Source organism: Felis catus, chromosome A2 (genome assembly GCF_018350175.1).
Source record: "Felis catus isolate Fca126 chromosome A2, F.catus_Fca126_mat1.0, whole genome shotgun sequence".
NCBI classification, from domain to species: domain Eukaryota; kingdom Metazoa; phylum Chordata; class Mammalia; order Carnivora; family Felidae; genus Felis; species Felis catus.
Window position 1 is genome coordinate 121,835,231 of NC_058369.1, and position 113,869 is coordinate 121,949,099.

A 113,869-nucleotide genomic window follows, 5' to 3' on the forward strand; every position below is an offset into this window, starting at 1 on the left:
CTGGTTTCTTTCCCTTAGTGCAATATTCTCAAGGTTTACCCATGCTGTAATAGGTATCAGTGCTTAATTTCTTTAGATACCTAAATAGTATCGTATGGATACATCACATTTTCTTGATGGATATTGGGTGGTTTCCACTTTTTGGCTATCCTGAATACTGCTGCTATGAGCCTTTATTTGAGCACACATCTTTTTGTGAACATGTCTTCAGTTACCGTGGGCATAAACCCACTAGTAGAATTGTTGGGTCATATGTATGGCAGCTTTGTGTTTAACTTTGTGAAAACTGCCAAACTTTTTCCAAAGTGGTTTCGTCATTTTACATTCCCACCACAAATGTGTAAAGGTTTAAATTTCTCCACATCCTCACTGACACTGGTATTTGTCCATCTTTTTTACCATAGCTAACCTAGTGGCTATGAAGTGATATCTCGTGGCTTTGATTTACATTTCCATGACTAATTACGCTCGGTGTCTTTTCATTTGCTTATTGGCCATTTGTGGATCTTTGGAGAAACGCCTGTTCAGATTCTTTCCCCACTTTAAAATTATTTGTCTTTTTATTACTGCGTTTTAAGAATTTTTTTAATGTGTTCTTGATTCTAGACTTTTGTCAGATATGATTTGCAAATATTTTCTCCCATTCTGTGCATTGTCTTTCACTTTTTTTTGGTAGTGACCTTTGCAAGCACAAAAGTTTTTAATTTTGATGAAGTCCAGTTAATTTTTGTCTTTGGCTGCTCGTGTTTCGGGTGGCATCTAAGAAACCATTGCCTAATCCAAAGTTACAAAGATTTACGCTAATATAAAAGTTTTCTTCTAAGAGTTTCATAATTTTAGCCCTTACGTGAGGTCTTTGATCCATTTGGAATTAATTTTGTGTATAATAGGTGTAACAGTCCAACTTCATTCTTTTACATGTGGATGTCGTTGTTCCAACACCATTTGTTGAAAAGACCATTATTCTTCACCCCATTGAACTATCTTGCCTCCCTTGTCGAAATTCAATTGAAGATAAATGTATGGGTTTGTTTCACAACTCTTAATCTTATTCCATTGATCTATGTCTATCCTTATGCCAGTACCAAACTATAATCTTGATAACTGTATTTTTGTAATATGTTTTAGAACGGGGAAGTGTTTTTGGCTTGGAAGTGGAAGTTTTCCTTGTCACTTGAACTAAAGATTAGGTAATGCCAGTTTGTAAAATATTAGGCAGCTTTAGCCTTTTTGCATACAAGGAAATGATGCCATCATACAAATGATAGGAAAGCTCTCGACTGGGCATTTTTCCCTTATTAGAGTTGACCATAATCTTGGCTTGGGAGATCTTTACACCCACTGCCCTTTTCCTTGTGTGGCAGGGTGAAAACTCAAAGCATATTGATGATTGCTGGTAAATGTGAATTGTTAGCTAACTGTCCAGTTAGTATAGCTTTCTAAAATTCCTTCTTTGGGACAGCTCCAAAAGTAAATATGTAAGTACTTACACAAAGAAAAAGTACTATTACTTCAAATCCCATTGTGTATAGATAATCACCATTAGTCTTTGGTGACTATACCCCCACTTACCAATCTGTGTAAACCTAATTTAACATATGTAATGTCACACCAAACATGCTCTCTTTCGGGTGTGTTCAACAGTATATCATAAATACTTTTGTCATTAAGTACAAATCTTCACAATATTGATGATATAGTACTATTAGGATATTTATGATTTCCTTTACACTTTTATTAAAATTTTAAGCTGTTTCTATGTTACACTCTTAACAGGACATGGGAGTTCAAGTTTCTCTGTACTTTGAGCAAAACTGAATTTTATTGCTGTGTTTCCACCTCTGCTATTCTGATAAGCACAAACTCCGTTTTCGTTGCATTTCTTTCATTATGACTGTAGTTAAACATCTTTTCATTAGTGTACTGGCCATTTGTGTTTCCTTGCAAATTATTTGTTTATGACTATTGCTGGTTGTTTTGGGTTTTTTTTCCTTAGTGGTTTAAGATATTTTTAAGTGTTAAGACTATTAGTTTTTAATATACATTACAAATGTGTTTATTAGCTTTTCATTTCACTTTGAATCTAATTTATGGTAGTATTTTTTCTTAGGGTTTTGCTTTCCTTCTGTTCAACATTTTTAAAGTAGTCACATTTATTAATTTTGGCCTTTGTTTATTTTGTTGTTGTTTATTTACTTATTTTGAGAAAGAGAGTAGGGGAGGGGCAGAGAGAGAGAGAGAGAGAGAGAGAAAAAAAATCCCAAGCAGGCTCCACACTGTTGGTGCAGAGCCCGATGCGGGACTTGAGCCCACAAACCATGAGATGGTGCCCTGAGCCAAAGTCTGACATTTAACCAACAGAGCCACCCGGTGCCCCCTTTTATGTTTTTGACTTTCGTGGTCATGTTTAAAAGGATTTTACTCATCCACCCTCCCCAGCTCGTGCTCTGTCTCTCTCTCAAAAATAAACATTAAAAATTTTTTTTAAAAAAGGGGGCGCCTGGGTGTCTCAGTCAGTTAAGCATCCAACTTCGGCCTAGGTCGTGATCCTTGCGGTTCATGAGTCGGAGCCCCAGATTGGGCTCTGTGCTGATAGCTCAGAGCCTGGAACCTGCTTCACATTCTGTCTCTCTCTCTCTCTCTCTCTCTCTCTCTCTCTCTCTCTCTGCCCCTCCCCCACTCATGCTGTGTGTCTCTCCTCTCAAAAATAAACATTAAAAAAATTTTTGTTTTAAATGGATTTTACCCATCTTAAGTTTATATAAGTATTTGCTTGTATTTTCTCCTGGTGCTTTTATATATAATTTCCTTTCTAAATATATTTAAATATTTAATCCATCTATTAAAATGCAACTTTAAAAAATTATAGAGCTTTTTGTTTGGCACAATATGTTTGAGTAATAAGTGTCTTAGTAGGTGGATTTTTGCATTATTTTTTGCAGAAGCATCTACTTAAGCTTTTAAAGTCTCATTGTGCCAGTCGATGCTGGAATACAAAATAATGGTGAGATAACAGTTTTTTATATATAATATTTACGCTCTTCTCAATGTTCTGATCTTTGCATAAACGTCACTTCCTCAGATAGGCTGTCTCTGACTACCCTGTCTTCATAAAGTATAATCCGTGATCACTCCATCTCATGAAGAACACACTCCTCTTGCGTAATTTTCTTCATAGCACTTAGTACTGTGTGATCTCATCGTGTTTGTTTGCTCATTATCTCTCCCATTGGAATGCGGATTCCATAAAAGCAGGGATCTCTTCTGTTTTGTTCATTGCTATATCCCCAGAACCTAGATCTGGTTCTGGTGCATAGTAGCCACTCCATAAATATTTGACAGTGACCGTGACTTAAAGTATATCCTTGTGGTAATTTTTGGATGTGTCAACTTTTGTTGAAATATATGAAAGAGGGGTGCCTGGGTGGTTCAGTCAGTTAAACGTCTGACTTCAGCTCAGGTCATGATCTCACAGTTTGTGGGTTCAAGCCATTGGGGCTCTGTGCTGACAGCTCAGAGCCTGGAGCCTGCTTCAGATTCTGTGTCTCCCTCTCTCTCTGCTCCTCCCCCTGCTTGTGCTCCGTCGCTCAAAAATAAGTAAACGGGGTGCCTGGGTAGCTCAGTCAGTTAAGCGTCAGACTTTCTCAGGACATGATCTCGTGGTTCCTGGGGTCGAGCCCCATGTCGGACTCTGTGCTGACAGTTCAGAGCCTGGAGCCTGCTTCGGATTGTGTGTCGTCTTCTCTCTCTGCCCCTCCCTCGCTCATGCTCTGTCTCAAAAGTAAACATTAAAAAAATAAAAATAACACTAAAAAACATGTGAAAGTTATCCACCAGTATCTCTGAAATTAGAAATCACAAGGCAATAGAGGAATAGAATTCAATATAAAATAAAACTGCAGTCATCTAATGCTGGGGCATAGTGACCACACCTAATAATGATAAAAATAAAACTAAGCTATTCACATAGGCCTTTTGATTGTTCTTTTTTCAGGGTTTTGTGTTGTGTCATTGTGCTAATAAAAGTGATGTCGTATTTTGGTGCATTCACTGAGTGCCAGCCATTGTGCTCAGCACAATTATCTCAATCCTTACAACAACCCTATCAGGAAGGTATTTTCATCCTCATTCATAGATGAGGAAACTTGAGGTTAAGTGATTTGCCCAAGAGCAAACCAGTGGTAGGTGACTGAACTTGAAATTGCAAGTATGACTATCAGGATTCCTGGCTCCAGAAGTTTGTAGAGAAGTTAGAAAGGCCAAGCTCACTGATCTGCCCTTGCCCCCATATTCCCTATTTTCCTTACCCTGCTTTTTATTCTTTTTCTAGAATACCCGTCCGACAGATTTTGTGTTTGTTTATTGTCGCTCTTTGTCCTTCCAGAATCGAAGTGCTGTGAAGTCAGATTAGTCCATGAGTTTTGTTCACTATCGCATGCGTGGGTCTACAACACCACCTGGCATGTAGTGGGCTCTCATTAGTGGGCATGTAGAAGGCTAAATAATAAGACTAACATACTGGAGGTGTGACAATGAGGCAAATCTAGTGTAAGGGCTATTATCTTTTTACACCGGAGTTTATGAACCAAGAAGCAGAGAGAGAGAGAAGGATCTTCATTGGAGAGCTGGAGGTTGTGACTATCAGAAGAACTAAAACCAGACTCAAACCCAGAGTATTAGGAGTATTAGGACTTCTAAGGAGTAGGTTTGGGTGGGACTAGCATCAGGTGCGTGGGGGCAGTGAGGAGGCTTTTTTCTTGTACACTTCTGTAAGATTTGAATTTTTACCATATAATACCCGTTACTTAATAAAAACAGTTTTGGACTTCAGTTTCTGGTGATGACTGACTAAACATAGTAATAAAATGTTGGATTTAAGAAAGAAGGAAGAAAGGAAAAAATAGGAACTGCCAGGTCAGTTTTTGGACGAAAGTCTGTAACAAAGGAGGAAAATGGAACATTAGAACAACGACAAAGCTACAGCCGTTGTGAGCTGTCAAGAGGACTGTCTTGCTGCTCTTGGAGCAGGTGAGGAAAAGAAATAGAAAAAGCAATTTCCCTGGGCGGTTTGGGCAGATGCGCTTTCCCAAAGTTCAGCTCTTCAAGTACGCATAGCTGGATGGACCAGGATTCTCCGAATCTGAACTTAACAGCAGCTCAAGATCTCTGGAAGAAGACTCATCCCAAGCCATTGCTTTTTCAAGGTTAATATCCAGCAAGCAATAAAGATTATTGCAAGCTATGCAAACAACCTGATGGTGAACGAGAATCAACGTTGGAAAACACAGAGTGCATAGACCAGTTATTGTAATGGTCATTTTTTTTTTTTTTAAGGTTAATGAGATAATTTACATAAAGTCAAGTTCACCCTTTTCAGTGTGCAGTTGTATGAATTTTGACAAATGGATGTTCTCACGTACCCATCCACACAAGGTATAAAACAGTTCCATTACCCCCAAAAAGTTCCCTGTGCTCCCCAAGCCCCTGGCAACTGCTGGTCTGGTTTCTTCCCTAGGGATGTGTTTTAAACAATGGCCTATAACTGAAATCACCTATGATATGTAGGTTTTGAGCCCACTTCTTTCACTTAGCATAATCATTTGAGATTTCTCCATGTTGTTGTATGTATCCGTAGTTTGATCCTTTGAATTGGTGAGTAGTAATCCATTGTATGAATGTATCACGTTTTGTTCATCCATTTACTAGGTGAAGGAGATTTGAGTTGTTTTCGATTTTTACTGATGACAAATAAAGCTGCTGTTAACTTCCACCAAAAGGTTTTTGTGTGTGAACAGATTTCATTTCTCTTGGGCGTATTTCTAGGAGTAGGATTGCTGGGTCGTATGATAATCATACGTTCACTTTATAAGAAACCGCCAAACGGTTTTTCAAAGTGGCAGTTTTCATCCCTACTGCAATGTACAGGCATTCCAGGTGGTTCACAGCCTCACCAGAACTCAGTGTTGTTAGGGGGGTTGATTGTTGGTATGTTTTTGCTTTGCCTTTTTGTTTTGTTTTTGTTTTTGTTGTTGCTGGGTGTATGGTGTGTATCCTTGTTTTCTTTATTTCCATTTCCCTAATGATAAATGATGTTGAGCATTTTTGTATTCTTATTTGCTGTCTATATAGCATCTTCAAAAACGAAGTGGGAAACTCCTACATTTTTAAAAGACTGGTTTTTTTTTTTTAATTAGTGAATCTTGAGAATTATTTTTTCAATATTTATTTTTGAGACACACACACACACACACACACACACACAGGGAGCAGGGGAGGGGTAGAGAGAGAGGGAGACACAGAATCTGAAACAGGCTCCAGGCTCTGACCTGTCAACATAGAGCCCAACGCACAGCTCAAACCCATGAACCATGAGATCACGACCTGAGCCAAAGTCGGATGCTTAACCAACTGCCACTCAGGCACCCCTCTATAGAAATTTTAGAATCAGCCTGTCAGTTACTTACTGGGATTTTCACTGGGATTCCATTGAATCTGTAAGTCAGTTGTTACAGTCTTAATAGTATTGACTCTTCTAGCGAATGAACACAGTATCTCCATTTAGTTTAGTTTTTTAAGATGTCTTCAGTAATTTATACTTTTCCACATATAAATCTTGCATATAATTTGATAGATTTATACCTATGTATTTCATGGTTCTTAGTGTTACTAAAAATGTTACTGTTCTCCGGTTTACTGCTATTATATAAAAATTAATTTTTGTGCATCGACTTTGCATCCTGTGATCTTAAACTCACTGGTAGCTTGTTTGTAGATTCTTTATTGTTTTCTGTATACCCAATCATACTGTCCACAAATAGAAATTACTTCTTTCTAAACTGTGTTTTATTTACTTCCTGTTTTCTTTATTGTTTGCTCCTCCCTCCCTTCCTCCTCCCTTCTTTCCTTTTCTCTTATTACATTGCCCAGGGTCTCCAGTACGATTTGAACAGAAGCCCCAAAAGCCGAGAACCTTGCTTGTTCTTGAACTTAAAGGGAAAGCATTCAGCCTTTCACTATTAGGTTTGTTGTGGATGCCCTTTATAATATTGAGGAAGTTGCCTTCTGTTCCTCTTTCCCAAAAAGACTTATCACAAATGGATATTGAATTTTATCAAATGCTTTTTATCTACTGAAATGATCATGTAGGTTTTTTTAATCTACTGATGTAATGAATTTCATGGATTTTTTAATGTCGGGCTACACTTATATCTGGGTTCAATTTGCTAATACTTCGTTAAGGGTTTGTTTGCATCCATGTCCATGAGAGATATTAGTCTGTAGTTTTCTTGCAGTATCTTTGGTTTTGGTACCAGAGTAATGGAGAGCTCATTAAAAGAGTTGGGAACTATTTCCTCCTCTTTTATTTTCTGAAAGAGTTTGTATAAAAGGCTATAAATATTCCTCTCTGCCCTGCTATAGCTGTATCCAACAAACTGATAACACTGGCTGAAAAGAATGGTGAAAATGAGATGGGCTTAAAACAAAGATGAGGATAGACTATACTGGGAGTGTAAATAAAATTGACCACATTACATAAATAAGATTTATCATGTTAGGGGCAACTGCGTGTCCCTTGAGGCAGGCAGATTCTTGCAAATCAAGCTGGAGAGTCTCTGAGGAGAACACACTGAGCATCGCCACAAGGATAGCCCCAGAATTCGTTCCCACTTCAAATGAGCTTATAAGGCCTGTACTATAATGAGTTCCGCAGAAGTATTTTGTTGAAGTCGTGTTCCCGTTTTTCAAGGACTGGAAGTTGGGGTTAATAAATACGAGGAAACTTCAAATATCAGAAGGAACCCGAGGTATATAAAAAGTCACGTGTTCAATTTTTTTGTCACTGAGTTCAGGTCAGGGATGAGAATAATCTGGAAGTCCGTTAGATTTAGAGCAGTAGCTATGGACAGAAGTACGCAAGAGTGTTGCCTTTTCTTAGGTCGCAAGGAAGATGGGGAGAATGAAAGTACAACAGTGAGAATGTATGAAAGCATTCTGTGAAACCATTAGGTGACTGCTAGAGGGCACCCAAGGACAGTAGTATGACTTGAAGGAAAGCAAAAAAAAAAAAAAAAAAAACCCAAAAGTTGAGCCATGAAAATCCATCTTGTTCTGCCATGCTGGGTGGAAGTTGCCTGCTTTGTGTCGTCATGTCTTGGATCGGAAGGTCTTGAGGTAGCAGACCTCATCTGAAGATCATCTGCTCCTAGTGGATTTTTAGCATTCAAGAGCTCAAGATCTCCTGGGAGGGCTTATTTCATCAACATTTGAAGGTACTTTTTCTCTGATGTCACATCACTTCAAAAAATTTCTCTTAGGATTTTTCAGGTTTTGTTCTTCTAGCCTATGTCTGGAAAACTGAAAAGAGCTCTCCTAATAGTTTCAAATGAGTTAAAATCTGAAGCACCAAACAAATCCAGTTCATTCTAGTATTCTTCCTTCTAAAGATGAAGAAGCAAATCACTGGTTACCTTGTAGCAATCCCAGGATATCCAAAGAACATGTAGTTTTAAAAGACACATGGGCAGTTTTATTCTCAAATTGGGGAAGGCAAAAAGTTGACCAGGAGACAAAACATAAACCTAATTAAGAAGTATCTAAATGCAGGAATTTTTTTTTTCTTCCAAGTTTTTATTTAAATTCCAGCTAGTTAACATACAGTGTAATGTTGGTTTCAGGTGTAGAGTTCAGTGATTCACCACTTAGGTCCAACACCAGTGTTCATCATAAGTGCACTCCTTAGTCCCCGTCACCCGTTTCACCCATCCCCCTGCCCCCCTCCTCTCCAGTGACCATCAGTTTATTGTCTGTAGTTAAAAGTCTGTTTCTTGGTTTGCATCTTTTCCCCCACTGTGTTCATTTGTTTCTTAAATTCCACATAGGAGTGAAATATGGCATTTTTCTCTCACTGACTTATTTTGCTTAGAATAACACTCTGTAGGTCCATCCACATCATTGCAAATGGCCAGATTTCGTTCTTTTTGATGGCTGAGTAATATTCCATCACACACACACACACACACACACACACACACACACACACACATCTTTATCCACTCATCAGTTGATGGGCACTTGGTCTCTTTGCACAGTTTGGCTGTTGATAATGTTGCTATGAACATTGGGGTGCATGTCTCCCATTGAATTACCTTTTTAGTATCTTTTGGGTACATACCTAAATAGTGCAATTGCTGGATTGTAAGGTAGTTCTGTTTTTAACTTTTTGGGGAACTGCCATCCTGTTTTCCACCAGTGGCTGCATCAAGTTTAAATGCAGGACATTTTAATAAGTTGCTAATGTAAGAGCAGCAATAAGTGATGATAATTACAAGAAATTTCATGTTTTCAAAAATAAGGTACTTTGTGTTAAAACAGTTTATGAGTATGCCACAAGTATAGATATCTCACAGTGTGTTTAAATTTCTTTTTAATGTTTGCCTATGGGGGGGGGGGGGGTAGAGAGAGAGACTAATGGGGGAGGGGCAGGCAGAGAGAGAGGGAGACACAGAATCCGAAGCAGGCTCCAGGCTCTGAGCTTCAGCACAGAGCCTGACATGGGGCTTGAACCCATAAGCTGTGAGATCATGACCTGAACCAAAGTCGGATGCTTAACTGATAGCCATCTGGGCGCCCCTGTATGCCTTTCATTAATGCACCTTTCTCAAGCCCTCCCAGATATTTGTTTAGATGCATGTAAACATATTTTACAGTTTTAATTCAGCTCTAAAATAGTTACCTTGATGAGCATGTTAAATGAACATGTAATATATTGAATTTACCATTCTCATAAAATTGGCAGTTCCCTTAACAAAGCAGATAAGCCAAAACAATTATCCCATATGTATAAGATATGTCACTTTATAACTGTGCTATACTATAGTCTCAAACATTTTATTAGTTACTACCTTAACCAAAATAACACATTTTGTTTCCTCCAAACACAGAACTAGAAAACCTATAACCAAAGGCTTAATTTCTTTTTACTCCATAGCTATATATACATTTTGCATCTTTTATTGATTTTCTGATATACAATGAACCTCTGTATTCATAAGCCAAAAATTTACATCATGTCAAAAGTTTTAACTTTCCTGCTTTGTGGGTCTGATAACCTCATAACCAAGGTCATTATTCAAACAGCTTTTTCTTCTGTATTGGTTTTAGCAAGAAAATTTGAAGAACCAATATGTGTAAAGCTTGAGACTTAAAAAAAATTTGGGGGGGGGCGTGGGGAGTATGAGGGTGGCTCAGTTGGTTAAGCCTCTGGCTCTTGGTTTCAGCTCAGGTCATGATCTCACGGTCATGAGATCAAGTCCTGTGTCTGGCTCCAGCATGGAGTCTGTTTGGGATTCTCTCCCTCTCTCTCTCTGCCTCTCTCTCTCTCTCTCAAATAAACAAACAAAAAAAAATACTTAAAAATTTTTATTTGAATCTTATCTGGACTGCATGAATATGTGAATAACAGAATTTCCATTTTTAACTTTTTTATTCCTAAAGTCTTTCCAAGGAGACGGGAAGGTGGAGAGGAAATGAGAGAGGGCCAGCCTAGGCAGCTAAGACAAGGACAAAGTTAGCCTACCACTGATAATTTTATAATTCTGAAAAATATACTTTTATAATTATAGAAGCAGTTGTAGGATTTATAGTATAACCTGTGCCCCCTTGAAAGGTTTCTTTCTATGCTTCCATCAGAAATAATTCACCGTAGGGGCACCTGGATGGCTCAGTCAGTTAAGGGTCCGACTTCAGCTCAGGTCATGATCTCATGGTTTGTGAGCTCAAGCCCTGCATCAGGCTCCATGCTGACAGCTCAGAGCCTGCTTAGGATCCTCTGTGTCCCTCTCTCTCTGCCCCTCCCCTGCTCATATGGTCTCATTCTCTCCCTCTCCCTCCCTCCCTCCCTCTCTCTCTGAAAAATAAACATTAAAAAAATAACAATTCACCTTAGGGCTCCTGGCTGGTTCAATCATTACAGCATGGGACTTTTCTCTTTTTTCAATATATGAAATTTATTGTCAAATTGATTTCCATACAACACTCAGTGCTCATCCCAAAAGGTGCCCTCCTCAATACCCATCACCCACCCGCCCCTCCCTCCCTCCCACCCCCCATCAACCTTCAGTTTGTTCTCAGTTTTTAAGAGTCTCTTATGCTTCGGCTCTCTCTCACTCTAACCTCTTTTTTTTTTTTTTCCTTCCCCTCCCCCATGGGTTTCTGTTAAGTTTCTCAGGATCCACCTAAGAGTGAAAACATGTGGTATCTGTCTTTCTCTGTATGGCTTATTTCACTTAGCATCACACTCTCCAGTTCCATCCACGTTGCTACAAAGGGCCAGATTTCATTCTTTCTCATTGCCACATAGTACTCCATTGTGTATATAAACCACAATTTCTTTATCCATTCATCAGTTGATGGACATTTAGGCTTTTTCCACAATTTGGCTATTGTTGAGAGTGCTGCTATAAACATTGGGGTACAAGTGCCCCTATGCATCAATACTCCTGTATCCCTTGGGTAAATTCCTAGCAATGCTACTGCTGGGTCATAGGGTAGGCCTATTTTTAATTTTTTGAGGAACCTCCACAGTTTTCCAGAGTGGCTGCACCCAGGAATTTGCATTCCCACCAACAGTGCAAGAGGGTTCCCGTTTCTCCACATCCTCTCCAGCATCTATAGTCTCCTGATTTGTTCATTTTGGCCGCTCTGACTGGCGTGAGGTGATATCTGAGTGTGGTTTTGATTTGTATTTCCCTGATGAGGAGCGACGTTGAGCATCTTTTCATGTGCCTGTTGGCCATCTGGATGTCTTCTTTAGAGAAGTGTCTATTCATGTTTTCTGCCCATTTCTTCACTGGGTTATTTGTTTTTTGGGTGTGGAGTTTGGTGAGCTCTTTATAGATTTTGGATACTAGCCCTTTGTCCGATATGTCACTTGCAAATATCTTTTCCCATTCCGTTGGTTGCCTTTTAGTTTTGTTGGTTGTTTCCTTTGCTGTGCAGAAGCTTTTTATCTTCATAAGGTCCCAGTAGTTCATTTTTGCTTTTAATTCCCTACAGCATGGGACTTTTAATCTCAGGATTGTGTGTTCAAGCCTCATGTTGGGTGTGGAGTCTACTTAAAAAAAAATTTTCCCCCTTGTTAGGCGAAGGGAACCTTTGGGATTTGGATGCTACAGTTTCCCTTGGATCTCCTTTGTAATCACTCAAAAGTTTCTGGTTCTTGGCTAGAAGGGGACAGTTTTCCAGATAACTTTTTGTTTACATTATCAAGTTTCTGCATCTCCTGGCTCCACCAAAAGAAGGACAGCTTGATAGTGGTCAAGAAGGTTTGGAGTATATGGACCAAGACAGGGTTTGGGAAGTCCTTAACAATGGCACAAGGATCAGAAGTTGACATTAGGAAATATCACAGACCTCTTCATCTGGAGGTTGTAATTTTAAGGGACTTTGAGTATGGATAGTTCTGAAGATGGAAGAGAAAGGAAAGATAAATAGGAAAGTGTGGAACAGAGTTTTAGATGGACGCACAAAACTGAGGCAGATTAAAAATTTTTCACATCTCATTGGTCTAGGCAAAGAGTTTTAGGGAACCTTAAGAATCTGGATTATATCTCTCTCAGTTTCTTAGCCATATTTTAAATTTAAACTCACAAGGAATTACAAAAAATAATACCAAGCATTCCTGTGTCCTTCATGCAACTTTCCTGAGGTGCCTCAGTGGTGATATCTTGTATAAGCATATTTCGTTATCAAAACCAAGAGATTGACATTAGTACAATACTTTTAACGACAGACCTTATTTGAATTTTTGTATAGTTTTATGAAATTTTATCACATAGGTACTTTTTTAAAGTTTTTTTTTTAATGTTTTTAGTTTTTTTTGAGAGAGAGAGTGCAAGCAGGGGAGGGGCAGAGAGAGGGAGACACAGAAGCCGAAGCAGGCTCCAGGCTCTGAGCTGTCAGCACAGAGCCTGATGTGGGGTTCAAGCCCACGAACGCGAGATCATGACAACCGACTGAGCCCATAAAGATTTTTTTTTTTAACGTTTGTTTAGAAAGAGAGAGTGCAAGCATACGTGAGTTGGGAAGGGGCAGAGAAAGAGGGAGAGAGAGAATCCCAAGCAGGCTCTGTGCTGTCAGGGTGAAGCCTGACCTCAATGCAACAAACTCTGAGACCATGACCTAAGCTGAAATCAAGAGTCGGACATTTAACCGACTGAACCACCCTGGCATCCTGTAAGATTTTTGTTTTTGAGTAATTTCTGTACCCAGTGTCGGGCTCCCACTCCCAACCCTGAGATCAAGAGTCCCACACTTCATTGACTGAGCCAGCCAGGTGCCCCCATTCACATATGTAGATTCTGATAACTACAATCATCAGGGTACAGAACTTTTCTATCTTCACAAAGAAACTCTTATGCTAACCTTTCTATAACCTTCTCTGTGTTTCTAACTACTGGCAACCACTGGGGCAACCACTGACCTATTCTTCATCTGTATAATTCTGTCATTTCAAGAATGTTATAGAAGTGGAGTTATAAAGTATATAACTTTTCGAAATTGGCTTTTTTTACTCAGCATAATGGCCGCGAGATCCCTTCATGCATCCAGTTTGTTGCACGTATCGTGTTGTTCCTTTTCATTGTTGAGTAGTAGTCCATAGTATGGGTGTGCCACAGTATATCCATTCACTTCTCATAGGACATTTGGATTGTTTCCACTTGTCAGCTATACAAATAGAGCTACTACTATAAACATTCATGTACGGATTTCTTATGTGGATGTGTGTTTTCGTTTCTCTAGGATAAATACCCAGGAGTATCATTGCCAAGTCTTATGGTAAGTCTGTGTTTAACTTAATAAGGAACTGCCAAACTTCTCTTCAGAATAGCTGTACCATTTTATATTCCTACCAACGATGTATGAGAGATCTAATTGCTCTATATCCTTGCCAGTGGTTGGTATCGTGGAATTTTTTTTTTTTTTTTTTTTTTTTTTGCCATTTTAGTAGAGGTATAGTGGTGTATTATCATGGCTTTGATTTGTATTTTTCCAGTGGGTAATGATGTTGAATATCTTTTCATATGCTTATATATGCCATTAAATACTATTTGCCATTCAAATATCTTCTGTAGGGAAATGTGTAAGTCTTTTGCACATTTTCGAATTGAATTTTGTGTGTTTTTACTGTTGCATTTAGAGCATTCTTTATATATTCTGAATACAGATCTCTTACCAGAACTGTGCATTGCAAATATTTCTCCCAGTCTGTATCTTTCTCTTAACAGGGTCTTGCTCAGAGCAAAAGGATTTGGTTTTGATAAAGTCCAATTTATTGGTATTTTCTTTTATGGATCATGATTTTAGAGTCATGTCTAAGAATTCTGCATAACTCAGAAGATTCCCTCCTATGTTGTCTTCTAAAAGATTTATGGTTTCACTTTACATGTGGATTTATGATCCATTTGGGGTAAATTTTTATATCAGGTGTGAGGTCTAAGTCAAGGTTCATATTTATGCCTAGGGATGTACAGTTATTCTAACAGCATTTGTTGAAAAAAAACATCCTTTCTCCTTTGAATTGCTTTTGCCTTTTTGTCCATATCCGTTGACTGTGTTGTGTGGGTTATTACTGGCACTCGTTTCCATCGATCTGTGGAATCCACGTGGCCACATTGTCATGGTGACTGTGGCTGTATAATAACTGTTTGAACATGAGGATAGTGTGAGTCTAGCAACTTTTCTTTTTTTTCCTTTTTGTTTCATTTTCTGTTCGTGTATTTCCCTATAAATTGAGAAACTGTTTCTCTAGATCTACAAAAAAATTTTTTTCATAAATTTCATAACATTTCAATAAACATATAATTCAGTTTGGGGAAAACTGATATCTTTAGTATGTTGAATCAGTTTTTCAGTCCATAAACCTAGTAAGTTTGTCTGTTTAGGTCTTTTAAAAACGTTTGTATCAAAAACAAAAGTTTTTATCAGAGTTTTGTGGTGTTTGCATACAGATCCCCTACGTTTTGTTAGGTTTAGACCTGCAGTATTTTTCTTTTGAGGAGAAATTATAAGTGGTATTGTGTTTTTAATTTCAGTTTTGACATGTCCGTTGCTGATAGAAGAAACACAGTTGATTTTTGTATATGACTCTTGTGACCCTGCAAAATTCAATTATAAGTGTTTCCTTTTCTTCTGTTTCCTGGAAGAAATGGTGTAAATTCCTGTTATTTGTTCTTTTAATATTTGGTACAATTCAGCAGTGAAATCATCTGGCCTACACACAGCTTTATCAAAAAGTTCTAAAACGTTGATTCAATTCCTTTAGTAGTTACGAGACTATTCAGTGTATCTATTTTATTTGGGTAAATTTTGATAGTTTGTTGCTTTTGGGGAATTGGTCAGTTTCATCTAAGTTGTTGAATGTATGTGCATAGAGTTGTTTGTAGTAAGTATTATCCTTTTACTGTCTGCTGGGTCTGTAATGTCTGCTGACATCTCCTTTTTCATTCCGGATGTTGGTAATTTCTCTTATCTCTTTCTGGTAGACATGAAAAAGCTTTGTTATCCTTTGTGCCCATCTCTTTTAATTCATGTATATAAACTGTTTACATTTAATGTAATTATTAGTATGTTAGGATTTAAGTCTGCTATTTTATTTTTCTGTTTCTTTCTTCTGTTCTTCTTTGATCTTTGCTGTCTTTCTGTGAGTCACCTGAAGACTTTAATATTCCGATTAGATTGATGTATAGTGTTGATAAGTCTATTTCTTTGTATAATTTTGTTAGCAGTTACTGTACATTCACATATGCAACTTATCACAGTCCAGCAATATCGACCTTACGCCACTTCAGATGAAATGTAGAAGCACACCGCTGGATAGTTGGGATTTTGTTTCCTTTTTGTGCTAAGGTACCTGTCAAATGAGCAATTTGCCCATGTCAGATTTCCCCAAAGTGACCACTGCTATAATACCTAATTGTCCTTGATGCAATTGTGCAACTTAGGAAGTTGTATGCAGGATTTAGCAGTATAACAGTATATCGTGAAGGAAAAATTTATTTGGTCTGACATTGAATGCAGACTTAGACTAAAAAGACCTCATGAGCATCATTGCACTGATAATATGTTGTGCAGGTACGTAACCTCCAAGAATCTGGCCAAGGACCAGCTGTAGCCAACTGAGAACGCATTTAAAAACAAAACAAGAACAGTTCTAGGAAGATGAAACTAAAAAGAGAATTTTTTTTTTTAATTTTTACATTTAAGTTTTAGTCAACATACAGTGCAATGGTGGTTTAGTTTTAGGAGTACAATTCAGTGATTCATCACTTACATACAACACCCAGAGCTCATCACAACAAGTAGTGTCCTTAGTATCTATCACCCATCTAGCCCATCCCCCACCCACCTCCCTCCATCAACCCTCAGTTTGTTCTCTATGGTTAAGAGTCTCTTGTGGTTTGTTTCCCTCTCTCCTCTCCCCCCACCCCATATGTTCCTCTGTTTTTGTTCCTTAAATTCCACATATGATTGGAATCATATGGTATTTGCCTTTCTCTGATTGACTTATTTCACTTAGCATAATACATTCTAGCTCCATCCATGTTGTCGCAAATGGCAAGATTTATTTATTTATTTATTTGTTTGTTTGTTTATTGTCAAGTTAGCTAACATATAGTGTATATGGTATGCTCTCGGCTTCAGGAGTAGATTCCCATGATTCATTCTTCTTGATGGCTGAGTAATATCCCATTGTGTATATATACACCACATCTTCTGTATCCATTCATCAGTCAACGGACATTTGGGCTCTCTCCATAGTTTGGCTATTGTTGACAATGCTGTTGTCAACATTGGGATGCGTGTACCCTTCCAAATCTGTGTTTTTGTATCCTTTGGGTAAAAACCTAATAGTGCAATTGCTGGATCGTAGGGTAGTTCTGTTTTTAATTTTTTGAGGAACCTCCATACTGTTCTCCAGAGTGGCTGCACCAATTTGCATTCCCACCAACAGTACAAGAGGGTTCCCCATTTTCCACATCCTCACCAACACCTGTTGTTTCTTATGTTGTTAATTTTAGCCATTCTGACAGATGTGAGGTGGTGTCTCATCATGGTTTTTATTTACATTTCCCTGGTGATTAGTGATGTTGAGCATCTTTTCATGTATGTTAGCCATCTGGCTGTCTTCTTTGGAAAATTGTCTATTCATGTCTTCTGCCCATTTCTTAACTGGGTAATTTGTATTTTGGATGTTGACTGTGATAAGCTCTGTATAGGTTTTGGATACTTACCCTTTATCAGATATGTTTGCAGATGTCTTCTCCCATTATGTAGGCTGCCTTTTAGTTTGGTTGTTTGCTTTGCTGTGCAGAAGCTTTTTATCTTGATGAGATCCCAGTAGTTCACGTTGGCTTCTGTTTCCCTTGCCTTCGGCAATGTGTTTAGTAAGAAGTTGCTGCGGCTGAGGTCAAAGAGGTTGCTGCCTATGTTCTCCTCTAGGATTGTGATGGTTTCCTGTCTCACATTTAGGTCTTTCACCCATTTGGAGTTTATTTTTGTGTATGGTGTAAGAAAGTGGTCCAGGTTCATTCTTCTGCTTGTCACCATCCAGTTTTCCCAACACCATTTGTTGAAGAGACTTTTTTCCATTGGATATGCTTTCCTGCTTTGTTGGATATTCATTTCTGGGTTTTCTGTTCTCTTTCATTGATCTGTGTCTGTTTTTGTGCCAGTACTATACTGTTTTGATGACTACAGCTTTGTAATGTAACTTGAAATCTGGAATTGTGGTGCCTCCAGTTTTGCTTCTCTTTTTCGGGATTGTTTTTGCTATTAAGGGTCTTTTGTAGTTGCATACAAATTTTATGATTGTTTGTTCTAGCTCTATGAAAAATGCTGGTGGTATCTTGATAGGGATTGCATTCAATGTGTAGATTGCTTTGGGTAGTATAGACATTTTAACAACGTTTGTTCTTCCACGGCCATGGAATACTTTTCATTTCCTTCTGTCCTCTTCAGTTTCTTTCATGAGTGTTCTATAGTTTTCAGAGTGTTAGATCGTTCACCTGTTTCATTAGGTTAATTCCCAGGTATCTTACTGGTGTTGGTGCAATCGCAAATGGAATCAATTCCTTCATTTCTTTTTCTGCCGCTTCATCATTTGTGTATAGAAATCCAACAGATTTCTGCATGTTGATTTTATATGCTGCAACTTTGCTGAATTCATGTATCAGTTTGCACTTTTGTGGTGGAGTCTTTTGGGTTTTCTACATAGAGTACCAGGTCATCTGCAAATAGTGACAGTTTGACATCTTCCTTGCTGATTCGGATGCCTTTTATTTCTTTTTGTTGTCTGATTGCTGAGGCTAAAACTTTCAGTACTATGTTAAATAGTAAGGGTGAGAGTGGACATCCTTGTCTCGATCCTAACCGTAAGGGAAAGGCTCTCAGTTTTTCCCCATTGAGGATGATATTAGCAATGGGTCTTTCATATATGACCTTTATGATGCTGAGGTATGTTCCATCCATCCCTACTTGGTTGAGGGTTTTTATCAAGAATGGATGCGTCTATTGAGAGGATGGTATGGTTCTTTTCCTTTCTTTTATTAATGTGGTGTATCATGTTGATTGATTTGCGAATATTGAACCAGCCCCCCAGCCCAGGAATAAATCCCATTTGATCATGGTGAATGATTTTTTTAATATAATAAAGAGTAATTCTTAAAATACCTTGAAAGGTGACTGTTGTGGGTTGAATTGTTTTTCCAAAATGTTATGTTGAAGTCCAAACCCCAGGTACCTGTGAACGTCACATTATTTGGAAATGGGGTCAAGTTAAGATGAGGTCATATTGGATCGTGGTGGGCCCTAAATCCAATGACCGGTGTCTTTATTAGGAGAAGGAGGTTTGGAGATGCAGAGACCACAAAGAGGGAAGTAGGCCATGTAATGACAGCAGCAGCGATTGGAGCACTTGCTGGTACAAGCCAAGGAGCACCAAGGATTAAAGCAACTACCAGAAGCTGGGAAGGATTTTGCCTTACAGCCTTCAAAGTGGGCATGGCCCTGTTGCCACCTTAATTTGAGACTTCTTGACTTCAGAATTACGAGAGAATCAGAATCTATGGTATTAAGCGACCTAGTTTGTGGTAATTTGTTGTGGCAACCCTAGCAAACTAAGAGCGACCCAAGGCAAAGTCTACTCTAAAGATGTAGGGCTGATGAGATGTCCTGAGCACCTTGGCCATCAGGACCGGCCTCACTGACAGTTTATCTGGCCTGTATCCCTCACTATAGGCGTTTCTCTTACAGACGAGTGACAGTTAGGACAACAGACAACCAGACAGATAATAGGAATGCTGAGTTAAATGCTTAGAAGCAAAATTTCACCAAAGAACAGTGCAAACTGATGAGAATTCAAAAGCCCTAGGAACGAAATAGAGACCAAACAGTGAAGGGCTCAACAGATTATTTGGAGTTCATACTCAGCTGCTGTCAAATAAGGTGAGGTTTCTTGGGCTAGCTGAGGAACCAAGGGGGCGTCCCTGTAAGAAAATTGGACAGGCCTGCAGGTTTGGGCTCGTCCTAGGTGATTCAAAGAAGGGTTAACGGGAGTGGAGACCAGTCATGATTTGGGGCTATTTGATTGTGTACCTTGGTAATTTTATCTCAGAGGCCGTACCTTTAAAGCCCAGCTAGAATCCTCACTGGCAAAAAACCGTGTTAGAAGAGTGGGGGGGTATAATTACATTTGGAGCGGCAGTTCCGTTGGTTCAGATGTGCTCACAGAGTGGTTGGGCTCTATCTTGGTTCATTAGAGCCGGGTGGAAATGTTACAGTCTTCCTATTAGCTGCCAAGGCCATTTTTCACTTTCTGAGGGCCCGGCCTGGAGAGAGCCCGTAGCACTTTCGCCTACAGTCCCTTAGTTAAAATGCAGTCGTGTGGCCACATTAAATGCACAAGAGGCTGGAAAGTAGACCTTGGCTGTGTGCTCAGAAAGAAATGTGAATCAAGTTTTACAATTACATAACCATACTCTTCGTTTCGGGTTTTTCATGGTGGTTGTCCCTTTTAAATTATGTTTTGCCTTTGTCCCCATTCCCACTCCCGCAGACCTACACCCTCGTGTATTTAACATATGCCCTTCTGATTGACCTTCTATATATTAATTTGAAGTTATGAACCTCTGAAAAATATATGATTGCTTTGAATACGTTTTTAAATGTATGTAAATGTTTGTTGTCTGTATGTCATTCTGATTATTCATTTTTTCACTATATGTTTTTGAGATCTATCCACGCTGATACCTGTAAACCGAATTCTTCCCTCCTGATTGCTTCAAAATACTCCATTTATTCATATTATTTCAACATTCTATTCTGCCATGTACAAAAGACAAAAATGTTTTACTAACTTAATAATGTCATATTTACTTTTTTTATTGTTTTTAAAATTTTTAATTTTTTTTTTTTTAATTTTTTTGAGAGAGAGAGGGAGACCGAGTGCGAGCAGGGGAGGGGCAGAGCGAGAGGGAGACACAGAATCCGAAGAGGCTCCGGGCTCTGAGCTGTCAGCACAGAGCCTGACATGGGACTCGGACTGATGAACTGCGAGATCATGACCTGAGCTGAAGTCGGACGCTTAACCGACTGAGCCCCCCAGGTGCCCCTAATAATGTCATACTTATTCTTTATTTTATTCTCAAATGCGCAATTTGGGCTGGGATTGCAGGGACAGCTCACCTCTGCTCCATGCATTATCAGCTGGAGCTGGCAAGGACTCAATGGGTTGGGGTCAGAATTAGCTGAAGGCCCGCTCTGTCACACGTAGTGGTCAGTGTTGGCTATTGGTTGGGACCTCAGCTGGGGTTGTTTGGTGGCACACCTATACATGACATGTCCGTGTAGCTGCACGGCTTCCCCGTAGTGCAGTGGCTCAGTTCCAAGAACTGTTGTCCCAAGAGGGCAATGCAGAAGTGCGTGAGTTTCTTGCGACCTTGTCTTGAAGTCACGTGGAGTCACTTCCATTGTACCCTGTTGGTTGAGGGGGACACAGGGTCTTCCCAGGTTCACAGGGAGAAGACATAAAGCCCACCCCCCAGTGGAAGGAATGTCAGTGTTACATGGTTAAAAAAAACCCAAACAAACATGTGGAAATGTGGGATGGAGTATGTTGTGGCATCTATCTTTGGATAGGACAGTCTGCCACATTTGTGAAAATAAAAAATCTGATTTGGATATGACGACATGATTTGGATACCAAGGCTGGTTAGCAAAGCTTTTTAATTATAAAAGTTATATTCCAGTATGCTCTTTCTTTTTGGACAGAGTATTAGACCGTAGTCCATAATTGCTTGCTTCCTGTATTCTTAGACTTTTGTTCTAAGATTATCAATACCTTTCCCCTCAGTCCTTGTTTTTTATGTGACCAATATAATGAGATCGACCAGTTCATAGGACATGATGATGAAGAATGTAATACAGAGAAATTGATTTTTGTTTTCTTTAAAAAATACATCCTATAGTGAAATGATGGCAATCATCTTTCAGGACTGACCTGCGATGAAGAGAGTACCCATTGCCCACCACTTGGTTATTTGGGGGGAAAAAACTTAGAAGAAAGAGTAATAGCTAGTTCTCAACCTCTTTTTTCTTTTTTTTTCCTGGAGCTGCCCAGAGAATCTCTTAGGTACTCGATATTCTGATTAGATACCCTTAATGCACATGTGACTATTCTGAGCTGATGGTCTCCATCACTAGAAAGTAGGTCTGTAATTTTTGTAGTTCTCATGCTTGCTTTCTCCGATCTGTTCTCTCCTGAGACTCTGTTAAATATGATGGTGCTTAAGGACAACACTGCCAAGATCGCTCTACCTTTCTTAAAGGGATACAATGTGAGAAGAGTGGGGAAGCGTTCTCGCAATCAGCAAGGCCAAGAAAAGGTTGTAGTTGAAATCATCCAACCCTGTGCTGATGTCTGTGTATCACTTTAGCCATTTCTCTCAATCCAGAAAAACCATGGCCAATCAGATGGCAGTGGTGATCATGGCAGCATTTCCCTTTGGGTACGTAGAGTTTTCACCAAGGCAGAAAGTCACTGCTTAAAAAATGTGACGTATGGTGGGCCAGTCAAGTCTGTCCCTCCTCCTCCTTGATTCTCTAGGTCAAGATGAGATCAGTCTTGGGCTTTTGTTTTATTTTGTTTGTTTGTTTGGTGGAAATTTCCAAATGTATACAAAAGTAGAGAGAACAGTATAGAGAACTCCCATGTACCCAACCCCTAACTTCAGCAGTTACCAACTCAAGGCCAGTAGGACACGCTTTAAAAATATAACTATAATATCCTACATTTGAAAGTTAGCGATTTTTGAGGCTGTTGAAACATGCAAAGGTGTGCCACTGGAGAGAATGAAGCAAAGATACAGGTAAGTGGCATATAGCATGACAAAGGAAAAGAGCTCCAATCGCTGAAGTCTTGGAGAAGGCTCCAGTTTGGCAGGTCTCCCCTTGATGTGAAGAGCTACGCCCCGTTATTCTATCCTAATAAATCCCCTCCTCCTTTTTTTTTTATAACATTGGTTTGAGTTAGACTTTCGTGACTAATGTTACTGCTATCTAGATAGCTTAGTGTTACTCCTCTCCATGTTCTTTGATTTTTCGCTCCACTCAACTTAGTTTAGCAATGGTAATGCTAACAGCTACCATTTATTGAATGCCTACCGTGTGCCAGACCCTCTTACCAAGTACTTAACCTTCATTCCTTATAAGGACCCAGCGAAAACAATTATTTCCCTGTGTTGTTGATGAAGAAAAGAAGATTTACATGGCTTAGGTAGTCCGTGCTCAGGTTACACAGTTAGTAAGCACGGAACCAAAATCCTGCTCAGATCTTTCTAACCCTCAACCTCTGTTCTCACTGTGCCATGCTGCACGTGACGGACATGATTTTTATTTTCTAAAAAGCTAACCTAAGTCTGTAGCATTAAACCATGAGGTCGGCAGACCGTTGCCTCGCCTTTCTAGGCACACAACTAGACTCCTTTGCATTTAGGGTTGGCCTTGTGGTTGGGCTCTACCTTTGAAATGTGAATAGAAGAGACGTGCCCTGTTTCATGACTGGGCCCATAAAGCTTCCCGTTGGCTGCCCTCTGTGCTCTTTCTGCTTCTGCTATCTGGTTTACACTGCCGAGGGTGACCTTGGCAACCACATGTTGAAGATGGCAAAAGCTGGCAGCCTGGGTCCCTGAGTGACTATGCAACAGAGCCTTCTACCACCAATCTGAAACCTTCTGGAACGGTTTATATGAGTCATAAATTCCTACTGTATTTAAGCCACTGTACATTTAGGGGTCATTTCTTAACAGCTAGCCTTCCTTAATTTTTATGTACTGTTCGGTTATTCAGTATTTACCTGTGAGAGAGAGGGAGGGAGAAATGGATGGATGGATGGATGGATGGATGGATGGATGGATGGATGGGATTTCTCAGCTCTGCCTAAGACATTGCAGAGGTCAAGCCCTTTCAAAAGAGCCAAATATCTTCTGGAATTACTCTGGGGTCGTGAAGGAGATAAATGAGCAGGATAATGATGGGGAAGGTAGGCACCCTGGGGTGAGCAGAGGCTTGATTCTGTTTCAAAAGGGGAATTGTGGACATGGGTGGGTCCCTTGGAGGCGTTGTGAGGGTGGGGGAATTAGGAAGTGAGAAAGGGAAGTGGGACAACAGCAAAGGCGAAGTTGGCCAGCCCCAGGCTCTGCCCAAAGGCCTGGTAATGGTCACAGAAGTGACCTTCAGAGCTCTGAAGCTGCTGGCGCCAGAAGGCTCCAGATAGGAATGACCCCTGTTAGGACAGACTGTTCTCCTTTCACCATTAGCGGTTTTGAAAGCAAACGCAAGCAATGTTTTTGCACAATGATTAAAATTGTCATAGGACAGATTAAAAAAGTGACGAGAAAGCATGAGCATGTTAGAGTTGTAACTACTAAAGTGTATTGTACTGGAAGATAAATAATGTGTAAAAAGGCAACTGGTAGTTAGGGTGGTGGTGGGGTTCTTGGAGACGGCAAGGGTGACGAGAATCATCTAGGGTTTGACTGGGTCCAGCATTCACCCAGGAGGATATCACCCCTAAGAGGGTGAAAATTGGTTCATGGGGGAGCAAAAAGAACTTGGATATTCAGTGGTTTGTGGCCCTCCAGGGCCACATATATAAAGAGAAATATATCTGTGGTGGTAGAATTTCATGGTGGGAAGGGGGAATTAGGAAAAATGTCTAAATATCTCCTTAAAGGGGTGACGATGAAAAAAAGGTTGAGGCACACTGGACTAGATGATTCCAGTGGAGGAATTTTGTTGACCATCCATGGGTCCTCCTGGGAAAATGAATTAGAAATAAGTGCATTATCTTGACGGAAGGAAAAAGACCTTACACATGGCCTAGGAATGCGGGAAATATAAAATCCACTGGGAAATATAAAAGCAGCAGTGGGCAGCTGGGCCACCCCCACAGCTGCTCAGTAGATGATGAACTGCTCCCTCCGTAAATGTCAGTGTCCAGGACGCTGGGCTGAGGGCCTGAGACACGCGGGGCCATTTCCCAGACAAGGCGATAGGAGGGGACAAGGCAGGGTGCAAGTCAGGATTCAGGAATTAACCCGCCCACCTCCCACCCTCCCGATTTGTTTTGTTTTATTCCCTTGTCTTCTGCCTCCTTCCCTCTTCTCTCAAGACGCCCATCGTTCATTTCTTCTACAGGCTGGGGAATCAGTAGCAATGTTAATGAGTGAAAGAAAAGAATGCTAGAAACAGCCGCAGGCTGACATCAAAGAAAGGAACTTCAGCCCTGTGATTGTCGTGTGGAAGGCCTGGGAATACACGCGAACATCTGTGAAATCAAATCAAAACGCAGACAGGCTTTTGGCCTCCCTACTCCATGTTTCCAGATATGATTTGGATGCGCAGTTCCTTAACAAAATAAAAATGAAGGACCATGTCAAGTATGGGGAATGGTTCTCATCCCACGGGTGTTCAGCCGTGGAAATGGCTTCTGGCTCTGGGTTGCTTGAAAGTCTAGAGTTTGCTATCAGTCTGAAAATAGCGATGTTGTTTCAGAGGGGCTCTGAAGGATGGAAAGGAGGGCCCAGCACAGGCCACTCTTTTCTCTTGCCTTCTCCCTGGTGCTCGTTAAGGAAAAGGTTCTGATCAAACAGTAAGAGTTACTACTTCTGGAGCCCTTACTACAGGTCAGGTAGTTTTAAGTGCTTTACATATATTAATTTACTCCTTTAACCAAACAGCCCTGTGAGGGGAGTACTATTATCACAATGGGAAACTCAAGCTCCGAAAAGCTAAGTTGCTTATCCAAGGTCACACAACTCCTGGTGGCACTGAGATTTGAGGCGATAGGAGCCCTGGGGCCAACTCTCTACTTGCCAATGACGTCTTTGAGCACAAGAGTGAATGGGCTTACACTGAAATTGCTTTCGACGTTACATCCTGGGTATGGAGTCTTATTTAATTTTTTAAAATTTACATTCAAATTAGCATATAGTGCAACAATGATTTCAGTAGATTCCTTAGTGTCCCTTACCCATTTAGCCCATCCCCCCTCCCACAACCCCTCCAGGAACCCTCTGTTTGTTCTCCATATTTAAATGGACTCTTAAAAACTGAGAATAAACTGAGGGTTGACGGCGGGGGGGGGGGGGGGGGGGGGGGGGGGGGGGGGAGAGGAGGGAGAGGAAAGTGGGTGATGGGCATTGAGGAGGGCACCTGTTGGGATGAGCACTGGGTGTTGTATGGAAACCAATTTGACGATAAATTTCATATTTTAAAAAAAAGCCTTATGTTTTGTCCCCTCCCTGTTTTTATATTTTTTTGCTTTCCTTCCCTTATGATCATCTGTTCTGTGTCTTGAAGTCCTCATATGAGTGAAGTCATATGATATTTGTCTTTCTCTAATTTCGCTTAGCATAATACCCTCCAGTTCCATCTGTGTAGTTGCAAATGACAGAGAGTCTTCTTTAAAGAACAATGTGTCAATCAGCAGGCCTCTGGCGCAGTTGAATCCTTGGGGGGCACTGACAGGATGGACTAATTGCTTACCGGACACATCTGCCCTCTTGTGATGAAAATTATTCAAATAGGATCTTCTCCAGGTCTCTGGAATGTACCTACTTAGTCCTTTGGTCTAGTTCCGTGGTTGAAGGATGGAGGATGGGTAGCTAATGAGGAAGATGACTCTGAAGAGTCAGACTTCTACATCTCCCAACCTTCTCCAAGATGTTCCTAGCTTTGTGACTCTCAGACAGTGAGGCTTATAAATGTGACTCCAGAGTCCTGTAACTTTTAGCACCAGGGATAAGGGGGAAACAGGTTAGGCTTCCTGAAGAGTCCCAGGGACACTAATGAGACCCCATCTGCGTCCGTAGGGAAGGAGTTTATTTTGTTTAAGTGGCCCTAGTGGATTAGGACCAGATGTACAAGACTTGGCAGAAAGATGGTCAATTGCAGAATGAACTGAAGGTCACAAATTATCAGAACAGAGAGGAAACAGAAGCAGACAGGCCCGTGTTCTAGTCCGTGCTCTACTGGTGACACGCTGTGTGACCTTGGGCAAGTTGCTTTTGTTTGGCACCAGTTTCCTCAGCGGTAGAGTGACAGAACTGAACTACATGAGCTCAAAATCTCAGGTGTCGCCAGGTGCGTCTTTCAACGTTCACCAAAATCCCTTTCCTGATGGGCTCCCCATCACACACACATTTTTATGCACATTATGATTAGTAAGACAAGATCCACACCCATCGTCACGGGTTTTCCTCATTCATGAAGTAACTCCTACTTCTCTGGGTTGTTGGGAAGTCATCGTCTCCATTTGATGCAGTGTTAGGGGGTCCCGTCAGACTAGGTTTGTTTGGCGAAGCAAGGACACGTATGCACAGCTATATATTTTTTTAAGTAAGGAAAACTGATTTTGAAGATACTGATGCCTATGCTGATGAATTATTATGCTGCACAGTGCCAGCTTCAAACAGAGGCTGATTTAGGGATTATTCATTCTCCCTGAAATTGTGGTGATTACCGGTGCCAGCCTGTAGCTCTAATCTGTAGGGTGGGGGTCCAGGGTCAAAGGAGACCTTACTGGCTTCACTTTACATTACAGATTACGTTCTGTAACTTCCATCTGCTTCCAGACCATTTAGTTTACCCCTAGACTTCGTGGGCTGACATAGGTTAAAAAAGAAAGAAAACTTCATAGCAAACATCTTTGATTGATAATCCTACTCCAAAGAAACAACCCTAAAGAATGTTCTACGTCCACAGAAACGTCATGTGAAATAATCACCACTACAACCAGTCTGGAAGACTGGATCTCTAACATTTGGAACATAATTAAGCAAATTCTCTAACCAACAGAATTCAAACGATAATGATGAAGCCTATGTAACAATGTGGGAACATGTCTGATTGAAAGAAACCACAAACATCCACTGTGATCATAACCATGTAATTTTCCAGAAGGAAATCCTGACGCATGGCTACAGCATGGATGGACCTGAGGACATCATGCTAAGCGAAGTGAGCCAGTTACACAAAAAGAAATGCTGTGTGATTCTACTTATATGAGGGACTTAAAATAGAATCCTAGAGACAGAAAGGGTGGCTGCCAGGGGCTGGGAAGAGGGGAGAGTAGGGAGTTCTCTCATGGGTCTAGAGTTTCAGTGTTCTAAGAAGAGAATTCTAGAGATGGATGGTGGTGATTATTGTGCAACATGACAAATATATTTAATGCCACTGCACCGTTCACTTAAAAATAGTTAAGATGGTGGGCCGCCTGGGTGGCTCAGTTGAGCGTCCAACTTTGGCTCAGGTCATGATCTCACAGCTTGTGGGTTCGAGCCCCGTGTTGGGCTCTGTGCTGACGGCTCAGAGCCTGGAGCCTGCTTCGGATTCTGTGTCTCCCTCTCTCTCTGCCCCTCCCCCCCCCCTTGCTCTGTCTCAAAAATAAACATTAAAAAAATTAAAAATGAAAATAGTCAAGATGGCAAATTTTATGTATATTTTACCACAGTAAAAACAATTGGGAAAAAATGTCACGAAGTAGGTAAAACGAGAAGATGGCACGCAAAAATGAACTGTTGCTATTGTGTTCTGTATACGCATTATCTTTAAAATTTCCTTTAATATAGCAATACTACTGCTTTCATGACAGAAAGCACTGACAGAAAAAAAAAATCAGGGAAAAAATTTTTGAGATCTTTGGGTAGTTGTTATTTGCCCCAGGAAGTACCCAGGTAGTCATGGGAAAAACTTGTTTAACATCCTCGCACTTACTTTATAATTTGCTATTGTTTAAAAATTTTTTTTACTACAGATCATTGGGGGCCCATAACCTTTCCAGTTTTAGGTTTTAGTTTAGGTTTACGTTTTAGGCTGGTCTTGGGTGCAGTCCATTCAATTTTCAGGCTGTGGGACTTGTGCCGGGATGGCCCCCGGGGCCCCGCAGCTCTTCGGAGCCCCGGCCTCCTCACCAGCTTATTCCATTTGCACGAAAACTCCTCCCCATGGACCTGGGAGAGTGATCCTGGTTTTGCCTTTCAACTCCAGGGCTAGGGTGGTTTTTTTTTTTTGCTTTTTTTTTTTCTGTAAGTGATCAATTAATCACTAGAAATAGACATGTGGCACACCTGGAAGTGGACCAAAATATCCATGAGCCAAATGCTTCCAGTCCGGCAGCAGAAGGGGACGCCTGGCGAAGGCTCGTGGGCCCAGCTTGGTGTGGAGCAGGAGACGGGGGCTCCTGCTCCCATCTCGACTGTGTGAGGAAGACCTGGATGTGCCTCCCGCTGTTCGGTGAGTGACACTTAAATGGTAGCGCTGTTTGGGGATAACGATGAAAACTAACGGCTATGCTTTTCACTGACAGAGCTAGACTGTTCCAAGAAGCTTGAGGTGGACTATTTTTGGACTTGACTTTGAGAACTTCCAGGCCCATATTTGACCTTGTTGGGAAGTTCCCTAAGCCCAAGCGTTGAGAAGAGAACCACCTGGGCGGTCCACCGTGAGCTGAAATGAACCACGTCGGTTTCATGGTAACTGGCCTATACTGAGCAGGGACCCTGCACCGGATGTTGCTGTGCTAACTGCTTACCATGCGTCGGCACGTCTGGTCCTCACAACCACTCTGTGAGCAGTGCTCTAGGATTCCCATTTTTCAAAAAGCAAATTAAGATTCCTCCAGTCTTAGGTGCTGGCCCAAAGCCACTGACATGGCTTTTTTTTTTAGAAGTTCCAAATCAGCACAGACATGCCATAAATCCCGGTCTGAAATATGGGAACTGTCATTTCTTTCCCTAAGCCAACCAAAATGTCCTGTGGGAGGAAACAGTCCTAAGTCTGTGGCTTTTTTTTTTTTTTTCCAATTTTCAATGGATTTCTTTTTTTTTTTTTTCAACGTTTTTTATTTATTTTGGGACAGAGAGAGACAGAGCATGAACGGGGGAGGGGCAGAGAGAGAGGGAGACACAGAATCGGAAACAGGCTCCAGGCTCCGAGCCATCAGCCCAGAGCCTGACGCGGGGCTCGAACTCACGGACCGCGAGATCGTGACCTGGCTGAAGTCGGACGCTTAACCAACTGCGCCACCCAGGCGCCCCTGGATTTCTTCTTCTTGATTAGGAAAGGTCTCCTTCTTCTTGTACAGAAACTCACCAGTGAGTGATGGAGAACCTTTCCAGCAAATTAGGAGACTTGAGAAATAGAAAATCCTTCATTTACCGTTGGAAGACCAGAGCATTTCCAAATAGACTTTAAGCCAACACTACATAAATTCGAATTTCCTTAGAGGCAGCAGTTTTAATGTTGATAATCTCTAAGAGCAGTACTATTGGGTGGTTTCTGAGTAAACTTTAGACTCTCAAAAGTTTAGTTTCAGTGGTTTAATAAAACCTGAATCTGTACAGTTCTTTTAGCCGGGAAGTCTGAGGTCGAAGCACCCCTGGCCATCAGCTCACCACACTCATTCCACATCGGTTGCCCAGAATCTCCGGTAGAGACCGTCACCCCGTGAAGCAGCCACTCTTAGGTGAGTAGTCGGGTCTGGGGTGAGGGCAGAGGTGGGGGGAGCTACCAAAGCAGTCCCTTAGGGGGACGGCCACCACGTGGCTGAATGGCTGGATAGGATTTTCAGAGTTAACTTCCTAAATTGTACTGGGGCTGCTGTACAAAGCCAGACTGGGCCTCCGAGAACTCAAAGGTACTGTCAGTAGGCAACCCCCCTGCTTCCCCTCTCCTGTTGGATCTTTGTCTTGCCACAGTGGATGAAAGGTCCATCTGGATCTTCCCCGCAGCAGTGAACAGCCCCAGAAAGGAGTCCGTGTGGAACATGGCCCGCCAGGGCCCACTAGAGCGCGGGGGTGAGGGCCCAGGGGCCATATCCTAACCCCAGCCACCCCTGACCAAGTCTGTTCCTCTAAGAAGCCAGCTGTGTGGATTCACAGGTCAGATGGAGGGCAAGGCCTCAGTTACTTCCTCGGCTTTTCTTGGTCCCTCGGTAGGCGGAGAGGCCTGCGGAGGACCATACCGATGACTGCTCTGGCCTCCCTCCCCAGCCTCTTCACAGCACCGCACCCCAGGGCCCCACCCGACGCAGTGGGTGTCTCTGAAGGGAGTCAGGCATGCAGTGCAGGGATCCCAGCACGCCTACCAGGCTGAATCCCTTTTAAAAACCCCAGACTCGGGCAATTAGAAGGAGTGTTTTCAATATTTTATTAACAAATTGGTAGAAGAACAATTTCTCTGGTAATCTCACCGCCCCCCCCCCCACTCCCATTTAACGTCCAGCATGTGGCCGCCATGATGGTCGGTGTCTAACCTGCTCTGCTAGCTGGGTTCTCAGCAGCCCCCTCGGCCTAGTTCAGTCATCCTCCCAAGGACTTTGGGGCAAGGAGAAAACTCCCCTCCTCAAGAGGGCGAGAGAGAGACAGAAGCTTCTGCTTGGAGGCCAGGGCCACAAAGGCAAGCCAGGCCTTATTCCCCTTGGAGGAGGGGCACAGGTTCTTCTTCCTAGGGCAGAGCACTTGTGCCCGCCCCCGTCCGCCTTCCGGTGGAGGTGAGCCCAGCGTGAGAAAGCCCTGAGCGGAAACTCAACGGTACGAGGACACCACTCTTTTCTCTTAGACCTGCCAGGAGGGCACCCGGCGATCTCTGTCAGCAGAGTGAGACTCTGGGACTAAAAAGCCGAGGAGGAGCCCTTGTCTTGGCAAAACCTTGGGTGGATCAAATCGCAACGCTGCACAGACCTAGTATCTACAGCGGTGAAGTGAGCAGACCGTCAACCTGTCGGGGAGTATGGAGGAGGAAGAGACTATTCCAGGTAAAACACTTGGTCGTCGAGCACCTTTTGTCCAAGAAGCTTGGCACTAACTCTGTACCATGGCCTCAATTCTTCCACGAAGATAGCGTGACCAACTCATCTCCGGGGTCCTCAGGGCAGGCGTTTGAGCTCAGTCTTCTTCCTCTAATGTCCGATAAAAATAACCCTACACGTGCATTACGTCTCTTCATAGTGTATTTGCAGTAAGTAAAACGGCCCGCCAGGCACACTCACCCCCTGCAAAATTGTAACAGCTGCTCAGGGACGCTCGTGCCCGTCACCAAGGCAGCAGGGTCCCCTGAGACTCCGAGAGGGACCAGCAGGCCGCCCGGGGCCCACACCCCGTGCACGGCAGTGGCCTCTCAGAAGCAGACGATCCGCTTCTCGTCTTGGAAGACTTTGGCCTCCTCTGGCTTTATCAAGTTTCCATTTAGGCTGTCGGAGAGAAACAACACAAAACATTAGCAGTTTGTAGGAGCCTTCCCGGGCCGTGTTCCCGACACCCTCCTGTTCTTCACGTGGCCCAGACGTTCCGGAACGTGCTCCATTCAGACACTTGCTTGGTAAGATTACTCCCTTCCAGCTGTCGTCGCTCTATGAACTGGGTCTCACTAAGGTCACCAATAGCCTCTAGGAGCCTGAACTTCATGACCTTGTCTCAGGCCTTGTCTGTCCCGTCCTTCACGGGCGTTTGGCTGTTCTCTCCCCTGCCTCCTTGAACCACCACATTTGCTCGGCTTGATTTCTTGCTCTCTGGTTTTCTCCTGTGTCTGCCACTTCACCTCCGTCTCCTCTCCCATGTTCTCCCGCACGTGGCCTCTAGATACTGGATTTCCTCTAGACTGGGGGCTTGGCCCTTTTCCCCAGCTGACCTCATCCCTACGTGAGTGGACCTGCGGCCCAGACCTCTCCCGTGTGGCTCCACTTACTTGACATCTTCACTTGGACGCCACCCAGGGACCCTGGCTCAGCGCACGGGACCACTCTTTATCCACCTGTGCAAGGTAGCGACCTGGGGGTCGGCCTTGACCCCCTCATCTTCGTAGTCTATCACAAAGTTCTATCTTATTCCCTAAACATCCCCAGAGTGCCTCCCTGGGACCTTTCCACGTCCTCACCACCACCATGGTGGTCTGAGTGCCATCGTCTCTTCTCTGGAGCGCTGCAGTGCCCTCCTGCCTGGTCCCTTTACATGTACTCTTCTGGCCTCTTCAAATCCATTTTCCTGGAGGAGCCAGAATGGTCTTTGTAATGCAAATCTGATCATATCCCTCTTTGCTTCACACCCCTCCACGACTTGCCACTGCTTTTAGGATATAGACCCGAATACGTGGCACGACCCACAGATCTCTTATGGTCTAGTCTACCCCCTCTCCTCTGCCCCCTGTTGCCCCTTCTCCTGCACCGTCTGAACCCCAGGGCCCACGGACATCTTGCCGTTTTTCAAGGGCACCAGGCCCCTTCCTGCCTCCGAGCCTTGGCATTATGCTATTCCCTCTACCGGTCAGCCAATCAGACCTTCACATTTACTCGGCTGAATTTTGTCTAACAGACTTGGTGGCAGCATTGGGATCTGAAGCGAACTTCCTCCGGCCTCCGGGGCCAAGAAGACCCACAGGCAGGGCGCCCTGCCAGCGTGCTTCTGAGTTCAAGGTCAGCCTCGCCCGTTTCCCCATGTTTCCGGGGTGCCACCGGGGAGTCCCTCTCCATTCGTACTCCCCTCCTTGCACCGGAGCTCCCGCCCTAACAGGCTTGCCAGTCTAGGGTTAACGGGTCAGCAAAGAGAGATGGGGGTGGGATGGGGGGCGGTTCTCACGGAGCACCAGCCCTTACCCTTGGGTGAGCCCGCCAGTTCACGTTGGAATTCCTCCTCAGCTCCCATCCGCAGTCCCCATTTCCAGTCTGCAGTCTCCGCAGTGGAGACCACTGGGCGGGTCCGTGCTGGGAATGGCCGGTGGTGGGCACAGCCTTCTCTCCACCAGCCCAGTCCGCGGTTAACAGGTTTTGGTTACCGCTGGCGTGTGAAGGTTTGTGTTGTTTGGTGTAAACAAAGGCTCAGCTAATGGGATCCTTAAATTTTACAGACATGCCACCTTCCAGCCCACCTGCCCATTTGATGTCTGAACACGATGGTGCCGGGACCTGTGAATACCTACTGAAATGGCAAAACGTTACCAAAAACCACCTAAAAGTACAACGGCCACTATGGGGAACGTTCCCATTAGGCGTGAGGGCATTTAGAAGCGCATCTGCGAGCACGGGTTCCCCAAGTAAAACGCATTGGGATACCTGCGTAAATTGCTGCGTAAAGCAGCAGCTCTGAAAGGTTTCACGATTCCAAAAACAGTTACATTAAAAGGTTAATGAAAAGATTTAGCAAGAGACTAAACACGACACCACAAATATTAGTAATGTAGGGTCTTTGCATCTGCGTGTTTGTATGCACGTTATAAACACGACATATTGTCCCACCTCTGGATGGTACTGCTGACGTTAATTTGTAAAAGAGCTCTAGGCAGTTGGTTTTGTAGGGGCCAAGGACAGGCTGCTCCAAAATGTGCTGCGCTGGCATCCCGAAAAAATTTGTTGTAATGTTTTTCTTTCTTTTTGAGAGAGAGAGAGAGCACAAGCAGGGAAGGAGCAGAGAGAGAGGGAGATACAGAATCCGAAGCAGGCTCTGAGCTGTCAGCACAGAGCCCCACAGGGGGCTCGAACTCGTGAACCGTGAGATCATGACCTGAGCCAAAGTCGGATGCCCAACCGACTGAGCCACCCAGACGGCCCCATGGCATACTGATTATTTTAAATAAAACTTATTTAAGAGACAGCCTGTGCAAGAAGGGCATTCAGACCCTCCTCTGTCCCCTGGAAGCAGGAAGTAAATCTCCCATCTGAAAGATTACCCTCCCTTTACCAGGGAGGTAAAGAGACCTTATTACCAGATAGGAAATTTAGAGGCAAGAAAGCTGTATAAACACCCCTTGTTAATTTTTACTAATATATATCACACCCCAAATTCTGTCGACAATTTCTTACTAATTGGGACTCCTGAAGTTAATTGAGTTTTCTTTGTCCTGCGGATTTTTTTTTTATGTTTATTTATTTATTTTTTAGAGAGACAGGAGGAGACACAGAATCAGAAGCAGGCTCCAAGCTGTCAGCACAGAGCCCGACGTGGTGCTTGAACCCATGAACCGTGAGATCATGCCCTGAGCCCAAGTCGGTCACTTAACCTACTGAGCCACCCAGGTGCCCTGACCTGTCGATTCTTCATGGATTCATTTATTGTCTCTTTGTCTACAAAGTAGAAAAACTGCCTGCCTTGGCCATTTGGGCCCACTGTGCACTCATAATAAAACTCTGTGGTTTTTTTCCCCTGGTTAATCTGTTTTATGCAAATTTAACTCTTAGCCCAGCTGGAAGACCTTGAAGGGTAGAGGACGAATTTCTCCTTCCCTTTGGTTGGCATTATCGGCAGGATACTAACTCACGGGACAGGTGCTTGCCTGGTATTGCTGCAGCTGAGATCCTGGGACATCTGACGTGCAGCCAGCACAAGGTGAGATTTCTGACCACGTCGGCCCCCAGCCACCTCTGTCTGCGGGGTCTGGTGGAACGAGTGTGGTAAGAATCCTTCTGTCTCCAGATTTAGTTAGCAGGAGAAAATACTGTAGAACCAGTTCCTTGGGTGTAGCCACTTCTGGTAAAAACGTGGTAGAATACTCCTTGGCTACTGATCATTTCCTCCCGGAGACGGTCACTGTTTTGTCTGTGTCTTCCGTGTTGAGTGTCACAGAGAGGAATTATCGTAGGACAGAACACAGGTATGGGCCCTGTAAACCCGCCGCTGGGGCCCGCCTCACAGACTAGCGAGGTCCCAGTCGCACCGGACCCGTGGCCATTTACACAAACCTTGCTGTAGTTAACACGCACATGGGGTACAGGCTGTTGCTAGGAAACATCTTGGAAGCGAAAGCCACGAGTGGTCACAAGTCAGGCACCTAAAAGCTGTTCGAGTGCTTGTCATCTAACTCAAAGAACCCCCAGTAGGAGAAATTGGTCATGGAACGGGGTAGATTAAGCAAACATCTGGGGGGCAAGGTACACTGTGAAACACCGAAGGCACATCTCTCCTACGGATTAGTTTGGCCCCAGAGACCCAAGGCTTAGGCGGGGCTGTTAATATGAATATAAGAGAATTTGCTTTTATCTGGTTCTGTGTCCTAAGAGCTTGGCTTTGTGACCTTTCTCTGGTTTCTGTCACGTGGAGGGCACACCTACCAGGGTGCACCGTGGTGGCCAGTCCAACAGACCGGGGACCCAGAAACACAGTTATAAGCAGCGTGCTCTGTCGGGGCCGTGCCGCCTCCCAGGAAAGTGTCAGGAGAGGTCTGAGCCCATAGGGGCCTCTGTTGCCTCAACCGCTTGTCAAGTGCTGGGAAATGCCACTCCATTAGCGTCTGCCTGTCCCAGATGAGCCTGGAGGTGTCTCACATTCTGGGGAGATGGGAGACACGGCACACGTGACCTCATTCTTCCGGCCGGCACAGTGAAGCTGTCTGCTTTCTCAGCCTGGTCCTGGAAGTAAACTTTTGGGTCACGGGGGCTGCCTCGTCTCTGCCCCTCTGGGACACACCTCTCTGGAGTTTTCCATTAAGCTGCTTATGGTTTTGAGTCGCTACTGAAATTAGTAACATCCTATTTGTCAATGGCCAGGTACCAAATCGTTTAAATTGGCTACTGGAAAAAAAAAAAAATTCTTTATAAAAAGCTCTCAGTTATCTTAGAACAGCTAGCCTTAGGGATTCCCTTGACAACATAAAAGAACAAAAATTAGACTTAAGACAGATAAGTGTCCACCTCCGATGAAAACTCCCCTCTTAACATCCAGCCTGACCTCTAGGTTCAAAGTATAAAGGCTACTCTTTATATTTACTCTTTCAGTAAATGCTGAAAGCCAGAAAGTGACTTTAACAGAAGCACCAAGCACCTAGGACGACACAGGAGGGCTTGGTTTACCGTGATCGACCTCTGTCGGCCTTAGACTTTTTTGGACAATTGCCTTTGCAGCTGTCTCCTGCCCCAATTCATGCCCCCCAAACGGCAGGAAATCTTCTATAAAGCCCTTTTTCCTCCACTTTCAGAAGATCCTACCAAATTTAGAGAAACATTAAAAAGATTTGACTATTCACCCATCTCCCCTTCACAGAGGAAAGAGATGACCAATAACATTTCTGCTTGGCCTTCTGACAAATGATCACAGGAAGGTTGGTGTTCAGAGGCTAATAGAAGCCAAGGTTGACGTGTGTAACCGTGAAGAAGGCTTTTTGTTAAAATGCTTTGTACCATTCTGTTCATTCCCATTAATCCCCCTGATATATAGAAGCAAATTTAGGGGCACCGGGGTGGCTCAGTCAGTTAAGCCTCTGACTCTTGGGTTTCAGCTCAGGTCATGATCTCACAGTTTGTGAGTTCAAGCCCCACATCGGACTCTGTGCTTACAGCACAGAGCCTGCTTGGGATTCTCTCTCTCCCTACCCCTTCCTGGGTCGCTGTCTCCCTCCCTCTCCCTCAAAAAATATATAAAAATAATTTTTAGGGGCACCTGGGTGGCTCAGTCGGTTGAGCTTCCGACTTCGGCTCAGGTCATGATCTCACAGTCCATGAGTTCGAGCCCCGCGTCGGGCTCTGTGCTGACAGCTCAGAGCCTGTTTCAGATTCTGTGTCTCCCTCTCTCTCTGACACTCCCCTGTTCATGCTCTGTCTCTCTCTGTCTCACAAATAAATAAACGTTAAAAAAAAAATTTTTTTTTTTTAAATAATCATTTTTAGGGGCGCCTGGGTGGTGCAGTCGGTTAAGCGTCCAACTTCAGCCAGGTCACGATCTCACGGTCCGTGAGTTCGAGCCCCGCGTCAGGCTCTGGGCTGATGGCTCAGAGCCCGGAGCCTGTTTCCGATTCTGTGTCTCCCTCTCTCTCTCTGCCCCTCCCCCGTTCATGCTCTGTCTCTCTCTGTCCCAAAAATAAATAAAAAAGTTGAAAAAAAAAATCATTTTTAAAAACAAATTTAGTTAAAAAAGTGGGCCTGTCTCTTGATATTCAGGCTGGAATCTGGTTCTTTGGAATCCATCTTTGTCTTACAAATCTCTACAAAACCAGACGTGCAACTCCGCAAACAAATCAAAACCCACCTATCTTTATCTATCTCCAAACCTCTCTGGCTGCTCTCAAAATTTTTGTGGACATCATCAACGGTCAGGATATTGGGACAAAATTGCCATGTACTTAAGGAGAAAAGAGTACATTTTTCCCCAGATGAATCAAGCATTTTATTTAATTATAACCAAGTACTCATGTATTCTCTCTTTAAATGCTGCGTGTAGGCAGAAATAATATTCAGGCCCATATTGAAAATACTGCCCTACCAGTTTCCAGAACATTATTCACCATTCAGGACCCAAGCTGTTGAGACTTAAAGTCACATTGGGCAGTGTACCACAGGATGCTGAATAAACAAGACTTCACCCATATCACTTTGAATTTCTTGATATCTTGCCCTGTGTTCTAGCACCCAACAGAACAATTAATTCAGCTTCCTAGAAACATTTGAATAATAGGGGCGCCTAGGTGGCTATTTAATAGGTTAAGCGACTGACTCTGGATTTCGGCTCAGGTCATCATCTCACTGTTCATGGGATTGAGTCCGGAGTCGGGATCCTTGCTGACAGGGTGGAGAGACTGCTTGGGACTCTCTGTCCCTCCCTCCCTCTCTCTCTGCCCCTCCCCTGCTCACTTGCTCTCTTTCTTTCTCAAAATAAATAAGTAGACATTTTTTAAAAATTAAAAAAGAAACATTTAAATAATAGATATATGCCCAATAACCCCTCCATGTTTTCAAAAGTGAAGAATGTTACTAGCGCAAAAAAAGTAGAAAAAAAGAAGTCTTTGCATTCTTTTTCTGTCCCTTAATAGGTCTTTGAAATGTAAACACAGAGGTCTTCTTAAAATACAAACTGCTGGGGCACCTGGGTGGCTCAGTCTGTCAAGCGTCCGACTTCGGCTCAGGTCATGATCTCACAGTTTGTGGGTCTGAGCCCCGCATCGGGCTCTGTGCTGACAGCTCAGAGCCTGGACCCTGCTTTGGATTCTGTGTCCCTCTCTCTCCACTCCTCCCCAACTCATGCTCTGTCAAAAATAAACAAACATAAAAAATAAATAAAGTAACATACAAACTGCTAACAGGGATCTTGTGCCCAGACTCCAGCACCTCTGGTAACAGGCCGATAATGCTCCAAATCACCTCGGACAAAACTTAGATACGTTCTCTATAAATTTTCTACCCCATCTTCTCTAGCACCTAAGAGCCCTTCTTTGAAATGCAAACTTTAGAGGCAAGTTGTTCATCAAAAAGAGAGAGAGGGACGTACTTGGAAATTGGGCCCATCATCTGTCTACAAACATTAGTAAATCTGAAAGCCATAAGAATTTGTTTGCATCTGTTCTGTGTATTTGTATATGTGTCCGTGTATGTTGTAAATGTGTGATATTTTCTCTGCCTCTGGATGGTATGGTTTGAAGGGAAGCACCAGTAAGGATGGGGCATTCTAAAACTCAGAAAGCTAGACAGAAAAAACATTTGGGTTAAAGTGAGCTGGGAAAATATTTGGTGTTAAAGCTAATTTAAGGTTATTGGTTTAATTAAAATAGGCCTGTCTTTAGAGTTACCAGCATTTAAAAAAGTTTTTTTTTTCTAATGTTTATCTTTTTTTTCTAATGTTTGTTTCTTTTTGAGAGAGAGAGACAGAGCTGAAGCAGGGAAGGGGCAGAGAGAGAGGGAGACACAGAATCCGAAGCAGGCTCCAGGCTCTGAGCTGTCAGCACAGAGCCTGACATGGGGCCTGAACCCACAAACTGCGAGATCATGACCTGAGCTAAAGTTGGCCACTTAACCAACTGAGCCACCCAGGTGCCCCTGGAGTTATCAGCATTAAATATGAAACTTTTATTCTGCTTTTGTTTACTGAAAGTCAGATTAGTTTCATGATATCTCTGTTGCAAAATCTGTCAGAAAAAAAAAAAAAAACTAAACAGAATAATGGTTGAGTTTGCCTATGAAGTTTTATGGGTACTCCACATATAATTGTTAAGGACAAGTAAATTAAATAGATGTAAATAAGATTAAATAGATGTAAATAAGATAAATAAGATGTAAAAAAATAAAAAAAAAAGATGTAAATAAGATAAGATGTAAATAAGAGAAATAGGTTCCTAATTCTTTTTTGGTGGTAACCCAAAACGTTAAAGTTTTGCTAAGTTACATGGTAAGGTAAATTCACTGAAAATCTAGATCACTTCTAAATAAGAAAACACTAAGTATTAACATAGGTTTATCCACTTTTTCTCTTTAGTTTCTCTGTGTGCAACAGATTTGCACGTGTTAGCAAAACCTGTTTTGTGCTCTTGTACCATGAAAAAACACATTTCTAACTATGAAAGGTATTCATAAATTCACCAATCTAGGGGCGCCTGGCTGGCTCAATCAATAGACCATGTGACTCTTGATCTCAGGGTTGTAAGTTCAAGCCCCAGGTTGGGCATGGAGGTTAAAAAATTAAAATATAGGGGCACCTGGGTGGATCAGTCAGTTAAGCGTCTGACTTCGGCTCAGGTCATGGTCTCGCGATTTGTGGGTTCGAGCCCTGTGTCAGGCTCTGTGCTGACAGCTCGGCACCTGCTTCGAATTCTGGGTCTGTCTCTCTCTCTCTCTCAAAAATAAACATTAAAAAAAAAAAAAGGCATCTGGGATCCCAATTAAAAGGGTCCTGTTGGTCACAGTCTAGAGCCTGGTGGTTGTTAGGTATTTTGGAAACATCACCAGAGAAAAACAGCTCTTGAGCCCCATTGGAAAGGACCTTACAAAGCGCTCCTGACCATGGACAGTGCTGCACAATCAGAAGGCACTGAGCCTAGGGTACATACGGCATGGCTCAAGCGGGCTCCACCTGAGCCCTGGCCCCATACAGACGCTGGAGACCCACAAATCAAACTGACAAGGAAAAGAAACAGCCGCCCCCAAGGTAGACGGCTTCTGCCCAAGACACCTGATCAAGGCTTCATACGTGAACTGAACGTGACACGCTTTCTCCTCTCCTTCACTCTGGCATCGGCTAGGAAAGGTAATGCCCTTATCTTTATTTCCCAGGCCACTGGGACACCCTCTGGACTTGGGAGCAACCTCTTATTTCAGGCCGGGAGAAAACCTAACTTTTATCGTTGGTCAACTCCTGTGAATTTACACCATGAGTTGGAAAGGACCTCCCAGGAGGTTTTCACGATTCAGGACTCTGTTTGGCAGACCCCTACTTCTCTGTTTAGGGATAAATACAAACGAAGCTATGATCAGGACTTCTCCTTAATTCTTGAAATTCTTGTCACATCACCACTAAAGCAACAACTGCCCAACAATGATCCCTAGACTCTCTGGCCAGTGTTGTTCTTGAGAACAGAATAGAATAGAATAGCCCTTGATTATCGTTTAGCTGAGCAAGGGGGTGCCACCTGGATTACACTCCTGGGAAAGTTGAAACTCGATTACATCATATCCCAAAACAAGGCACTAGCCTTAAGAAGATGACAATGACTCCTTCCACAGGGTCTTTCTTTGATTTATCTGATTTTGATGGCATTGGGTCTTGGAGACCAGGGCTTCAAAGTACCCTGCAAACATTGGGGAGGACCCTGCTTATCATAATCATAAGAATCGCCCTGGTGCGTTATATTTTCTTAAATGCTTTAAATGCATGTTTGAGGCCACCAACCGCTAAGCAAATGGTCTCCCTCAGCCTGGACCGTCCAAAAAGGTACAAAGAGGACAAAGTGACTTAACAGAATGTAAACCTGAGCTCGTAACCTGTGACTGACACAGAGACAAAGCGAAAACATCAGGACCTGAGAATGCCACGCACAGGATCAACAAAGGCTTCGAGAACTACAGAGCAATAGCTGAGAGGGGCGCTAATGCCCTGAAGTTTGATCACAGCTCTCAGCGAAGCGGAGAGGCTGGTCCGAAAGGGGACCACTGTTTTGTTTTTTGTAAATTTTTTTTAATGTTTATTTTTGAGACAGAGACAGAGCATGAACGGGGGAGGGTCAGGGAGAGAGGGAGACACAGAATCTGAAGCAGGATCCAGGCTCCCAGCTGTCAGCACAGAGCCTGACGTGGGGCTTGAACTCACGAACCGCGAGATCATGACCTGAGCCGAAGTTGGACGCTTAACCGACTGAGCCACCCAGGCACCCCGGGGACCATTGTCACACACGCACACAGGCCCAAAATAGCATCGCTTAGGTCAAGGCCCCAGATCGGTAAACCAGTTAATACCTAACCTAAGTCCAACCTAATTTTAACACCCCAGGAATGAATGTAGCCTTTAATCAGTCAGCATAGAATTTCCTGGTCAACACTAGGAAATTTACTGTCAGACCTTCCTGCTCCCTCTAGGAGGGCAACCTTGCTTACAACGATGTACTCCCTGCTAATAAATTCTTCCTTGTTGATGTCCTCTGCCTTTAAGAACCTTTCTCTTGTTTGGCTCAGCAGAGCTCCCCTCTACTTTCTGGAAGGGATGCCGCCCAACTCAGGAACTGCTTGCTAAAGCCCATCAGACCTTCACCTTTACTCACTTGACTTTTTTTTCTTTTTTAAACACCATGACCCAGGCTCCACCCTCAAAGAGCTCACAGTCTGGAGCAGACAGCCTCCCAGGAAGCTACTCCAGCGGTATGATAGATGCCGCGCAATGTCAGGGCATTGTTCACCCTGCCTCCTGTCTCTGAAGCAGAACTCACTTGGGGCATCAGACCGCAAGTTCTCATGGGACAGGGATGAGGTAGAAATCAACATCAGCATGAACAACAAGTCCTGTGCCCCTGGTGACTGTGGACAGAGCTGCTCCCTCATCCCCACAGCCCTGGACAGGGCCGACGCGACAGGACGACAGGACGTCACTAAGCCTGGTTCCATGACATCACTCACATACACACACGCGCACGCGCACACACACACATGCCTCCAGGCCCTGGGTAGCACACCTTCAAGCTAAAGACACCTGGCCCTGCACACGTAGTTCCTTGTATAGGAACAGTGGTCCTTCCAAGGCAACAAATGCACATTTTTCAAGCCGGACAGAGTTAAAGCAGCTACGTGTTCTTACACCTGTCCTAATCAGCCTCCGAGAAGAGTAGAGGCCAACCGTTGTCTGCAAACTTCTGCAGCCTGGCCTGCCCCTCCTCCCCCTCTGCCTGCTGTTCTCGAACCACAGAGTCAGCAAGAATTGACGTGCTTCTAGGGAAGGGACCCTGGCGATTAATGCAAACCAGAGTTCCAACAGCTCCCACATGCCTTGTGGACTCAGGAGCGGGCACAGGGTCACACGCACCCAAGCCCCAGCATCCTCCGTCAGCCTTGCTGGAGCTGGGCTCTCCCCTCTAGGACAGCGTCTTCCAAATGTTTTTTCAAGCACGACCCAAACGAGAATTACATTTTACGTCTTGAACCAGCATCCACGCAGGCACACATACCCACATCTGACCCAAGATTATAAAATAATACTTCGTGCTGTGCACGGTGACTTTTGATGTTCTGCTCGACCTCGTTTTCCAAATAATATCCTGGTTGCAACCCGCCCAACTGATTTTATGATGCACTAACAAGTTCCAAAGCAAAGTTTAAAAAACGCTGTGCTGGGAGCCCAGGTCAAGGAGCTGTACCTTGATGTACTTTTTTTTGGCTGGGAAATTCTCCCCCGGCAGGACGAAACGAGGTAGTTGATGAGTAACTACCCCCTGAGCTGAGGGTTTGAGTTCACGGGGAGGCTGCTCCTTGGACCTCAGGGAAGCCACAGGGAGAGCGTGAACCCCTCCTGTGGCCCGTGTCCTCAAGGGAAATGTGGCTGTGCCCCCCACCCCGCTAGGTGCCCCACATGGTCACGCTGCAGGGCTGTGTCAGGCTGAGGCTCACGGCACATTCCAGAGCGCCGGGGAGCCGGCTCAGGGCCCCCTGTCCACAGCCCCGGTGAGCCAGTGCTCTCAAGCCATCAGGACCCTTTCTGTCCGCCTAACCGCCACATCCCCAGCACCCAGGCCGCTGCCGCACCTGTCACTGATGGGAACTCCCCCTACCCTGCCCACACAGTCCACAGGCCGGGACCCACTTAGGGGGGACGATGTATGGGTCTTATGAGGCAGTAGCGAAGTGGAGTGGGGTTCAGTGTTGTAGAAGCAAAACAATCCAGCTCCCTCCCACTAGCGTAACAACTCCTCCAAGCAGAAATAGGAAGAAAGAGCACAAGTCGGAGCAAATCCAGCAGGGAAGTGTCTCCTCAAGCCCGGCAAAGCCCAGAAAAGGAGAAGAAGGGGCCCCAAACGCCAGCTACCCCATCCACATCTCAGCCTCCTGAGTCCCCGAGTGATTCACTCTCAGCAGGATCCCTTTCCTGGGCCATCTGCCCCGTGCATAGCGGGGAGGTAGAGGAGGGCAGGGCACCTGCGAGGGGAGCCCCGGCCACAGAGTCAGGCAGCCTGGACCAGATTCCAGCTTCTCCTGTTAGGTGGCACCTTGGGCAAGTATTCCCTCACTGCTCTGGGGCTCAGTTTCTGCCTCTGTGAAGTGGAAATACTACCAGCCTGCTTTCCGGGACTACTGGAAACATGAGGAATAAGTGGCACATGCTCTAAATTGTGCCTGGCGCCCAGTCAGGGTGCTGAGTAGACAGTCACTGTTCTCATTACTACGACTGGCGCATGTGTCTTACCAAATCTCCATTATGCCAGTGTTCCTCTGTAATGCGTCTGCCAGCTGGGCAATCCCCTTGGCCGTGATCTGGTTCTGGATAAGCCTGAAAGGAGAACATATCTTGTATCAGATACATGATACTGAATTAAATCTGCCCCCTCCGTTAAGGAGTGGTAAGGGCATGGTGGGCATGAGACGGGGTCCGGGGAAGCGCTGTGTCCACGTGATGTTTAATCTGGCCGAGGCTGTCCAGATCAGATCTACAGGGCATGTTTTTTAAGATGTTTAATTTTTTGGTACATTTCTAGAGTGAGCCTAATAGATCTGTGCACTCACACGTAGGTAATTTAATACACGAACCCAGATATGTATGTGTCGGCATTTTTCCCATTTTTTCCTGCGGGGAGGGAAGAGGACGATTCTCCTGCTTCCACTCGTGGGTCCCAGTGGGAAAGCATCGATAATGGGGCCTCTGAGGGCGCACCCCATTATGTCTAGTTGCAGTGATCCAAATGAAACCAAGGTTTCCAATAGAGCTGGGGAGCCCGGGCGATCTCTGAAGAGCTCCCCTGAGCAGCTATGCTTCCGACCCAAGAAATTCACCCAAGACACTGAGGTGTCTCTGCTTCATCACAGGCCCACTCCTCACTCCTGGCTATTGGTAGAATAAAAGCCTACTGCTCAACTTGACCCTAAGAAATCCTGGCCACTGACCCAAGAACGCAGCCCCACCAGGAAGACAGGGTTGCCCCGTGATGATTGATAAGATTATAGAAATTAGGCGAGAAGGGGCCAACCCCATGAAGAGGCAGTCAGTGCAGTGGTTCAAAGCTCCTCTCCTACACACACACCCTCCACCCCCTACTTCTCAGCCACAGATCCTTGAAGAAATAAGCTTACACTATCTATGCCTCGGTTGCCTGATCTGTAAAATGGGAGTAACCGAGGTTTCAGTGGGAGGATGTATATGTAGGAAGTAGTCCTCACGGTCTCTGCCCCAGCACCCGATGGCAGGGAGCGCCTGTCACCATTACTGCCCGAGCACACGGGGCTGTGGCTGTGCTGCGGAGGGGCCCCAATCTCCCAGCCACATGCCCTAAAGGGGGGCGCCTGGGCTCAGTGGCAGAGGTGATGACTCACTGGTAAGAACGACCACAATGTAACTCGGACATTTTTGCAAGAGGAGCAAAGATAGAACCTAGAAGTGAGCAGAGAATCGTGCATTCAGCCAAACTCTGCTGCTTCCTAATCCCCTCCTTCACGATTGCCACCACCACCACCACCTACACTTTGCTGGGTGAGCTGCTTCCAGCCAAGACCTGGCAAGAGGCTGGGCAGGAAGGGAGCCAATGAGTATGGCAGTGCTCAGGCGCACCTGTCCCCTGGGGCCACCTTTGAAGACAAGGGCCACTGTGATCTGTGCACTTGTTCTAGCTCTGTTCTCCCTCCAGGCCGGGCCCCAAGGGAAAGAGATAAAAGAAAGTCTACAGGCCAGGAAAACAACAGCAAAACAGACATAAAAGTAGCACAGTCTGGCTGTTTTGCAGAAACTAACAAGGTTATCTAAAACTCATACAGAGGGGCGCCTGAGTGGCGCAGTCGGTTAAGCGTCAACTTCGGCTCAGGTCACGATCTCACGGTCCGTGAGTTCGAGCCCCACGTCGGGCTCTGGGCTGATGGCTCAGAGCCTGGAGCCTGCTTCCGATTCTGTGTCTCCCTCTCTCTCTGCCCCTCCCCCGTTCATGCTCTGTCTCTCTCTGTCTCAAAAATAAATAAAACTTAAAAAAATTTTTTTAATAAAAAAATAAAATAAAAATAAAAATAAAACTCATACACAAGCACAAGGGACCCAGAATAGCCCAAACAACCTTGAGAAAGGAGGACAGAGTTGGGAGACTCACCCTTCCTGATTTCAAAACTTACTGCACAGTTAGAACAATCAGGACAGTGTGATCCTGGCATAAAGACAAACAAACGGATCAATGAACTAGAATAGAATGTCCAGAAATACACCCATACATTTATGGTCAATTGAGTTTTGGCAAAAGCGTCAGGGCCATTTAACAGGGAAAGACAGTCTCTTCAACAAGCGGTGCTGGAACAGTGGGACATGCCAAAGAAGGAGTTTGGACCCTTTGCCTCATATCACACACAACAATTAACTCCAGAAATTAGCGTTTAGGATCAAAGACCTCAATGCAAGAGCAAAACTATAACACTTAAAGGAAATCTTAGGTGTCAATCTTTGTGACCTTGGATTACGCAACAGTTTCTCAGTGAAGTATCTAAAGCACAAACAACCAAAGAAAAAATAAATTGGACTTCCATCAAAATGAACAGTGTTTGTGCTTTAAAGGTCACTAACAAGAAAGTGGAAAACCCCACAGAGGAAATACATGCAAATCATGTATCTAGTAAATGTCTAGTATGCAGGATGTATAAAGAGCTCCAATAATTCAGCAATAAAAAGGCAGATAACCCAGGGTGGTCGGTTGGTTAAGCGTCTGAATCTTGATTTTGGCTCAGGTCATGATCTCAAGGTTTGTGGGTTCGAGCCCTGTTTCGGGCTCTGCGCTGACAGTGCCTGCTTAGGATTCTCTGCCCTTCCTCTGCTCGCACGCATGCACCTGCTCTCTTCCCGCCCTCCCTCTCTAAACTTTAAAAAAAAAAAAAAGGCAAACAAAATTAAAAATGGGCAAAGGATGTGGAGACATTTCTCCAAGACAGACACACAAAAAGATGCCCCATGTTAGTCATGAGGGAAATGGAAATCAAAACCACAATGAGACACCACTCCACACCCACTAGGATGGCAAGATTCGAAAAGATAGACACTAACGAGTGCTGGTAAGGATGTGGAGAAATGGGAGCCTTCCTACGTGACTGGCGGGAACCTAAAGTAGAGCAGCCACTCTGGAAAACGCTTCGGCAGTTCCTCAAAAAGTTCAGAACAGAGTGGCCATTTGCCCCAGCAATTCTATTCCTAAGCATATACCCAAGAGAAATGAAGACGTATGTCCACACGCAGACATGCACACGAATGTCAAAGGCATCATTATTCACAACAATCGAAAAGGCAACGTTATTCACAACAACCAAAAAGTAGAAACAATCCAAATGTCTGCCAGCTGATGAACAGACAAAATGTGGAATATCCATATAACGGAGTATCAGCCCTACGGCGCAATGAAGTTCTGACACGTTCTAGGATGTAGATGGGCCTTGAAAACCCACGTAAGTGAAAGAACACAGACAATGAGTCACACATTGTAGGATTCCATTTCTAGGAAATGCCCAGAACAGGCGAATCCACAGAGACAAAAAGTAGATTAAGGACTGGGGGAGAAGGATGGGGAGGCTTAATGCACACTGGTATATTCCAGTGGGGGCGGTGGGGAGGTAAAACTGTCCTACAACTAGATCGTGGTGATGGTTGCACAACTTTGTGAATACGCTAAAAACCACTGACCTATACATTTTATTGTCTTTTTAAGATTTTATTTTTTTAAGTAATCTCTACACCCAGCGTGGGACCGGAACTTCCAAACCTGGAGATTGAGAGTCATACACTCCACTGACCAAGCCAGCCAGGGGCCCCTGACCTGTTCGTTTTTAAAGGGTGAATTTTATGCACGTCCATTTTATCTTACAAAATATCTTCTCTTGGGGCATGTGGATGGCTCAGTTGGTTAAGCATCTGACTTTGGCTCAGGTCACGATCTTATGGTTCGTGAGTTTGAGCCCCGCGTTGGGCTCTCTATTAGCACAGAGTCCACTTCAGATCTTCTGTCCCTGTCGCTTTCTGCCCCTCCCCCACTCTCACTCACACGTCCTCTCTTGAAAATAAGTAGACTTTAAGATATACTAAAGAGAGAGAAATATATTACTGAGACAGCACATGCGTGCACACACGCAAGCATGAGCTAGGGAGGGGCAGAGAGAGAGGGAGAGAACCCAAGCAGGCTCCATGTGACAGCACAGAGCCCAACATGGGGCTCGATCTCACAAAAATTGGGAGATCATGACCTGAGCTGAAATCAAGAGTCGGGTGCTCAACCGACTGAGCCACCCAGGCCCCCTCAAAAAATGGTTTTGCATTTAAGATTTCATTTTTTAATTTTTAAAAAATATTTATTTTTGAGAGAGAGAGAGAGAGAGGATAAGCAGGGGAGGGGCAGAGAGAGACACACAGAATCCGAAGGCAGGCTCCAAGCTCCGAGCTGTCAGTACAGAGCCCGACGTGGGGCTCAAAGCCACGAACTGTGAGATCATGACCTGAGCCAGAGTCAGTCGCTTACCTGACTGAGCCACCCAGGCACCCCTTAAGATTTTCTTTTTAAATAATCTCTATACCTAACACAGGGCTCACACTTACAAAGCCAAGATCAAGAGTCGCATGCTCTATCAACAGTGCCAGCCAGGCACCCCATCTCAAAAAATATTTTTCAAAAGTAGAACAGGAGAATTACAGGCCACAATCCCTCATGAAACTAGATGCAAAAATTCTCAATAAGATACTAGCAAATCAAATTCAACAGTACATTAAAAGAATTATTCACCATGATCAAGTGGGATTCATTCCTGGGCTGCAGGGCTGGTTCAGTACTCGCAAGTCAATCAATGTGATACACCACGTTAATAAAAGAGAGGATAAGAACCCTATGATCCTGTCAATAGATGGAGAAAAGCATTTGACAAAATACAGCACCCTTTCTTGATAAAAACCCTCAAGCAAGTTGAGATAGAAGGAACATACATTAACATCATAAAAGCCACATATGAAAGGCCCACAGCTAATATCATTCTCAATGGGGAAAAAGAGCTTTCCCCCTGAGATCAGGAACATGACAGGGATGTCCACTCTCACTACTGTTGTTCAACATAGTGTTGGAAGTCCTAGTCTCAGCAATCAGACACAATGAAATAAAAGGCATCCAAATTGGCAAAGAAGTCAAACGTTCACTCTTTGCAGACGACATGATACTTTACCTGGAAAATCCAAAAGACTCCACCAAAAAACTGCTAGAGCTGATACAGGAATTCAGCAAAGTCACAGGATATAAAATCAATGTACAGAAATCGGCTGCATTTCTATACACCAATAATGAAGCAACAGAAAGAGAAAGCAAGGAATGGATCCCATTTACAACTGCACCAAAAACCATAAATACCTAGGAATAAACCTAACCAAAGACATAAAAGATCTGCATACTGAAAACTATAGAAAGCTTATGAAAGAAAGTGAAGAAGACACAAAGAAATGGAAAAACATTCCATGCTCATGGACTGGAAGAACAAATATCGTTAAAATGTCAATACCACCCAAACCGATCTACACATTCAATGCAATCTCTATCAAAATAGCACCAGCATTCTTCACAGAACTAGAACAAACAATCCTATCATTTGTGTGGAACCACACAAGACCTCGAATAGCCGAAGTAATGTTGAAGAAAGAAAACCAAAGCTGAGGCATCACAAACACAGACTTTAACTTTTACTACAAAGGTGTAAGCATCAAGACAGTATGGTATTGGCATAAAAACACCACAGATCAATGGAATAGAACAGAGAACCCAGAAATGGACTGACAAATATATGGCCAACTAATCTTCGACAATCAGGGAAGAACATCCAATGGAAAAAAGATAGTCTCCTTAGCAAATGGTGCTGGGGGAACTGGACAGCAACATGCAGAAGAAAGAAACTGCACCACTTTCTTACACCATACACAAAAATAAATTCAAAATTGATGAAAGACCTAAACGTGAGACAGGAAACCATCAGAATCCTACAGGAGAAAACAGGCAGCAACCTCTTTGATCTTGGCTGCAGGAACTTCTTACTTAACATGTCTCTGGAGGCAAGGGAATTGAAAGCAAAAATGAACTATTAGGGCCTCATTAAGATAAAAACCTTCTCCACAGCAAAGGAAAGAATCAGCAAAACTAAAAGGCAACCAATAGAAGATATTTGCAAATGACATATCAGATAAAGGGTTAGTATCCAAACTCTATAAAGAACTTATCAAACTCAACACATGAAAAACAAATAATCCAGTGAAGAAATGGGCAAAAGACATGAACAGACACTTTTTCAAAGACATCCCGAGGGCTAACAGACACATGAAAAGATGCTCAACAGCACTCATCATCAGGGAAATACAAGTCAAAACCACAATGAGATATTATCTCACACCAGTCAGAGTGGCTAAAATGAACAACTCAGAAAACAACAGAGGTTGGAGAAAGTGGAACACTTTTGCACTGCTGGTGGGAATGCAAACTGCTACAGCCACTCTGGAAAACAGTGTGAAGATTCCTCAAAAAATAAAAAATAGAACTACTCTACAACACAGCAATTGCATTACTAGGAATTTACCCAAAGGCTACAAAAATGCTGATTCAAAGGGGCACACACACCCCAATGTTTATAGCAATGCTATCAACAATAGCCAAATTATGGAAAGAACCCAAATGTCCATTGACTGATGAATGCATAAAGAAGATGTACAAACATAAAATGGAACACTACTCGGCAATGAAAAAGAATGAATCTTGACATTTATAACAATGTGGATGGAACTGGAGGGTATTATGCTAAGCAAAATCAGTCAGTCAGAGAAAGACATACACGATTTCAGTCATATGTGGAATTTAAGAAACACAACAGATGAACATAGGGGAAGGGAAGGAAAAAATAAGATAAAAACAGAGAGGAAGGCAAACCATAAGAGACCCTTAAATACAGAGAACAAACTGAGGATTGCTGGAAGGGGTGGGGTTGGGAGGTGGATTAAATGGGTGACAGGCATTGAGGAGGACACTTGTTGGGATGAGCACCGGGTGTCATATACAAGAGATGAATCACTGGGTTCTACTCCTGAAGCCAAGACTATACTGTATGTTAACTAACTTGAAGATGGATGGATGGATGGATGGATGGAAGGAAGGAAGGAAGGAAGGAAGGAAGGAAGGAAGGAAGGGGAAGAAAGGAAGAAAGAAAGGAAGGAAGAAAGAAAAGGACTCAAAAAGAAAAAAAAAGGAAACAAAACAGATGAACATATGGGAGGGGGGAAAAGAAAGAGGTAAGTAAAATAGAAGAGACTCTTCAGTATAGAGAACAAACTGAGGGTTGATGGAGGGAGGCGGGTGGGAGATGGGCCACGTGGGTGATGGGCATTAAGGAGGGCACTTGTTGCAATGAGCACTGGGTGTTGTATGTGATGAATCACTGAATTCTACTCCTGAAACCAATATTGCACTGTATGCTAACTAGAGTAAAAATTTAAAAAAAAACTTGAAAGTAAATAATAAATAAAAGTAGCACAGCCTGAAATTCTGAGGTTCTCTGAGTTACCATAAATGTTTCAACGTCTGGTTGACTTTCAGCATCTCTGCCAAGCTCTCTGCCACTTCATCATCGAGTTCATTTTTGGTGAGCCTAGAAAAGAAAGCAAGTGTTTACTCAGGAGAGCCCTACCTGGCACACATTTTTAAATGAGTTCTCAGAAGTGGGATCCCAGCCCAGATCTCTCCAGCTCATGCTGCTAATAGCTTGCTGAACTGAGCAAACAGCCAGGCCCCAATCCCAGCCTCTGAGCCCCATACACAATAAATAAGGCGCATTTCTAGTGCAAATCCTGTCCCCAAGCTCCTACTCCTTAGTCCTGCTGCCACAGAGGAGCCCACGTTCCCTGCCCATCTTTGCTGCACCCTCCGTTCTCACAGAAGCTAGGGGCTAAGGCCCACTTCCCAGGCTTCCTCCAGCCCCCAAGTCTCCCTGAACACCCCTGACAGCACGTTACCAAAAAGTCTGTCATATGAAGACCTAGAAAAGCCTGCCAACTGCACGTTGAAATGTGCTCAACGCTTTGCTCTGAGGCCAGTTGTGAAGGACCCAAGTCCAGTGAGTCAAGGTTCAGGAAGCCTCTTAGTTGTTCCTAAAAGCAGCAGTGGTCTGGATAAAGCACTCAGGACTAGAAGCTCCTGGCTGTAAACAGGATTGGACCCTGTCATGCCAGTGGATGAAAGAATAAATAAGGAAAAAGAATGACACAGAACATTAAACAATTGTTCCTCAAAGGGCAATTTGGTAGCATCTAGCTGAATTTTAAAGGTGTTATACTTTGAGTCAACGATCACACTTCCGTGTGCAAAGATGTACGCACAAGGATCTACACATGCAGTACCGAACGCCGCGTTACACGGTTATACTGTGAAATGTGAACACGTGTAAGCATCGGCAGAGGCTTCTGGGAAACTAAACTGCAAACACCCATTCAATGGGACGCTGTGCAGCCCTTCGAGGGAACGAGGGGTAGAGAGAATGAGGCAGAAGATGACGCTATTTAAGAGTGCTCCAGAGCCAGACATGCCGGGCGTGTGTCGCCTACTGGCACGACAACCTCAGGCGGGTGGCTTAACTTCTCTGGGCCTGGGTTTTCTCACCAGAGAAATAAGGGTGAACAGTCACGGTACAGACATTATGGGGTGGCTGTGAGTCAACATGTATAAAAGGCAGAGAATAATGCATGCTGTACCATCAGCCCTCGAGAAATGCTGAGTATTGGCATTCTTACTATCTGTGTAGAGTAGTGGTTCTCAGCTGGGTGCTTGCCCCTCCAGGGGACATTTGTCAACATCTGGAGACATTTTTGATCATTACAATTGTCGGGGGGGGGGCATACTGCTAATGGGTAGATGCCTGGGATTCTGCGAAACATCATATACTGAACAGGACAGCCTCTTACAAGAAAGATGATTTGGACCAAAATGTCAATAGTGTCGAGACGGAGAAATCCTGACATAAGAGGACATGTAAAATGCGGACACTACACGGTTGAGATGTTTTTTAAAGTCATTTGCTAAATGCTATTCCATGTTGTAAGAAAAGTGAGATACATACAAGCATGCATTCAAGTGCTAGGAGGCTAGAAGAGAAAGGTTCAATCTGGGAAACACAAGGGAGGAAGTACTTTCACTTCCGACTTTTCGAGTTTCTTACAGGTTTTTTTTTTTTTTTTTTGATATTTCTTTTAAAAACATCTTTAAGGATTTTGTTTAGAGGAAAACCATTGAAAATGCATCTAATGGCCAGCAGGCCTAGTATCAGAACTCTCAAGATGATGACACTGTCGTGCTTAACCAACTTCGCTGATAGCTCCCTCCCTTGGAAGGCAAGTAGAGAAAGTACAAAGAAATAAAATGGAAATAGAGCAAATGAGAAAAAGGAAACCAAAACCAAAAAAAAAAAAAAAGCACTGTCAGACGGCAGCATACACTAAAGGAGTACGAAGAGGGGTGAGGAACATGGGCTTCTGGGGAGAGGTGACAGGTGGGCTGGGACCTGAAGGCCAAATCGTGATGTGGCTGCTGGGGAAGGAGGAAGCAGTATGAAGAAGGCAGTTTAAGAGGAGGTAGGGAGACAAGTTTGAGCCAAGTGCACGAAGGTTGGACTCTGCAAGGCGTACCTGAGGGTCTCCTAAGCGTCATCCTGACAGAATAGCCAGGCTTCGGGTTTTCCTGAGGCTGAGGCTGAGGCTGGCAAAGGCGGCTAAGGTGGAACCCGTGCTCCTGGGGTCCCCGTCCCCCTTCTGTACACCTGTCTGTGCTTCTAGGAATGGCTGCTTTCTATTCTAGGAAGAAATTAAAACTATCAACCCAACCCCGAGGAAAGGCCTAGAGCCTTTTCAATTAAAAGGCGGCTTTTCAGTTAGGATTTCAGGCTGTGCAGTCTCTGGAAGAGTCCCTGAGACCCAGCCTCTCAAAATGGCTTTGCTCATTACCAGAATATTCTCAGAGAGGTGTTCCACTGCAGGGCCTGGGCGAGGCTCTTTCCACCCTCCGTAGAGATGCCGTTGAATGCAAGACTAGGAAGGAAAACACTTGGGGTCAATTATCAGAGACACGTCTACACTTGGCTTTGGCTTCAGTGACCGAAACACCCGGAAGATGCTGCTGGGAGGTGGCTCCTGACTCGAGGCAGGAAGCAGAAGTGCTCAGCCTTGCCTGCTGTTGTTCCAGAGCATACTCCCTGAGCATCAGGACAGGCACAGACGTGTCAAGGAGAGTCCAGACAGGACATGGAACACCAGTGAGACCTGGTCACAGGCAGACGGGGGCGCTGGGAGGGCTCTGCTTCAGGTGGCTGACATTTTCCAGGTGCCCATCGATGAGACCCGGAGAAGTTTCCTCTGTTCTCATAAAGAAGAAAGTCTGCTACTGCCCCCACTATGTTGGACTCTCTTTCAGTGTTAGGAAGGACCCGAGCAACACGGAGATGCCCAAGGCTCTGAGGTTTGGCCCGAGGCCTCCAGGAAGGCCAGGGAGGAGGAGGTCTTTACCGAGATGAAGGGTCCCCCTCTGTCTCAGCACCGTCCTGTGAATGCGGAACGGATGGCATCCCTTCCAGTTTTGTCTGGACTTAAGAATTCCTCCCCACTTCCAACTCCCAAGGGACCTGGGCAGACTGCTGAGAGGTCTCTTCCCCGCCGTGGCAACGGCCTAGGTCTTAATCCGGGTGGTGGTTACGCTGGTGTGTACATTCGTCAAGTCACCAAGCTGAACGACGAACAGTAATGCCTCTTACGTGTCAATAAAGATGTTCTTTAAAAAATCCCACACACGCACACGCAAATACCTCCTCTCTTAGGAAAGCCAACCACCCGCGTCCCTTCGGCTCCTCCCTGGCAACCACGAGGTACAACCGAGTGACCAGGTTGGACCCTGGGGACAGTGGGTCTTAGAAGGCAGCGCTTACCTCAGGTTGGTCAGGCTGGGGTGGTTCCTCAGAGCCTCTGCAAAGGCCTTTGCTCCTTCGTCACCGATTCTGTTGCCCCACATCCTGGGGGCAGAGGCAAGACGGTGAATGTTAGCCTGCGCTCACCACTCACTTTCTGCTGGTGGCCGAGCCCACGGGACACTCACCGGCAGATGTCTGTCCTCTGTCCCTGGAGCCGTGGCCTGGAGCAGATTCCCACACCAGCCCCTTAGTGAGCTGCTCTCGGTTTCCAATTCAAAGGGAAATGTAAGGGTAAGAGCAGCAGAAGCCTCGGGAACAGAAGCCCATCAGGTTGTTAGTTGCACAATTAGAGACTAAGTTCACGCTGCTGGGCTTTCCGAGAGGCGTGGGGTTGGGGGGGGAGGTGTCTGAGCACAAGACAGTCCCAGGTGCCCCTCGCGGAGGATACAGGTTTGCAGAAGCCTAAACAGGAGGCCTGTGGAATTGCCAACTCCAGCATCCATTTGGCTCGGTGCCGGGGCGCGAGACATTGGTGAAGACACAGTCAGTCTTCCAGGAGGCAAAGATCAGGAAGCACCCTTGGAAACCTCACCAGCAACGCTGCTTTTCCGGAAGAGGACCCTACTACAGTGTGCTGGCGGGCCGATGTGGTCTAGGGGGGAGCTGCAATAATGAAGCCTCGCCCTCTCCTTCCCCACAGTGGATAACCTGCGAGGGTCTGCGCGGCAGGATGCTGGGCTCCAGAGCCACACCGCTGGCCTCCCGTTTTAGCTGGATTTTTATCTGGATTTAAGGTTCACTTGGGTGAATGATATAAGCTCTTGGATCTTTGTCTCCTCATCTGTAAAATGGGGCAATAAGAAAATTGCCCCTAGAGTTGTTACGAGGATTAAGCTAGTTAACATATGCAGAGCCCTTAGAACAGCACCTGGCCTATGGCAGGCGACAGCTATTGTTATTAGGCTGAGGGCACTGCCTGCCCAGCCCATGCACAGCAGACCTGGGGCTGCCTGGGCAACATGCCCTGTGCCCTGCCACCATCCCTCCTGGGGACGCTAAAGCCCTGGAATGAATTCTCAGTGTTTTGTATAGAAAGTGTGTGTACAGGAGGAGGTGGAGAAAAGGGGAACCTCTTAACACTGCTGGTGCAGCCACTGTGGAAAACAGTATGGAGGTTCCTCAAAAAGGTAAAAATAGAACTACCCTAGGACCCAGCAATTGCACCACTAGGTATTTACCCAAAGAGTACAAAAATACAGATTTGAGAGGGCACAGGCACCCCCATGTTTATAGCAGCACTATCAACAATAGCCAAAGCATGGAAAAAGTCCCAATGTCCATCGACAGATGAATGCATAAAGCAAATGTGGTAGATATATACAACGGAATATTACTCAGCCATTCAAAAGACGAAATCTTGCCACTTCCACCAATGTGGACGGAGTTAGAGTGTATTATGCTGAGCGAACTAAGTCAGAGGGAGTCAGAGGTGGCTCAGACGGTTAAGCGTTCAACTCTTGGTTTCAGCTCAGGTCATGATCTCACAGTTTGTGGGTTCCAGCCCCACGCCGGGCTCTGCCGCTTACAGTACAGAGCCTGCTCGGGATTCTGTCTCTCCCTCTCTCTGCCCCTCCCCGCCTCGCTCCCTCAAAATTAAATTTAATAAATATAAAATAAAATAGGCACTGGCTGTAATGAGCACTGGGTGTTATATGTAAGCAATGACTCTCTAAATTCTACTCCTGAAACTAGTATTATACTATATGTTAACTAACTGGAATTTAAATAAAAACTTGAAACTAAAAAAAAAAAAAAGTATGTGTACTATACAATTGAATGATATCAAATTTTTAATGAAGGGGAAAACTACTCATGAGATTAAGTGAAAAGGAATAAAATTCTGTTCATATAGCCTGACTTCTACTAGAGTTTAAAAAAAAATTTTTTTTTAACGTTTATTTATTTTTGAGACAGAGAGAGACAGAGCGTGAACGGGGGAGGGTCAGAGAAAGGGAGACACAGAATCCGAAACAGGCTCCAGGCTCCGAGCTGTCAGCACAGAGCCTGACGCGGGGCTCGAACTCACGGACCGCGAGATTATGACCTGAGCTGAAGTCGGCCACCCAACTGACTGAGCCACCCAGGCGCCCCTCTACTAGATTTTAAAAAAACCAGTGGCGAGCACACACTGCATGAGAGAACACGAAAGCTTAACCGACCTCAGGTGTTGACAGTATTTCCGAGATGATTTTTATTATCTTTTTCGTATTCGTCACAGTTTCCAGATAAAGTTATCGGTGTTTCTTTTGTAATCAGGTAAAAATTATAACGCTATAAAAAGCTTTTTTAAAAAGCCTCTGGAGTCCAAACCATAATGAGATACCACCTCGTCCCTGTTAGGGTGGTTACCATCAAAAAGAGCAGAAAATAACAAGTGATGGGGAGGGGAGGGCACGGAAAACCTGGATGCACTGCTGGTGGGAAACAGTGTGGTGGGCCCTCACAAAATTAAAGACAGAATCGCCAGGGACGCCTGGGTGGCTCAGTCAGTTAAGCATCCAGCTTCGGCTCAGGTCATGATCCCGTGGTCCGTGAGTTCAAGCCCCGTGTCGGGCTCTGTGCTGACAGCTCGGAGCCTGGAGCCTGCTTCCGATTCTGCGTCTCCCTCTCTCTCTGCTCCTCCCCCACTCGTGCTCACGCACTCCCTATCTTAAAAATAAACATTAAAAAAAAATTATTTTAAAACAGACTGACCAGGGGTGCCTGGGTGGCTCAGTCGGTTAAGCATCTGACTTCGGCTCAGGTCATGATCTCACGGTCCGTGAGTTAGAGCCCCGCGTCGGGCTCTGTGCTGACAGCTCAGAGCCTGAAGCCTACTTCCGATTCTGCATCTCCCTCTCTCTCTGCTCCTCCCCCACTGGTGCTCACGCACTCCCTATCTTAAAAATAAACATTAAAAAAAATTAAAATAGAATGACCAGCTGATCCAACAATTCCACTTCTGGGGACACAGCCCCCAGAAATCGATGAGACATTTGAACACCCACGTTCATAGCAGCACTGTTCACGGTCGCTAAAATGTGGAAGCCACCCAAGTGCCCAGATGAATGGACAAGATATATCCAATGAACCGCTACTCAGCCTTAAAAAGGAAGGATATTCCAACACATGCTACGACACAGATGAACCTCGAGGACCCTGGGCCGAGTGAAGGAAGCCAGTGACAGAGCGACACATGCTGTATGACTCCACTTAGGTGACGTACTCACGGCAGTCAAATTCACAGGGACAGGTAGCAGAAGGGTGGTGGCCCGGGGCTGGGAGGAAGGGAGAAGGGGGAATTATCGTCTAACGGGTAGAGAGTCGCTTTTTTGCAAGATGGAAAGCGTTCTGGAGATGGATGGGGGTGATGGCCGCACGACTACGCAATAAACAAAACAAAACAAAACAAGCCCCCGGGGGCACCTGGGTGTCTCAGTCGCTTAAGCGTCCGACTTCAGCTCGGGTCATGATCTCACGGTTCATGAGTTCAAGCCCCACATCGGGCTCCCTGCCATCCGCACAGAGCCTGCCTGGGATCCTCTGTCCTCCCTCTCTGCCCCTCCTCCACTCCCACGCATGCTCACTCGCTCTCTCTAAAATCATAAATCTTCTTAAAACGCCTTCCCAAGATGAAGAACATCGGCCCGCAGAAGCTTACCACCTCGGGCTAGAATGGCACCCCCTCCGTTTGCTGGTGGCCATCACCGGCTTGTGCAGCAATGAAATAAAAGTCTGCGCAGCTGAGGTTGCCGGCAATCCTGGGACTTCCCCAAACGGTTCCCGGTCCCCGTGCAGAAGCCAGAGGGCGCCAGGGAGGATGCCCTCTGCGGCCTCCCCACAGCCGGCGCTCTCGCGCCCAGGACAGGCTCGGGTGCCTCTGCCTCTACTCACCCAACTTCAAAGATGGACTTGCTCTTCTTCACAGCCAGGGCGAGACACTTTCCTCCTTCACTCGTTATTTTGTTCTCCCCCAGTCTGCAGAGAGAGCCGTGCGCACGTCAGCTCCCAGCTGTGAGGGGACTCCGCCGTCGGCACCCTCGTCCCCAGCGCGGGGCCCCTCTTGGGAGGTGTGGGCTTTGCCCTGGGACCCGCGGCACCCATGCCCTGGGCTTCCTCTCGAGGAAGGACCCAAAGCCCTAAGGAGAGCCGCCGGGTTCCTCTCCAGGAGGTGGTCGGGTGTCTGCGGAAACTTAGGGACCCGTAAATAACCGCCTTTAAACGTCACTCGTTTCCATCAGCAGGCCAGGGAGGCGCCCCGTTCAAGTGCAAGTGGCCAGCCTGTGTGTGTTCCCGGCCCCAGTGCCGTTCCAGGGGCTCCTCCGGGCCTGGCGCTCCGTCACCTTTGGCAGAGCATTTCTGTGACGGGACCGAGGATCAAGCCCCTGCTTGCAACCAGATGGGTGCTAGGTCTGAATGGCTGTGTTTCCCCCCAAATCCATATTCTCAAATCCTAACCCCTAAAGTGATGGGATTAGGAGGCAAGGCCCTTGGAGATGATTCGGTCGTGAGGGTGGAGCCGTCACGAATGGGATCAGTGATTTATTAGAAGAGGCCCCACAGAGCTCCCTTGCCAAGATTTCCCCCCAAGGTAGGTGGCCCTGCCTCACCCTCAGGGCGCGATTCCCCCCTGCGGTCAGCTCTCCTTCCCACACACAGGTCTCTCAATTTGACCCACGTGGCCTGGGGCAAGCGGAAGGCTTTAGGGCGAGTGCACCTTCTGGTGACTTATATTCTGGGTCCGCATGATGAAGGGGTGACCCACAGGGGCTCCCGAATAAGCCGCCACACCCAGCCTACTCACTTCAAGTGCGTGAGGCCCTTGCACTCGTCCAGGATTCTGGCGATGTACCGGGCTCCGACATCGGTGATCTGGTTGTTATACAGGCTTGGAGAGAGAGCACAGCGTGAGACTTTGGGATGCCCGGCGTCCGCTTTTTCGGGTTTTTTTTTTTTTTTTTCTTGGTACAGTTGACACAGTGTTGCATTACTTTCAGGTGTACAACATAGTGAATCCACAGGTCTACGAGTTATGCTATGTTCACTACAAGCGTGGCCACCGTCGGTCACCAGATGATGCTCTCACAGTATCACCATGTTGCTTGCGCTGTCTGTCCCTTTTATTCTCGCGTCCCCACGGGACATTTTTAAGTGGGTATGTGCTGGCTGCCGATACCTGAAGTCTGGGCTGAAAGGAGAGAGGAGGGGCACACAGAGAGCAGTTTGGGGCTCGGGGGTCTCGAAGGCCGGGTGCAGAGCCAGCTCCGCCACTTTCCCAGCCTCTGCTTCTGCCTCTGCGATGAGGAGGAAGAATCACCGTGCCCCCACGGGGTCATTAGGATGATTATGTGCGACCAGTCAAGCAGCAAAGTGATGGGTATTTTTCGATTAAGGTCACAAGCAGCAGCTTGAGGGACAGTGAGTGTTGGAAGCTCCCGTCTCCCTGTTAGTCATTTTACCGCCTCGTACCAATTCAACAAGAAGGCAGAAAAAAGCGGAAAGTGGTAAACAGACAGGTTTCAAGTGCTCAGCAGTTTGGCGACTGATGTGGAGCCTTTTGTGGGCTTTATCCCAACTGCTCTGAATATTCATACGTTTTGCTGCAGGTAGATGCAATTACTTGAAACCCGGGTAATGCCTCACTGGCCATATCACTTTTACACGGCACATACACTGACTCCGGATTTGTGTCTTTCGCTCAGGGCTCTGGATGAGGGATTGTGGATCCACAATCTAATACGTAAACAGCATCTGGCATTTATAAAAGGCAGCCCTAGCCACTCCCTCAGCAACCCCCAGTCACCGCTTGTAAAATACTTGCCTGGATTAGGATCTCAATAGACAAGTGAAAGACACTTCTGGGCTTGCTCAAAGAGTGGGCTGCTGGCCGAGCCAAGAGCAGAACCCAAGACTCCTGGCCCCCTGTCCAGGGCTCTTTCTGGTGGCTCGGCCATCGTTCCAACCCTCCAGTGACTCGCACGAACGGCAGTTTCCTGCTCCTCTGTATTATTACTACACAACTGATCTGGTGCTGTTGAGGAATACGTACCCTAAAAACGTCAGAATTTTGTATTTGGTCAGCTCTTCACATAACACCTTTACCCCGCTGTCAGTGATCTGGTTTACGCTGAGTCTGAAACAAAACAGCAAAGGAAGTTGAATCACGGCAGCTGCTCACTATGGACGAGTATGAAGGCCACAAGATCCAGAAGCCTGTAGGTCCTGGAGGTTTCCCAGCTATAAACGCTCCCCTGAGACAGTGGCCATGGCAGTCAGCCACAGAGCTCCTAAAGGATCTGGGCGTCGTGGGGCCAACAGACCCACGCGGAACTGGCCCGTCAGCAAGACTACAGCAGAGCCCTGACTCGCCATGAGGGCTACGAGAGACACATAAAGGACACGTGAGGCCGGTCACCTCTGACAGCCTGCATTTGCGGGTGGCCTACGTGTCGGTCAGGCCTTCTCTGTGGCTCTCACAACACAGCAGGGGCTGTGGATTTGGAAACGTGTGGAGCGGCTTGTACTGATGGCAAGGCTCGGGGAGGGAAGGCCCCGCCACCTGGCAAGGGGGGGGGCAGAGCTATCAGGTGTCCTGCAAAAGGCTGGACAGTCCCCACAAGAACTGTCTCACCCGCAGCGCCAACAACTTCTCCATCTGGAGGTCACATTTACAGATGGGGGCAGGAAAAGAGAGCCTTCGGGATGATGGATCTCTCCTGCACAAGGGCCGGCCATTCACGGGAACTGTTCTGCACAGTCCCTGTACTAACAGGATATTTTGATGTGGCTAATATGTGAATTTTTTTTTTTTTTTTTTTACTACCAAGTAATCTGTGTAACAAACTACCCTGATTTTCTCAATCCTTCACCCCATCGTTTACATGAGGCTGAGGGACAGAGGGAGGGTCAGGGATGGAGGAGGGTGAGGGAGCAGGGGTGGGTGAGACAGTAATCCAAGGGTCAGCAAACTTTTTCTGTAAAAGGCCACAGAGCAAATATGTGAGGCTCTGAGGACCATGTGGTCTCTATTGCAATTATTTGGCTCCACAGTATGAAGCAACTGTGGGGCGCCTGGGTGGCTCAGTGGGTTAAGCACCCGACTTCAGCTCAGGTCACGAACTCATTGTTTGTGAGTTCGAGCCCCGCATGGGGCTCTGTGCTGACAGCTCAGAGCCTGGAGCCTGCTTCCGATTCTGTGTCTCCCTCTCTCTCTGCCCTTCCCCCACTCCTGCTCGCGCGCTCTCTCTCAAAACTGAATAAACGGTAAAAAAAAAAAATTTTTTTATAGTGTGAAGCAGCTGATATGTAAACATATGGGTGTGGCTATGTTCCAATAAAACTTTATTTACAAACACAAACCCTGGGACAAACTGTGCCAGCAAGCTGACCTCTCTAATAAGTGAAAGGCTGAACACGTTTGATTTTTAGGCCACGTCAAAATGATCAGGTCAGCTACTCAGGGCCCCTCCTCCCAAGGTGCCCACCTTGGTGCTGGGGCACACTGTGTACACACACTGCGTGGCCATCCCAGGGTGGCAGAGGCTGCTAGTCACTTCCAATATCTGTGCTTTCTTAGAAATAGGATCCCCCAATTTTTGAACTGGGCACATGATTAAGTTTGCCCCTGTGAAATGTAAGCAGAAGTCTCATTAGCCATAGCTGACAAGTTCTCAAAAGAATGAGGTGTGTCCTTCTTTGCTTGCCCCTTCTTCTTCCTGGAGGCTGGAACATCAACAGAATGGCTGGAACTAAGCAGCCATATTGGGCCAAGAGGTGGAAATCAGGTAGTGAGGGCAGCAAGGCCACTGTAAGGCTGAAGACAGCCTGGGCTCCAAAGATAGCTACTTGGGGCAGGAGCACCACCTTGGAGCACTCCATCTTAGGAGATGAGCACAGGGAGGCCACGGTGTGTGAGAGTGCCCCAGGCGGAGAGCACAGGCCTGGGCTCCCTGCATCTCACTGCCCCCACATAAAGTACACTCTAGCATTGGTGTAACAGGTACCCAGAACCAGTTCCAAATCCCCTCTCCCCATCAGAAATGCATGAGCCAAGTTATGGAGAACTGATACCATCAGAGAGATTTACAAGCTGTCTTTTATACAGGAAATGCTAACAGGAGAAAGCAGACTGGCCTCTTTCCTCTAAACCATCAAACAGGAAACCACTCCAAAGTGAGCATTCTGTACTAAGATCCCTGGCAGCTCAGGGCAGCTGGCTTTGATCGTGGAAAGTAACAGAGGCCAGTGAGCACACAGTCTGCTTTTTATGCAATCCCAAAAGCACCCACGTGCCAGAAACCCCTCACTGGCTATCTTTGGGCCTCCCGTGAATCTCAAAAGATTCATTCTTTAGGATTCTGCCTCTACCATGGCCCTGCTGTGTGACCTTGAGAACATCTCTGTGCCTCCACACCCTCGTTTGCCAAAATGAAGAGTCCCTACCACCTTAGAGGGTTGCTAAGTGGATTAAATCAGATAAAGTTTGTAATGCACTTCACCCTTTCTCAGTAAAGGCCGGTTGTTATTACTGTAATTGCTAGGATACCAGCGTCTCCTTCTTCCAGATGAGGGCTCAGAGAGGCTAAGCAACTCACTCGAGGATGCCCAGCCGGGGCCGACCCAGCTCTGCCCGCTGCGGAGGCTTCTCTCCCAGCTGTCTGCCACCGTGAGATAGAATAGGCTCGGGTGCCCCCAACACCAGGGGTCACGAGTGCCAGGGTAATTCAGGAGCTCCTACCCCAGAGGCTCCTCCTGGTGTTTCCCCAAGCTCGGCCCGCCCCGGCCGCACACCCCCCCCCCCCCCCCCCGCCCCGGGCTGCTCCCTGTGCCTGGCGGCCTCACCTGATGACCGTGAGGCGGCTGAAGCAGGGCTGCAGCTCCCGCACGCCGTAGTCGTTGAGGTTGTTGTTGTCCAGGTCCAGGGCGAGCCGCTTGCGGAGGTGGTGCAGGACGAACGAGAGGGCGCTGCAGTCGGCCGAGCAGGCGTTGCAGTAGGTCAGCTTGAGGTAGTTCGCACAGATGCCCTTGGCCGCCAGCCGCCCCACCTTCTCGCTCTGCGTCTCGTAGATGCAGCGCAGCATCCAGATGAAGGTGGGCATGGCCTGCACCTGGTTGTAGCCCTCGTACTGGAGCCGGGGCAGGCTCTTCAGGTGGGCCCGCAGGCTGGCAAACAGGTGCGCCCACAGGGCCTTGCGCTTTCTCCGCAGGACCGCGGCGGGCACCAGGTGCCGCAGGAGTTTCTGCTTGGCCTTGGACAACAGCCCGCACAGGAAGAGGTTGGTGAACTGGAAGTGATCCTTGTTCTTGAAGAGGTCCTCCCCGGCCAGGCCGGGGCCCCTCAGACACCGCACAGGGAGAAAGGAGGGGTAGCAGGACTCGGCAGCCGCCTCGCCAGGAAGCCCACACTCCCGGAAGAACCTGAGCAGCTGCTGCGTGCCTACCTTGTCGTCCGCCACGAGAAAGAAGGCGGTAAAGAAGGCCTGGAGGGTGACGTGGAAAAACTCATAGGCCTGCTGGTCACCCCCGAGGCCCTGCTCTGGCACGGCCCGCAGGAAGCCCAGCTGCAGCTCTCCGTCCTGCACCTCGGCGGCCCGCACGTCCTCCTGGCCAAAGACAAAGAGGTTCTTCTCCATGCCCTGGTGGGCCACCCGCCCCAGCGAGCGCAAGGCGGCGCCGCCGGCGCGGAAGGTCTCCGTCTGGCTGCGCGTGTTCCGCTGGACCAGGCTGGTGGGCTGCGTCCTGTTCAGGTGGACCTCGGTGATCAGCAGGAAGACGTCGGTCAGGGTCACCGTGCAGTCAGGCAGCTGCGTGGAGATGTCCGCAACACTGTGGAAGTGCTGGAAACAGCGGAAGACGATCCAGCAGAAGAGGGGCACGGCGCACAGGCTGCAGAGGTTGGGGTTGGCCTCCAGGTGGGCCAGCAGGCGGTCCCGCACGGTGGGCTCGGGGAACACCCTCTGGGTGTAGGCCCGCAGCTGGCTGGGCGAGAAGCCCCGCAGAAACACCTTCTTGCGGAGGAGCTGGCGCGGGATCTCGATGCCCGTGCGGGCCGTGAGCAGCTTGGCGGCGCCCTTGAGCAGCTTCCCGCTGAGCAGGTTGGCCAGCAGGGCCAGGGGGTGGGCGGGCTCCCAGGGGGAGGAGGTGTCAGGCACGCTGCTCAGGTCGAAGTCCGAGTGCAGCTCGTCCAGGCCGTCGAAGGTGAAGAGGGCCGTGTGGGGGAAGCGCAGCAGGAAGGCGAACACCTCATCCGGGTCCTGCTCCGGGTAGCAGTAATGCTTAAAGAGCAGGTCCTGCAGGCACAGCGCGTCGTCCTCCTTGAAGCAGCTGAACACGCGGCAGCGGAAGTGGAAGAAGAACTTGAACTCCGCCTCCAGCAGCCCCGCGGCCCACAGGCCCTGCAGCCGCTGAAGCAGCATGGACTTGCCCACGCCGGCGTCCCCGAAGATGAAGATGGTCTCGCCCTGCTCGCTGAGGACGCCAGTGGAGTGGTCCAGCAGGCAGGCCAGGCTGCCCAGCAGGCCCAGGCTCTCGTTCCTGAAGCCCACCAGCTCCACGATGGTGTCCGTGTACAGCTCCTCCAGCAACAGCTCCTCCTTCTGGGCGTAGCACAGGATGAACTTGGAGTCGAGGCCCAGTTGCTGTCGCAGCTTCTGGGTGTACCGGCTCACTGGAGTGGGGCGGGGGGGGGGGGGTGAGACAGCCAGTTCCATTGAAACTCTTTAAGCAATATCTACACCCAACATGGGTCTCGAACTCATAACCCCGAGATCAAGAGCCATATGTCCCCCTTGACTGGGCCAGCCAGGCATCCCCTGAAACTCCTATTGTTGAGGCAGAGATTGCCTTGACCATTCTTTTGCTTACCACTCTGCTCTGAAAACAACCGGTAGTCTTTTTTTTTTTTTTAATTTTTTTTTCAACATTTTTTATTTATTTTTGGGACAGAGAGAGACAGAGCATGAACGGGGGAGGGGCAGAGAGAGAGGGAGACACAGAATCGGAAACAGGCTCCAGGCTCCGAGCCATCAGCCCAGAGCCTGACGTGGGGCTCGAACTCACGGACCGCGAGATCGTGACCTGGCTGAAGTTGGACGCTCAACCGACTGCACCACCCAGGCGCCCCAAAAAACAACCGGTAGTCTTACAAAACTACATGCCAACACTTTTGGTGAGAAAATACATTTGGCATTAATCCCGATTATAAATGAGCTGTGCCAAATCGCCAAAACGGGGTAAACTGAGATGAAAACTAGCCTTATTCAACCTGAGGGTCACTGACTTAGCGCCTGCCCACAGGAGAGCTGGCAGTAACATGCTCTCATGGGCGTGGACTTAAGCAAACCTGAGCTAGAGATGGGCCTTACGCAGAGAGGGAGGTGGTCCTTCCCCAGACAAGAGGCTGTTCAATAAATGCCTTGCAGATACTTTGGTGGGTGGGGGGCTAGGTGGTTAGTGGGTTAAGCTTCCCAGTTGGGCTCAGGTCAAGATCTCCCGGTTCGTGAGTTCAAGCCCCACACGGGGCCCCACGCTGGCGGCACAGGGCCTGCTTGGGATTCTTTCTCTGCCCCTCCCCCACTCATGCAGGAGAGCTCTTTCTCTCAAAATAAATAAACTTTAAAAATACTTCGGGATTTTAATTATAATTCAGGTACAAAAATGAGACATACATGCCCATTTCCAAATTCATCTATAACTTTTTCCCATCAACTTAGACCAGCTTGGCTGCCTGCTTAAAATTTGTGAATTACATTTTTTATAGCTTTCGTAAGGCATAACTTACATACTATAAACTCACATATTTTACGATAGGCATTGTATACTACTCAACGATTTTTTACTCAATTTGCAAAGTTATGCAAACACCGCCACAATCCAGTTCTAAAACATCTCCATCATGAGCCCACTTCTAGCCAGTCTCTGCCCCTGGCCCTAGGCAACTACCAGTCTTCTTTCTGTCTCTATTAGTTTGCCTTTTCTGGACATTTCATATAAACAGAATCACGCAATATATCGTCTTTCATGTCTGGCTTTGCAGAGTGACTCATACTTTAAAAGCAATACCAAAGTAGCTGGTTAAAGGAACCAGTGGAGACATCTTTTGAAAGAATTATTCATCACAGGCAGGAACATTTTTCTTTTCTCCTGTGGAAGGAAACAGAATGAAGCAGGAAGGAGCATTGAGTGCTAACAATGGCCACAGGTATCTGCCAGAGCTTGGCCCTGACATTGCTGGTTGGCCTGGTTTCCCCTAAACACACACCTGATTGTCTGGGACTTTGTCCTTTTTTGTGTGTGTTCAAGGTCAAACTAGGTTCTTTAAACATCAGAGTCTGGGACCCTGGTGCGAGGATATTTTCAACAAGTGTCTCAAACTAGAGAGAGCACAGGCATGGAGAGAAGATTCCCTGGTTCCCAGACCAGATCATGGCCCCGATTACATGGGCTCACTGCAGCTTGAACTGCTCTTGTCCTTACCACCATGCGCAAATACACATTTTTGTGATTACCGTCGGGGCTCCTTCACTGGCCTCCGAGCTCCCTGAAAACAAGAACCACGTCTGATCTGCTCCACACGGAACCCATGGCACCAACACAACGCCTTTGCCCATAGTGGGTACATCATTAATACCTGTTGGACTAATGGATTAGCTAATGCAGTACCACTGTGCTTTGGAAATAAGGATTGGCAACTAGAGGGGATAGACGAATAATTTGCCTACAATAAATCCCCCAACGAATAAGAATCCTGGGCCAGATGTCTTCCTACAGACCATGTGAAGATGAGTTAATACCTATTCTTCTCGAACTGTTCCAAAAAAATAGAAATAGAAGGAAAACTTCCAAACTCATTCTCCAAACCCAGAATTGCCTTGATTCCAAAATTAGACAAAGACCCCAGTAAAAGGGAGAAGTATAGGCCCATATCCCTGATGAACATGGATGCAAAAATTCTCGACAAGATACTAGCAAATCGAATTTGACAATACATTAAAAGAATTATTCACTGGGGCACCTGGGTGGCTCAGTTGGTTAAGGGTCTGACTCTTGATTTCAGCTCAGGTCATGATCTCACAGTTTATGAGTTTGAGCCCCGCATCAGGTTCTACGCTGACAGTGTGGAGCCTGCTTGGGATTCTCTCTCTCCTTCTTCATCTCTCTCTGCCCCTCCCCTGCTTGTGTGCTCTCTCTCTCTCTCTCTCAAATAAATAAACTTTAAGAAAAAAAAAAAAGAATTATTCACCATGATCAAGTGGGATTTATTCCTGGGCTGCAGGGCTGGTTCAATATTCACAAATCAATCAACGTGATACACCACATTAATAAAAGAAAGGATAAGAACCATACGATCCTCTTGGTAGATGCAGAAGAAGTATTTGACAAAATACAGCATCCATTCTTGATAAAAACCCTCAACAAAGTAGGGACGGATGGAACATACCTCAACATTAATTGTTGCCATTAATTGTACCCCAAACGTAAAGGTCATATATGAAAGACCCATTGCTAATATCATCCTCAACGGGGAAAAACTGAGAGCCTTTCCCTTACGGTTAGGAACGAGACGAGGATGTCCACTCTCACCCTTACTATTTAACATAGTACTGAAAGTTTTAGCCTCAGCAATCAGACAACAAAAAGAAATAAAAGGCATCCAAATTGGCAAGGCAGAAGTCAGACTTTCACTATTTGCAGGCAACATGAAACTCTATGTAGCAAACGTGAAAGGCTCACCAAAAAAATTGCTAGAATACATGAATTCAGCAAAGTCACAGAATATAAAAACCAACATGGGGGCGCCTGGGTGGCTCAGTCGATTGAGCAGCCGACTTCGGCTCAGGTCATGATCTCGCGGTCCGTGAGTTCGAGCCCCGCGTCGGGCTCTGTGCTGACAGCTCAGAGCCTGGAGCCTGTTTCAGATTCTGTGTCTCCCTCTCTCTCTGACCCTCCCCTGTTCATGCTCTGTCTCTCCCTGTCTCAAAAATAAATAAACGTTAAAAAAAAATAAAAAAATAATAATAATAAAAAAACCCAACATGCAGAAATCTGTTGCGTTTCTATACACCAATAGCGAAGCAGCAGGAAAAAAAAATCAAGGAATCAATCCCATTTGCCATTAATTGCACCCCCAAACAATAAGACACCCAGGAATAAACCTAACTAAAGAGGAGATCTTTGGAAAGATTTTAAAGAGGAAAAAAATTCATTCTTGAATTTGTGCAACCATTAAACTGTCTATATATGTCAGAACAGTAAGTAACCAAGAGGTCACGAGAGAGGCCGTTCCCACAACTGCACAGGCCTCTATACAGATCAGACCAGCTATGTGTGCTCGGTTCAGTCACAGTCCCCGGGCTGCCCTTGGACAACAGGGAACACAACACTGGGCCAACTGCCTGATGTAGAGGCCAGGGCTGACCGTGGTGGACCACGCTTTCATGCGCTGCTGGGCCCACACACCGCAGCATTTCCAAACCCCAGGGCCTTGCTTGCTTAGTGTCTGCAGTTCCCCATGGGGAGGACTCGTACCTGGGTCAGTGTTGACGACAACTCTGCTCCGAATGAGCTCGGAGGGGGAGAAGCCAGTCTCCAACAGCCAAGGCCTGAGATCCACGTAAGCATCTGCAAGTTGCTGGAGCACATAGAGGAAGAACTCGGACACTTCCTCGCCCTTGCTCTGTACCAGGTCCAGAATTTTGCGAACCTTAGTAAGAAATTAGACCACACAGCTCTAAGAAACCAGGAGGTTTCCATGAACCCAAAAGTAAAAAGGTCAGACTGGCCCAAGAGGTGTGCCCACCCCCAGGATTCTTCCTGTGTCTCCTTGTCTCTCTTCACCTAACACTATTGCCGGCCAGGAGTGAGTGTTGCAGGGAGGAAGTTACCTCTTGGGCATAATGAGGTGGGTGCTGGGCCACACAGCAAGGGGCTAACAGACCCCCATGGAAGTTACACCCTAAAAAAGCCTTTCTGTATTATTAAAAATGCACGAAAAAATCACGTTAAGTCAGTTACTGGGCTTCCCCCAGAAACCCTCTGTCTCCTCAGAGCCTGGCAGGATCACGTGACCAACAAGTTCCGTCACTCCTTGACCCAAAGAGTGTTCAGTCTTGCAATTCTCTTTTTCAGGAGATGACACAAAGCTAAAATGAAACTAAGGGCTGTTAAGACCTCCTCCAGTGGCGTACGGAAAAGTCTTTACTGTGGACCCAGCCTGGGACACAGTTGTTCCCAAATCAGAGGCAAGGCCATTCTCAGAGCCTTACCCACCAGTGAGCAGCTCCCTGGAGTCTAAAGGCACTGAATGAACATCACTGCTAAGGGATGAGGTGGTCATTTTCTTTTTCTCTCCTCCTACTCGAAAGTGGATTGAAATCAACCAGTTTGGGAGGCAGTACACAGAGCGAGGAGAGCAGAGACGAAAGAGGAGTCTCCTCTCAATGCGCACGCAAAAAGCAAAATGTGCAATTGTGTAATCAGCTGATAACCCCAGCGTTTCTGTTTTATCAACGATCCCAGTGGGAAATTCCGCCAATGTACTAAACTCCCAGAGGTCCTCACTCAGATCAGCGGGAGAAGCCCCTTCTGGCCACCAGCCCCTGTCACCCGCACCTTGTCAGGCTGTGTGGGGCAGGCACACACGATCTCCGCATCTTCAGAGGAGAAGTAGTCATTCTTCAGCAAGTTGTCCACCAGACACTGGGTGTTGCGGATGTGAGTGACCAGAAGTTCCCGGTTGATTTTCAACAACTTAACGTGGGAGTGAGACTCTGACGGAACGATTCCCATCTCACCGTGGCCCTGCTTTTCCATGGCTAAAGGAGCAAGCAGCTACTTTGCCCAAATTCATCTTTGGCTACACGTATCTTCCTGGCAGAAGGGCAGTCAGGATCCAGGGCGCCCGCCTCTCTCTCCGTGATGCCCCTGAAGACACCAACGAAGTCACCAATGAAACCAAAGCCATGGGAAAGATCCCTCCCTGCCCTTTGGTCCTGGAATTTCTCTACTTCAAGCAGGAGGAGTCCTGCTTAAGATGGTGATCCGAGATGTATTAAAGAAAAAAATCTTAATTGAATGGCTTCTGCTTGTGGGCTACATGCCTAGAGAGGGTGACCAGAAATATATAGCAAATATACAGCAAAACTTGTTTATTTCCTTTTGAATAAAGCAAAAGTGTGCTTCAATCCTAGCCTGGAATAGGGATGGAAAGATATATTATTTTCCATAAAAAGGTTAACCGGGACTGGAGGTTTCCACATACCCCAAGAGGGGAGCACCCAGAATTGGGAGCAAAGGAGCCACGGGGTGGGAGGGGTTGTTGTGGGGGGCAGGGTCTGAGCGCAAAATGGCCTGAGGAGGGAGACAGGCAGCATGAAGTCTCTTGTGGTAGCGAAGCCTCCAGGAACCTGGGCACAGTGACGTCTCGGTCATTACTGCCCATTCTGGGTTGTGCCGTAGCCCTCCTGCACCCCTGCTCTAGCTATCCTCACACCTCCAGCAAAGTCTGCCATATACAAGCACCTCAGGCAATTAAGGAGGAGCAATGGCCATGTGTGGAATAAAATGGGGCAGGGGGAGGGCAAGAAGGAAGGTGACATGGACTTCAAGTGGCAGATGACCAGGAAAGGCCATCTCCCTGGAAACCCTTGAAACCCTTGTGCACCTGCTGAGCCTTCTGTCTGGGTAGAAATAGAGACCCAAGCCATTTTATGTGGGCATTAAAAACTAACTTGGGGGGCACCTGGGTGGCTCAGTCAGTTGAGCGTCCGACTTCGCCTCAGGTCATGATCTCACGGTTTGTGGGTTTGAGCCCCGCATCGGGCTCTGTGCTGACAGTATGGAGCCTGCTTGGGATTTTGTTTCCCTCTCTCTCTGCCCCTACCCTGCACATGCTCTCTCTCAAAAGAGAGATAAACAAACACTAAAAATTAAAAAAAAAAAAACTGGGGCGCCTGGGTGGCTCAGTCGGTTAAGCATCCGACTTCAGCTCAGGTCATGATCTCACGGTCCGTGGGTTCGAGCCCCGCGTTGGGCTCTGTGCTGACAGCTCAGAGCCTGGAGCCTGCTTCAGATTCTGTGTCTCCCTCTCTCTGACCCTCCCCCATTCATGCTCTGTCTCTCTCTGTCTCAAAAACAAATAAAACATTAAAAAAATTTTTTTTAAATAAATAAAATAAATAAAAAATAAATTAAAAAAAAAACTAACTTGGGTTCACCTGAGCTAGATGAGATAAATAAACCTTCAAAAAAAATTTAAAAACCTAACTTTAAAACATAATTTGAGCTACCCCAAATTGCACTGATTATCTTTCTTGTTCCCTAAGATCCTGTGGCCACTTCTCCACTCATCCTTGTGTATATAAAATGGGTCATCATCTTAGAAGCAGAAAGGCCCCGACCTGGCCACTCAGTCCCTCATCTAGGTAGGAAAACTCACAGATTCAGACAGTGTTTAAACTTTTTGTTGTGCCCTGCCCGCCCTCCCCCCCCCCCCCGCCACAGCCACACACGACAGACCTGTAAACACAGCATCACTCATGTTTTATGAGCCCACGTCCGTTAACATTCAAGTCCAGCGGTTCTCAGCTTTTTCCCCCAAGTCACACATGAGGCTCCTGGTCGTTGACACACTTCCAGTTTTCCTTATTTTACTTATCAATTTGCTCAACATTGCAAGCCTTCCAGAGATTTCCCAGTGGGACCCCACGCAATAACTTTCCTTTTATAACCTGAGTGACTGAGCAAGACAGACTACACTTGAACATTCTAAGCAGCAGGAGGCCAAGACATCTTTACCAAAAAAAACCAAAACAAAACCTTTCAGGGATGGAAATGATTGGTTAGTTACTGTTGTGCTAGTAACACGCTCACCTCTTAGATGTTAATGCAGCCTTTTCCACTGAGGTCAACTGTATGCCCCATTTTAGGATCCACAGCTTTGGAAAACTGGTTCCCTGAAGGGACACCAGGTGATAATATTAAATTTAAATTAGGGGTTAACGATACCTTTTCAAGTTTCTGGCCTTATTCTTTGAAGTAAGTCAGAATATCTTAGAACAACATTCTCTCCTTAAATCTTCAATTTCCAACTTCTTTCTGGCACCTGCAACATAAAAAAAAAAAAAAGTTTTCTTTGAAAATACTATTGCAATGAATGGCGAACAAACAAATGAAATTGACGACTAGATAGTTTCGAACCCAGAACTCAAGGATGCTGGGTACCACCTGGAGGGTCTTCCTCAGGGCAATGTTTTCTACATGTCATTCAGACAACACACTCACCTTTTTTTTTTTTTTTTTTGGCCATAATTGAGTCCTACCTGTACTTTATTTGCTTCACTTTGTGCTTTAAATTGACTGTTTTATTCTATTTTTTGTTTTACTTCTAGTCTAGTTACTACACAGTGTAATAGTAGTTTCAGGTGTAGAATAGATTGATTCAGCACTTCCATACGTCACCTGTCACCCAGCGCTTATCACAGCAAGTGCACTCCTTAATCCCCATAAATAAACTATTTCGAAACCCAGATTAATTTTTTTTTTTTAAGTAGGCTTCCCACCCAGCACAGAGCCTAATGTGGGGCTTGAACTCATGACCCTGAGATCGAGACCTGAGCTGAGAACACTAAGCCACCCAGGAGCCCCAACACTCAGATTCATTTTATTTTATTTTATTTTCATTATATGAAATTTATTGTCAAATTAGTTTCCATAACAGATTCATTTTAAAGGAAATTTTATACTGCCATTGTAAGTGAAAACTATCACTTTTGATAAATAGAAAGTTACACAAAAATAAATCCGTCGGAAATAAAACCATGCTGTTGGATTCCAGCTCAACGGTGCTGCCTGGGGAGATCTGAGGTCTGAGGCCCGAGGCCTGTGTGCTCTTAGAAACATTTGAGGCCATTAAAGACACAGTAGGACAAACTGAGCCTTTTTTTCCCCCTTTGGTGATAATCCTAAATCTGAGAGAACTGGAAAGGGAACTGCCCACTTCACGATGCTGTATTTTGCCGGCCACCACTCCTGCCGAAGGCGGCTTGAGATGGGTGTTACCTGTCATCTGTTCAAACCTAATCTGCATCCATCTGCAATAAGGGTCCAGTTTTACTCATGGCTCTAGCCTCTTCTGAGCCTGCAATTCCCACAAAACCAATGATCTCTCCCCTCAGCCTGCCCCATAATAGCCGCACAGACATTTCTACTGCTTACCATCAAAGGCAGAAACTTCAGTCTCCTGATTTAGAGCCACTTAGGCAAAGCAACAAATTATGTGCCAGCCAGCTGGCAAGGGGGCTATTGTACTATAATTTCCAAAGCCCTGGTTTGAGATTTAATCAGATTTGCAGAATGAGCTCAATTCAGCAGGAACTTACGGTAAAGAAAGCTGAACCTGCCCAGGTATACAGAATCCAAGGGTAGACGGAATATATACCATAGGACGCGATAGAGAAATTCAGTTCACAGGCATCTGGAATACCAAGCAGAGTCAGGGATCTCCTGGCCCCCACAGGGGATCCATTACTATCTTTGCCTGGTGAAAGGTGGGTCTGGCTAATGAGGCCAGTCTAGTTGTCACTTCTAGGCAAACAGAAGACCAAGGTTGGCCAGGGTCAGGTTTGGTGAGCTGGGCCTGCTCTGATGGGTGGGGCTCTCCCGGGCAGTGGTGCAGAGCCAAGAAGACAGAAGGTGGAGATCCTGGTGAGGCATGTCCAAGAAACAACCATAGAAAACATGAAGCCAATGGAGGTGGCCGGAAAAACTAGACAGACCCATGGCAGAATAAAAGAGGAAGATGAAGCAGAGGAACGAAGCAGAAAAGGTCAGGGAAGGGCCAGTCTACCACCTGAAGCCATCTCTTGTGACAAAGGCAAGCAGGGGTAGAGCCTATTGGTGGGGAGGGAGCCTCTTGGGAGCTGAGGGGTTTAGATGGCACCCCCACCCACTCCTCTTCTTCCTGGCTTTCTGATCTGCCCTCAGAGAGGTTTAGTTCCCAGGTAACAGAATGCCAGGGTCCATCCACCACCTTAGGCTCCTTATGGAAATCTGTGCCCAGGTCCCATCTTGCAATTTGATCTTCTAAGCTAAATATAAAGTCTGCAGAGCCAAATAAATAAATAAATAAATAAATAAATAAATAAATAAATGGCTCAGGGAAGCTTCTCTGAAGAAAACAAAGCAAGTATTGGGGAAAGGCAGGCATTCAAAGGAAAAAAGAGGTAGAGACAGGAGAGAGACATTCTGTAAGACTATACAGCAGATGGTTGACTAGAAATGAAACGCAAGCCACATGTGCAATCTAAGATTTCCCAGTAGCCACATTAATGAATGTCAAAAGGAATCAATTTTAACGTTTTATTTAACCCAATGTATTAAATATATTATTGCAATATGTAATCAATATAGAATTAAGGAAATATCTTACATTCATTTTTTTTTTCATACTAAGACTCTGAAACCCAGTGTGCATTTTATACTTAGACCACTTCTCGGTTTGGACCAGCCACACATCAAGTGTTCGCCAACTACATGTGGCCAGGGGCTGCTGTGTTGGCACAGCTGTAGAGGAAGCACTGGATGCTGGCGTAGGAAGACATCAGAGCTCCTCCCTGTCCCTGTTGCATTTTAAATACCAATGCCACGAATGACTGAATTGGCTTTTCAGCTTAGTTTCGCAGAAAGTCAGTGAGGCAGGTAGTTAAAAAAGTGAGGTCACTGATAGTTCTGCCAGCTCAGAAAGGAAGTAAGTACTGGTTTATAGACCTACTGGTTTATAGTCGGTGTACAATTCCTTTCAACTATCACATACAAATTTACAGCTTTTTATGCTTCCAAAGATTAAAACTAAGAACTATTTTTTATCAAAGCATTTTTGTGAGGGGAGCCTGGGTGGCTCAGTCGGTGAAGCGTCTAACTTTAGCTCAGGTCGTGATGTCCCAGTTTGTGAGTTCGAGCCCCACGTCAGGCTCTGTGCCGACAGCTCAGAGCCTGGAACCTGCTTCGGATTCTGTCTCCCTCTCTCGGCCCTTCCCCGCTCACACTCAATCTCTCTCTCTCCCTCTCAAAAATAAATAAATATGAAAAAAATGTGTTTTCAAATGCTATAGATAGTATAATGTGACGTTCACACACCATGGGTAGGAATGTACCCTGGTGGAGACCATCTGGGAACCCATTTGACAGAACATATCAAGAGCCTGTGAAAAGTTCGTTTTAGTGATTTCCCATTCTAGAGACCTGTCTTCTGCAAATATTTCCTATTCTAGAAGTCTGCCTTCTGAAAAGATTCAGAGGCTCTGACAATTTTGTGGGTTTTTTTTTTAAACAGTTTTCTTCTGCTCCTAGCTGTAATACAGTAGCTTATGACTCCCACAGAGGTCAACTGCAGGTGAAGTGATCAACAAATTGGGGTATAATCATACAGTACAGCGCTATTTGATAATAAATATGAATGATACAACATGAATATCACAGATATTATGCTAAGAGAAACCAGACTCAAAAGACTCTGAATGATTCCAGTCATACGATTCCAAAAATCTGACCTAGAAATCAGAGCAGTGGTTCCCTGGGGTGGGGGGTGGGAAGACAGGAGAAACTGCATAGAGAAACATGAGAAATTTCTGGGGAGACAGAAATGTCCTTTATCTTTTTTTGATGTTTTTTTTAAATGTTTATTTTTTGAGAGAGAGAGAGAGAGAGAGTGAGTTCTGCAGCTCTGTGGAGGGTAGGGAGCCAATTTTGGCAGAGACAGGACAGAGAGAGAGAGGGAAAATGTGGCGCGTGAGATTGCACAAGAAGAGCACTTCCCCTGGAAAGGAGCTGGACAGAAAGAGTGCAAACACAGGGCACTTGACAAGAAATCTGTCCCCCAAAACCATTAATGGGTAGAAAGGAGAGGGTTTCAGTTCCACCAGGATTCTATAAACAGAGGAGGGCAGAGTCTGAAGGTTCAGAGCTCATTAACTGGTGGCGCTCCAGTGATAGAGTAGGGCAAAACCCCAGGAGTGGGCAGCACAGTCTGAGGGTTCCCTGTGTCTTGTGGGGAGAAGCTGTTCCCCTGCTTGGAGTACATGTGGTAGAGGCCATATGGCCTCCTCACAGGCAAAGTTCTCAGTGGACCCCAGAGAGAAGCCATGTTTGCTGGCATTGGGACAAAGACTTTAGAGTGTGGCAAATTGGCACTGGGTAGGTGTTGTGATTTGCCATAGACTTTTTTTTTCCTCTATTCTATCAAGCTTCTTTCAACAAGCAGACTGAAACACACCTAGGATCAAGCTTCCTTTTTTTGATTTTGTTTTGTTTTTAATTTTTACGTTTTTATTTTTTAATTTTTTTCTTCCTCCAAAATGACAAGATGTAAGAATTCACCCCAAAAGAAAGAATAGGAATAAATGACAGCCAGGGATTTAATCAACACAGATATAAGTAAGATGTCTAAACTAGAACTTAAAACCATGATTTTAAGAATACTAGCTGGGGTTGAAAAAAGCATAGAATACACCAGAGAATCCCTTTCAGCAGAGATAAAAGAACTAAAATCTAGTCAGGCCAAAATAAAAAATGTTGTAACTGAGATGCAATCTTGAATGAATGCCGTGATGGTAAGGATGGATGAAGTAGAGCAGTGAATCAGTGATATAGAGGATAAAATTATGGAAAATAATGAAGCAGAAAAAAAGAGGGAAACGAAGGCAAAAGCATGATATAAAACTTAGAGAACTCAGTGACTTATCAAAAATTAATAACATTTGAATCAGAGGAGTCCCAGAAGATGGAGAGGAAAAGGGGCAAAAGGTTTATGCGAGCAAAATATAGTGGAAAACTTTCCTAATCTGGGGAAGGACACGGATATCAAAATCCAAGAAGCACAGAGAACTCCCATTAGATTCAACAAAAACCGACCATCACCAAGGCATATCATAGTCAAATTCACAAAATACACAGAGAAGGAAAGAATTATGAAAGCAGAAAGGGGAAAAAAGTCCTTAACCTACAAGGGATGACAGATCAGGTTCGCAGCAGATCTGTCCACAGAAACCTGTCAGGACAGAAGGGAGTGGCAAGATATATTCAACGTGCTGACTCAGAAAAATATTCAGCCAAGAATTCTTTATCCGGCAAGGCTGTCATTCAAAATAGAAGGAGAGATAAAGACTTTCCCAGACAAACAAAAACTAAAGGAGTTTGTGACCATTAAACCAGCCCTACAAGAAATTTTAAGGGGACTTTTTGAGTGGAGAAGAAACTAAACAAAACAAAAAAGACCAAAAGCAACAAAGAAAGGACCAGAGAACATGACCAGAAACACCAATTCTACAAGCAACACAATGGCACTAAATTCATATCTTTCAGTACTCACTGTAAATGTAAATGGAATAAATACTCCAATCAAAAGACACAGGATATCAGAATGGATAAGAAAACAAGACCCATATATATGCTGCCTACAAGAGACTCATTTTAGACCTAAACACACCTGCAGATTGAAAGTAAGGTAATGGAGAATCATCTATCATGCTAATGGACATCAAAAGACAGCTGGAGTAGCCATACTTATATCAGACAAACTAGATTTTAAAACAAAGGCTGTAACAAAAGATGAAGAAGGGCATTATATCATAATTAAGGGGTCTATCCACCAAGAAGGTCTAACGATTATAAATATGTATGCCCTCAGCTTGAAACAACCCAAATATATAAGTCAATTAATCACAAACATAAAGAAACTCATTCATAATAATACCATAATAGTTAGGGACTTTACACCCCCATTTACATCTAAGCAGAAAAATCAACAAGGAAACAATGGCTTTGAATGACACACTGGACAAGATGGGCTTAATAGATATATTCAGAACATTTCATCCTAAAGCAGCAGAATACAGATTATTCTCAAGTTCACATGGAACATTCTCCAGAATAGATCACATACTGACCGGGTCACAAATCAGCCTTCAACAGTACAAAAAAACTGATATCGATATCATACCATGCAGATTTTAAGACCACAGTGCTATGAGACTTGAAATCAACCACAAGAAAAAATTTGGAAAGACCACGAATACTTGGAGATTAAAGAACATCCTAATCTCACACCTAAAGGAGCTGGAAAAAGAACAGCAAATAAAGCCCACAACCAGCAGAAGAAGGGAAATAATAAAGATTAGAGCAAAAACCAAAGATATCAAAATCAAAGAAACAGTAGAAGAGATCAACAAAACCAGGAGCCGATTCTTTGAAAGAATTAACAAAATTAATAACCCCCTAGCCAGATTTATCAAAAAGAAAAAGGACCCAAATAAATAAAACCATGAACGAAAGAGGAGAGTTCACAACCAACAACAAAGAAATATAAACAATAATAAGAGAATATTATGAGCAATTATATGCCAACAAATTGAGCAATTTAGAAGAAACGGACAAATTCCTAGAAACACATAAACTACCAAAACTGAAATAAGAAGAAATTGAAAATGTGAACAGACCCATGCCCAGGAAAGAAATTGAATCAGTAATCAAAAATCTCCCAACAAACAAGAGTCCAGGGCCGGAAGGCTTTCCAAGGGAATTCTACCAAACATTTAAAGAAGTGTTGACACCTGCTCTTTTGAAGGTGTTCCAAAAAATAGAAATAGAAGGAAAACTTTCAAACTCGTTCTACAAGGCCAGCATTACCTTGATCCCAAAACCAGACAAAGACCCCACTAAAAGGGAGAACTACAGACCAATTTCCTTGATGAATATGAAGGCAAAAATTCTCAACAAGATACTAGCAAACCAAATCCAATAATACATTAAAAGAATTATTTACCATGATCAAGTGGGATTTATTCCTAGGCTGCAGTGCTGATTCAATATCCACAAATCAATCAACTTGATACATTACATTAATGAAAGAAAGGATAAGGACCACATAATCTTCTCAATAGATGCAGAAAAAGCATTTGACAAAATACAGCATCCTTTCTTGATAAAAAACCCTCAACAAGGTAGGGATAGATATAACACACCACAACATCATGAAGGCCATATACCACAGACCCACAGCTAATATCATCCTCAACGGGGAAAAACCGAGTGCCTTCCCCCTAAGGTCAGGAACACAACAGGGATGTCCACTCTCACCACTGTTGTCCAACATAGTGTGGGAAGTCCTCGCCTCAGCAATCAGACAACAAAAGAAATAAAAGGCATTCAAATTAGCAAGGAAGAAGTCAAACTTCCACTCTTTGCAAATGACATGATATTCTAGGTGGTAAACCCAAAAGACTCTGCCAAAAAATTGCTGGAACTGATACGTGGATTCAGCACAGTATCAGAATATAAAATCAACGTACAGAAATCTGTGGCATTTCTATATGCCAATAATGAAGCAGCAGAAAGAGAAATCAAGGAGCCGATCCCACTTACAACTGCACCAAAAACCATGTAATACCTTCAAATAAACTTAACCAAAGAGGTAAAAGTTATATATGCTGAAAACTATAGAAAGCTTATGAAAGAAATTGAAGAAGACACAAAGAAATGGAAAAACATTCCACACTCATGGACTGGAAGAACAAATATTGTTAAAATGTTAATATTACCCAAACCAATCTACATATTCAATGCAATCCCTATCAACACCAGCATTCCTCACAGAGCTAGAACAAACAATCCTAAAATCTATACGGAACCAGAAAAGACCCCAGATAGCCAAAGTAATTAATTTCCCCCAAAAGGAAAAGAAAAATTAGGTATATCCTCACCAAGAAAGAGCTGGCATAGCTACATTAAAATTAAATAAGGGAAGAAATGTTACTAGAGGTAGAAAAACATTTCATAATGACAAAATGATCAATTTTAAAGGACAATACAAAGATTTTAATTTGTATGCACCTAGTAACATATTTTCAAAATAATAAAGCAAAAATTGGGGCACCTGGGTGGCTCAGTCAGCAGATAGATCCTCTGACTTCAGCTCAGGTCATGATCTCATGGTTTGTGAGTTCGAGCCCCACATCAGGCTCTCCGCTGTCAGTGCAAAGCCTGCTTCAGATCTTCTGTCCACCCCCACCTTGCTACCCTTCCCCCTGTTGCACTCTCTCTCTCTCTCAAAAATAAGCCTCACATTAAACTGACATATCATAAAGCAAGTTCTTAACATATTTTTTTAATGTTTTTATTTATTTTTGAAGGAGAGAGAGACCGAGCATGAGCAGGGGAGGAGCAGAGAGAGAGGGAGACACAGAATTTGAAGCAGGCTCCAGGCTCCGAGCTGTCAGCCCAGAGCCCGACGCGGGGCTCGAACTCACAAACTGGGAGATCACGACCTGAGCCGAAGTCGGACGCCTAGCCGACTGAGCCACCCAGGTGCCCCTTAACATATTTTTTAAAGTTTATTTATTTATTTTTTAGAGAGAGAGAGAATTCCAAACAGGCTCTGCACTGCTCCAATGCAGAGCTCGAACTCAGAAACTGTGAGATCAGGATCTGAGAGGAGGTTAAGAGCCAGATGCTTCACTGCCTGAGCCACCCAGGTGCCGCTTAGCACATTTTAAAGGACTGAAATCATTCAGAATATATTCTCTGACCATAGTGGAATCAAGCTAGAAATCAAAAATAAAAAGACACCTAGAAAATCCCCAAATCAACTGGTCAGAGAATAGAAATCAGAAAATATTTTGAACTGCATGATAATGAAAATACAACATACCAAAAATACAACACGTGTGGGATACAATTAAAGAACTCACAGAAATGTATAGACTTACATGCATATATTAGAAAAGAAAAACAAAAATTCTATTTACAAAGTGGGTTTAGGGGGAACATATGTCAACCTAACAATGAAGGTCATATATGAAAACCCCACAGTGACCATCATACTCCATGGTGCAAAACTGAGAGCTTTCCCTTTAAGGTCAGGAATTTATTTAGAACAACAAGCAGATGAGGACAAGCACGTGGTCAATGCAGGTGGCTGTGTTCTCTAGCTGCCCCCACACCCTCCTTCACTGGCCAGCTGCCAGGAGAAGTTGGAGGGGAAGTGGGTCTGGAGTGGCAAAAAGCTACACTTTCCAGAGAGTGCTCCTGTAAGTCAGTCTTACTGCAAAAGGGTCAGCAGGGCGCCTTCCCAGCTGAAGAGCACAGTGAGAGTGAGCAGGCCTCCTGGAGAGTGGAGACCTCCATCCATTTCATTTGTTCATTTACACTCATCTTGCACAAAGGCAACCGGACCCAAGGGGGCTCACGGACAAGAGAAACAGCACAAACAGAAATCTAGCCGCTCACCAAATGCAACGAAAACAAACTAATAGAAGAACGGAGGAAACAAAGCAAAGCCTTCTGCCTTTTGTAAAGTTAGAACCCTAGAACGGAGTGAGGTCTGTGCTAGCCAAAAGTCTGCAAACGGCAAGCAAGGCCCGGGGTGCTTAGAAGAGCCCTGCGACCGACCTGCTGTCAGAAGGCATGTGATGAGGTCACAGGAACACATTGGACAAAGTATCACTTAGAAAAAGGAGCCCCACTTGGGGGTGCCTGTGTGGCTCAGTCCATTAAGCATCCCACTTCGGCTAAGGTCATGATCTCCCGGTCTTCTCCCCATCTGTGAGTTCAAGCCCCACGTGGGGCTCAGAGCTGACAGCTCGGAGCTTGGAGCCTGCTTTGGATTCTGTGTCTCCCTCTCTCTCTGCCCCTCCCCTGCTCACAGTGTTTCTTTCTCTCTCTCTCTCTAAAAATAAATGAACATTTTTTAGAAATTGAAAGAAAGAAAGAAGAAAGAAAGAAAGAAAGAAAGAAAGAAAGAAAGAAAGAAAGAAAGAAAGAAAGAAAGAAAGAAAGAAAGAAAGAAGTCCCACCTGGGGAAAGAACAACTGGGACTCACATGCAGAGACTGAGCGACTTCTGTTCCCCTTTCATCTGGGAATCACGAGGAGGCCCTTCCCCTACATTCAGTTTCACTTTCTAAAGAGGGATTTTGCCCAGTCCTGCGGCTTTCTTCCTTTTCTACTATCCCAAGGGACCCTGAAAGTAAATGTGCACTCTTTGTAACCAAGATAAAAAACATTTTATAAAGATGCTTATCTCTATAGAGGTTTCTTTTTATGTTTGAGTAACTTTCCCCCTAGTAGGAAACTGTGGAAACTTTGGGAAATGCAATAAATAAATAAATAAATAAATAAATAAATAAATAAATAAGTAAATAAGTAAGTAAGACAAAAAACCCCAAATCACCTACACCACTGTTAACATTCTAGACTAACCTTCTACATTTTGGCATCACACACACACTATATATATATATATATATATATATATATATATATACACACACACACACACACACACACACATATATACATATATACATATATATGTATATATACACATATATACACATATGTATATATACACATATATATGTACACAGACATAGGGACAGCATATAAATGTATATATACACATATATATACGTATATATACACATATATATATACGTATATATACACATATATGTGTATATATACATATGTGTATATACACATATATACACATATGTATATATACACATATATATGTACACAGACATAGGGACAGCATATAAATGTATATATACACATATATATACGTATATATACACATATATATGTGTATATATACATATGTATATATACACATATATATATGTACACAGACATAGGGACAGCATATAAATGTATATATAAAGGGACAGCATATATATATGTGTATATATACACATATATATGTGTATATATACACATATATACACATATGTATATATACACATATATATGTACACAGACATAGGGACAGCATATAAATGTATATATAAAGGGACAGCATATATATGTATATATATACACATATATATGTATATATATGTGTGTGTGTGTGTGTGTGTATATATATGCTGTCCCTTTACCATTATCTTGTGTTTCTGTGTAGCCACCAAGGCCCTCTCTTGAGCTGCAGAAGCCAGTTTCTGACAGATGCTTTACTTCCCCGGTTTTTATTTTATAAAGAAAAATAAGAGCCACCTGCCACTCTTTGATCTTTTAAAGCCCGTAACTGAGAAATTCCACGTGCCAAACAAAGGATCAAACGTGATGCCGGCTGGTGACACCTCCGCTGGCCTGGCCCTGCCTGCCTGAACCACCACAGCAAATCCAGAAGCCTCCATCCGTGGCCAATCACAAGACAACACAGTATCGTCAACAGGACCTGCAGACGGGCCGCCAGGGAACAGGCGGGGGAGGGGCACCGGAAAGACTCCAGGATGTCGGCCTCCCGTGTCCTTCTGCAGAGGTCGGGTGTCACGGGCTGCACTGCGTGGTGGCTCCAGCAGGGCACAGAAGGACCATCACTAACACTGAGTAAGCACTTTACTAGGGGCCCGGCATCCAGCCAAGGCTTTCCAGTACCTGCGAGAGATACAGTAACAAAGGGCTAGATGTGGTCTCTAGAGCCAGCCAGGCCGAGGGACTGAATTCAAACCCTGTTCCCTTACTCATTAGCAAGCTAGCTGCAGCTTCTCTGAGCCTCAGTTTCCTCACAGTGACAGCCCCTGCCTCAAAGTGTTGCTACAAGGACTGAGTCATTATTCAAAGTGTCTAGACTGGGCATCAAGTAAACATACTCAGTGATTATCACCTAATTTAATCTTCTCTATTATCTCCCTCAATTCTTCGGACAACCCTAGGTGGCAGAGGCCATTGTTATGGCCGATTCACAAATGAGAAAGCTGAGGCACACAGAGGCTAACTATCTTCCCAGAGTCACCGAGTTTATAACCTGGCAGGGCAGACGGACAGAACACAAGATTTCGAGTGTGGGGAGCACACCGAGTGGGAAATGAACCAAGAGCGCCAGTGAGATGTGCAGCGGTCCGCGGGCCTTCCTTGGGCCCCACTGGAGCCCTCTGCAGCGGCAGGTGGCCAGGAGACGTGCTCAGAACCCCTGTCTCTTAGGAGCGTGAATGTGAGACACACTGAGTCCCAGGAAACCCCCAGCACATGAGGACTGGGTCAGGGCTGCCCACTGCTGAGGGACACGGTCTCCACAGCCACCCAGGGGTCATACTCCTTAAATCCCGTGTATCTTTATAATAAACCTCTGTGCACAGAGAGGACCTCAGTGTTATCTCCGAGTGAGATCGTGAGTTACATGCAGCACCTTTGCCCTGAGCAGAATCACCGAGCAGAGCCCGGGGGCAGAGGTCACCCTGCCCACGGCATAACTGTGCATGTCAACTACCAAATGTGGCTTCTACCCCCACTGACTGGGCCTCAATCAACAACAGAAGCCTCAAGAAAATCTTTCCCCATAATCTACACTGATCCCATGATTTCACTCTTCAACACTCAGCTGCTGGGAATTCATCCTGGGCCTGGAATACTTGTATTTCAAGATAAATGACACAGCTTTCCACAAATTGGTGTTGCAATACCAGGCAAGATGAACAGATCCGAAGCCTAGTCCTTCCAACATTCTTCAACAATGTAGCAGATGCAAACTGCTACATTGTGTAGTCAAGCCATTCTACAGGCATTTCTGCTGCTGTCGCTTTCGGAGGCTGGGAACACATACTAACAGAAGCAAAACCAAAGCCAGCTTTGCTGGCATCCAGCTGCTATGGAATCTGGCCAGGGCTATGAGCTCCTGTACCTATGCTGACCCCAGTGCCACCTACATCCCTCACTGCCCTCCCCCCCACCCCCAGTTCAGTTCATTTCTCTGAGGTTTATTTTTGAGAGAAAGAGAGAGAGAGAGAGAGAGCCCGCGTACACATGTGAGAGGGGCAGAAAGGAGGAGACAGAAGATCTGAAGCAGGCTCCACACTGTGAGCGCAAAGCCTGATGCGGGGCTTGAACTCACAACCATGAGATCATGACCTGAGTAGAAATCAAGGGCTGCTTTGGGGGTGGGAGGGAGGGGAGGGTGGATGATGGGTATTGAGGAGGGCACCTTTTGGGATGAGCACTGGGTGTTGTATGGAAACCAATTTGACAATAAACTTCATATATTGAAAAAAAAAAAAAAAAGAAAGAAATCAAGGGCTGCTTAACCAACTGAGACACCCAGGTGCCCCTGTTCATTTCTCTAAATGTGAGTTCCCAAACAGGCTGGTGCTCCTTGAAAAATAGACACAGTGATAGAAGTAGGTGGCTCATTAAATAGTTTGGATTCTTGGGGTGCTCAGCTGGCTCAGTCAGTAGAGCGTGCAACTTCTGATCTCGGGGTTGGGAGTTCGAGCCCCACATTGGGTACAGAGCATTACTTAAAAATAAAATATTTAAAACACATAAATAAGTAGTTTGGACCCTCTTCCTAGGTACCAGGGAGGGTTACAGTTCCCTACCCCCTTGAAGTCACTTGCTTTGAATCATGACCCACCAATAATGACAACAGGGACTGCCTCCTGCCACATTGGGACAGGCACGGTAGGAGCAAGACACAAACCTGTTGTTTGAGCTGCTGAGATTTTGGAATTATCTGTAACCCAGCCCAGCCTGAGGGAGACCACGCTTTTGGACAAGAACAGCATTCAGCACGGTGCGAAACTGAGGCCCAGAGTGGAGAAGTGGGTTGTCAAAGTACAGACAGCTAGGCAGGGCTGGATGCACACCACGGCTCCCACCCTTCCTTCACAAGACGGCAGTTTCTGGAGGACAGAACCCCGGGACATTAAAGGACCACGCATAGTAAAGAGAAACCGCTACAATTTTTTTTTTTCAGATACCATAAAACTGACTGTATTTATGGAGTTCAGGGTTAGGTTAAAATAAAACACCATTCTCCGTCTCGCTCTGACTTACAGTCATCTGTAAAAGAAGATACTAACATATGAAGCAGAAAAAAAGCACACGAGCAAGTCCTGCATATCCTTGATTTCTACCGCAGCGGCCGCATCTGCTTGTTGTGGTCCCACATCCTGTCGTTTCACCCAGCCACCTGCCCGGTGCCAGAACCGCTGCACCTCAGCCCAGTCCACCGTCACCACGTCAGGACTGTCACGTACGAACCATCGTCAGTGACGAAGACATACGTACTGGCACAGAAAGGTCTTCCAGACCTATCATCACTTGAAAAACACACACTGCTGGGGCACCTGGGTGATGATCTCACGGTTCATGGGTTCGAGCCCTGCGTCCCCATCAAATGAAGCGACAGGTCATGGAAACCAAGCAAACTCAGAGGAGATGCTACGACTCTTTCTGGGCACCTGCGAATAAAAGAAATGCTCTTTCTGGTTCGGTGAGATATCACAGTCAAGCTGACAGGTTTGTGGGCGGGAACAATTTTATTTTGTCTTCAATTTCGTAGGAGGCTGTCCACTCATGGTATTGCCACTTAACTCCGGTTTGAAATAAGGAATCAAAAGCGAAAATATCAATCCTCACGAAAAAAATTATACAGCGAAAGAATCAACAAAACTGTCTTGCAAGGAGATATTTTTCAATCTTCGGACCTCAAGCAATACCTTATTGAAGAAATGCCCCGTGATTACCAAATATTTCATCTCCTTTTGTATTTTCCCCTTCCTTTCATGTAACACAAGCCTCTCAACAGTTTAAAACAATATCGGCTCATTTGCCTTCTGTGGATCATCTTGCCCCTGAGTGATGTTTGCATTTTGATGGAGGATTGCCGCCGGAAGCTCACATTTTCCCACCCGATATCCGCTCCCCACCCAAAAGGTACCGTTACCAGTGAAACCATTTGAGATTCTTTCCCCTGGTAAAAGCACATCCTATCATGAATGTCAAACCAGCAAATACCATCTCAGCAAAGCCACAAGCTGCCACACGCACTATGGGTTTCCAAAACATTCTCACTCCCACAGCCCTGAACAACAGAAATCGATCATTGATATCAGATAATAGATAACTGGTGTTTATTTATTGAGTTCAGATTTAAGAGGAGCTCAACAAAGCCACCATTCCCGGCCTGCCTCGGAGATATTCCCCAGATTATAAAACATCAGAATGGACTCGGCCAACCTGAACATAGACCCCAGCGAAACCCACACACGCCCATGAGGGTCGACGATTACACCTGCAGTCTCCTCAAGGAAATTTCTCCTCTCTTGAAGAAGATTCATTTTGGTGAATAGGACCCACAGCCTCCTCAGACCAGTCTTAAAATGACGAAGATAATTATACTGTGTTTATTGACATGGACTGACTGGAGTGAGGATTTTTTTTATTTTTTATTTTATTATTATTTTTTTAACGTTTTATTTATTTTTGAGACAAAGGGAGACAGAGCATGAACGGGGGAGGTTCAGAGAGAGGGAGACACAGAATCCGAAACAGGCTCCAGGCTCTGAGCTGTCACCACAGGGCCCGAGGCGGGGCTCGAACTCACAGACTGCGAGATCATGACCTGAGCCGAAGTCGGCCGCTTAACCGACTGAGCCACCCAGGCGCCCCTGGAGTGAGGATTTGAAGAGCATGGCCCCACCGTTCTTCAAGGTGCCCAACCACGGGGTGGGTGGACTAACCCATCCCAACAGCAAGCTCACAGAAAGCGAGTGCCTAGCATATGTTTACACAGTATTGGCAGTGCTGGGCAGAGAACATGCACAATGGGGCGACTCAAACTGCCTCCACTTTCCCTGCTGCGTAATCCACAAAAACAGTAGCTCAGTTATGCTCCCAGGCTTCTGACATTAGACAAATGCAAACTGCCATTCTTTAATGGGCCTACATAGAACTCTTTCTCTCGCTCTCATGGGCTGGTTGTTGTTGTTGTTCCTATTAATTTTTCTTACTTTGTTTTCAATTTCTTATCCTGGGACACAAGCCCACTCCTGTATGCCTCTGCCATGCCGGAAAACGACTGACAGTTTCCTCTGGAGAAAACGTAGCAGATGGGTGAGGCTACAGTTTATTATTTGAAGCTTTTAAACTCCATTAACACTCGTTCGCTTTAAGTATCTGAAAGCCCTTAATCCCTCAGAATTTCCAAGCAGATACAGAAGTCGATCTCCCATCATCTCTCTTCTGTGCCACTGCCCCCGCCCCCTCTCCTTCCATCTAGCTTCCTTTTCTTCTCTATCTTCCTTTCTTGGGCAAGTGCCACAGAACCCCAGATGCAGACGCAGCCAGCCACCCTGCCTACAAAGGAAGGAATGCTGCCCCAGCTGATGTAAGCCCTTGGGAGGGGATGGAAGCTGACAGAATGCAGACCTCCTGTCGCAGGGCCTTCTGGGAAGTCCCACTTCTGACTCCACATGGCTCAGAGTCAAGCCTCCTGGTTGAGAAACACTGCATATAATGTACGCAGAAGCAGCCCCTTGCTTCTCTGCTGGAACCCTGGGACTTTTTTTTTTTTTTTATCATTTATTTTTGAGAGAGAGAGACAGAGCATGAGTGGGGGAGGGGCAGAGAGAGAGGGAGACACAGAATCCCAAGCAGGCTCCAGGCTCCAAGCTGCCACCACAGAGCCCAACACGGGGCTCGAACCCACAAACCAGGAGATCGTGACCTGAACTGGAGTCGGCACTTAACTGACTGAGCCACCCAGGCGCCCCTGGAACCCTGAACTTCTTGAGTGGAACAGAATGCTGTCCAAGGCCCCCATTTTCGAGGTGAGGAAACCGAGGCCCTGGGCAGTATGGATCAACCAGAACTAGAAGCCAGGCCTCCTGGCCCTGAGGCAAAGGCTTCTTTTGCTTCCTTGTGATTAGAATAGCTGCCTGGGTGGGCGGAAGCATACACCCTCCCCCCAAGTAGCGATGGACAGACACCTTGTTCTTCCCCTCGGCCCCTGTCTCCCCGCTGGGAACTCCCGCTTCTCTCAGAGGACAAGGTACTTCACCTTCTCCCTTCTTAACTTCTCCCTTCGTGCTGATTGATGGTGGCCATCAAGGGCCAAGCAAGACTCTAACAGCAGGTTACCCGATTCCAATCATAGCGGTGTGATTTGGACAAATGACACCACACCCCCCTTCTGTGCTTCAGTGTTCTTCCCTAGAAAACGCAGACAAGATTAGCGCCTACCTCCTAAGATCGCCGCGAGGGTTCGATGAGTTCATACACACGCGGTGGTTAGGGCAGCGCGGGTCACGCTGCAGGCACAGACCGTGATGGAGAAGGCAGACGAGCCCAGGACTTCTGCCCCGTTCATCCTTGAGGTCCAGCATTTGACTGCGAGTGAAGAGGCCTATCTGGTTAGTCACTGCACTCTAGAACACAGTGGATGCGAGATAAAGAAAAAAATTACTGAGGGGCGCCTGGGTGGCTCAGCTGGTTGAGCGTCCGACTTCGGCTCAGGTCACGATCTCACCGTTTGTGAGTTCGAGCCCCGTGTCAGGCTCTGTGCTGACAGTGCAGAGTCTGCTTGGGATTCTCTCTCTCCCTCTCTCTCAAAAATAAATGCTTAAAAAGTTGTGGAGTGAATGAATCTGGCACAACACACTGCTTAGGGCAGGGGCTTCCTTACTGTGCACTGAATGAGTATGCGAATACTTAGGGGAAGTTGCTTGCTAAGGTGATTGGTGGATAAATTCAAATCTGAGGGCACGAGTATCTTCTATTGCTCTAAGGCATTTATATCAGCTGCTGCGTTGAAAAGGCCAACCAGAGCCCAGCTCTCAACTTCTAGGACATCGTCTATCCATGCACCCAGGACAAAATCACTTGTGCTTTGTGACAGTGCCCCACCCCCACCCGCCATGGTGCCTTATGGGGGCTGACATGCAATTATTGATTGACATTTTCCTGGTGTCATCCAGGCTTTGAAAAACGAAGTTCCAAAAACACCCTGCCTGGGATCCACCTCTGAGGGGCCAGTAAAAAAAAGTACCTCAGTAAGGAAAGAAGACTGAAGACAAGAGACGCTAGAATTAGAAACTCAGATCTGGATCTCTGTAAGTGGGTTTAAGCACTTAGGCGGAAGGAAGTGCTCCAGAAGCAACAGGTCTGGGACATCTGGGGGTGGCACTGAGAAGCAACACAGAGAACGTCTGGGGCTGCTCAAAGGAAAGGCGTTCCACCACAACAGAATAAGTTAGTCACTTCAGAGGCTTGAGTTGAAACTTGACCTTGAGTAAATAAACACTGCTGACTGCTGGCCAAAACACTTAGCTGGAGAGTTTTATTCACCCCACTTGAACATGATGCCACAATCAGAACCACGTGGGACCCAAGTCTACCCAGGAGCTCGGCTGCAGGGTATCCGGGACGTGAGTAGGGTGACCCTGAGGGGTGCTGAGAGGTTGAGAAGATGCCGAGTTCCCCCAGAGGGAGCACCACCCTGGGCCTGGGCCCTCCAGAGCCCTCAGCCAGTGTGGTCCTGTCTAGGGAGCAGGCCTCCCACCAGCCAAAACACATTGCCTCCGACTCTGTCACCTCATGACAACATCACAGAAGTATGGAGAAAGAGGGCAGTGTAGACCCCCCCAAAGCAAGCTGGCATGCCATGGTGAGGTCTCAGCCCCCTTACGGTTTGGAGGCTTTTCCTATGACATGAAAGCTCCAAATAAAGAATTTGTTTTTTTTCCAAACCCTGTGCCTTTTAAAGGTATGCCATTCCCCCCCTAACGAACAGGGTGGAGAAAGCACCTCTTTCAGGGCTTTTGGGCAATGCCAGACGAGAGCAGACTCGTATGAAAAACTATCCGATGTCCCTTCCCTTGGCCAGGGAGGCAGGGTTCCCAGGATTTGGTACCTGCAGATCCTGACAGTCTGACACCCACACTCCCACCCTGCCTCTGCTCATTAGGTCCTTTGGTTCCTGTTTCCAAGGAGCCAGAAAGGACTGATCCGCCCACCTCCATCCACCGAGGCTCCTGCTGAGGGATCCTGGCACCTAGGAGGCTCGAACACGTTTACACATCTGCCCCAGAGAGCCATGGAGCCAGTGCTGTGGTTAGGTGGGTCAGGCTCCGATGTCTGATTCTGCCATCTTTTACTTTAGTATGGGCTTCAGCTGTTTCATTTAGAAACTGAAAACCGAAATTTCCGTCTCCAGAATTGTCTCACACATTAAGACGAGGTTTATAAAGCTTAATAAATAGGGGTTAACTATCTTTTTCTTGTTCATTACTAACAGAAAAAGCAGGGGTTGGGATGGGGGGTAGGGATCTCCTGAAGCCCCACCCCACGGCCTTTTAGAATAAATTTCCAAATCCTTCCCAGCCCAGGAAGCTGGGCTTGGCCTGAGTTTGGTTCATTCTTTAGCTCTCTCGGCACATTCCCCAACACAGCCAGTGCCTTCCTGCCTGAGCCTTCAAACATGCTGTTCCCTGCGTTTGGCTGCTCCAACTCCTTCTCATCGCAAGTTCTAGTTGAAAAGGCTCATTCTTGGAAAAGCATATCTCAGACTGCCTTAATCCTGGTGCAGCTGTGATGGTCTGCCTCATGGCATACCGTTGTTTTCACTTACGGCGCTTACCACAGTTTCAAACTGTGTGTTTGTGTGTTGCACCCCTTCCTCCTCCAGGATCCTGCAAACTCCATTTGGCCGGATGCTGGGTCCAGTTCATTCACTGCTGTATCCCAGTGATACAGATAGACTCCTGGCACTAGCAAGGCCTTCCGATAATATTTGTTGAATTAATGTGTTGAAGAATTGAATCTCCAGCGAGCCAGGAGGAACCAGGAGCTATAAACAGCTTTCTAACAGCCCTCAACACCAGACTGGGGAGCCAGCGAAGCACTCCATACTTTCTGTTTTCCCAGAAAAACAATCGCCACCTCATTATCTGAAAGGCTGAAGCATCCTCCATTCACTCAATGGAGAATGTGCGTATCTGGGCCCGTGTTCCACTGGCTCGGGTCTCCTGGAAGATTGCTAGATCTCCAAAAGAGGCAAAAGCTCCTGGGGTGTAAAGAAGAGGGACGGGGAGGAAGGAATTTGTGAAAAGGCAATCACCTTGGACCAGGCACTTCACTTTCGATGGCATGCTGTTTGAACACTGTGCCCAGCGCAGCCCCACCTGGAACCTCCAGGCCTGCTCTTTCCGCACACCTGTCTGGGTGAAGGTAGGTTTTATTACACCCAGGCTAACTGTCTCAGTGCACTGAGATGACATTTCTCTCAAATAAACATCATAACCCACTCTAAAAACATCAGTCAGGGCTCCCCCAGCCCCACCACACCCAGGGGATGTTAGATCAGCCAGTGGAAGCAATTGTTGAGGCTTAAAAGCTGCAAGTCTGGGGTTGAGGCAGGGGTGGGGGGAAGTGCCCCTTTATAAGCAGGCAGTTCTTTGGCCGCTGGGGCCCCCGTGTCCAGAAATACGGGTCTTCAAAGATCAGAAGCACGTCTGCTGGCCAATTACAGAAGGCAGACATGGGGAAGTGGGGGAGGTGAGCAGAGGCAGGGTGCAGAGTGCAGCTCTGTGAAGCCCACAGAGTGCAGCTTCAGTGGTTGATAACAGGGTTCCGCTTCAAACCCTGGGTGCAGCCTTTACTGTTTGTTCACTTTGGACGAGTTCTTTCATCTCACTGAGCTTCGGTTGTCTCATCCGTAAAATGGGATAACCAGCACAGAGGGCTGTTGGGAAGATTAAATGCGCTAAAAAAAAAAAAAAAAAAAAAAAAAAAAAAAAAAAAAAAAAAAAAAAAGGCACCACCACCACCACCACCAAATCCCCAAACCCTAAAGCCTTTAGACCAGGGCTACACACAGTTAAATCTATGTAAGTGTTTGCTATTATTTAGGGTCTTTCAGATCAGATGCATCATCATTTCATTCCATCAAGCCTCAAACCAATGCTTCCACATAAGGTAGAGTTATCCATCCCCATTTTGCAGATACAAAAACTGAGACTCACGACTGTTACGTTAGCCAAAGCCACACAGCTCAAGGGGTGGCAAGACGAGCACTCTGACCCCAGTAATCTGCGTAATCATTATCACAATAATTGGCATTTCCTGAAAGCCAGGTGGCTTATATCAATTACCTCATCAAATACGCAAAACCACTCGGTAAAGAAAGAATTCTTATAACTACTTGACAAAGGAGGACACAGGGTGAAGAGGTTAAGTGTCTTGGCGAGCTCACACAGTTAAAGAACAAAGTAGGAGCTTGAGTTCAATTCTGACCCCAAAACCAGTTTCTTTCATTTACATCCTGCCTGTCTGTATTTGTTACAGATCTCATGTGTCCACTTGAAACCATGGATGTCCCTGAATTTATATTAAATGTAAAACACCTCCTTGTTAAATGGGGTCCATGGGCGGCTCTATCCCAATGAAGGAGCCCGCTGTCATGAACTGTAAGAAATAAGGATATCCCCAAAGAACAGCCTAGCTTTCCACCAAGTTCCTTCTAGAAGGTTTGGTTTGCAGTCATAGATAGCAATTGGGGAATGTGTTAAAACGGAGTATGGGAAGTTCTTAGCCATCTGGCTTTAATCTTTCGGGAATTAGAACACCACAGATATTTTCTCAAGTTAGTCATCACCTGCCATGGAAGGGTTTTCCCTAGCAACGCATGACTGTCCTACCCAGTTGCGTGTGCCTCTGAAAAACTCTATGTCCTCCCAACTCTTTTCTTCCCTTAGGTGAAGACATCCTGAAACTACCAACATCCTGAAACAAACAGAACAGTGGCGACTTTTCATGTTTTATTAAAATACCGACCTACACGGGGCGCCTGGGTGGCACAGTCGGTTAAGCGTCCGACTTCAGCCAGGTCACGATCTCGCGGTCCGTGAGTTCGAGCCCCGCGTCGGGCTCTGGGCTGATGGCTCAGAGCCTGGAGCCTGCTTCCGATTCTGTGTCTCCCTCTCTCTCTGCCCCTCCCCCGTTCATGCTCTCTCTCTCTCTCTGTCCCAAAAATAAATAAAAGTTGAAAAAAAAATTAAAAAAAAAATAAATAAAATACCGACCTACTAAAACCTGGTGCTAATCTGGTGCTCACTTTGCAATTATCTGGGCCCTTATGTTGACCTATTTATTAATACTGGAAACTATAGTTTTGTGAAACAAATTCCAAAGTGGCAGTTTACTAGGCTACCTTCCATTTTTAACAAAGTGCAGTACAAAACTGCCTTGCTGGCTTTAGAGCAGCCCCTTGTTAGGGCACTGTGCCCCAGCAGAGGGCCAGGACGCCCTCAGAGTGACCGCGCCCAGGCCTGCCTGACACAATGGCTCCAGAGGCTGGGGTGGGGGCGGGGGGATGGCGAAGGTAGGGGTGGTGGTGAGCTTGGCTTGGCCAACTCCGCAAAGTGATCTCTGCCCACAGTTTGGTCTGCGGCAGTTCTAGATAAAACGCAGGGATAAAAATTCAAGCCGGGAAGTCTGGCTTCGACACACTTAACGGCACTGGGTAAAAACCATAAATTAACTGAAATGGCAGGGACTACTCATTTCTTACTACAACAGGCAAGTGTGGAAAAAACACTTGCCCTCAATGAGCATTATCTGATGCACCAAAGACTTTTCCTCAAAACAAAGTTGAGACTTTGTGGATGGATGGAAAGAGGCCCTGTGGGTGGGACACAATTGACGTTGCCCAGGCGGTAAAAGGAAACAGGGCTTCTAGAAACGTGCAAAATATCTACAGCTTCTGCATGACAAAAATTCAGCACAAGTACAAATTTTAGCTTTTCTAATTTCATCTTGCCTAAAGTCGTCCCAAAAAAGAGAGCCGTAAAGTCAACTGGTAACGTAAACCTCAAATCCCAGGCTTATGTCTTAAGGGTTGGAAGAAATAGTGAACTCTCCGGCTAAAAAGAGACAGGAATTCGATAGTCTCACGTAAGCAAAAGTCAGCGATTGCACATATATGGCAAAAACACCTGATCCTAGTTTTCACATGACATCACTGTGCCGAATGCAATTGTCCAGTCTAAACAGTGCTATCGTCACTACAAGCGATCGTCAGGGGCACACACAGCGGGCCCCAGGGTGAGAGGTTCATCTGGGATGCAGCATCGACAGCTGTAGGATCTGGGTCCCCCTTCCCCAAATTCCTGACTGTTCTTGGTCACTGAAGAACGATGCGTTGTCCCTAAGCCAAGAGGCAGAGGCAGAACAGAAGCAGCCTGGGTATAGTCTGGGCATGCTGCCAGGAGGAGAGCCACGTGTGTGTGCCCACATCAATTCTGAGACCCTACAGACAGCACAGCTTTCTTAGGAGCCCATTTTTCATAGAGGTGGCAGCGGGGTGGAGAAGTCTTAGGATTAAGGGCTGCTTTTTTTTTTTTTTTTGGCAAGAAATTCATTCCCGTCACATGCAGTAAAGCTGTATTCCAGACCCATCAATAAACCCTGGGGGAAGGGGGTGGAGGGAACCAGTGGCTTGAAATTCCAGACCTCAAAGCACCCAGAGGCCCAAGAGGAAAGAAGCCTTTCCCTTAGCAGGGCCAGACAAGAGCAGGGGAATGGAGCGTGGAGGGAGACAGTTTCTACACAAACACCCCACCCCCCACTTCACGGCTGTGTCAAGTAAACAGCAGCGACAGGTGTGAGACACAAAGCACTGCCACTGTGCCTCATGACCCCCACTCACAGAGCACCTGCCATACGTCACCTGCCCTGCCAGGCATTTGCTACGCACTATCTCGCTTAACTGTAAGAGTCCTCATACAGCTGTTATTTTTACCCCCAGTTTTCAGGTAACTTCCCTATGGTCACATATCATAGAAGCGACGGAATCTGAATTTGGGCCCAGGTTTGTTGGGAGTCCGAAACTCTGAACTCACTTCTCCATTCCACAAAAATTAAATGTACTCTTCTTAAAACCTTTGAAAGGCTCTTCTTCTACCTCTAGGCTGTTGTTTGTTTTCAACCCACCTCTTAAAGCCGCCCCGCACGTGGGGTAGAACCGTGCGTCTTGCCCAATGGCGCTGCTTCTGGGATTACAGCTACTTGCCCACCAACATCGCCCCCACGGTGAGGAAGGGTCCATCCTGTGAAATCCACTCCTCTCAGAAATCCACAGGAGAGGCACCCCGCTCTGGACATGATAGCACCCAGACGGGAGCTTTTGGAAGGACGGACAGACCCAACCCTGTGGCAACACCCGGCCTCATCCTTAAATCACCCAGAAGTCGCGGAGGCCACGGGTTTCCTGGTTTCCCCCAACTTCATTTCCAAGGCAACAATGGAGCAATTTCCCAGACGCAGAGTCAAGCGGGGATCGTAACCAGGCACGCCTTTTGTTTTTCACAATGTGCCCAAAGACTGACGAACATAAGAGGGTCTCTTCAACACGCTATTCGCCCTGCCAAACATAGTCTCGTTCCCCTTTTGGTGGCTCACAAAGCCTGAGGGAAGCCCGCCGCCAGGCCCCCAGGACCACACAGGACACTGGGTGCCGAGAGATCCGTCTGCAGCTGACTCCATCAAGGCCCCTGTGTGCCTTCCCACCTTCCTCAGCAGCCACGCTTTCTTCCGTCATTGGCTCCCAACCCTGGCTGCACATTGGAATCACCTGGGGAGTTTAAACACTATCGAGGACTGGGTCCCAGCCCCAGGGATTCTGATGTAATGGGTCTGGGATGGGGCCAGGGCAGCTGCATTTTAAAAGTGCCCAGGCGATTCTAAGGTGCAGGCAGGACTGAGACACCCTAAGGAGGGAATTGGTGATTCTGCAGATGCTCAAGTTCGTCCCTCTGAACTTTCCCTGCATTCCTCAAACTGTCTGCACTTTTCCGACTCATTTCACCTGTAGCTCCTCTGTTACGGAACCAGGCTGGAACGCTGGCGGAGAAACCAAGCAGCACTCGGAGATCTTGGTGGATTGGAGATTTATTTAGCACCGGCAGGCCCAGAGGAGACCGTTTCTCCAAAGATCTGAGCCCCAAATGGAAGCGGGAAGGGCAATTTATAGCTGTCAGCTTCCGCATTCGTGGCGGGCTTTCGAGCGCGTGCGTGGCAAACAGGGCAAGAAGAACCCGGAAGAGGGGTCTCTAAGCCAGAGACCAGAGCTTGTTTTAGCCCCATCGGCCATCTTTGGCGTACTTTATTCACTTCTCCAACATTTCCCCCCGCTTTGATGCCTTTTAAAAAAACTTTTAGCAGTCATCACCTTTCAGTTTTACAGGTTGGTACTCTCGGAAGGCTAAGATATGTGTAGTAGTTTGGCAAGCAACAGAGTTTTCAATAAAACGTACCACGGCATTCAGTATACAGGGCCCGATGGATACAAGTAAAATTATGGAGAGGAGGGGCCCCTCCAGGGCAGGAAGCCAGGATGCCCAATCTGTGAGATTCCATCCTTCTTATTGATTGATACTTTCCTGTTGCCTACGTTGATTTTTTTTTTTTTAGTTCCTTAACCTTAGTTGTAACTGTTCCTGATTGGTTTACGAAATAGCAACATTCCTCCCCCAGAAAGATGCAGATCCCTCTTTTTGTCTGAAGTGACGAGGTGGAGGGACTTGCCGATTTTGGAGGGTCACTGCCGCCAGAGAGTTTGTTTGGCTTTGTAAGGTTACCAGAGAATCTGCCACCCGTCCCATGTCTTCATTTATCTCTTGAGATAGTCTATGGTATAGTCCTACAGATGAACCTATGCCCCCAATTCTGGTTCCTATTCCTGTCGCAATTCCTGCTCCTATCAGAACGGGTAGCAGGATTGCCTGTTTAGCCAGGGACTTGGGGCTAACGGCTGTTAGGAACTGATCTTCAGTGTATACGGATACCTCTGGGGTTAGGAAGATGGAATAACATATCTGAGTCCAGTTGGCCTCTAAGCATTGGTAGACCGAATTAGAACACAGATAGAACACCCCAGGGGTTGAACATAGGGTTCAAATATAACCTTCTTCTTTAAGGTTATATTTTTTGCACATAGAGAGGTACCATTCATACCTTCAGGGACTATACAGGTTAGATTGTCGGCATTTGTGAGATGGACCCCAGTGGCCAGGGGTCCAATTAAGACAGAGGTGTTGGTTTTGAGATTTTCAGGAGCTTCCCAGGTCAAAGGGATGGGAGCGGCTAAGTGAGCCCTCCGGCTGAGGGGCAAGCACATCCAACAGGTTTGGGTGTGATTATGTATTTTATGGAGGACTTGTAGTGTTGGCCCAACGCTGGAGTGGGGAATTGGTAAGCATCTGATTGAGGGCTGAAAGGTTCAAACCCTGGTAGGCTGCCCAGGGAGCGGTTGCCTTTACGGCTTGTATTACCCCATCCTGGCTATCCTTTATAACTTTTTGAAGGGCCCTGTCTTGCACCCCTCCCCCGTCCGAGATCCCCCACTGAGGAAGGTAACTGTAGCAAGCTCGCTTCCCTCTCTGGAGGCCCTTGTTGTGACATGGGTTCCTGATATTTTGGGTTATCTCTACGGTCCAATACTTAGCCCTTGGGGCACTGGGTGACCGACAGAGAGTGGGTGTTTCTCCCTGGTAGCAATCTTTGTGGAGGGAGGTGAAGGTGCTGAATGCCCTTGACCCCCTTATTGTCATATAACAATCCTGGGGGCAAAGTGGCTAAGCGGCAGTTGTGAGGGTGAGAGACGTTATCATAATATACAGGCAATACTTAATAATCTTCCCATCCAGAGGAGGTATGTGAGATCCAGCATGCGTCTTTTGTCCCATGTCTAGCTTGTTGATGCAGTCTCTATCAGCCCAACAGTAAGAAGTAAGATCAGGGCTATGACACCAGTAAGGGGCAAGGGCTGGCAGAGTTGCATCTGAACCCCTGGGCTTGGTCCATGGGTTGATTTCTCAAGCTTCTGCCATGTACAGGCCAGCCAGCTTCCGGGCTGTGGCTGGAGCAGGGCTGGAGGTCTCAGGGGCCAGTTTCCCTTTTGAGGGTCAGTTTAAGCAGGTTGACTGGATCTGGATCACTTTGCCAGGTTGTGGGTTCTTCTGAGTTGGCCTTCTTAACTCTGGAGTGATGGACCGACCCAAGGGGTGATACCTGAAACTTTAAGGGCTGTAGGAGTTGTTAGAATAACAGTATGAGGCCCAGTCCACCATGGCTTAAGACGTTCCCTCTTTCAATCTTTGACCCATACAGAGTCTTCTAGCAGAAAGGGGTGAACGGGGGTCCCTAAGGAAGTTGGGGCCCTCTCTATGGTGTATCTCTATAACTTGTTTAGGACTGCCCCCGAGGTCTGGAGCTGTTCTCTTATTCCCTTGTCTTCAATCTGGTGTAGGTCTCCTGGGAGTTTTTTTTTAAACATGGGGTGGGGGTCGCCCATATAATAACTCGAAAGGGGAGAATCCTAGTGCCCCAGGCGTGCATCGGGCACACAAGGGGGCCAGTGGTAGAAAATCTGGCCATGGGAGATTAGTCTCTTGGTGGAACTTAGCCAGGGTTTCCTTGGAGGGTGCGATTCATCTGCTCTACTTTCCCTGAGCTCTGGGGTCAGTAAGCAGGTGTGCAGTTTCCAGGTAATGTTGAGGGACTTTGTCAGGGTTTGTATAATGTCTGCCACAAATGCAGGTCCCTTATCACTGTGTATGGTTAAGGGTAGGCCAAACCGAGGCACAATCTCCCATAGAAGAGCTTTGGCCACCTCGCGACTTCGTTCCGTCTGGTCGGGAATGCTTTGACCCATCCCGAATATGTACAGATTATTACAGGCAGATTATATGCAGATTATTACAAACAGGTACCTGAACCCTTTATTTGGTTGTATGTCGGTAAAGTCCACCTCTAAGTCTTCGAAAGGGGCAGCCCCCATCCTTTGTGGGCCAGGCGGGGGCCGAGGGGCAGATCGAGCATTGTTTTTGGCACACGTTACACATTGTTCACGGACAGCTTGGCATAATGCCGGCAGCTGGCTGATACAGTAGGTCTTTTTGAGGAGGGCCTCTAGAGCAGTTTTTCCTTGGTGCCTGAGTTGGTGATATTCCTTCACTAGGTGTCTTCCCATAGATGACAGGACAAAGATGTGCCCATTTGGCATGACCCACCATCCCTCTTTGTTTAGTGTGCCTCCTTCTGTCGAGGCCCAACTTTTCTTCTCGTTTGTATACAGGGGTGGGGAGACTTCCCTCTGGGGCGCGAGAGTCATAGTGTAGGTAGGAGCTTCACCTGGGTCACCACAGGCGGCTACGCTCGCTGTTTTGTCAGCCAGGTGATTTCCTTGAGTTCTGGGGTTGTCTCCTTTCTGATGTCCCTTACAGTGTAGGATAGTTACCTTGTCTGGCAGCCATACAGCCTCAAGAAGCTTTAGTATTTAGTATTTTTGATAGTTTTCCCTGCAGCAGTAAGGAGGCCTTTTTCTTTATAGATGGCCCCATGTACATGCACAGTAGCGAAGGCATACCGGGAATCAATGTAGATGGTAACTCGTTTACCTTTGCTAAGGATGAGGGCTCAGGTTAAGGCTTACAGTTCAGCTAGTTGTGCCGACCATCCTTCCGGCAAGGCCTTGGTTTCCAGAACTTCGGTGGTTGTGGTTACTGCATATCCTGCTCTACGGCTGCCCTTTTGTAAATAGCTGCTCCCATCACTGAACAGGGTGATCTCCGGGCTTGTTATAGCCTGGTCTTGGAGGTCCAGGCGGCTGGCGTAGACTTCATCCACTACTTGGGAACAGTCATGGTCGGGTTCTCCCTCCTCCGTGGGAAGGAAGGTGGCTGGGTTTGGTATTCTTACTGTTTCAAGAGTGACCCTTGGGTTTTCACAGAGAAGGCCTTGATATTGTGCCAGCCGAGAACTGGAGAGAAAACTAGATCACCGGGTGCTCATGAGGGACATGACCGCGTGTGGGACGTTAACATTAAGTGTTTGTCCCAGTGTGAGTTTGTCCGCCTCCTTGATGAGCAGGACTGTGGCTGCCAGCACTCTGAGGCACGGTGTCCGTCCTGCAGCCACAGGATCAAGCTTTTTTGACAGGTAGGCTACTGGCCTCTCTCCAAGTTTGGAGAGAAGATCCCAGCCCAGGAGAGGAATCAGGCAGCCAGGTAAGTAGAAGAACTCATGTCGGACCTTGTGACCCCCAAGTTCACATTGTCGAGCTTGACAGAAGGGCTATTGTATTGCCTGTGTCCTACTAGCCCCAAGCATGGTTGCTGTTTTTTGGCTGAAAGGGGCCACCGGGGAAGTGACAACCAAGTGTTCAGCCACAGTGTCAACCATGAAAGTTATTGTTCAGCCCCCTACTTTTTTTTTTTAATTTTTTAAATTTACATCCAAATTAGTTAGCATATGTTGCAACAGTGATTTCAGGAGTAGATTCCTTAAGCCCCTTACCCATTTAGCCCATCCCCCCTCCCACAACCCCTCCAGTAACCCTCTGTTTGTTCTCCACATTTAAGAGTCCCTTATGTTTTGTCTCCCTCCCTGTTTTTATATTATTTTTGTTTCCCTTCCCTTATGTTCATCTGTTTTCTCTCTTAAAGTCCTCATATGAGTGAAGTTACATGATATTTGTCTTTCTCTGACTAATTTCGCTTAGCATAATACCCTCCACTTCCATCCATGTAGTTGCAAATGGCAAGATTTCATTCTTTTTGATTGCCGAGAAATACTCCATTGTATATATCTATACCACATCTTATTTATCCATTCATCCATCGATGGACAGTTGGGCTCTTTCCATACTTTGGCTATTGTTGATAGTGCTGCTATAAACATGGGGGTGCATGTGTCCCTTTGAAACAGCACACTTGTATCCCTTGGATAAATACGTAGTAGTGCAATTGCTGGGTCGTAGGGTAGTTCTATTTTTAATTTTTTGAGAAACCTCCATACTGTTTTCCAGAGTCACTGCACCAGCTTGCATTCCCACCAACAATGCAAAAGAGATCCTCTTTCTCCACATCCTCACCAACATCTGTTGTTGCCTGAGTTGTTAATGTTAGCCATTCTGACAGGTATAAGGTGGTATCTCATTGTGGTTTTGATTTGTATTTCCCTGATGATGAGTGATGTTGAGCATCTTTTCATGTGTTGGTTGGCCATCTGGATGTCTTCTTTGGAGAAGTGTCTATTCATGTCTTTTGCCCATTTCTTCACTGGATTATTTATTTTTTGGGTGTTGAGTTTGATAAGTTCTTTATAGATTTTGGATACTAATCCTTTACCTGATATGTCATTTGCAAATATCTTCTCCCATTCTGTCACTTGCCTTTTAGTTTTGCCGACTGTTTCCTTTGCTGTGCAGAAGGTTTTTATTTTGATGAGGTCCCAATAGTTCATTTTTGCTTTTGTTTCCCTTGCCTCCAGAGACGTGTTGAGTAAGAAGTTGCTGCGGCCAAGATCAAAGAGGTTTTTGCCTGCTTTCTCCTCGAGGATTTTGATGGCTTCCTGTCTTACATTTAGGTCTTTCATCCATTTTGAGTTTATTTTTGTGTATGGTGTAAGAAAGTGGTCCAGGTTCATTCTTCTGCATGTCGCTGTCCAGTTTTCCCAGCACCACTTGCTGAAGAGACTGTCTTTATTCCATTGGATATTCTTTCCTGCATTGTCAGAGATTAGTTGGCCATATGTTTGTGGGTCCATTTCTGGGTTCTCTATTCTGTTCCACTGGTCTGAGTGCCTGTTTTTATGCCAGTACCATACTGTCTTGAGGATTACAGCTTTGTGGTACAGCTTGAAGTCTGGGATTGTGATGCCTCCTGCTTTGGTTTTCTTTTTCAAGATTGCTTTGGCTATTCGGGATCTTTTCTGGTTCCATACACATTTTAGGATTGTTTGTTCTAGCTCTGTGAAGAATGCTGGTGTTAGTCTGATAGAGATTGCACTGAATATGTAGATTGCTTTGGGTAGTATTGACATTTTAACAACATTTGTTCTTCCTATCTAGGAGCATGGAGTCTTTTTTCCATTTTTTTTTTTTGTGTCTTCTTCCATTTCTTTCATAAGCTTTCTATAGTTTTCACTGTATACATTTTTCACCTCTTTGGTTAGATTTATTCCTAGGTATTTTATGGTTTTTGGTGCAATTGTAAATGGGACTGATTCCTTGATTTCTCTTTCTGTTGCTTCATTGTTGGTGAATAGGAATGCAACCGATTTCTGTGCGTTGATTTTATATACTGCAACTTTGCTGAATTCATAAATCGGTTCTAGCAGTTTTTGGCAGAATCTTTTGGGTTTTCCATATAGAGTCTCCTCCTGGGTGGTCTGGATGTCTTTTATTTCTTTGTGTTGTCTGATTGCAGAGGCTAAGACTTCCAATACTAGGTTGAATAACAGTGGTGAGAGTGTACATCCCTGTCTTGTTCCTGACCTTAGGGGGAAAGATCTGATTTTCCCCATTGAGGATGATATTAGCATTGGGTCGTTCATATGTAGCTTTTATGATTTCAAGGTATGATCCTTCTATCCCTACTTTCTTGAGGGTTTTTATCAAGAAAGGATGCTGTATTTTGTCAAATGCTTTCTCTGCATCTATTGAGAGGATCATACAGTTCTTGTCCTTTCTTTTATTGACATGATGAATCATGTTAATTGTTTTGAGGATATTGAACCAGCCCTCCATCCCAGGTATAAATCCCACTTGGTCATGGTGAATAATTGTTTTAATGTATTGTTGGATCTGGTTGGCTAATATCTTGTTGAGGATTTTTGCATCCATGTTCATTAGGGAAATCGGTCTATAGTTCTCCTTTTTAGTGGGGTCTCTGGTTTTGGAATCAAGGTAATGCTGGCCTCATAGAAAGAATTTGGAAGTTTTCCTTCCATTTCTATTTTTTGAAACAGCTTCAAGAAAATAGGTGTTAACTAAATGTTTGGTAGAATTCCCCTGGAAAGCCATCTAGCCCTGGACTCTTGTTTTTTGGGGAGATTTTTGATTACTAATTCTATTTGTTTACTGGTTATGGGTCTGTTTCTATTTCTTCCTTTTTCAGTTTTGCTAGTGTATATGTTTCTAGGAATTTGTCCATTTCTTCCAGATTGCCCATTTTATTGGCATATAATTGCTCATAATATTCTCTTATTGTTTTTATTTCTGCTGTGCTGGTTGTGATCTCTCCTCTTTCATTCTTGACTTATTTGGGTCCTTCCCTTTTTCTTTATGATCAAACTGGCTCGTGGTTTATCAATTTTATTAATTCTTTCAAAGAACCAGCTTCTGGTTTCATTGATCTGTTCTGTTTTGTTTTGTTTTGGTTTTGGCTTTGGTTTTGATAGCATTAATTTCTGCTGTAATCTTTATTATTTCCTGTCTTCTGCTGGGTTGGGGTTTTATTTGCTGTTCTTTTTCCAGCTCTTTAAGGTGTAAGGTTAGGTTGTGTATCTAAGATCTTTCTTCCTTCTTTAGAAGACCTGGATTGCTATATATTTTCCTTTTATGACCGCCTTTGCTGCATCCCAGAGGTTTGGGGTTGTGGTGTTATCATTTTCATTGGCTTCCATGTACTTTTTAATTTCCTCTTTAACTTCTTAGTTGTCAGCCCCCTACTTTCATTTTGACTGTGGGCTCATGCAGCCCAGAGAGAAAAAGCCCGGTCCCCCTCAGTCCGATTCTATCCTGGCCAGACTAACGAGGTTCTCTCCTCGAGGTTCTTCCCGATATTGGCTGGGTTTTGAGGGCCCCTTCCAATTTGGACATTCATTCTTCCACTGTCCCTTCTCTTTGCAGTATACACATTGGTCCTTTGCTAAGGGGGCTCTGGGCTTCCCCTCTTTTGATGGCTGGGGTCTTCCAATCTTTGCAGTGTCTGTTTTAGTGTTGCTGCGAGAAGACTGGCCTTCTCTTTTAGTCTCTCTGCTTCTTTCAGCTGCGACTTCTCTGTTTACGAAAACTTTATTGGCGACCTCTATCAGCTGAGTGATATTCATCCCAGCAAATCCCTCTAACTTCTGGACTTTTCTTCTGATATCTGGGGCAGCCTGTGCCACAAAGGAGGTATTTACCATTTGTTGACTTTCTGGTGCCCCATGTTCAAACGGGATGTATGCATGATATGCCTACATAGTTTTTTACAGTAGTCTCTGGGAGACTCCCCAGGCTGCTGTGTGACTGACGATATTTTAGTCATGTTCATGGGCTTTTTTGTTCCAGCTCAGATTCCCCAAAGGAGGGTTTCCTGATATCACCAGATATGGCCTTGTCCTTCTTCTGTCGTGAAATCCCATGTTGGGCGTTCTTCAGGCACAGCAGCTTGAGCCCAGACAGCAGGGTCATTGATCCCTGGAGGTGTGTGATTTTTTAGATACTGTCGTGTTTCTATTCTTCTTCTTTTTTCTGTATTAAACAGAGTATGGAGTAACTGTTGACAATCTTCCCAAGTCGGTTGGTGGGTCTGGAAGAGGGACTCCATCAAGTCGACTGTTGCTTGTGGCTTTTCAGAGTATGATGGAGTGTTGTGTTTCCCATTGAGGAGGTTGGTTGTAGAGGAAGGTTGATAATACATCATGGAACGGCTGGCTGGACTGTTCCATCCTCATTCTGTCTTTCAGGCTCTCTCATCTCCCTTACAGGCATTTGGAGAGTGTCAGGTCTGGGTCTGGGGCACAGTCTGGCTGCTGGCCCTGGTTGGGGAGGGTTCTCCGGGTCTGGGAGTAGAGGAGAGATGGGCGGCACATCTGTCTGTCCGGTGGAGGAGAGACAGACAGAGGAGGAGTTTCAAGCTTAGGGTCAGCGGGGAGGGAGCCCGGTGAGTCATATGGTGGTGGAAAGACGGGATCTTCCTCCAGGTCTCCTGAAAACACTAGGGGAGCAGTAGGTTGCTTCTTTGGTTTCCTGGGTGAGTCTCTTGATAAGGCAGCTAAAACCTTTGCCTGACTCTGCTTGCTATGGATGAATTGCACCCAAGGTGGAGGATTGGGCAATTTCAAGCCAGAAGTCAATGTATGGAAATTGATCAGGGTGACCTGGGTTCCCAGTGACCATCAGCCAATCCCACTGTGCCACTGGAGCATCTAATGTCCCTTCCGGGGGCCATCCTACATTGAACATGGGCCATTCTAGTTCACAAAAGGTCCTTAACTTCCTGGGTGTCATTTTCACCCCATAATTGCCTGAAAATCCCTTTGAAAAATGTTTTCAGCATGGCCTCTAAAATCACAGGCTTATTCTGTTTTGATCCCATTATTAATTCCTTTCTTGTGTTCAGTGTGGAGGAGACAGACAAAGGGAGGGTATCCCGTCAAACGAGAGGACCAATCAGATACTCCACTGGTCATATTCAGGAGGGAAACTTTAGGTGAGGCTTGGCCGAAGTGGACTCAGCTTTGTGACTTGCGATCGGAGTCTAATCCAATGCCACCCTGGACCGTATGCCTTTCACCGCCACACAGGTGAGCCCACTCAGACTCCATAGACTTTTGGGGACCTTAAGGGTGCTCGTCAGTGGAGCTACAAACTCGAACTCAACTGGCAAGTCTGGCCGAGCCACACATACGCACCAGAGGCTATTACATTCCCTCCCACAAATTTTTCTACCTGTGAGACCACTAAGGTCTCTGGGGAGTGATCAGGTCCCCCTTCCCTCCTTTTGGGTGGGCCTGACTACTTTGGGGCCCTGGCCTTACCGGTTCCAACATCCTGTCCAGGTCCTCACCTACAAGGTCTCTTTGAGTCCCAGGAGAATGAGGGAGCAGGCCGGCGGGAGGCGACCAAACAGGAGACTGCCGAAATCCAGGCAGGACGCCCATTCTCCTTTGCGATCCCTCGTTCCATCACCGCCTAGCCGTTTTCCCAAACCAGTGGCAACAATGGGCCAGAGCATTCTCAGTCAGGGAACCAAATATGTTACAGAACCAGGCTGGAACACTGGCAGAAAAACCAAGCGGCACTTGGAGATCTTGGTGGATCAGAGATTTATTTAACACCGGCGGGCTCAGAGGAGATCGTTTCTCCAAACAGCTGAGCCCCCAGTGCAAGTGGGAAGGGTAATTTATAGTTGTCAGCTTCTGTATTCCTGGCAGGTTTTCGCGCCTGCGGCAAGAAGAACCCAGAAGAGGGGTCTCTAAGCTAGAGACCAGAGCTCGGTTTAGTCCCGGTGGGCCATCTTTGGCGCGGTACTTTATTTATTTCTCCAACACTTCCAGGGAAGCTTTGCATACTGCCCACAAACAGTACCCCTTCTCTCTGAGCCTCCTCGCTCAAGGCGCGCCAGATCCCCAGGCAACTTCCCTGAGCGAAGCACCCCCAGCCGCGGGAACTTACTTGGGTTCCACGTGTAGAGACTTCACAACCGCTGGGAACCGGGGCGAGAGCCAGGTGCTCAGGGGAGCGCCGAGGCCCGGGAGCCACCAGCCAGGAGAGCGAGGAAACCCGGGAGCGGCGAGCCGGAGGAGCGCGGAGACCAGGAAGCCGCGAGCCGGGGGGAGCGCGGAGACCCGGGAGCGGCGAGCCCGGGGACCGGAGGCGCGTAGACCCGGGAGCGCTGGGGAGCTCACAGCACCAGCAGCTGCGGGAAGCGCTGGGCGGGTGCAGCCTTGCGCCCCGGCCCGGAACGGGAACTGGACGGGAGGGCACTTGCGGCCGCGCCCGCCTGCCTCGCCTGGCAGAGCAGAGGGGCGGAGGCGGTGCCGGCCGGACGGGGCGGGGTCGGCGCTGGGGCAGCTGGCTCGCGGGAAGTCTGGAGACGCGGCGCACAGAAAAGTGGCCGCGGGCAGCCCCAAGGCGCGCTCCGCGCTGGCCGAGAGCTGCCAGCCGCTGGCAGGGCCGAGTGGGCAGGCGGGAGAGTTGGCGCGGGGGTGACATTCTTGGGAACTCCTTGCGCCACGGTGGCCGCGAGTCCAGACCCTCCCCTTAATAGTATCAACCCAGATCCTGCAACCAGGGGCAAATCCTGGGCAAGACGGTGAAACTCTCGTTAAAATGGGACACGTGCGCCTGGATGAAAACTAGCTTGGAGGAATCAAACTTTTTACGACAGAGCATATACGTAGATTTATACTTTAAAAAATTTTTATTTATTTATGTATTTAATGTTTTCTTTATTTTTGAGCGAGACGGAGCATGAACTGAGTAGGGGCAGAGAGAGGGGAACAGAGGATCCGAAGCAGGCAACGTGCTGACAGCAATGAGCCCCATGCGGGCTGGAACTCGGGAGTGAGATCATGACCTCAGCGAGGCCTGGCCCTCAAATAAACGAGCCACCCAAGCGCCTCTAGATTTATACTTTTTAAAATCTAAGTCTTTCTTTCCGTTCTTAGATCTTTTCTTGACGGTGTACATTTTATACTGTATACATTAATCAGTGATGACTCATAAAGGAGTTTTTAAACACACTAATAAGTTGCCAATAAAATAGTTTTAAACGTTTTAAATGGAGAACGTCTACATAAAGCATACCTATAAAAAGTGGTCATTCACATTAAAATACACTCAGCCATGTGACCACAAATATGCATGAATATTTAAGTTCCTATCAAAAGGCTGCCTTCTGAGAGAAGTATGTTCATAACTCAAAAGTAAAACTTCGCAGGGTCGCCTGGGTGACTCAGTCGGTGGGGCCTCCGACATGGGCTGAGATCGTGATTTCCCAGTCGGTGAGCTGGGCCCCCAGACTGGCTCTGTGCTGAGAGCTCAGAGCCTGGAGCCCTGTTTCAGATTCTGTGTCTCCCTCTCTCTCTGCCCCTCCCCTGTTCATGCTCTGTCTCTCTCTGTCTCAAAAATAAATAAACGTTAAAAAAAATTTTTTTTAAAAAGTAAAACTTTGCAAAAATAAAATTGATGGGATACAAAGTACAACTTGTAAGGACCAACATGAAGACAACATACTAATCCTTTCAGTTTACCCTTGTAACCTCTGGTAGAAAATGTTTAAAAATTCTCTGTTCTTCTCCGATTCTGATATTTATCTTCCATGACTTTTAAACTCTCATATTTCCCATATACTGCTTCTGTGGCTGCATTCTGAGTAACTTCATTTCTGTCTTACCATTCCCCAATTATTTTGCAGATATTTTGTAGAGGTGTGCAGACCTCGCAACAGCTGGGAGCCCATCTGCTCTTTAACCCATCTGTGGTAGGCAGAACGGTGCACATCCCTCCCACCCCCCCCCACCGCCCCCATAATGTTCATGTCCTACACCTGGAAACTCTGAATATGAAAAGCAGAATTAAGGTAGCAGATGGAATTTAGGGTGCTAATCAGCTAACGTTGAGCTGGGAAAACTATGGTGGATTATCCAGGTGAGCCTTACGTAGTCATAGGGGTCCATAAAAATGAAGTGGGAGACAGAAAAAGGAGAATCAGAGAGATGGTAACCAGAGAAGGATTTGGCCTGATGTTGCTGGCTTTGAAGATGGAGGAATAGGGTTCTGAGCCAAGGACCATGGTGGTTTCTAGAAGCTGTAAAGGCAACAAAATAGATTCTTCCATTGAGCCTCGAAAGGAACAGTCTTGCTGACACTTTGATTTTTGGCACAATGTGACTCATTTCAGACTTCTGACCTCCAGAACTGTAAAAAAATTAATTTGTGTTGTTTTAAGCCACTAAATCTATGGTAACTTGTTACAGCAGCAATAGAAAACCAATACACCATCACTTAAGTTCTTCCTGTTAACAATATATTTACTTTCTCAACATCATGGTTCTATTTCTAGTACTCTTGGTCATTTTTAAAACTTTTTTAACGTTTATTTTTTTGAGAGACAGAGAGAGACAGAGCCTGAGCAGGGGCAGAGAGAGAAGGAGACACAGAATCTGAAGCAGGCTCCAGGCTCCAAGATGTCTGCACAGCCCAATTACAGGGCTTGAACCTATGAACTGTGAGATCATGACCTGAGCAGAAGTCAGACGCTCAACAGACTGAGCCGTCCAGGCGCCCCTCTAGTTTTCCAATAGTCTCCTGTTCTTTGCTAATTCCATCACTTGTTCTTTCTTTTCTTTCCTTCCTCCCTTCCTCCCTTCCTCTCTCTCTGTCCCTCCCTCCCTCTCTCTCTTTCTCTCTCTCCTTCTCTCTTTCTCTCTTCCTTTGTTTTCTTTCTCTCCTTCCTTCCTTCCTTCCTTCCTTCCTTCCTTCCTTCCTTCCTTCCTTCCTTCCTTCCTTCCTTCCTTAGTGGTGGGTTGGGCAGAGGGAGAGAAAGAATCCCAAACAGGCTCCATGCCCAGCACAGAGCCCGATGTGGCTCTCCAGCCCACAACTGTGAAGTCACGACCTGGGTGGAAATCAGAAGTTGGGTGCTTAACTGACTGGGCCACCCAGGTGCCCCAAATGCCATCACTTTAAAAAATACATAGTTATTTTTTTGTTTTGTTTTTCATTAAAATCTTTATTTTGAGATAATTACAAATTCACATGCAGCTGGAAGAAATAATGCAGAGAGATCCATTTACCCTTAACCCAATTTCTCCCAATGGTAGTATATTCCAGAATTACAGTGCAAGATCACAACCAGGGCATTGGCACTGATATGGTCAAGATACAAAACATTTCCATCATTACAAAGATGCCTCATGTTGCATTAAATCACCATTAAATCACCTTTGCACCTTTGTGTGGGTCTGGTTCTGGGTTCTGTTCCATTGGTCTATGTGTTTATCCCTTTGCCAGTATCATATAGTCTTGAAATGATTCTTCTCATTTTATTCTTCTTTTTCAAAATTGCTTTACCTACTCTAGTTCCTTTGACTTTCTACATAATTTTTTTTGTTTAATTTTTAATTTTTTTATTTTAGACAGGGGGAGGGGCAGAGGGAGAGAGAATCTCAAGCAGACTCCATGCCCATCACAGAGCCCAACACAGGTCTGGATCGCATGACCATGAGATCATGACCTGAGACAAAATCCAGAGTCAGACATTTAACTGACTGAGCCACCCAGGTGCATCATAATAAATTTTGGAAAATAATCTGGCTGGGACTTTTATGGGAATTGTTTTAAACCTGTACCAGAGAGAATTGACATCTTTACTGTGTTGAGCCTTCCAATCCATGAACATGGTATGTCGCTCCATTTATTTAGATCTTTGATTTCTTTCATCAGTGTTTTTTCGTCTTCAGCATATGAGGCTTACATATGCTTTGTAAGATTTACACTTAAGTATGTCATTTTTTTAAAAAATCAATTGTATATGTCGCAGGTAAGAATGTAAAATGGTTCAGCCAATGTGGGAAATAGTTTGATGGTTCCTCAAAAGGTTAAACAGAATTACCATATGATCCAGCAATTCCACTCCCAGGAATAAACCCCCGCAAAACTGAAAAAAAGATACTCAAGTTCTTGGAAAATAGTGGACTAAGTGAGATCCTAAGCTTACCTTGTCCCATGGGCACACCTAGATAACAGCCACGTCAGTGCATCCAATCCAGAAAGTGACCTGAAGACTGAGAGAACAGACATTCCACAGTTAATTGTAGAGATGATACATCAAAAAAGATAGGAGGGGCAGAGACGGGCTTGAGAACCAAAGTCCCAAGGAAACTAACCATAAATAGGAGGGATACCACAAGCATGGAGAACGGAAAGAAGCAGACCCTACTTTAGGTACTCTAGATATGGGGGACCTGCACTTAGAAGATGAGTCCCCATAACATTTGGCTTTGAAAACCAGTGGTGCTTAACTTCATGAGTCTTTATAACCAGAGGGGCTTAACTCCAAGTACTTTAAAAATCAACAGGCTGGAGGGTGATAGGAAACAGTACTCACTCTTAAAGAGACAGCATAACAAGAAGCCCCAATGAGACACAGCATAGAGACAGCAATTTGAAAAGCACCTGGGGTGTGCCCGAAGGAGGTTGATTTACTCATCCCAAAAGGTGTGCTGGAGGGGCAGGGATCTTTAGACTTCTCTAAGAATCAAAGAGCTGGCAGGAACCATTTCTCTCCACCTTCCCTTCAGTCTAGATAGCCAGACACCAGCAGGAAATAGCACCAACACTCTCCATCTACCTTGTTCATACCACATGACCCACCCCTACATTCTCCTGCAGATCTGCCCCATCCAACCTGCCCCATTAGGTAGAAGTCTCTCCAAAGAAGCTCCTGCTACATCTCATCCTGAAAGCAGCCCCTGCAAGACCATTGTCACTCCAAAGTGACTCCTGCCCAGAGAGAAGGGAAGATAACAACACACACCAGGACACTCACAATCCCAGAAGCCCAACATTATAACTGGTAGTGTAGAGAGAGTGCCCCGCTGATCAGTGCATCTGCAGCCCCTGCAGGCATCTGGCTTGATGTCTGGCCAACCCACCAACAAAAGCCTCTCATGGGATGAGGCAAGAAAAGCACCTTGCAGTTTGGTGCTACTGCAGCCCCAGAAAATGGGCTGAGGACAGGTATCTGGTCTGATTGCTGCCACCACCCCACTACAAGCCCATGACAGTCTCAGACTGACCCCTTAACAGCACAGTGATCAAACCTGGCCCACAACAGACAAAGTGACAACTGGACTGTAGGCAAACAAGGATCTGCCACAATGGTAGAGCACACAAAACTCACACAGGAGACACCCTGAAGTGCTTGGTTCTGGTGAGGAGGGGACATTGTGCTATAGGGTACTACAGGAACTCTTCTTCATAAGGTCACTCCTTTCAAGTTCAGGAGATGTAACTGAATTTCCTAATACATAAAAACAAACATGAGAGTTAGACAAAATGAAGAGACAGAGGAATATGTCCCAAAGGAAAGAAAAGGACAAAACCACAGCAAAAAAGCTAAATGAAATGGAGATAAGCAGTATGCCTGATTAAGGATTCAAAGTAATGGTCATAAAGATACTAGACTTGAGGAGCCTGGGTGGATCAGTTGGTTAAGCATCTGACTTTGTTTCAGGTCATGATCTCATGGTTCATGGGTTTGAGCCCCATGTTGGGCTCTTTGCTGACAGCTCAGAGCCTGGAGCCTGCTTCAGATTTTGTCTCCCTCTCTCTGCCCCTCCCCCCCCACACACACACTCTGTCTCACTCTGTCTCTCAAAAATAAATAAATATATTTTTTTAAAAAGATACTTATTGGACTTGAGAAAAGAGTGGAGGACCTCAGTGAGACCCTTTACAAAGAGATAAAAATATAAAAAAGAACCAACTGGAGATGAAGAACTCAATAACTGAAATTAAAAATATACAAGATGGAAACAATAGTAGAGTAGAAAAAGCAGAAGAATGGATCAACAACCTGGAGGACAGAGTAATGGAAAATAA

The 113,869-nt window shown here is 45.7% G+C and overlaps 1 protein-coding gene, 1 long non-coding RNA gene and 1 other non-coding gene across 14 annotated transcripts; 2 read left to right on the forward strand and 1 right to left on the reverse strand.

Annotated features, from left to right (window-relative positions):
- Positions 1–21,521: 21,521 nt before the first annotated feature.
- LOC111559661 lies at positions 21,522–21,590 on the forward strand. Its single transcript, XR_002740786.1, has one exon. It is a non-coding gene; the product is annotated as a small nucleolar RNA SNORD2 (small nucleolar RNA).
- Positions 21,591–30,748: 9,158 nt separating this feature from the next.
- NOD1 (nucleotide binding oligomerization domain containing 1) lies at positions 30,749–113,372 on the reverse strand. Of its 11 annotated transcripts, none has more exons than XM_019825648.3 (14): positions 113,169–113,372; positions 111,984–112,050; positions 72,950–73,046; positions 70,556–70,867; positions 69,473–69,647; positions 63,788–65,612; positions 60,996–61,079; positions 59,751–59,834; positions 58,841–58,924; positions 54,926–55,009; positions 53,952–54,035; positions 51,524–51,607; positions 44,184–44,267; positions 30,749–31,807 (listed from the first exon to the last, which is right to left on the reverse strand). In XM_019825648.3, exons 4-14 carry the CDS (start codon positions 70,754–70,756, stop codon positions 31,735–31,737), a joined length of 2,862 nt encoding a protein of 953 aa, XP_019681207.2. In that variant the 5' UTR covers positions 70,757–70,867; positions 72,950–73,046; positions 111,984–112,050; positions 113,169–113,372; the 3' UTR covers positions 30,749–31,734. The 11 variants fall into 11 exon arrangements, 10 of the variants coding, with proteins under 10 accessions (XP_019681207.2, XP_011278749.2, XP_044908490.1 ...); XM_011280447.4 differs by lacking the exons at positions 111,984–112,050; positions 113,169–113,372 and adding exons at positions 89,956–90,102; positions 107,936–108,285; XM_045052555.1 differs by lacking the exons at positions 111,984–112,050; positions 113,169–113,372 and adding exons at positions 89,956–90,140; positions 107,936–108,285.
- Positions 31,802–34,756, forward strand: LOC123383928. Of its 2 annotated transcripts, XR_006594354.1 has the most exons (3): positions 31,802–32,376; positions 32,925–33,025; positions 34,487–34,756. It is a non-coding gene; the product is annotated as an uncharacterized LOC123383928 (long non-coding RNA). The 2 variants fall into 2 exon arrangements; XR_006594353.1 differs by having other exon boundaries at positions 31,802–33,025.
- Positions 113,373–113,869: the final 497 nt, after the last annotated feature.

Coding starts and splice junctions, on each gene's coding strand:
- NOD1 (XM_019825648.3), bottom strand. CDS start 70,756: ATGGAAAAGCAGGGCCACGGTGAGATGGGAATCGTTCCGTCAGAGTCT. Junction 59,835..60,995: donor AAAATTCTGACGTTTTTAGG/GTACGTATTCCT, acceptor TCTCTCTCCAAG/CCTGTATAACAACCAGATCA. Junction 55,010..58,840: donor AAGTCCATCTTTGAAGTTGG/GTGAGTAGAGGC, acceptor CTCTGCCCCCAG/GATGTGGGGCAACAGAATCG.